This window comes from Sabethes cyaneus, chromosome 3 (genome assembly GCF_943734655.1).
Source record: "Sabethes cyaneus chromosome 3, idSabCyanKW18_F2, whole genome shotgun sequence".
Classification (NCBI taxonomy): domain Eukaryota; kingdom Metazoa; phylum Arthropoda; class Insecta; order Diptera; family Culicidae; genus Sabethes; species Sabethes cyaneus.
In genome coordinates this window covers 250955426-251077321 of record NC_071355.1, presented here as the reverse complement: position 1 = coordinate 251077321, position 121896 = coordinate 250955426, and the positions used below count along the sequence as shown (strand labels likewise).

Here is a 121896-nt window from a genome sequence, read left to right as displayed (position 1 = left end):
TATTTTCATTATTCCACACTCATACATGACGGTCTAAACGGTTAAATCGAATCCCCTACCGTTACGTTGTTGCTCACCATTACACACCGTTACGCTAACGTCGGAATTGACGTTTGCTTCCGAAGCAAGCACCGAACGTCCGACATCACGTTACAATCTGACGCCATCGTGCGTTATCTGTCGGTCTGTCCTGCTGGAGTCGGTCTTATTGGAACCGAACCGTCAACTTGTGCAAACTGTCAGGCAGACAGAACAGACTACTGACTGCTTATCTTTTTGGTATTTTGCACTGCGCTGGTTGGTTGGATCCGTACAAATCGGTGGATCAATTTTGTCGGGTAAACTTCTGTGTGAAAAGCGAGAAAAGTCGATGTTTATTGTGTGAAAATTCTCCGTTTGAAATCAAAGAAACTATACAGAACTTGTATTTGTAGCTCTGTGAACCATCTTCGAGACATTTTTTCGTGTTTTCTGTGTCATCTACAAACCTGGTGGTGTGATACTGGTGATAAATTTGGATTGTTATTAGTGTTGGAAGTGTATAAACTGTGTGTTTTTGAGAAATTTACGAGTTAAGTTGTCCAATCAGTGAAAACAATCGCATCAAATATCAAGTAAGTAGGATTGATTTTTCGTTACGGGTTGGGTGGCACTTGGTAGGAGATTATCGCAACGCCTAAGGATATCGAACGCTAACAATGGCGGCTTCGCCTTTGATGCAATTTAGCATTGATAACATCGCAGGTAAATCCACTGTCGGCAGAGGAACCGCCTGTTTCGATAGATAACACAAGGGTGTGCGCTGTTTGTGAATGCCATTGTTCCTCCCGACGTGGCCATATTCCCCTTTGAGTTAACTTTTCTGATATCGATTTTCTGTCAGAATCGAACATACCTTTTCCCATTAGAAAGAGCCATAGGGGAATCCTTGGCACCACGGTAGGAAATGATAAACAAAAATCCCATTCGGATGCTTATCGTTACCTGGAACGATCGCTCCCAAGCATAGTGCGATAAGTACAAGAAGCTTAAAATAGAATGTGTTGCAAAATTTTGTCGTTCCTCTACGACCAGCTCAGGTTGACGATTTTCGCCGCAATTCTCTATTAAGTATCGATTTTAGGTTATGTCAACGCCATTTTTATTGTAGAATAATAAAAATAAATGCAAATTGTCCGTCTTTTCAACGGCGCTCTACTCGTTCCGAATTGAATTGCAGAACAAGAATAATTTTTTTCCTACAAGTTAGATCCCATTGCCTTCGGCCTTTATTTTGCTCATCTATCTGCCCTACCGTGACAGATTGACTGCACTGCTTTCGCTTTGCTTGCCTGCCTGTTTGTTTGACTGGCTGCTGAGGCTGAGGCAAAGGAACTTTAGAGCACAAAGAATAAACAGCGCTGCCGTAGCAGATCAGCAGCAGGCAGCAGCAGCGAAGACGAATTAATCGTTGCTGGTGGTTGTTTTATTTTGACGTTTTCGGAGAGTCGCTCGAGACACGACCTCCAGGCGGATAAAATATGGCACGCAGACGGTAAATACCTACAGCGGAAATGTCGCGAATTCCGATTCGGATTTTTTTTTGTTTTACAAACAATAAATGCTAGGTTATTTTAAAATGGTTCTGGTTAAAGTAGTGAGCTTAGGTTTTCCAGAAAATCATCACAAAGCTGATGCAATGAAGTATTTAAACAAAACTTTTTCAAAATATAATAAATATATGTAATTTTAAATCAAATTTAAACATAAATGAATTCAACAACATATTGTGATCATATCCACGGTGACTAGTTTTCTTGCATTCCGATAAGAGTTTCTCACTAAAGTAGGTTAACCATTCCCATAAGACGTCCCAGTTCCAGTTCCAACTTCCTAATCTAATTTCTTATCAGCATAATTATATTAACATTATTCAATTAACTCGTGCCGAAATCAGCAGATAACTTTGTTTTTCCCCATTAGCCATCACCGCAGCCATCGCATGCCGCAACGTTCGTGAAGATAAAAGTACAAAGTATGCTCTTGGGTTGGATTTGAACCATTCGACGAAGTAAAATTTCAATGCGGTTTTTGTTACAACGGAGCGAAAACAGTATTTTTTAAAATACCAATGCTTTCTCAGAAAACCCCAAGGGAAAGTTTCCAATTTTCTAGCGCAATGCATGCTTCAAAAATTCATAAATCTTAACCCTCGAACGGCCTTCACTTCTGAAGCTTCAGAGCAAGATATGAAATTTGTTTTGAGTTGATAGTATGAAAAAGGAGTTCAGTACAGATTTCTTGACATTTTGACAATAAGAAGAATATGTTCAGAACGGATTTCCTGACATTTTGACATTTTATTATCACAATTTTCTGACCATGCGCTTAAAAGTTATCATCTTTCAAAAAGAATTGCGAAAAATCCCGAAAAAAATATGGTGCGGAACATTCCCTTTTTTACTGTTGAAGATAAAGGACATCTAGAATAAATTGTTCGACCTCAAAGAGTTTCTATGATTAATTTACATGCTTTATTTCAACAATCCAGAAAAAATGTTATCAGGAAAAAGTTAACATTTTTTTCGGCGGTGGAAAACTCCACGGAAAATTTTCAAAATATTTTTTCATACTTATCTTAGGTGTAAAATTATTCCATTCCATTTTGATAGTTGTTAGGCTATGACCGAAAAATTCGATTTATTCAAAAACAGAGCAAATATTTTTAGATCAAAATGTAAGTAAATTAGTTCATCAATCCGGGATAAATATTTTTATTTTTATATATTAGAGTGGTTTTAACCCAGAGGGTCATTCACCACTGGGATAAATATCTTTGGAAGAAGTTTTTCACAAATTTTTCCATGGCGGATGAAAACTCCAAAGAAAGGTCCGAAATCTATGTTCTATCTCTTGGAAAATGGTTAATACTTTCTTCTTGTTTATTATCAATTCACAGTATTTTTGTGACAAAAATTTGATGATAGTGTTTCTGTTATTCTTAATTTATGGCCCGAAAATTTATATTCCTGATAATTCACATCTCAGGAACCACACCACATGAACCACATGAAAATCTTTCCGGACATTTTATTTCTAGATTGCTGAGAAAATTTGCTTGCATTTAAAAAGTTTGTTTTACGATGCTTGTTTGAGTGATTGATCGGAAAAATTCCTCTTGCAGCCTTAAACTTAAGCCCGAATCATCCCAATGATGTCATACGGTATCGCTTGACATATTTTAAACTTTTCGACATAAAATAAAAACAAATTGATATTTTCAACATTTAGTAACATCCAATTGAAGGCAATTGAGTGTTGTACTTTGATGCAATAGCATTTCAAAGTTGAAAATTGGACTGATTTTGCGGGATATTCTAGGCTGATTCGGGTTTTTTTGTCGGAAGATTTGACCACTGCGGGTTCGGGTTAATAATGGAAATGACTGAAACTCTCTGACCCATCATTCTAAACCTGTACGATAAAATGTTCCGCTATGATTGGAGTTCACATAGAAGCAACAAATCAGGTGGCAGCAGAGTACTTATTGCGGTTTCTATGAAGCCATCTGCAACTCACTCTAACAAATATGGAGAAGAGTAAGGTTGTCCGGTCAAATACCGGTTAGCTTCAAGGCCTGGCGCAGATTAATACAGTAGTTAACAGAAACTTGCGTCTTTTCGATTTAGTTTTGGCTAACGAATGTGCAACTCCGATTTGCTCAGTCCAAGAAACAGTCGATCCTATAATCCCCCTTCCCATGCACTGACTATCCTGCTCTCGAAGTCACAGAACCTATTGAGTTTGAAAATAGTTTGAACGTAAGAGAGTTGGACATTCGAAAAGCAGACATTTTCCCAGACGTTGCCTTGACCTGTTTACGGACGTTAACGAATCTCCATTTCACTTTAGTTATGTGCTCACTTGCAAATTACCTCGAAAACCAGTATGAAGACATGTCCACTTGCGGGGTTTGAAGTGTCTCAGGTATTGGAGCCCTACGAAAATACACCAGACTCCGTTGTTCTTTTTCAATGTGACAATTTAATATAGCGAGGGTGCTCTGTAGCCGTAGGGTGACCGAGTCTGCCTTGACAAGCGAGTGGTCGTGGGTTCGAATCTTAGTAGAATCAGGCCATTCGATGTTAGGTGACTTTTAGCATTGATTTAGGTCCCTCCACATTCTTGCTACTGCATTCTGCATTTACTAACAATGAAGCCTCTTGCCAGGGCAAGTTATAAGAGTGGTACTTGCTAGAGGTGCGAATAAAGGCTCTTGTTCAAAGGCAAATTATAACTTGTTCCACTAACTGGTTCTAGGAACGAGATCGATAATTCTACTTGAGACAAAACTCCAAAAAGTTCTGGTTGTTTGTAAACGAAAAACGCAAGGAGAGCGGTTTTCCAGCTAGATTGTTTCTTGGAGAGCAATCATGTAGCAGACTCGAAGCTCTACCTGCGGCTTATTTGCTAAAAAATTATCGAGTGTTTTCGGTAATTGTGATGTATCTACTGAAGAGATCGAGGATGCTATGAAGTTCGTTCCAGAGAACCTCTGCCATATCAGGATTGTTAATTTCTCTGAGAACGAAGTTGTGAATGCTTTTAATAAGTTGAAATCACTGCAATTCCTGGACCGGGTGGTATTCATGCTCTCATATTGAAAAATGTGCAGTCCCACTCGTACATCCATCAAGATAATCAACCGATCTCTTCGCAAGGAAAAATTCTCATCAATTTGGAAGACGTCCTTTGTTTTCCCTGTGTATAAAAAAGGAAATAAAAGCGATGTTTCTAACTACCGAGGTATCACTACGCTGGTCGTTCAATTAACACAAATCAGGTTGAATTTATTTCATTTGTATCCAGCAAATCGAGAGTGGAGACCAGGTGGACACTATTTACACCGATATTAAAGCTGCGTTCGATCGTGTTAACCATCGTCTGCTTTTAGCGAAATTGAAACGCCTAGGAGCTTCTGACTCATTCGTGCATTGGCTAACATAATTTCTCTCCAAACGTTTCCTATCAGCAAAACTAGGAAACTGCAAGTCTCAAGAGTTCCAGATTAAGTCAGGCGTGCCGCAAGGCAGTAACCTGGGACCGCTGTTATTTTCAATTTCCTTCGATGACGTCTGCTTAGCACTGCCACCTGCTTGTCGGATTATGTATGCTGACGATCTGCATGCTTAAATTTGGGACCTTTCAATTTTCTCAATTTCTGTGAGTATAAAATAGAGCAGCAGGCTTCTAATAAAGAATACTTCATATAATCTTAATATTATGTACATGTTTAGACTGGATAGTTTCTCTGATCTTGAGTAAAACTTGGGGTTCATCATGAGAATTGGAAGGGATTTTCGTGACCCTTACTGTTTGAAGTCTCTCTACTACTCGCTAGTTCGGTCTATCCTTAAAACAGCAGCAGTAGCTTGGAGTCCATATTTGATAACGTGGTCTACAAGGATTGAGGCTGTTCAAAGAACGTTTATTAGATCAACATTGCGGTTCCTTCCGTGGATTAATCTGCTCGAGCTCCCAGCACATGAAAGTTGCTGCACATTATAAAGCATGAACTCCTTGGAGAAAAGAAGAAATTGTATGCGTGCAGTATTTATCGCAAAATTGCTCTATGGCGAAATAGATGCACCCAACTTTTTGGCGCAGTAGAGTCCTACCCTGCAAATCGTCTCAAATCCGGTAGATACAAGACGACCAGGAGCGCTGCTAGTAAGACGGTTAGACCAGGTAGGGCGAGATCTGGTGGAGAGTACTCGGTGTCGGTGTCCACTTAAGTAAGGATTAATATTTAAAATTTTGATGATTTCAAGGATCCTCTATCTCCCTTCGCTCACATAGAGGCGGTCAGGTTTGTTTGTTGCTACGCTCTTGAATGGATAAATTGATTGCCTTACTTTCCCGAAACACCACAATTTCCATTACTTGATCGACCGATTTTTACCTGCAAAGCCGTAATTCTTTTTCACTCCTGTTTCGTGCTAGAAGCGTCAACTCTACTCGTACACTTACTTTTTGAGTTTTTCAGGGTTCAGGGGAGTTTGTGGACAATTGATTTTATAAAAAAAAATTAAGTCCTGCAAATTATTTTTTTGCTCCCCGATTTATCAAGCCAATTTCAAAGGGGGGGGGGGGAGGTGAAACAAACTAACAAAACAATTTGCAATGGCCTAATCGGCATCAAAGAGAGTCGCTCAATATTACTCAGATCCTTTTAAATGCTTATTACGTGAGAAATATCTGGCTTTAAGTCGTCGCAAATGTTCGAAGCCTTGAAAGACAACATTCACCACGTTGTCACTGATGTACGACCGTTCTACAAACCTAGAGAGATGGTTTGGTTGCACCGTCATAACTCCGGAACGTCTGACCTGTTCTTCACCAAACTTAGGAAAAAGGGTCTTTGCATCTCTAGCATTTAACGAATTTCCAGGCCGATAACAGATGTACAAGTAGTTGAAAAAGAAAACGGTAGAGCTGACAAAGGAAGGAGGGATTGCCATAGACAGAAAAAACAAAGTTCTGTAATATAAAGTATGGCGAGTGAGTATGCTATACTATTCGAACTGTTAAAGTGTATACTAATTGAACAAAATCAATGACTTCCATGATATTTTGGTTTGAAAAGCTATTGGATATTAAATTCTGCAAAGATTTTTGTACCATTAGGCATGAAACATAACTTTTGAAAACTTAGCTTTAGATTTAAAAAACTAAGTCTGTAATCAAGGTATTTTTTGTAAATAAACAAATACTTTGACAACAAATAAAAGTGCTTGGAATCTCGTGGAATAAAATTCTGTCCGGAAGTGTAGCAACGTTGACTTCAGTGTTAGATGATGTGTTAGATGTTCCACGAGAATTCCAGCATAATCTGGAATTAAATTCAAGTTAGCCTCGAAAACGGCGTGTAGAGCCAATTAATTGCAAAGTATGGCGAATAAAAAACCTCGTGTTCCTAAAGTGGCATATATATATATATATATATTACAAAGTAACTATTTGGTTTCACCTAAAGCGGTCAAATCAAATCGATTTCGGTTTTAAACGAAGAAAAAACAGTTTTTATTCCTTCTAATCAATATAATTTCAATATTATTGAAGGATATTCAAATAAATTAGAAAGTTTCTTTGAGTTTTCTATAACCGATAATGGTATAAATTCTAATTCAATCGGTGCAGCAAATACTAGCAGCCGCATTAGAATCATGTTCTAACGTAATTAATAGCCATGCCGCAATTAGGAAAGCAACCCAGCGGGAAGGGGATCTAATTTGGTTCAGCAAAAAACCGAACCGTACCCGGTCTCTCATTGGGTATGAACGCTCGGTAGCAGCGTCAGCAACCGTTAGTGTACCCGCAAGGAGCATCAATCATTCAGCGGGCCTGTTAACGCCGAGTGGTGAGAATCACCTGGGACCAGTTGGCTTCAATCAAGGCAGCAAAAGTACTACTTCAATCTGCAGCACAGCGCGTCTTGCTGCTGCTCATTTGGTAAACGAAGCCGAGCCTGCCAGTATCGAAACTCCGGTGCCAATGAAGTGCCAAACCTAGCGTGTATAATTCTCTGATATTCCATCGGTAATGAAGTAAATTATTTTTATTGCTCTATCTACGGCAATAATTTAGTGGCAAGGCATAGAGCATACGAAAGCCTATGGTAGCTGTTTGAAAAGAGTTTTTCACTAAATTGAAATTTTCAAAGTTTTCAAAATGTTTAAAATATTCGCGATTTTTCATCAAATTTATTTCATTTGACTAATTAGAATTTTACAAAATTCAGCACACTGGCCACGTTCCTGATGCGGGCTGATTCGACAACTGACAGTCGGTCGGTCGCCGAAAGCCGTCCCTTTCAGTACAATACCAATACAAACTAGGCTGAACGTGATAGTGCCGCCACCAACACATTTTTGGTGTTGGCTGAATTCCGCATCGAGCGGAAGGAAACTAACTTTCCACGTTTTCCCTAGTCGGATTTGAATATGCACAAACACAGAGCTAGGCTTTTGGGGATCGACCAATACCGACACGTTTTTAACCGAAATCATGTGTTGGCATATGACGTCAACATGCGAATCTACCAGCCAGCCAGCGATGGGTGGCTGAAGGAAGAATTTTCCTGTCATCCTTTTGGCTTCATGCTTCTCAGTAGGCAGTGCACCACCGAACATGTGCATGCGATGTGCTTATCCGTGTGTGTGCGTGCTGACAGTATTGGTAAGTCTTCGCTGGAATAGGGGGGAAATCGATTTTTCCTACCAAGACTATGTAGCTCGGCCTGGCAAGTGCTTTTCTCGTTGGGTACGACGCTGCGAACCGTGCAGAAGCAGTTTGCAGTTTTTCCGACACTACCTACTGGGCACCTAGTTAGTGGTGGTGTCAGCGAATCGTCGTCGGCGAACGGCGAACGTGTGCTGGAATTTTGGCCCGGAACAGAATTCTTCCGTTCCGTTCTGCATGCTGTGCATTTCAATGAGCATCAACAATTGTGTAATGCCGATGATTGCTGGAGGATGATTACACGCTGGTTTTGCTGATTGACGCAAAGAACTGCGGGTTCCGGATCGGAATGGGAAGCGTGCCAAACGGGGAAACAAACGCGTTCAGTTCGGTTGGATCAATTATGGATACGCTACGCAGGAATATATTTGGGACATTCAAAAATGGTTGAAAAATACAGTGCAATTTTTCCCAAACCCTAGAGAAAACACAAGAAAAATTTCCAAGCTGAAATGATTCCCATCATTGTCGGATATCGAACCAATCAATGCCATGTCCTCAACACAATCTCTGAATATTTAGTCGATATTTGCATAATATAGGCTGTGAACCAATTCCGATGGAATTAATTAAGATAAGCATAGGAAAAACGGAACTGAAATATCATCAGATTGACGCACATGGCAAGAACAAGCGATCTCGGTGAGTTCGAATCTGGTTTTTGGAGGTTTTTCATTTGGGAAATAATTTGGGGATTGATAGATTGTTGAGTTTCCTAATATCTAATCTCTGAAGCATTAATGCCAATAAACAAAACAGTAAAACTAATTTTGAATAAGGAAACTATTTTACAATCTTTAGACTATTTAAACCGCAAAATTATAGAATTCTAGCCCTAGCCCTAGCCCTAGCCCTAGCCCTAGCCCTAGCCCTATCCTTAGCCATGTTCTTTAGTTTCAAGTTCTTAAGATCTCACTTTTTCAGATTTAAGTTCCTTAGACCCGAATTCACTAGATCCAAGTTCTTTGATTCCAACTTGTTTAGATCCAAGTTCTTGGGATCCAAGTTCTTTAGATCCAACTTCTCTGGATTTAAGTTCTTTGGATCCAAATTCTTTAAATCCAAGTTGTTTGGATCCTTCTTTAGAATCAAGTTCTTGGAATCAACGTTCTTTGGATCCAAGTTCTTTGAACACAAGTTCTTTAGATCCCAGTTCTTTAGATTTAAGTTCTTTAAATCCAAGTTCTTTGGTTCCAAATTCTTTAAATCCAAGTTCTTTGGATCCTTCTTTAGAACCAAGTTCTTGAAATCTACGTTCTTTGGATCCAAGTTCTTTGGTTCCAAGTTCTTTAGATCCAAGTCCTATAGAACCAAGTTCTTTAGATTCAAGTTCTTTAAATCCAAGTTCTTTGGATCCTTCTTTAGATCCAAGTTCTTGGAATCCACGTTGTTTGGATCCAAATTCTTTAAATCTAAGTTCTTTGGATCCTTCTTAAGAACCAAGTTCTTGGAATCTACGTTCTTTGGATCCAAGTTCTTTGATTCCAAGTTCTCGAGATCCAAGTCCTTTAGAACCAAATTCTTTAGATTCAAGTTCTTTGGATTCAAGTTCTTTGGATTCAAGTTCTTTGGATTCAAGTTCTTTAAATCCAAGTTCTTTGGATCCAAATTCTTTAAATCCAAGTTCGTTGGATCCTTCTTTAGAACCAAGTTCTTGAAATCCACGTTCTTTGGATCCAAGTTCTATGGTTCCAAGTTTTTTAGATCCAAGTCCTATAGAACCAAATTCTTTAGATCCAAGTTCTTTAAATTCACGTTCTTTGGTTCCAAATTCTTTGAATAAAAGTTCTTTAGATCCAAATTCCTTAGAACCAAGGTCTTTAAATCCAATTTCTTGGGATCCACATTTTTTTATTTCAAATTTTTTAGATCCTACTTAACCGAACATTTGCTGGGACGTGCTTTGTCTGCATCTTCACATGAAGGACAGTAGTTAAAAAATATCAATATATTTTGGATAAATGAATTTTCTAAGTGAGTATTGTTTAAGCATAGTTTGTGAAGAGTAATCTAATATATAATATTTGGATTTTAATATGTCATTCCATAACGTTTAAAATACAAAATTTTTACGTTTATTTTCACTTTAATTATGTGAGATTTACGGAATATTTCGATTTTCCAAAAATGGCTATTTTGCATTTTGCTCTCCGCAAACACTTTTCAAGTCCTTTTTTGCTGAAGTTTCAGCAATCACCTCTGAAGTGCGTTCCCGAAAGTATCGCACCTGACAGTGAATAGCACGGAAGACATAACGGCTTAATATGTATGTTCCCATAAAACAAATCGTTTGTATAAACACACCGAAACGCAACATTTTCAGCACAACACAACCGAAAGACACAACCAGCACAATTAAACTTTTAAATGCCAAGAATATTACTTCCTTTTTATTACATTTGCTCCGTTTTCGGAGCGAGCGGGCATCAAAGGCATCTGTCGGCCGCCCCCTTCCGCTCTCCACAGACTCCACAGACACAGTTACGAAACGGGTAACAGATGGCGCCCATTGAGTTGCAATTATGCTTGGGTCGGTTGGTCGGTTGGACAAAATCAAGACTCGTCGGAGCCTATCCTAGTCTACTTGGTGGCGGATGCTGGGATTTGGGCACAAAGCCAAAGACGGTACCCGACGGAGCTCTCAATGAAATCGACGTTCCTTAGAAGCTCGGTTCTGGTGTTGGTGAAAATTCGAAGCACCGGATCGGTTCCAGCTGCGAATGTATTCGTGTGGTTTCCGGTGTGCCTAATGCTTGCTTCATGTGTGCAGAATGGTAATGCTGCGTTCCCTTGTAAACACAGTGGAATGGAAACGAGCTCCATCCATCGGTCAGTCGATAACGCGGCGAGCGACGGCGGAACGTGACGATGAAGGATGAGGGATGAGGATGAGGAGACAACGAATCGGATGATCGCCGAACACAGCCCACAATCTTTTCGAGTCTTTAAATACGAAAAAGTAGCAAACAGCTCCTTCCTTTCCGACCGTTTGGATGTTTGCTAATGTTGGCCTGATTTGTTGGTGTCTTTGCGGTTTGGATATTTGGCGAGTGTAAATGTTTTTTGTCGCTGCTGTACACTGTCGTCGGTGTGTAATGAAGCGAAACTTATAAAAACTGATGGTTTTATTACCCCACTAACAGCTTTTTCTAAGAGGCAATCAAAATAAATAATCCAAGAAAAGTTTTTGAAGTCTGCATTCGCGTAGCGCTTGGAATAGCTTAATAATGGATGGTGAAATAATCAATCATTCTGAAAGAATATTAGTTTCAGCAAACTTGTAATAACATTTTTTGTTGTTTTTGTTTTTTTTACAGCTCGGTATCATAAAAACCTCCAACGGCAGTGCTCACCATAGGTAAGTCAGAAGAACCCTTGACATTTGGAATCCCGAAGAGTGATTCTTCTCCGGAGTCGTCCTGAGAAAAACACCCTTCCAGCTAAGACAAACATCCGCTACAAATTAAGTGCTTCCTTCTTAGAGTGTCATTTAACTTTTTCATAACCTTGCTGCCAGTGCCAGTGCCAGTGCCAGCTCCAGCGCCACGCGCGCCGCATAACAACCATGCTCCAGTTTATGTTGCCTCGAAGGAGGGAAGTAGGAAAAAAAGAATCCCCCCATTAAAGCATTTTATACCGCAAACTGGCGCCGCCGCCATCAACTGAAAGGTTATCCGCTCAACGCATTGTGTAATGACTGACAAAAGCTTAAAGGGCGGCAGAATCTCCGTCCATCATCCATCCAGTGTTCTGTTTGCATTGGCAGTGTCAAAAAAAAAATACAGTCGAGCTGAGCTGAGTCTAGATTGATATTAATATAATTACGTTGCACGCTGGGCGTCTTCCTTTATTTACCGAACCGAGGGATGATGCACTCGACAAACACACGCGAACGCATATCGTAGATTGCTTTTTTGTTCGTTGTATCCTGTCAGAATGATTGTGTTCTGTTGGGTGAACTGTAAGCGAGAAACGTAAACCGTAGGATAGAAGTACACTTATTAAAGCTTTTGAAAACTAATTTTGAATATAAAACATGCTTGAATATGATGAATATGAATATGAAATATTTTTGTAAAATTTGCACTTAAAAAACTTTCTTAAACTGAATAAACTCTTGTAGCGATTATTATTCAGCTAAAGCTGAACAATTGTTGATTAGAAAATGTGTAAGCTAACTTGAAATATTTAAAAGCACGGAACTGGACACGGCGCAATGGATGCTAAATGTTTGAATATTTGATCTAGATGCAATCACATCAATCCACACTAACGTCGGAAGTGGGAAGACAAGAGCAACAAAGCGACGGGACTGGTGAATGGTGAATAAACCATAACAAGTGTACAGAGCTTAACAAAATCTGGCTTGATACGATTCGGTTTTGTCTTATCGTCGGGGGGGCATTCGAAAATCCGGAAGAAAAATAATCAGTTCTGTTATCAATGTGCAACAGAAGACAGATAAAATTGCGATTTCGACTTCACACTTTAGTTATCACTAGGTAATAGTCACTGGCGTGCCCAGGCTGGGGCACGTGTCCCACCTTCTCTTTAAAATTTAACATAAAACAAAATAATTTCTGAAACCCAGTCCGCCGTTTTTCGTTGAACCTGCAACTATTTTTGCGATAAGTTAATTAACAGCGTAAAAATAATTTCAGTTTCAAGTCCAATTATAAATTACTTATGTTATACGCACTGATTTCAATTCCAATTCAAGGTCTAGTTTCAAGTTAATTCCAAATGCAATTTCAATTCCTACATTAACTTCAATTTCAAGTCTAAATTCATGTCCATTACCAAGTCTAATTTTGAAGTTCAATTTCAACTTTTATTTCAACTCCAACTTCAAGTACAATTAGTCCGACTTCGTGCCCAATTTTAAATCCTTCCAAGTTCAACTTCAAGTCCGTTTCTAAATCCAGTTTCAAATCAAATATAAAACTAATTTAAATTCATTTCCTATTTTAAGTCCAGCCCAGTTAGCTTTGAGGTACGATGCTGGTCTAATAAGCCAGTCGTCGTATGTTCGAATCTTGAAAGTTGAAAAATTATCTTTTTGAAATGTTTTTTTCTTATTTGTCAATTTCTAATCTTTACATTTTTCTCCTAAGCGGGAATTCGTCTCCTAGTAGGCCTAAAAAAAAACGGAAAGGAGCACGCGAGAAAAAAAGTGACAAAAACTGGACAAACGGGATATAAAAAGAGGGAAAGCGTGACAGAGAAAAAGATGAAAAACTGGCGTGAAAAAAACAGAAAAACGAAAGAAAAAACTTGTCAAAATAAGCATACGCAAGGGATACCGGACGTGTGCTGCTACTCCGTTATTGAACAGGATTAATAAAAATAAACAAGGAAAAACGATTCAGAAAACGAGGAAAATGACGACAAACTGGACAGAAAAGGAGAAAAACGGGATAGAAAGGGAGAAAAGGAAAGAGAAAATACGGGAGCAGAAAAGTTCAAAAACGAAAACAAAAAAGAGGAAAATAAAGACAAAATGTGAAAACGGAAGAAAAATAGAACGCGACAGAAATGGAGGACAACCAGGATATAATAAGAGGTACAACGGAATAGACATAAACGAATCAATAGAAAAAAGAAAAATGGGCCCCGAAAAGAGAGTTGGAATAAAATCGACGAAAAAAGGAACAACATAGAAAAAAAATTGTGAAAAAATGTGAAAACAGGACAGGAAAACAAAAAGAGCATGCAGGAAAAAGGAAAAACCAGGAAGTAAAGGAGGGAAAACGAAATAAATATAGTGAAGACGGGAAAGAAAAAGAGGGAAATCAGAACATAAAACAAGAGAAATCAAAAGGAAGAAGGAGACTAGCGAGACAGAAAAAAGAAAACCGATTGAGAAAACGAAGAAAACAAGAATTAGAAGTCAAACAGGAATAAAAAAGAAGAAAGATGGGACTCAATGGGATGCAAAAAGGGACAGTAAAAAAAGAACATTTCCTACTGTTAAACGGACCAAAACAGGTTAAAACGTGAGAGAAAAAAACGAAAACGGGAGAGAAAAAGGAAAGCCGGTGAGAAAAGGGAAGAACGAAAACTAAACACAGATTAAACGTGACAGAAAAGAAAAAACGGGCATATTAAAGAAAAAACCGAAAAGCCGAAAATCGAGAAGGAAAGAAGTTGAAGAGTTGGAAAAAGACAAAAACTGGAAACGAAAAAAAGTAAAAAAAAACTCGAAAAATGAAAGTGAAAATCAAAAAAACATGAGTGCAAAACAAGGCAAAAACAGTATTGAAAATAAGAAAAAATGAGACAATAAACGAAGAAAACCGAAGCAAAGAAATAGAAAACACGGAACGGAAAGAAAGAGAAACGAGAAAAGAAGAACGGACGAAAAGAAAGAAGAGTGTGAACAAAAACCAAAATAACGGTAGGGAAAAGAAAAACGAAACAAAAAGTGGGCCTGGAAAATAGAAAAAGAGGAACGCCACAGAGGTTAAACGAGTACGAGAGCAAGATGAAAAATGTCAATCCTGATTTCAAGTAAAAATTCTTGTCTGTTCAAGTTTAATTTAACGTCCAATATCAAGATTAATTTCATGTTCAAGCACATGTCCAATTTTAAGTCCGACTTCAAGTCTAATTTAAGTTCTTCCTTCTTTCCCAGCCGGCTTTAAGTCAAATCAAGTAAATTTTGATTTCAAGTGCAATTTCTACAATATATGAAATCTAATTTCAAGCCTAATTTTAAATGTACCTAAGTTCAAGTCGAATCCAACTTTAAATCCAATTTCAAGTCCATTTCCAAGTCTAATTTAATTGAGTTCAATCTTAATCTAGTTTAATGTATGTATATAAAAGGGAGCGTGAGTATGTTTGTATGTTCCACCATAACTCCAGAACGCCTTAACCGATGTCCACCAAACTTCGCACACATATTCCTTGGATGGATAAGAGGTGAGGAGGTCGTAACAGTGGGGGGTGGGGGGGTTGCAGGTCCATAACTCCGAAGTGCCTGGACGATTCTTCACCAAACCTGGCATACATGTGCCATGACGTAAGGGTATCAGCACTAAAGGGTTGACAATAAAAGGAGGGGGGAGGCCATAATTGCGAAACACCTGGATAGTTCTTCATCACACTTGGCACATATGTTTTTTGACATTAGGGAATTAGCACTGGGAAGGTGACAAAAGGGGGGAATACCTAACAAGGGTGGGGGGAGAGATCTAAATAAGTAAAAGGGGTTGCGTTCCTCTTGCATTTAAAGCGATTGCAGTTGTGCAACTGACTTTGAGAAAAGAGGGGGATTCCACCGAGGAGGATTATATGGTAAATAAACTTTTGTTTCTTTTCTATTATAGCGACTTTCATTGAGCAAACCGATTCATAATTAGCTACTCCGGAGCTTCTGGACTGTTCTTCATCAAACGTTGTTTGTCAAACACATGTTTTTGGCATGTTTCTTTTATGCCGGGGGGTTGACAAAAGAGGGAGACGGTCAATTACAAGGGGAGAGAAAGGTTCAAATGGGTAAAGGCGTTTTTCTCTTGCATCTGAAACGTTAGCAGTTGTACAAGTTGTTTTATTTTTGAAAGGGGGAATAGGGCGGCCGTCAAAAATGGGGAATTTTAAAAAACGTAAAAAAGGTTTTGTGTCAATTTATAGGGATTACCGAGAAGAAGACAGATTTACAAGTAGTTGGGGTACAACGTGAGAGGAACTGACAAAGGGAGTAGACATATTCAAATGAAAAAGAGGGTTTTATTTCTTGCTTTATGAGAGTTTTTGTTACACAAATAGATGTACAAGTGACTGAGTGACAAAGGGGCCCCGTATGAGATCGGGATCGGGTTGTGGATCAGCTAGTTTTAAATAAAGTTTCGAACTCAAATTAGTCCAAAGTCAAATCTAATTTAATGTTCTACGTCAAGTCCGATTTCAAGTCCAATTTTTTCTGTAATTTATAGTTTAATTCCATGCAGTTTTCTTAGTTGTTTTAATTCAAATATCGCAGTTTATACGGATTTATCAGTGTAAAGAACTCTACCAATAAACCATTTCAGAAGCAGCAGTTGAAACTAGAAAACATCCAATAAGGAAAATCAATGCTTGCATTTAAACTCTGCCTGAAACATTTTATTTGTACGGGACTCCTCCTTCATCAATCCCCCAGTGCTAATTTTCTTATGCCAAGGAACATATATGCCACGTTTGGTGATGAACGGTCAAGGCGTTCTGGAGTTATGGCGGTGCATACAAACATTCAAACAAACTGACGTTATTTATATATAAGTTTATAATCTAAATTGATTACTTTTGTACATTTTATAATTGATGCTTCAATTATAATTCAGGAATATTCCTCAGGTAAGCAAAAAAGTATATAACTGATAACTAAATTTTTAACTTTCATAAAAATGATTACGGATATTATCATGATTGTGATGGTTATTATTAAATTATTTCTTAATAACCCTTTTGTAAATCCTTAGTTACACTCGCCATGTAATTTGGTGTAAAATTATTCGGACATCGTTAAATTTATCGATTTAAAAAAAAATATATCGTTTTAAAACCCGCACATCCTTTGACAGTATCTGGCAGCCCTGCCGGAAAGCACTCGACCCACTCGGGCACGTACACCAGCAAAGTGAAATTCTCTTCCGACCGATGCCGGTTCGCAGCCCCATTCGAACAGCACTGTTGTCATCCGGTCGGTCGCACCACCGCACACTGTAAAGTGCCTTCCATTCCCGTCGAATCCCATTCAGACTTTTCTCCGTGGAACCGTGGAGCCCGCCTGTATTGGTAGCAATTAATAATATGGTATGTCGCACACCGTCATAACGGGCAGCAGTGGCACCCGAGTGGATGCGCATGCGCTCGCTTTCCCATATTATCCTTCTCTCTGCGTAGGCATGTGTGCTAGTGGTGCACTCGGCCAAAAGCCCGACATGGAAAACTCGGATCGGATAGAATCTGATGTGGAATCGACCGAACCGAGCCACGGTCCTTTGGAGTTTCCTCAGTCGCAGAGTAGATTTGAACCATTACGGATCGTGTTTTCGTTGGACAAACTTTCGGCAAACTCTGGACAAAAGGGTTCAGTTTCGGGATTCCTGTTCCGCATCTGCTGCGGGGGGAAGCAGTAGGGTCGTCCTGTGGGGAGAGATTTATGGGAGGTATTCCCCATTCGTGAGTTGGTAGATAAAAAAAGCAGAAAGCCGCGCCAAACCGGGTTTCTTTTTTTGGGACGATCCTGCGGATTTAGTGAAATTTAAAGTTACAGTGTGGCAGTATAAAAGGATTAGTACTCCTTCTCGGCGAACATTTGAGATTTATAGCGTTTTTTGCTTCGTTCTGAATGTTTCAAAAGTCATCCGCTCGGGGGTAAAGTGCTATAAAGTGATGTAACTTATAAAGTTCGTTCGTGTATGTTTGTGTGTGTATTGGATAATCCTCACTGCGATACAATCCAAAAATTTCGCTAGGACTAGAGTGGCAATCAACGTGCTTTATATAATCGTTGTCGGATTTTGTTGAAAGGTGAAACACACGCTCAAGAACAGTGACCCACTGAAAGGATCAAGAGTTTTTTCCTTCTTTCTCGCACTTCCACAGCAGCAGAACTCGAGAGAATCTTGAATTCGTGTCATTTCCACCATTCTTTCATTTCCCTAGTCAGCACTGAAAGCAAAAAATCAATTTCTCAAGCGTGCAGCAACTAAGAAAAGGTTGAAAAATTGTTACTTAGAAGAAAACGTGCCTAACTGTCTGTGCTTGACGGAAAAATATTTCCATGGTGAATTCGCAGAGAGGCGGGCCACCAATGCACGCAGGGAAAGCTAAATGTGATCCGGACTGCGAGGAAATTTGAAAATCCAGCCAATATTTGCAAATCATTAACGATTCACAGCAAAGCAGCCCGCAAGCGTGTTAGTGGGAGTGAAAAGTGAAATTAAAACACCCGAAAGCAGCCGCCCTTCTTTTCGGCTCGGTTAGCACCTAGGCAGCTGGTACGGCGACGGTGAACTAGAGCAGAAACGCCGCAACCTCACCAGGAAGGAAAAACACACCGAGCAAGGCACCCCGCAAAGTAGGACGTTTTGTCGACCCGGAAGTTTGTTGTTCCCGTTCTTCTTGTTCTTTTGTACCCTGCCGTCGTCGTTGTCGCCCCTTTGCCGCCGTACCCGGCGAAACAGGCGAAGGATAATTCCGCAGACCGGTAAGAAGCATTGTTGTTTTTTTTTTTTGCATACAGGGGAAACTTTATTTGCAAGGGGGCTCAGTTTGCCGGTTTTATGCACGGCTCGAAATTGGATGTGTTTTTGTTGATTGGCAGGTTGGATTTTTTTTCTTTATTACCATGGTCGTTGTTTGCGAAAGATTAAAAATAGCACCTGATTCCTAATTCTTATTTATTTCACAAAGTTTACTATTTTCCTGCCATTATTTTTCATGCTTTTGTTCTATTTTGTCCTTAATGTTTCTTATATATTGGTTTGTTTTGTCTTAGTTTTACTTCGTTCCTCAAATTATTCAAGCCATTTAACTATTTAAGGCTAGATTAGTTGTTATTATTATTAATTATTATTGACTTTCTGTTTTACAACATAATTCTTTCAATTTATTACCATTTCATAGACATCGTCTACCCAGGAAACAATTTGGTTTGTATATTTCGGTTGCAACTGAAAGATACGAAATCATTCCCGCACGAAAAAGTTATATTTCACACTACATAAGAATATATAAGTACCAAAGATGATTGATGATTCTACCTTACATTCTATACAACAAGCTTTGGAACACGCAACTTAATACTCCTCAATATACGTTTAAGATATAACTAAATATTACAATCATCTATAAGTTGTATATGACGACACACACGACTGCAAAATAGCTTATTGTACACTTCGCTTTGACATACTCTAATCATTATGCAATTACAATGTAAAATTGACATGTATACGACGTAATGTGGACTTTCTATTACGATCTTGTGTAATCTGGGTACTTGCAACCAGATCTCGCTCTACCTGTTCTAACCGGCTTCCTCTCTGTACTTCTCATTTCAAGTATTTCAAAAGCAAAATATTAGAGACATGAAGCTTAAGTACAAAAATGACACACTAAATAGCACTAAAAGTAAACAAAGGCAATATAAAATAAGATAACATAATAACAAGAAAAACAACAATTAAACAAAAATAGCAGAAAATGATACAAGTACTAACAGAAAAATGTCAAAAAATCAATGGAACAATTAATGAAATGATACCAATAAAATATCAACAAAATATTAGAAAAGCACAATTCACAAAACTAATACAAAAATGTCACCAAATTGGTACAAAAATAACAAAAACTGTGTTGACAAAATGGCAAATAATATAAAAATGACTGTTGAGAAATGATGACACAAACATTTCTCCAAAAGAACACAAAAGTAGCATTAAAACTAAAAAATTAGATTTGAAATAGTTCAAAAACAGACATAAAATTAACACAGAAATGATGTCAAAATGACGGAAACCTAAACAACACTAGTAAAATACGTCTAATAGATAAAAAAAGTGATGCAAACATAGATGTTTCTTTTCATTAATTTGGTGTTGGGTTTGCTCTGCTCAGTTCATCCATTGATGTTGTTTTTTTTTGGTAATTAATTGATTGATTAATTGATTAATTCGAAAGTCTTGAGTGTCTTTCATTTCACGTGATTTCTTTTTACGTCCACTTTTTTACTTCTGAAATTTGAATTACGTGTTCTCTTTTAGCGTCTAAAATTTGAATTAACGTCCTGCCTTTTTACGTCCAAAATTTGAATTAACGTCCTTTTTTTACATCCCCATAATAGTGGACGTTAAACGAGACTTGGGTGATTCTTAAACAACTGCAAATTTTGAAAAGCTTTGTTGTTGGTTCTAAAAATACTGTAAATTTAGTTACCGCCATCCGGGGTGAGATTGTGCCACGGGGGTGAGATTGTGCCAAAAACCAAAAATGTTTATTTGTGAAAATTTTTTATATCTATAGAAACTGGTGACCTAAATTCAAAATGATGACGAACATAACATATTTATTCATAACTAAGAATGGAACACAGCTAATATTAGCAAACTATTTAGCCTAAATAGGGTTTTAAAGTTCGTGATCAAAAATACTCGGAAATAACGCTTGTAAAAAATGTCCCGCATAAACCAACCCAAACAAGAAATCGCATCAACTTGCTATTTTGAAGATATATAAACTAATCATTTACAATGTATTGAAAGGCTATTAGGGTAGTTGATCCAGTAGTTGTGGTAGTACCAATAGTTGCGCTACTATTCATTATTAATGCATATTTTCGTCACCGTAGCATTTTAGATAAAACAATTACATTCATTATATAAAACAGGTTTTTAGAAGTATTGGTAGTTAGACTACACCATTTAAAATTAAAGCATTATTTGCTAAAATGCCAATTTTCCAAAATCTAACGCACAGTTGGAGCGCACAACTATAGGCGCTCATCTATAGTTTTGCTACGATGTTTTTTCACTTAGCAACCTAGCAATGTATATGGAATAACACAATTAAAGGAACATCAAACTTAATTAAGGAAACATTAGCGCAACTGTTGGTACAATATAATTGAATCGGAAAATTCATTTTTTCTTTATAAAGCTTCTCGTACAACGAAAGCAATTGTCTTGCCTTGTGACAAATACCTTGTATTTGATAAATTTATAACCCACAAGCATTAATTGAAGCATATACCTCAATAAACAAGCAAAATGAAGGTATATTGTGCTTAGTGGCGCAACTAATGGATCATCTACCCTATGTGTTGGATAAGTTTTGATTACGAAAATAATATTTTTCGAAACTTTGGACTTTTCCAGCTTCACGGGGGTGAGATTGTGCCAAGCCATAATGATCGATCCAATTTGTGGATTTCACATATCCAACAAAAATACGTCAGTATTTACATTATTTACTATATTATTTTGACAGATTAGATTGCATCATCTATTTTGGAGCAAACAGCATCATAGGTCTGCTAAATAATTTAAAGTAATTTTTACTTTTTCTCTGGCAATTTCAGATACTTTGAATAAACACTCTAATATAAGATGAATATATTATACCGTGTATAAACTGCCAATTTTAAGGAGGGGGAGGGGGGGTGGCATAGGCCACATGTTCTGCGGCCGCAGGTTTTCGAACGAAGTAATGGTTTCTTTTGTTAAATGATCAAATACGTATGCCCCCTTAGGATACACCCCTTCATATATCTCCCCCTTGTTAACCCTAGAAACGTTACTGACTGTATAAAGGCTGTCCATTGACTACGAACCCATTTTTAGTTATTTCAGACCTCTCCGGGTTATTTTCATTCATACTTTTTGTATGATGCGTTGTTTTTGGCCGACCCCCTGCCCCTAATAGTGCACTTAGTTCATGGACGGCCCCATATGAACTACTTTATACTGATATTTATGTGTATTGTTTATAAACATGCTAATGTTCACTGTTTAGGTTTTTAGCCTAACTTTATGTTTTTGGCACAATGTCACCCCGTAGAAGGGGTGAGATTGTGCCAAAGTTCATGCACTTCTAGTAAAATTAGGTTTCATTGTAACTAAACCATCTCTACGGTAGTTGTTAATTGAACAATTTAGTATCTATTGACAGGTTTGAAATCAACTTAGTTCCTAAATTGTGTGTATACTGAGCAAAAGAACGAAAATATATGCTTTTTTGGCACAATCTCGCCCCAGATGACGGTACTTTAAGGTTTGAACTTGAATTTAATCCATTACAATTAAAAAAAAAGCTTTTGGCAATAAAAGAAAAATAATTCTAACAATAACTGAGGACCCAGGTTACTACCCTGCAGCGCAGGCCCTTCTGAAAATCTTTTTAGAAGTACATGAGGAAATTGGAGTGCCGAAACAGGCGGCATCTGACGACTTGGAGTCTTATCGACGGCAACTCAACAACCAGAGAATCCAGTATCTGCAACGCGCAAAGAAAAGCGTCAACAAATGTAACAATCCGGTTCGAATTTCCAGTCAGAATTTTCGGAAGTAATGACTCCTTTCGATCAGAAAGAGTTAACCAATTTAAATATTTTTTCAACCGACCCATGTCCATCAATTTCTTCACTAAGACAGAATGTGACTGAAATTTTGCTTTATCGTCAAAATTTCAATCGCATGAAAAGTCCAGCGAAAATCTACAAAAATTTACAAAGCCCAACTTTTTCTGTTATTCTGGGAACTGAAACAAGTTAGGATGAAAACGTTACAGAAATTTTTTTGAGTCTCAAGAAGTCGGGTGGCGGAGTTCTCATAGCTTTGTCTTCTAATTTCAATACTGAAAGCATTTTTATCATTAAAGCCACTGTAGAAAAATGAGGCATTTCACACAGCAATTCAATATTAATTATTTATACACAAATACCAAATATCCAACGGCTGCGAATACGAAAGTATTACACGTAGATCAAACTGTGTTAATTGGCAACTTATTCGCAAGAATGAAGCAAGTGTTGACGTTGCTGTAGACATATTTTATAAAAAAATTAGCATTCTACCCAGAAGTTTCAATGGATATAGGCGTCAACCAACGTCATGCTCAGGATATTTGGCTTTGTTTGGGCTTTTTAACTTGTCACTGAAATCCGGAATCTAGTACCAATCCTTAAATCGGGCCTGAAATCTGACGTACGTAATTATCGTGGTATTGCCATAATCTCTTGCATTCCAAAATTTTTCGAAGCAATTTTATTACTGAAAAATTATTACTTCAAATTAAAAGCAGAATTACAGAAAAGCAACATGGTTTCTTCAAAATACGCTCGAATACGACAAATTTGCTAGAATTCATAGCCTATTCATTGAATGCAATGGATAATGGAAACCATATAGAAGCACTTCATAGCACTTTAGTAAGGTATTTGATCGTATTGGCATACCAATGCTGCTTTTCAAATTGCAAAAAAATTGGAATTGGACCAGGGCTCCTGAAATGGCTTGAATCGTATTTAACTAATCGCCAACAATTAAAAAAAAATTAAAGAAAAGAACTCGAATTCTATTAAAGTTACCTCTAGGGTCCCTCAAGGCTCTTATTTTGGACCTCTTCTTTTTATTTTGTATGTAAATGATATTTCCTTCTAATAACAAAAATGACACTATATATTGCCTATGTGAGGTCAATACTGGAATACTGCAGCATTGTATGGTCACCCTTCTCCATCACGCATTAGTAGACGAAAACAATTTCCCTTGTATGCACTTTGTAAATTAGGTTGGACAACATTTCCTCTTCCATCATACGAAGCACGCTGCATGCTTATAACTATACAATCATTAAAAGAGCGTCGTAAATATGCAATGGTGCTATTTGTAAACGATATCGTTTTGTATCATATTGACTCAGTAAAACTTTTATCAAAACTGAACTTTTATACACCTACTCGGCAACTTCCTAATCGAAATTTATTCGCCATAAGCCATTATCGCACAAATTATGCAAAATTCGGTCCATTAAATCGTATGATTGCCTCGTTCAATCAATACTGTGAAACTATTGACTTTACAATAGGCCTTTGTACTTGCCCCGTAATTTTCCAGTACTCTAATAACCGGCTGCGAAGTCTGTCGATAAAGAAGGGTCAAGTTCTGAAGGACGTTTATACCCATGGCTTTGCTTTTTAGCAAACCAAACGAAAGAATAAGTTTTTAATATTCATTTAATTATAAGACTTTTTTATAAGAAAACTGTATCTATTATCCCTACAAAAGCAGTTGTTACAAACCAGTTGTGGCAACCGATTTATGATTAATTTCAGGCATCAATAAGTTTCTGCAACCATAAGTGCGAAAAGTGTGCTGCTTGGGAGACTAGTCTACATCGGTTGACGGAATAAATAAATAAACATCTGACTTGACCTAACCTAGTAAAACAAGCAGCAAAATAAACAACAAAACATCAAACGAATAAAAGCAACATAAGGCATTGAAGATAATTCAAAAGCAAACATATTTATTCATATTTATTTTAGAGCTTGTATCATACAGCAGATTTTCTTAGATGAAACCTAAAAAGGATTCATCAAAAATCGTATAGATAAACGAAATTGATCGGAATTTATTTAAAATAAAACAATTTTATGTAAAATAAATCAAAGGAAAATGTGAATAACATTACCAGCACTTAGGTAAACTTCAAAAATTATATCAAAATGGAGAAAAAAGAGAAAAGACTGGACAAAAATGATAGTATCAAATCAACAAGAAAATATAATCAGAAAAATCATTTGGCAAAACTGGACTTACTTCTGTTTTCCCTAAAGTATTTATATAACCCGGCCTTCTCTTTGAAAGCCGATTTAAAGGTTTTAAAACAAATTTTCAAGATAAACGCAGCTTTCAGTGCCTATTTTTATTATTGAAATCGGTTATTTGTTCTTCATTAGAGTCCGAAACCCAAAAATGAAACTAAAATTCTCTCAAGTTAGTTTCAAACGCTTTATTTTCAGAACTGCACCTTTCAAGTGAGCTTCATACGGATCTGGTGAGTGTCGCCAGTGACAGTAGTTTACAGCTCAGTAGGATTTAACAATATTGACTTGATCCAGAGGACTTAACCCAAGTAAATTTCCAAAAACATATATATTTGTTTTAGATTTCGATTCTGTAAGCTTTTCTACTTATTTTGATGTCAACTTTTCAACAATCCAACATGCGAAAGTGAATGAGAAAAAAACAGGCGCCAAACTCTAAGCAAAAAGATGCATTTCCTGTAAAAACACGTGTGTTGAACTACACCTGTTTTGACAACTAAATAACGGATTGGTCCAGACATTTTTTTAAAGTTTTAAGAATTTCAGTCAATCAGTCGGACGGTCGTCCGACTGACACCCAAATAAAATAATAATTTCATCGTTTCATTATTAGGTTAGTGCGGCAGTTGGAGACTGGCTGGAAGCCATATTCAATAGCAGTAAAATACTTTATTCACCGTGCAATAACAATAAAATTAAATGTCGTAGTTCCGTATTCAACGGCAGGAATATGGACTTGCACAGGTGCATCTATGCATCTATGGAAAGGTAAAACTTTTCTCCCGATTATCGAGGTTTGTCGATTTAAACTCGTAATTCTAGAAAATATCCTCATTTTTTATCGTTTTGATGCTTCTTCTGGAAACTTTTACGCTATTTTCAAACTTAAGCTATTCAAATGAAGCGGCAATTTGGAAGACCATATAGTGTAAGGATATAAGGATAAGTTTTCGACTCATAGCACGCATGAGCTTATGTGAAAAGTTTTTCAAATGACTAGCATAATCTGCTTTTTACATGAGGTGGGTGTTTTTTAATTATTTTAACAATATAGGATTCTAGTCTACTAGGTTGAAGTGTAGACAAGACACTTCAACCTAATAGACTACAATCCACTGATGTTTATTATCATTACAGCAACAGTGATTAAACTAGAACATGTCCCTAAATGTAAATCGGAACAGTCGATCGTGATCAGCTGTTTTCAGTGCGCGCTTCTTAACATTTCGAATTTTTGGTGACATGTTTTTTCACTGGCCTCCCAGCCTCGGCCTAATACTCAAACCGGCCCCGTTGCCACCCACGTCGAACTAAGACGAAGACATGCGCAGGACCGTCGCTCCCATTAGTACACCGACCAAAGTACCGCTGCAAGCAATCCGGCGAGTGGCAAAACGATTCCTCGTCGCCCATTGTCCGTTTTCAACAAAGTCCTCCTCCAGTAGTCGCTGCCACTGTTAGCCTGCTCATTCCCCTACACACTGAGGCACATTGTATCAGTGCTTTACTAGTCTGTTCCTCCGCCGATTGAAATCGTTCTTCCGTTGATGATATTGTAATGGATAAGGGCGCTTGATGTCGAGACTTTGAAGCTCGGTCCGTGTAGCTGGACATCAGGCAGGGGACAATCTATGCCAGAACGCCGCCGATTGTAGCCGGTTGCATGTTATCCACCAGCTACCACTTGTTTATGGGTGCTTACATGTTTACTCAGCTGTAGCTTTCTCAGTTGTTTGCTTATCCTAACAGTTTGCCTTGTTTGCCTGCCTGTACGCACAGCTACTAGGGTGGATCATTTAAAGTGAGGTTAAACGCAAAAGTTCAATGATGTGTGGAAAGAACACCGATTTTCAAAGCTTTCACCACCCTGCACAGTTGGTAGTTTCACTATATTTTCCGAATGAACGATTAGTTAAATGGAATTAACATTTTTATGGGGTTGATAAATGGTCATTTATACGTTCGACATAAACAAGACGATCAACACACATTTTCAACTTGAGCTTAGCTTAGGACAAGGTAGATTTCAAGTTGATAAACCCATAACATAAAGCCACCACATTGCCATTATTACCGCTTAGTCGGTCTTAACATTTTCAATCTTCTTTTATAACCGAACGAAATGGTTTGAAGAAGACCATCCGGTACCTTCCAGCAGTCTATTTTTATCGCCGGTGACACGTGAATCTCTCTCTCTCCCGGAGTGAAGCACGAGGCATCTCCATGCCGAACTGCTGGAGCTGAAAAGTGATTGCCAACGGCGGCGAGTGCTTGAGCTACACGCAACTAATCAAACCGGAGTCCAGACAACGAGACAGGACGACGACGCGCGCGTTGGGATCCTGATGCTAGCAGAGCTAGCGGGTGTAAACTTGTACTCAGCAGGGAGAGACTGATTTTCACTTTTTCCTTTTTTCATTTTCTATGCTTCATTTGGAGCCATCGAATGGCTTCGCTTTCGGTAGATAGGTAGGTAACTAGCAGTCAGTTCTGTGGCGAGATGCCGAAGCCAAGCTCCAAGCTGAGTGATGGGTTCCGTGCGCACGGAGGACGCGACAGGGAGGAGGAAAGGCGATGAGCATCCACTCGACCTTTTCCTTTATGTGAAAATTTTTCATTGGCCTCATTTTTTGCCGGGCAGAAACCCGGTCGCATTCATGCTTTTGTGTTCATGTTTTTGCAGCCAGCCGGTTTGCTGCAGTATCTCGATAGAGATAGAGCAGCATGGTATGAATAAAAACACGCACACTTTATATGAAAAAAAAGCTGTAATCCATCTATCGCAGTGATGAAACACTATCTGAAAGTTTTTACTTACTGGAATGGTTTATTCTATTTGTATGAACCACCCAGTAGGTGCTCTTGGTTGGAATGCTGAGCAAATTGGCTTTTTAGTTTAAATGAACTTTAAAATAAATTTGCAGATCATAACTCTTTAAGTTATGTTCCATAGAATCTGGAATAGAAGAGCGGCACGAGTGTATTCTAGATGGAGTGCCACCCATATCCATATTTTGTGGGGTAAAAGCAATTGTGAAAATTTTTCAGTTTTGTTTACATTATCCAATCATTTTAAGATCAAAAACCAATATCCCAATAAACTTATTTTCCGTTCCGATAAAATCGCCTCCAACAAGCCGAAGTAACCTCAAATTTCAACTATTCGAAACGCTTGTTAAATCTCAATGAGTGTTCCGAGAAAGTTGTTTAAGTTTCACAACCAACCGCAAGTCCCACCCGCAAAGTCACCCTTCGTGCCATTCTTCGGCACGGTACCAGCAGCAGCACCAGCACTCGAACCAGACTGATGAAAACCGGAGCAAGCAAACCGACAACTCTTTTCATTCTTTCTCCTGCGGGTAAAATACCGAACCGAGGGCACGTGCGTCATTGAACAGAACTCTTCCCTCCCTGGCTGTTGTATTATTATCTATGACTGAACGGGCCGGCCCACTGCGCTGGAACCGTTGAGGATGAGGGCGCTTGGAAGTGCATTTACCATGAGAATTTCCTTCGCACGAAAGGATGCCATACCTGCCCGCCCGGTTTGCCGGTGGAATTTGCATTCTAAAAGACAATAAAAGCACAAAAGTTATGTTAATCACCTTTGAAGGCGGTCCACTCTCAATCCCAAAAACCTTTCGCAGTTAAGCTGTTTTGCAAATATTGGAGTTTTCCTAGTTGAAATGGAAAATTTACCTTTCCGTAGCACACAAAGCACAGACTCTCGCACGTTAGGGCTTGCGGACGGACGAACGACTGGTTGAATAAATAATTCCGTTCGGGCCAATGTTATTTGTACAACTAGTTAAAACATTGAACCAAGGATCATCGAATATTTACCATTCGGGAAATTGAACCTCTCGTCGCCCAGTCAGTGACATGTTCCACTCATCAAGGGGCATAAATTAGCGATGTAAATAAATTGCTCTTGTCACGCCTGCGGCATTAAACCGACGGGGGTTGCTCACTGCACCGCACGGATTCTGCATTCTATCTTGCCTTTAGATCCTTCCAAATCAGCACAATATGTTGCGTAATTCGTTTTCAAGTGCTAGCTTACACGTTCACTTCGTGTACGGTAGAATCCATGTTTACGTCCGTTTCTTCGGTTCGAAATTAACACCCCGTTCGTTCGGTGGCTGGTAATCGAATTCACGACTACTTCCGCCCAGCACCCTTTCGGCGGCGACAACGGAAATGCGAAATTGAATTTGCTAATTTATTCATAAATTCAATCGCACGCACATGACGTCCACTGCAGCGGAACAACATGTTTTCGGACCTGTTCCGCATTACATACCTCTCTACCTACATATTTGCAATCGTAGGTACTGTTCGCAGCTGGAAAGGGTTTTCAAACCGCCCCGACTATTGCCCGTCGGGTTTCCGTTATGAATTGCTTGAAAATATATGTATGCAGGCAGGACCATATGTTCAACTGCAGGGAACCATGGAATTGGATTTTACGGACTATGAACCGGCAGACCAGAACCATGAGTCGATGACGAGGTAGCAGGACGAATTGAATGAAATTGAAGTCGTTTGTTGTTGACCACAAATTTGGTGATACAGAAATCGAAACATTATTGTTTCATTGAGTAACGATTGTTGTAACTCTACAAACTGTTTTTATAAGATGAGAAATCGCTCTTTGGAATACAGAGACAATCCATGCGTGGATGCGTGCATATATTGGTTGCACGTATCGGAGAAGTTTTATGTTTACAGAAACAGTATTCAGTGCGCAATCATATCAGCATTGTTATTGTGGCAAATTTTTACTGCATAGCGGCACTGTATGACCGTATCACAGCAAACAACACATACATATTTTAGTCAACTGTATTGATGAGCAAACGTGGCTTTTGCTCCGATTAGATTCGTCATGCACAAAAAAAACTTTAACCCTCTAACATCGTAAAAACGAGGGGGTCAATCTAATGACTAATGGCTCTACTTCGATATATTTTTCCTTCAGATTTATTAAAAAATTGAAGCAAAGCATGTAAATTACTCATAGAAAAAAATTGAGGTTTTCTTGCTAATACACGTAATTTCTTACAACTTTTCTTTTGACGTCATTTTGATCAAATAAGTAATTTTCAAGATATGATTGTTTGAAAATAAGTAATCTCATTCCTCCTCCTCCTAATTACGCCTTTTTGAAAAGTTACTCTTGATGAAAAAAAATCAAGTTTAGTGGAAAATGAATTCTTGCATGCTATCTAATATATCAGGAAAATTTCATTCCTATCAAAAATAGTCGAGTTCAAAATGGCCTTTTTTCAGTGTTTTGAGCTGAAATTGGCCGTAAACTTTTCCAAGATGGTGTTAAAACACCAAAAAATCATAATCTTAGCATAGCATAGTTTGACCGCGCCTGAGTTGCCCGCGATTGATATAGATCAGCTAAAATTGCACAAAGAACCATCAGAATGATGCTTGGGAGTAGCAGATCATTCTCAGTAAGGACAATTTGGGAGGGAAAGGAATGTTAGTCCGACACTTGCTGCTACTAGAGACCGAGGAATCCTCTGCATTATCCACAAGTGTCACAGGAAGGAATTGTTGTTAGTAGAAAGGAATTGATCTGGATCCACTGAGGCAGGTGGTGCGATCACTGTCATTCGAGCTCGCGTACGATTTGAGGACGTTTTTGGTTACGTGGCCATTAAGAAACAGGTAGTGGAGATCCGACATACCGATATAGGAAAAAACTATAAGAAAGCAATTTACCGCACCGAAAGTTATGTGCTATCAACATATTCGATTCATTCGAAATCGCGCGCGGTCAGTTGTTGCTATGCACGAAAGCTGTCCTGAGACAAACGGGTTTATTTTGGCAATTAAATCTAAAACATTGACTGCGCAAGATACCTCTTGGCATCCTTCGATCATAGAACTTGCTTAAGAAATAACGCGCCATGTTCCTAGGTAACCGATTTCACAATTAAAATGCACGTTTATAAGATTTCAATAAAAGTTCCGGTTTGTAAACACACGATTGCTAAGTGTGCTCAAATGAATTCAAAATGACGTTCTAAAACAACCGCTGTCTGAAAAATGCAACGAGCTAGACACGAAAGCAAACGATGCTAAATTATCATACAAAAAAATTTTCAGTATGTAAGCACCGAGTGTATGAGACCAACCTGGATATTCGGATATTTCCGTGTAAAGCCAGTAGGGTAATTTACCAATGATCGCACAGCTAAGCCCCAGAGTTTTGAGTTTTAACGATATTTTCTAAACAAATAATTATAAATAGGCAGAAGCATAAAAATTTGAATCAGATGCAAAATATGTTCACATTACATGGCCATTTTCACGAAATAAATAAGCCTTTCGTGGAAAAATATGCGATTTTTTGACAACGCGGCCTAATGGTAAGATCTGCTTTTTACAAGCGAAACTATGTTTATTTCTCTCCTGGTTACTCAAAACAAATTTGTTAGCAAGATAATAATCTGAAAAAAGCGAATATCCGTTTCCTTGCAGTTGAAAACATGCACCATTCATCTTGGTTTCATCATCGAAACTTTGTTTATAAAAGAAATAAAATTATGAAATTTTGAATTTTTCAAAAGTAATGATAAAAAATTATCCAGCTCCCAAAAAATAAGAAAAACTAGCTCGTCACACCAACAAAATTTAGAAAACCAAATATTTTCAATGTTATGTAAAAAAATTGTTTCAACCCAATATTATTCGACAATATTCATAGAAGTATCTTATGTTTACCGAAACGATTCGGTAATTCAAAAATCTTAATTTGTTTCAAGTCATTAGACTAAAATGATGATTTTTGTGATTATCCTAATTCAAGAGCAGGCACTTTTAGCACCAAATCAAATATACGATAATAACATTTCTCAGATAAGGTACAAGTATATGGGTCATTCCACGCGAAGTGTCCGAGCCCCGTGTAATCGACCTTCATGAATTTGAACCAAATTCCGCTTGACCGCTCGTCTTCGGTCAGAAAGCAAAAATCTAAAACTTGGCGCCGATCGGACACTCCCTCAATTAATGGGAGCACCTCCATTTCCAAGGAAAATAACCTTTTTTGTCAAAACCTCTCCTTTTCCTTTGCTCACATCTCCGGAAGTACCGGGTTTATAAAGACACTATTTTCACATTTTTAACGGAAATTAAAAGAATTCGAAAAAAAATATTATTTTTAAGCACCAGTGCTAATGCCAAAAAAATCATAATCTTTAGTGATAAAAATTACACGATTAGATCCAGAGCTACTCAAACTCACAGGAGCATGCCGCGTCTGTTCTCACGCTTTACCTGAACAAGAACCACTGCGGTTCTTTGCGTATGGGTGAACTTAAAGAAAAATAGCAATGAATTACGGACATTAGACAACGAAAAATTAGAAAAGGGAGAACAATCGACAGGCCCACTGAATCAAGTAGTGTTGTGAGAAATGATGTTTCTTAAAAAATGTTGATGTTTACTTAAAAATATAAAAATAGAAAAAACTTGTACACATCTGTAAAATCCAGGCTTCATTTTGCTCATCTTGTGCATACAGAGGCAGAGCAATCTGCTTCTCACAACGTTCCTTGCGTTTTCTGTTCAACCGTTTCCTCTCCCTCCGAACGAGGCCTGAATACTGTTTTCACTTACGACCACTCATCTTGTGCAGAAGGCGCACAACGACAACCAGAGCTAAGATTTTCTTCGCACACTGGAGACACGAGGCTATTCGCTGCATATCCCAAAGAGAATATGCGATAGGCAATTATATGGACTGGAACTATTTGCTCCGCGACCTTGAGAGCATGCATTCGGTAGCGGGCAGAAAAAGAAAGATGACACCAAACTAATGCTCACTCGCCGGCAGAGCAAAGCATTGCAAAAGCAAAACAAAACTCGTCACGTCGGAGAAGGTAACATTCGACTGAGAGAGTGCAAATCGATTCGTCTTCTGTGCTTTGCCAGGAAAACGCCAAGAATTGAGATATTTTGCAGAGCACGACAGAAGCCTGGTAAAATCTATACATATTTGTAAAAGTCTGTAAAAGTGATGTAAATTGTAAATTCTGTTAAATTCAATTGCCATTGCTTAAAAATCTTCAACACATTTTAAAATCTATAAAATTTGTCATTTACAAAAAAAATCTACAAAAATGAATAAAAATCTAAAAAAAAATTGAATCTAAGTTCTAAAATTTTCGAAAAGGCAGTAAGGTAGAAAATGAGGAAAGTGCGTCTGACAAGTGAAAAAGAAAAAACACGCCGTAGCAACGTTCGACAATGGACTGCCTGTTTCTGTCGCACTGACTGAGTCTTTCTTCTGGGCGGCAGTCATACAAAAATAATTATTGTCGTCGAGGTTAATGTGCGGTGTGTGTGTGTGTGTGGAATCATAGAATTGAAAGAAACAAAACTCGGTATTAAGTCATCTAACATAAGGGTGCGTGGGGTCAGTCCCGGCGTAGTTTTTAGCATTCACGCCTCTCACGCCGAGGACCCGAGTTCAAATCCCAACCCCGTAGAAGTCACGAATGACATAAGCTGTTAAAGTGACTATAATCTAACAAAAAAATAAGGGTGCGGTAGTTTAGTGAGTAAACCATTCGGGTATCAACCGAAAGAGCGTGGATACGAGCCCCAGCTACAGCTCTTTGCAATCTATATAAAAATTCTCAAAAATATAGAAAATTTATAAAGTCTGTGGAATCTGTAAAACTTTTAGAAATAACCAAACGTTTGTACAAGTCGGTATAAACCTGCAAAAATGTGATGAAAATTCTCTAAGGAGCTGTGAAAATCTAACGAATCTGTGAAAATCTGTAAAAAAATTCTGTCTGCTGTTATCTAATTTTCCACTTTTTTCCTTCCTCCCTCTGAGGATATTATTCATGCCTTCAGCCACATAACTTTCCTCTACCATTTGCTCGCCCAGATTAATTTAATCTTTACAAAAGATGAGATAAAGTTATAAAAAATTAGAAAAACCCGAACAATCTGCAAAAATCAGTAAAAATGTACAAATCTGTAAATAGTCTAGAAAAAAACAATACAAATCTGAAAAAATATACAACTTCAATGACTTTGCGCATACCTACACATACCGCATCTGACTTTATTGATCAAAACAAAGAAATGAGGTTGATTTCTTGTAATTCTTTTTATTTATTTTTTGACAAAATGTAGGGTGCTTTCGTTTAATTCTGCTTTTCAACTACTTTCACAACTATCTGTTTCGCCTTTAACTTGATGGCTTCATATGAATTCGATATATTGAGCATGTTTGAGCATATTGAGTACCTTCGATATATTGAGCACCTATTAATCCAGTGTTGCCATCTGCCGATAGGATTTGAAATTATCCGTGGCAACCTAGAAATATTAGACTTTGGTATTTGAAGTAAACCTCCGAAATTAACCCTTTTAGAAATCGATTTACCAACACCTGACATTTTAAGTGATTGTTTCACGCACAAAAAATCTCCAATTGATGTTTTACGTGATAAAGTCGTGAAAAATATTTAATTAGTTGAAGGCAAATGTTATTTCCGGGAAATTAATATAAACTTAAATAATAAAGTAGGGCGGGGCATAAGTGCGATGTTTAAATTAGTCATCAATTTTCGTGACATATAAAGGACAACAACAAAATATAGTATATAGTGATGCAGTAACTCAATGTCTTCACATTCAACTATAAATCATCTGGAATAATAGTGTTATGCAAAATAAATTTTTCCTTCTTTTGATCAAGTGCCGATTCGCACCTTTACCCCACTAGCGGGGCAACAATGCGAATACCGCGGGGCAAAAGTGCGAAGCTCGAATCCATGAAATTAGCACAGCAGTATCTAACAAAACCATATTATCTTCAATCTGCGGTATGTTTCGGTGAGGAATATTCTCAATTTGTACCTTTCCTGTTTTACGCTGGTTTATTGCAGCCTCCGCAAGATCGAAACTTTTCCAAACGTCTGTTTTTTGCTTCATTAGCGGAAAAACATTGTTTTCCTTCGGCCAACATCTGTAGAGCACACAGTTTTCTGCAGTTCTTCCATTTCTAGTATCTGTAATATAGTGCCTAAGGCTGTATACAATTGGCTATACATTTTTGCCTCGTGCATGAATCGCACTTTTGCCCCGTCCGTGAATCGCACTTTTACCCTGATAGGCGCTTGACGGGGTTTGATTAAATTATGGAAAAGCGACATAGGGTACTTGATCCAATAGTTGTGGTAATACCAATAGTTGCGCTACTATTCATTATTAATGCATATTTTCGTCACCGTAGCATTTTAGATAAAACAAAATCATTCATTATATAAAACAGGTTTTAAGAAGTATTGGTAGTTAGACTACACTATTTAAAATTAAAACCTTATTTGCTAAAATGCCAATTTTCCAAAATCCAACGCGCAGTTGGAGCGCACAACTATAGGCGCTCATCTATAGTTTTGCTACGATGTTTTTTCACTTAGCAACCTAGCAATGTATATGGAATACCACAATTAAAGGAACATCAAACTTAATTAAGGAAACATTAGCGCAACTGTTGGTACAATATAATTGAATCGGAAAATTCATTTTTTCTTTGTAAAGCTTCTCGTACAACGAAAGCAATTGTCTTGCCTTGTGACAAATACCTTGTATTTGATAAATTTATATCCCACAAGCATTAATTGAAGCATATACCTCAATGAACAAGCAAAATGAAGTTATATTGTGCTTAGTAGCGCAACTAATGGATCATCTACCCTATATATTTTCTAAATTCTTTTCATCGTATTTTTATAACAGATATGTGAGTCATGTAAAACGCTGCTACAAATTTTCAACAAGTAATATCCTCCTGTTGATATCGTATTTGCCGTATAACGAAAAATTATATCAAAACCACCATAAACTAACATTTGCACATAACTCAGCAACTATGCTTCGTAAGCAACCAAAGTTTACGTTAAATTCAAGTTATAAAAGTAGTCACCCATCCATGCCAATGTACTCAATTTACTCGGAATCTGCACCGATAAATCATTGAATCGCACTTTTACCCCCATCGCACTTTTACCCCTCCTTACATACTAGAATGATATACCTAAGTTTATCATCCGGGTGTCTGTTATTCAATGTCTTTCACTCTTCTAATTCGTTCGTTCTTCACACATTTAAATAAAGATAAGTTCACCCCACTGCATACTGTTACCATGCAACTGTCGGTCTCGTATGTATTCGGTCTAGTGTTTATTCAGCCCCACATCCATTCAGTCTCGCGTCCACTCGACCCTGCATTCTTTTGGTTTTGTGTCCATTCGGCCTCGTGTTCATTCGGTCTCTTGTCCATTCGATCTCCTATTTGTTTGGTCTCTTGCCCGTTCGGCCTTGTTGTGAATCAAAACAAGGGAGGGGGAGGGGGGAGGGAGTCTATTCGGACTCATGTTCTTTCGATTTCGAATCTATTCAATTACGTGTCCATTGGTTTCACACCCATTCGGTTCTATGTCGCTAAATCTCGTATCTGCTAGGCTTCATATCCATTTGGCTTACTATGTGATCAGGTTTACCGCTCATGTCCACTTGGTCCCTTGTTCATTCTGTTTCGTATTCGTACGTTCCGCTAGCAACGGCACTTCATGGATAATTTCAAGGATTTGTGAAAAGGAGAAACTACCGGAGGAGTGGGTAGAAGTTGTTTGTCCCAACTACAAAAAGGGCGACCTGCCAGATTGCTGTAATTACCGCAGCAACACGCTGGTCAACGCTACCTACAAGGTGCTCTTTAAGATTTTGTGGAGTTCGTAGGGCAGTATCAGACGGACTTTATGGGAGCCCGTACTACTACTACGGATCAAATTTTTACTCCCGACAAACCGTGCAGAAATATCGTGCAGAAATAACGTGCCCACGCATCATATGGATTTCAGAGCAGCATATGATACAGTCGAGCGTGAACAACTATAGCAGTTAATACACGACTACACGAGTACGAGTGTCCAGAAAACAGGACAAATTGACGCTACGTGCTACGTGCCTGTTTCGGGGGCACTCTCTAGCCTTTTCGAATCGCGCAGAGGGTTGCGGCAAGAGGATGCACCATGGTCCTGTACGTTCAATTGCGACTTTACTCAAGCTGTGATAAGTAACGAATATATATATACAATACAAGCAAGCTAATTATTTGTAAAACTCACCCTACATTGTCAATAAATTCAGTTAAACGAACACCTTATATTGCGCGACGATTGCAGAATAATGCAATATTGAAGTCATTGTGAAAAGTTTAGATGGAAATGACCAGATTTAAATACATTATTCAATAATTATACCCTTTCATCCGATACACCGAGAGCCATTGAACTTTCTACGAACTAATTTGCAACTTTGCAATCTACAAACAAGTTCTCTTCTCGCCCTGTTCGGTGTATCGTCTCTGCAGCAGCAGAACCAGAAAGTGGAAATTTCACCAGCACATTTCCTCTTTGCTTTTGCAATTTTAACTTTTCGGGACCGGGTTTCCTGTATCGTTGCCGCCTCCTTGGGAGGTAGCAATTTTCCGCTCCATCTATCAGAGTCGTTACAAGCTTCGCTATCCTACCGGCGCGGCACCGGTAACGGGCCGGTGGAAGACAGTATCAGCGAAAAACTTGGCGTTCCGGGTGTCGTGGCACGGTGCTTTCATCCAGTGCTGTTATAGCTCTGTTAAATCGATACAATGAATTATAAACTTTATACCATCTAACAAAGTGTTAAAGTCCTTTGAACTGCGAATGGTTTTTCTTTCTTTCTTTCTAGTAGACCGTTAATAACTTATTTGGATTGTCTATACCACACCTGGGAATAATCTGAGAACAGCTGTGACATGTTCTACTATTATCGTAAATCTCGACCCGGTTACAGGTCCAATCTGGTTCACACAATGACATATTTTTCGTTGTCCCTAATCGCACCTATCCAGCAGTAACGGTGATCAATTACCGCGCTTGGTCAACCGTTCGGAAGGAAAACAACACAAGACATCCAGTCCCTAAATAGGCGAAATAAACCGTGTAAGGACAAAATGTGACAAGTGTCTGCTACACACTTGTGTTTTTGTGGTGGTAAACCATGATGACCGAGAAAAAACTGCGTACAGAATGGTGGTTGATTTTATCTCAAACGGTGGTTAAAATTTAGGGCGTCGTCGTTTTATTTTCACTGAGAATTGTTGACGATAAGGTTTAAATAAATATTTACCGAACGACAATTCCACCTTATTTCGCAAATGTATTTGCACAAAGATAAAAATAACTGCAAATCGGAGACTTTTCACACCATTTTCGAGGTTTTCTTTCGGCTCAATGTGCGGAAAATCTGGGGTACGATGCGAACAACTAAAGAAAAAAAGTACCTAAGTTGACAAACAAAAACCGCAATATCGTCGCATTTGTTTGAACAGCAAAACCTGGAACGAAGCAGCAGCAAGTTTACTTTCTCTCAAAGTTGAAAGGATACACGTACACGCATAAGATTGATGGTGTAACACATGTACGATTTTTCTTTCTTTTGAAAACCGAACTTGAATTTCGGTTATATCAAATCAGTGCAAGGAATGAACATTTAAAGTTCGCCATCATCCAATTTTTCCTTTCCATTCTCTTGGATCAAAAAATTGCACTGCTGTGAAAAGTTTATTCTATGTCGGTACAACAAGAAATACCCTCACAAACACTCACGTATAGAAACACCAGACAGGGCAAATCGTTATTTTCAGCATATTTAAACAAATTGGATTCTCGCGCTGCGATATGATGGTATGCGCCATGTCGTGTTTGTTTAATGCTCCGTAACTTGTCGCGGATACAGCAGCGAGCAGAACTTTGGCCCTTCACTATACACTGTACATAGTGCAAGACGCCGCTGGCCTCTAGCCGTCGGATAGTACCGATAACGATTTAACTTAGACGACACACTATGGCGAAAAGTTTAGTGCTCTTCGGGACGGCACGTTTCAGTGCAAAAGAATGCCATCTAGCTTTTTTCTTTCTAGTCCTACGTGCTGTAATTTAGTGCTCTGTACAAATAGGAAAATGACAAATAAGGGGATTTTTATATTAATAATTTCAAGCGTGCCTTGGAATGATTTTTATGAATGATCTAAATCCGTAAGTAGTCTATTCCTGCCGTCCAACCCGACAACGGAGGCTAAGTGAACGCAAATCGCTCGGTACCCTCCTCGGGCAACAATTAAAAACTGATCCTGTTCGGTGATTAAACACAGCGAGCACATTTCCGACCGTGCAGTTTAGTAAGCCAATTACCATCCACTCGACTGCGGCAGGCGACAGCGAAGCGACATCGCCGGAACGAGCAACGAGCGTCCAGGATAAGCGCGAGGGTGATTTCATTTTATCAGCAAACGATAAAAAGTCGTGCTTTTGGCAAGCTGAGTCTGAGTCTGAGCCGGTGAGCAGAAGGTAATCTACCAATCTACCGCGTACGTTGGGAACCGTGGCAAACTAGCTAGTTAACTTATACCTGCCTACCGACTAACTGGGCTGGCTGGGGCTGGGCTGACACCAAACAGGATCGAGTTTTGCAGAAAGCCTTCTACTGCCTAACTCGATCCTGAATAATAAACTAATTTGAAGTGTGATTAAATGTTTACGACTTTATTAGAGTGCGACGAATTGAAAGTGGAAACTTATTTCGACGTTGATGAGGCCGGCAAGTTGAGTCCCATCAGGCCTCCGGCGTCTATCGCGCTGAACAGATTAACTGAGGGAGGGTTTTCACCTGGTTCTAATTTTTCAATTTGTGTCAGTTATAATTTTTCCAGCATTTTTGACGCATCACCAAATCATTATAAAATTTATCTAAAGTGGTTTAGAGCTAAGACGAATAAAAAAGTGCTCACCTTTTACAATTAGTTCAACTAACAAAGATGATGATAAATCGAAAATCCAAATCTTGTAGCTCAACTGATATTTGTTTGAGTTCTACATTTATCAATTTGATTACATTAACGTCACATTCCGAGAATATTTGGAAACGATTTCCAAAGCATTTACATTGTCTAGCCGCCGAATGTATTCGTAGAATTTCGACTGATAATTTTATTATCGAAATTTAATACAATTTGAAAACGGGCTTCCCATTCCTGGCACATTCCGTTCCACCATTCAACCGATATCATCGGCATTTTATTACTGACTCGAAGTATTCGAACACGACACATTTTGGCACAAGCGAACGAAACCAAAATGTATCGAATTTGATTGCTTCGACATTCTCCCGCTGTTTTCATATGTAGCTACCTACGTCTCAAATCCACCCTCTTCGTCAAGCCTCATAATTTTCCACTTTATTGAGGACTCTCCCGGAATCTGATTCAACTTCGACGGCGGCGGCGGCGGCGATAGTCAGTGGTTTGTCTGTTCTCACTTTTTCCCATCCAGTGACTCTGCCGGAAAAACGACGACAACGTTCCGCTATCTCATTGTTCGTTACCCCTCATTTACATCTGCGCCGCCGCTACCGCCGCGTCGTCACCACTTGATACCGTGCTGCTGTTGCTGCTTCTGGGGTGACACCGGGAGACACTACAGAGCGGGCTGGTGGCTGGGCAAACCACAAAGAAAAGCACTCCACTTGATGGCACAGAAAACGCATAAAAATCACCATAAAAACCAGTATTCTAACGCACACAATCGCATCGACGGACGGACGGCTCGGAGAAGGACCAAATATGCGACTGAATTATTCTGCCTCACCAGGCTGACACTACAAGTTCGGAATTTTTAAAGCTTTTCTTTTGCCTCCTTACCTTTGCACCCTCGCACCCTCACTCACAAGGGTGTTTGTTCGGGCCGAAACATCTAACCTACACGTGGAACGTGGGAGTTGCCCGGCTGGCTGGCCTGGCATCCTCCATAAAGTTTGCTCTTGCTTTTCGGGACCTGGAATGCATTTTCCGACACTCGTTATTGCTTGTTGTCACAATAAATTCAACTCGGGAGCTGGGTCTACTGGGTGGAAGACAGTTTATTATTGTCGGAAGGTCCTCCTCCTTTGTGTTTGTGCTCGGCGCTCGGAGAAATGATGATAAAAGTGCTTTGTGTTCGATTTTTTTAGGTGTCCTTTTTTTAAGTGAAGTAGTGCTTCGTTTCAGCTGTGCAAACCAACATGTTGAGGGGACGTTCGTAGTTTATTTTGGACGTTGATTATTTACGAATAATCCATCACGATAATCTCTGCGAATCTGAACGCCTTAAAAATTCTACTTTCGTGAATATATCCTTTGGAATGTTCTCCAATCCAATCCAAATCCAATCCAAATCCTAACCAAATCCAATCCAAATCCAATCCAAATCCAAACTAATCCAATCCTAATCCAATCCAAATCTAATCCAACTCCAATCCAAATCCCTTGCAAATTCAATCCAAATTCAATCCAATCCAAATCTAAACCAAATCCAAATTCCATGCAAATTCAATCCAAATCCGATCCAAATCTAATCCAACTCCAATACAAATCGAACCCAATCCGATTCCAATCCAATCCAAATCCAATCCAAATCCAATCCAAATCCAATCCAAATCCAATCCAAATCCAAATCCAATCCAAATCCAATCCAAATCCAATCCAAATCCAATCCAAATCCAATCCAAATCCAATCCAAATCCAATCCAAATCCAATCCAAATCCAATCCAAATCCAATCCAAATCCAATCCAAATCCAATTCCATCTAATACAATCCGAATCCAATCCAAATCCAACCCAAGCTGAATCTAATCCAATTCCACTCGAAATCCAATCCCACCCAAATCCTATCCAATCCGAATCCAATCCAATCCGAATCCAATTTTTTAATCCAACCCAAATCTATTTGAAATACTGTTCAACATCATTCCTACTCCTTTCTGAATTCTCTCTATCGCTGGCCATTTCAAGTCACTTTGGTTTTACTATATAGGGAGAGATTGGGACAGCTTGTCGGTATTTTTCATCAGTAAAGTTTCTTGTAAAATTGGTTTAGCCCAGAGGTTAATGTTTTGTCTTCTTCAATGTTCAATGATTTCATATTTGAGCGGTGCACCTTCTATTGATTATCTTAACCTTCTGCGGCTGACGTGCCATAATTTTAACGATTATTCGTGATAGTCTGCTTAACTCAAGCTTAACTATTGAAGTTATTAATGAATTACAGTAATGTTCCGATTTTGTCAGCCTCATGTTTAATTATGGGCTGAAAAAATGGAGAAACTGACAAGATCGGGAAAAATTTTTTTCGAGATTTTTTTCAAAATTCAAGACTTAAGACCTTGAAATATCGGAAACTTATTAGTAAATAATCAAATTTTAACCCTCAATTGGTCAACCGAAAGCTCAATGAACCGGGCGCAGCGCACTGGTCCAGAACCTTTTTTGGTGCGCATTAGCTTTGAGCGGGAAAACTTGATTTTAGGTTCATGGAACCTTTGGAAGAGTTTCTTAAAATTAAAAGTTCTATCGTTCAGCGGAATTCAAATTTTGATTAATCCCCCTGAAAGTGCAATAAATAATTTATTTTTCTCCAGTTTCAATATAGCACATTGATGTGTTCTGCAAAGTTTTACAGCATATTATTACAAGAAATTTTGCTGAAGACAGTAACCTTCTATCTCTTCAGCGAAGATAGAAAAGTCCTATTTCTCGTAAATGAAAAATCGTTAAAATCAGTTTTTCCATTTTAGCTGTTTTGGTAGTAGTTGTATGACTTTTTCCTGTTTCTCAAAGTTGTACAAATAGTAAAAATACACAACATTGCTTAATATAGTACACCTCTATCTTTGCTTGTTTAGGAACTATAGAACTTTTACTATAAAAATACCCAAATTTTGACCCCGAATAACTTGCCAGAAGGCATCATTTTATTCCAAAACCCGCCCCAGAGAATCAGATTAGTTTCTTCAAGCAGGCTGAAAAGTATCATAAATAATGTTTAAAAGCACAAAAGTTAAGCAAAATTTATAGGCTGACAAAATCGGGATAAAAAGCTGATAAAATCCGGGGTAGACAAAATCGGGAATGGACAAAATCGGGAGCTTACAAAATTGGAACATTACTGTATTTGAATACCAGATTTTGATTATTTTAGAATTGAGAACGTATGTTTAGCGATATATTGGATATAATGAAAACGGAGATTTGAGTCGGGAAGACATTGCAAATTTTAGAATCAAAATACAACGCGTCAGTTCCATTTTTCTGATTTCTACTACTACGTCAGCCGCAGAAGGTTAACCGACGATCAAGAATATTATCAGATATCAGACTTGAAGCTCAGAACATTCAGAAGGCAGGGGTACACAGATTCGCGAAGAAGCAGGAGCAAGTTAGAGTGAATCAAAGTCGGAAGCGGCTTTCTTCCGGTAAACAAATGTTTTTGCTGCAGGATACTCACAACCAGTAAAATGCTGCAGCGAAGCTTACTTTTATATTCACAACTATAAGTTGGCTGTCCAGCAGTTTCGAGACGTGTTGAAAACGATGGTATTTCATGGAATGTCAAATTTCCACTACTTTGTATCGAAGCTCGAGCAAAAATCAACACCAACATGTTTTGACGAATTATTTGCAACTATTGCTCATCAGCCAAAAGCAACACAAGAGTGGTGTCGTCAGAATTTACCCCATTTCATAGTACCGCCATCCGGGGCGAGATTGTGCCAAAAAGCATATATTTTTGTTATTTTGCTCAGTATACACACAATTTAGGAACTAAGTTGATTTCAAACCTGTCAATATATACTAAAGTGTTCAATTAACAACTACCGTAGAGATGGTTTAGTTACAATGAAAATTATTTTACTGGAAGTGCATGAACTTTGGCACAATCTCACCCCTTCTAGGGGGTGACATTGTGCCAAAAACTTAAAGTTAAGCTGAAAACCTAAACAGTGAACATTAGCATGTTTATAATTCAATACACATACTGATATTGTATAAAGTAGTTCATATGGGGTCGTCCATGAACTAAGTGGACTATTAAGGGCAGGGGGTCGGCCAAAAACAACGCGTCATAGTACAAGTATGAACGAAAATAACCCGGAGAGGTCTGAAATAACTAAAAATGAGTTCGTAGTCAATGGACAACCTTTATATAGCCAGTAGCGTTTCTAGGGTTAACAAGGGAGATATATATGAAGGGGTGTATCCTAAGGTGGCATACTTATTTGATCATTTAACAAAAGTAACTATTATTTCGTTCGAGAACCCGCGACCGCAGAACATGTGGCCTATCCCACCCCCCTCCCCCTCCTTAAAACTGGCAGTTTATACACGGTATAATATATTCGTCATATATTAGAGTGTTTATTCAAAGCATCTGAAATTTTCAGAGAAAAACTAAAAATTAATTTAAATTATTTAGCAGACCTATGATGCTGTTTGCTCCAAAATGGATGATGCAATCTAATCTGTCAAAATATTGTGCTCAATAGTTAAGAATGTGAGTATGTTGGTGTATACTGACGTATTTTTGTTGTGTATGTGAAATCCGCAAATTGAATCAATCATTATGGCTTGGCATAATCTCACCCCCGTGAAGCTCGAAAAGTACAAAGTTTCGAAAAATATTATTTTCGTAATCAAAACTTATCCAACACATAACAACCTTTCAATACATTGTTAATGATTAGTTTATATACCTTCAAAATAGCAAGTTGATGCGATTTCTTGTTTGGGTTGGTTTATGCGGGACATTTTTTACAAGCGTTATTTCCGAGTATTTTTGATAGCGAACTTTGAAACCCTGTTTAGGCTATATAGTTTGCTAATTATCAGTGTTCCATTCTAAGTTATGAATAAATATGTTATGTTCATCATCATTTTGAATTTAGGTCACCAGTTTCTATAGATATAATAAATTTTCACAAATAAACATTTTTGGTTTTTGGCACAATCTCGCCCCCGTGGCACAATCTCACCCCGGATGGCGGTATGGCCCACATTATCACCGGTTCATTTTGCATGGCGTTGCAAGCCTAATAAAATTAGAAGTACAGTAGGTTCTATTTTGAAGTCCTTCAAGCAACTTTTAGATCTTTATTTGCTTTGTTTCATCATTTTGAACTACTACAGTATATGGCGGTAACAATTGTTGGTTACTATTTGGGACAAAATGTCTCATGCTAGGTTTAAGCTTAGATTAAACATATTAACAGTAAAGTGGCTCCTGACGGCAGAAGGGTTTACTAACCTGTCATGGTATTCGTAAAGCGTTCTCATAGGCACACGTTTGACTATGTAATTTGTCACTAACACTAATACACTAACGCTTATAAAATGAAGAGGCAATACAAAGCCTATGATAGTGTAGTAAACCACGTTTAAGCCACGATTTTTTGACTTCATGACTTGGCATTATCTTCGTTGCAGCGGTTACCATCTACGTATAACTTAATGGAAACGATCTAACACTGTTTGTATTTGACACAGCACCGCTCGTTGGTTCTTTCTTAGTTAACAGCAACAATCTACATATTGCCCAAGTAACGATTAGTTCTTGTGCAAGAACAGATGATTTTGATATTCCTCCAATTAGAAACAGTAGATTACTTACATTTTTGTGAAAATAGTTATAACATAGTTATAACAAGTTGTATATCGGCAAAGTTTATTCAGCGATAGAAAAGGAAAATAGGCTGAATTTCGAAGCACGAATTTATGGAATTAAATAATCGAAATTATGAGGAAATTATTTTTTGAATATTTTCGACACTAATGAGTTGGGAAAACACCCCAGAGGATTATTTTTTAAAATTCCCCAATTCAAACTCCAAAATAATTATCTGCTTTTCTTTTTTTTTCGATTCGATGGAGGCGCCGTGTTCACTACGGTTAGTGACCCCTACCTTCAGCGCGGTATCACGACCGCTTCCGAACTGTGAAATACTTGTTAAAATATTTCTTCTTCATTCGTTGAATGTTAATTCTCTCAATCCCAGAAAAGTATTCTTGGCAGGTATTAAAATTAAGCACCGCGAGTGAAAACTTGTGCGCTTTCGCCTTGAACTACACTCGTATCAGCAAGAGCTGTTAGGCAAAAATTTCCTTCCTTTCCACCAAGCATACAAGCACGAGGAAGAGCGAGCCCCATTCCCATTAGCAGCAAAATTTGAAACAACATGAAAGGATTCTCCATTTTTGTCGCTACAGAATTTTAAGCAGAAGAATGGAATTAAACATATTTCGGTGAGTGGGACGGTTGAAAATAGGAAAAATTTCTTCCTGTTAAACGCCTCTTCTGACCTTTGTGGAAGGAACTGAGCAGATCGCACAACAGTTCGCAGAAATTTCGACAAGTGAGCGATTCAGAAGGTAGTGGGATTCCGAACATTGTCACCCCGCATTATTTCTCCTAAATCATTCGGTTGCTTCTACTCTGATCCCCATAATAGTTGTAAAGTCGGCATAAAGCCAGTTGGGTGGAATAATTTTATCACATTTCCATGTCGTTAAAAACCATTATGTGCTGCCCTGCATTTAGGTCGAAAGCAGACAGAAAGTGCAGGTTAAAACATTTTCCGTTTTTTTTTTCAAACTGAATTATAGGCATACTCACTACTATTGTGAACGCAAAAACTCTCGAACAAGTGCAACTATTTTGCTTGTCAGAAGTTAAAGTTCTATGTTTCGAGTCATAACAAAGCCGTACTGTTGTAAGTTTCCTGGGAATGGTGCCTGGATTTTCTCCTTCCTATTCAATTGTGTTTTCATTTACACTTAATCTTCCGTAAAATTCCTACTTTCCGCACCCGGCGAAGCTCAACCGCTTTCATCTGGGTCACAGTGCATTGTTACAGTAGTTTACCGAGATTCTTCGTGTGCTTTTCAGAACGTTGAAGTTGTGATTAGCACGGTTAGGTTTACTGAGGTAGATCGCAACCGGTAACCCCAGCCAAGAGGTTTAAGCTTCTAAAGCACACACACACGTAACTGAGCGCCGACCGCAGCAAACAACCAAACACAAAAGTTGTACAGAATTATGAAAATAAATTATCCTCTGCACCTTCTGCACGGTTAGGTGGAAACCCTCGGTTATTCACAGTGGAAAACCGCACCGTAGCTGCATGCAACCGGCAATTGCAGCCGCATGTTTTACCCTCGTGGCTCATGGCTTATGGCTCATGGCTCTGTCTAGGCTGAAGTGAAAATAGCCTCCATTAAAAATGTCTGCCTTCCTATGCGGATGCCATCGCAGCGCTGTCGGTGCTAAGCACCGATAGCTGCCACCGGCCTCCGGCGCTCTGCAGGGTTCAATAAACATACAATGGCGAAGAGCGCTGGCCACGCCACGCCACGCCACATGGCGGCGAAAGGAAGCCTTGGCAAGAAAATGAGAGCCTTGCTTTTTTTTCTTCGATAGAGTAGGACCGTTGTTGTTGTTGTTGTTGTGCAAATGCAAATTGTGCGAATACTACCGTGCTTTTTTTGGTAGATTGCATGCGAGATAGAGCTGCACATTCGTGCAACAATGCTTGAGTGTAAAAATGGGTATCAAAGTTCTAGTAGTAACAAGTGTAGATATCAAACATCTGATTCCGGAGCAATCCTTTTGAAGACATGCGATTTTGCTTGTTTACTGTGAAATCTTGTAAACGGATTCAGCTGCTGATTTTCTCTGTCAAAAAATAAAACCTTGCCCTAATTCCTCCGACCCGAATCACCAAATCGGTCTCCCCAACGCTGATAAAAGTTCAAATTGAACCAAATTGTTAACGATAACGTCATGCAATAGCATCGAACTGCCAATTAAGTGCCGCTACTGAAAAGGTCAATAATATTATGTAACCGAATCCCGTCGAGAGATACTGAAAGCTGAAAAGTTTCAACCTCGAGAGCCACCAACCTTGAACCAGTGAAGTTCGCCTAATTCTGGTCGGATTGACGTCTGTTCTGTGGCACACTCTCCGCTGGAAATATTTCTATCGATCCGTGGAGCTGGCGGGCGTAGAATTCGTTCACGGGGGAAACGCGATAGAAAAGTTTTCCACATTCAACCGAGCACAGCACAGCACAGTGGAAATGAGCGAGCTGTCGTGCCATTAAACACTAATTGTGGGTGACATTTCCCACAAACCTGAGATGGCTTTCTAGCCGCCCGCGCTATTTCCTTCAGCTGTCAGAACTAGTAAATTGTTTAACCTCCGGTCATCGTTTATTCTTCTTAGTAGTAAAAATCGTTTTTCTTTTTGTTATTTTCAGATAATTCCATCTGCAGGATTTGCGTCTGCTTGAAAAGGTGAGTCTCTTGGAATTACAGCTGCCACTTGCGCCTTCAATATAATGTTTATTCTGAGAAAAATAAAATAAATATTGAACATTGTTTTGCCTGAAGTCAACGTGTTGAAATTGTTGCACAGATAATAATAGTAAATCAAAACCCGATGTAACGAGCTTCGCCGACAAATGATACTCTGCAAACAGGAACATGTTTTGTCATTAAAGTATCAAAATGCGACATTATTCCAATAACAGTAACAATCACGTTCTCCAACTCTATCTCACAATCTGGTCTGCTCGAAGAAGCGAACAAACAGAGACATAAAAAATGAATTGTTCAACAGCTAGTGCTGTCAATTGTCGCAAAGCCCCAACTACTTGAATGAAAAAAAAAACACACACTCAGCCATCCTTTCTGTGTGCCTATTAGCTGCAGAGGTCAAAACTAGCTAGCTAGCTACTGGGAAAATCTTGTTCAACATTGCCTCTCCAGCTCATGACACGCTTCATAAGGTTATTGATTTTTCATATGCCAGCCGCCTAACCCGACCAACCAACCGACCAACCGACCGACCAACAGCGAGTGGATGGCCAATGTTGTGCTGTAGATTGAACGATCGACCACCAGCTCGAACACCCAATACCTCCCCATCTCCGAACTCCGAGGGCTCCGCTGGTCGGTGTTGTTTGTTGTTTCAGGCAGATAATTCACACAATTCGGTAACAAATCCACCGACGATTTGAAGCCTGTCTGCCACTGTAATTCATTATCTAAAAGCAAACTGCGTTTTCATAATTGGTTCAGCTTATTATTGTGAATTAACATAAATTAAAACAATAGATTTATTACAAAAGAGGATTAATTTAGCAATTCAATGTATTCATCTGTGTTCAACAACTAACGCACAATCATCAAGCTTTCACTTAGTCTAATTTCAACTTAATTTTACTCCCAAATTCCCAATTATTTTTTCTGAATGAATGTTTTGTTTTGCAGACAAAATATATGTGACAATCCTTCTGATTACTTTTACAATTGTGTTGTTCTGATTTATCCGCTTGCCAGATTTGAGCATGGAATTTTAGTCTAATCCTAAAACAACCGTCGAGTTGTACGAAGCGCTGTCAAGTGTAAATTTCGTACTAACTAAAGAATGAATACTTTGAGCAATCCCAACACAAATGGCAGAAAATGTTGTATCAATACTGTTGTATTCTCAGTGGGTTTGCTTCGTGCAAGGAAAAAATCAAAATGGAAAAATTATACATGCCCTAATTTTTAGTGTAATAAGCTTCATTTTTCCATAACTTCTTGATCCAAAAGCGATAACTTTGTAAGGAAAGGTCCTATAGATTTGCAATCTTCTGCAAAAATGTGTATTTTGTGTCCTTCAATAATCGCCTAGAACCATATATTTCTGTAAAATGCAACCAACATAAACTAAGTATGAAAAACTAATTTTTAAAGAATTTCCAAGGAAAATGCTCTGTAGCTCTGTACCCGATAGAAATAGAAATATCATTTCTTTAGCAAAATTGTTTACCTTTATATTTTCCATAACTTTGCCAAAGAAACCATGTGTCTATCTACTAACACAAAAAATAAACGTACATCGAGCCTCAAGCGAACACGAAACACATAAAACGTATGCTTGCCGTACTCTCATTTGGGTGGTTGGGGACAAGCGAAACCGATACAAGTTTATAGTATCCGACTTACGCTTTAAGATAAATCGCTGATTTCATTAATCCACTTGCCCCATTTCAACCCATAGGCTCCTGAAGCTATGGAAATTTAAAGCTTGAATATGTGATAACTCAGCAAGTAAAGGTCCAAGAGATTTGCGGTCTTTTGCAAAAATGTATATTTTGAGAGCTTCGATAATTATCTGGAACATTATATTATCGTAAAATGCAACTAAGAAAAGCTAAGCATAAAAAACCAATTTTTAAAGAAGTTTTAATGAATATGCCCTATAGTTTAGCACTCGATAAAGATAGAAATTTTATTTCTTCAGCAAAGTTGCTTATTTTTACAATATTTATAACTTTGCTGAAAAAACTAAGTCAATATTTCCTAACACAAAAAAAGTTATTTTTTTGTTTTCTTTCTTTCTCCTTTATGGCACAGACCTTTTAATCCATAAATGATTTGTTTTTTTTTTTCATTATAATAAGCGATGACTAACTTTTGACAGTTTTAGATTAAGGAGGATATTCATACGAACAAAAATGCTGAAGACCATAAATGATAAAATGAAAACAAAAGACACTAGGAAAAAAGTTCCAGTTTTCGCCCTTTTGAACTACTGTCCTTCGGGCCCTACGGCCTTCTGGCCTGATCTAGCTTTGTGCCACTATTCAAAGGATCTTTTGGAGTGGTACGCAGCCAACGGAGTCACTTTCTAATTTTTTAATACAGGGATACCCCCTCGACATAAGACAATTTCGGTATAACCCTTTAAGCAAGGGGGGTTCTAATTACAATATTTTTGGTTTTTGGATCAACATAATTTTTTTTTCGTCTCTCGAGATAACAAAACCAATGTATTCTACACATTGCAATAAATTTTTGCTAAATTTAGCAACCTACACAATTGTGTAGGTTCGGCCTTATCTTATACCATTGCACTATGGGCAAAAACGAGCCGAAAAAACGGACGCAATTAAGATATGGCCTGCAGGCTGATAAAATGTAGGTGATCTTATGTAAAATTTTCCGGAGAATCGCATAGTGCACACCGATTTCTTGTTTGTCATCGGGAAGCGTCCCATTTTGCTCATTTAACCCTATTTTTAACATTTTTTTACCCTTTTTGGACATCCTATACCAAGCCAGGCTTTGATAAAACATAAAAACCTAATTATTTTGTGTAAAGAAGTCCACAGAATTGATTAGGGTTAACCCCGTTTAGTGTAGAGCGAGATCATCGCTTAGAGGCTTATAGACTTCAGCTTCTGAAGCAGCGGAACGGTCTTTACGTAGCTATAGAAATACACGCAACTTTTAGCAAGTTAAGTTTACTAACCTTAATTAGTTTTTACTAACCTTAATACAACATATATACCGGAATGTCCAGATTGGCTCAAAAAAACATCCAAATCCAAATGTTGATCCAAGAATTTGTCTTGAAAATCCAAACAATAATAAATAGTTCAACAAACGTAAAAAAACAGAGCAAAACTGGCAAAAAAAATTGAAAAAAATCATATTTGGATGTTAGATAATTTCGATATAAGACAATTTTTTGAAATAACATTTGTAACATTTTTCGTTATTCCTGAGCTTTGGCCAGGTTTTCCGGATGGATCTAAAGGCAATTCGTTTCCTGCTGGTTCGGCAGGTAAAAATCGGAAAGGATATAACGTGACAAAAACAGAACTAACGGAACATCGAAAAATGGAAAAACGTATATAGAAAAAGAAGAAAAAGGAAAAACGAAGTCATAATCGTCACAGAGTGCGAGGGAAAATTGGAAAAGAAGAAAATGGGAAAATGAAAGAATAAAGGAGACAAAAAAGAGAAGTTTGAAAAGAGAGAACGGAATTATAGAAGAAAAAAGGGGAAAGAAGGAAAATCGACGAAAAAACGAGGATAGTAAGCAAGAGAATACCGAAAAACTGGATTAAAAAGGAGAAAAACCAAACCGGAACATAAAAGCAAAAAAAGTAAAAGAAAAGGAAAGAATACGTTCTAAAAAAATTACAAATGAGAACATAAAAAAGAGGCAAATGGAGATAAAGCAGAACACAATGAGAGATAGAACGGAACAGACGCAAACGGAAGAATTGACGGAATAGAAAAAAACATGACAGGAAAAGAGGGCCGGAAAATGAGGAAAAATGGAAGAAAGAAAAATGAAAAATGGAACAAAAACAAGCGGAAAATCCAAACTGAAAAGTGCGAAAAATGAGACAGGTAAAGCAGAGCGTGCAGAAATAAGGAAAAACAAGACTGCAAAGGAGGGGAGACGGGCAGAAAAGTTGGGGGAAAAACGGGGAAAAAAGAGGGAAAACGGAACAGAAAACTAAAAGAGATTGAAAGGAAAAAGAAGACTGTCGAGAAAGAAAAAAGAAAACCGTTAGAGGAAACGAGGAAAAAGGGGTCAAACAGGACATAAAAGAGGAGAAAGATAGAACAAAATGGGGCGGGAAAATGGGACAGATAAAAAAAGAACAAAAGCATGAAAACGGACCAAAGAAAGGTTAAGCGGGAGAGGAAAAACGAAATAATCGTGGCAGAAAAACCGGAGCATCTAAAAGAGAAAAAACGAATACGGAAATAGAGAAGGAAAGGAGATAAAAAAGTTGTTAAAAGATGAAAACTGGAAACGAAAAAAGAAGAAGGAAAGAGAAAATCACCAAAAAGTGTGAAAAACAATAGGAAAAACAGGACTGAAAATAAGAGAAAATGGGACAGTAAACGAAGAAAAGTGGAACAGTGGAACAGGCAACAAAGAAAAACGAGAGAAACAGAGGAAAAACGGAAACAACAAGCAGAAAAGGGCAACCAAAAACCAAGAAAACGCTATGGAAGAAACGAAACAAAAAGTGGAAAAATGGGACTGGAACAGAACAGAAGAGGAACAGTAAATAACATTAAAATCTTGATTTCAAGGAAAATTGGTGTCTGTTCAAGTCTAACTTAACTTCCAACGTCAAGTTCAATTTCAATTTCAAGTGCCAAGTCTGTTTTTAACTTCAAGTCCTATTTTTAGCCCAACTTCAAGTCTAATGCAATTTAAAATTGTGAGTTCAATCTTAGGTCAAATTGAAAAAACATCCAATTTATACAAGTAGGATTGAAATTCCAATTTCAAACCTGATTTCAATCCAATGTGGGACTTGGAATTAGTCCCATTTTAATCCAATTTCAAATCCAATTCCAAGTGTTATTGAATTGAGTACTCTGAAAAGTTTACGCGGTTTTTACGGGATTTATTTTTACGCGGTTTTGATTTACGCGCATCGTATCCTTCGCGTAAAAAGCGACTTGAGTGTACAATTTCAAACAAAAATCTTACCTTCTCTTTTTATTCTAATTCCAAGTACAACTTCCAATCCAAATTATTCCAAATTTAAGTCAAATTTCTTGTTTAATTTGAAATAAATTTTCAAGCCTAAATTAGTCCAAATTCAAGACAAATTTCATGTCCTATGTCGAGTCCGATTTCATGTTGAACTACTTCTTTAATTTATAGTTCAGTTCGATACCTAATTTCTAGTCCAATTCCAGCTTTGATTTTAGATTCAATTTCACCTCATAATCCGGAGTTTGCGGGCACGATTTTATGGGCCAAAACATTCTTCTGGCAGTTCGGGTGCCCCATTTTCTGTTTACGTCTGGGCACGCTAGTGATTAGGGTGACCGTGAATCCCCAAAGGAGCCTTTGTTTTACCATGTTACTTGTTATTTGAGGTAGAAATCGTCGTCTTCGGAACATAATTGAACTGATGAGATGCCAGATTTAAAAAAATCCCGTAAAGCATTGTCTCCAAGTTTATCTTTTTTTTTCACTTATACTTGCAATCAGGCAAGATTTGTATTTATAGAATTTAATCCGAGACAATAGACCCGGCAGTTTCGTCTACGTCTACATCGAGCGATTGTTCGGATTGAAAGATTGTAAATCCTGTGGGATGGATGGGATTGACTGGTTTTTTCTTTTCATTTTCACAAAACTCCAAAATGATTTTGGATTCGGACGCAAGCCAAACTATACCCCTAGAACTAGAACGGATAACTTATACAGTGCAGCATTTAGCTTTCTCTGTCTCTTGCGTCTTGCACTCTTGAAGTTGTGTTCTTTATCGCTGCTGATTTATTAGCCTTAAAACGACGCTGTCATCGGCCTTCCGCTTTGCGAAGAAAAAGAGTACTCCAGGGAGGTGAACTGGTTTTCTTTCCTCTGGAACGTTTGAGTTCAGCCACTGACGGATAAGGTTTCCGAACTTGGAGGCTATATCATGCACGTCTAGGCAATTGAGAACACAGTTCTAATCGACAGCTGATAGATAAAATCGTCGAGATTGATTATTAGAAATTATTTTATTTATTTATCGATTTATCGATTATTTATTTTATCGACCAATGCAGTTTTCGCTGAAGTTAAATACGTCAGGTTTGGTCCTCAATCCTCTTACATTCTGGTAATAAAACCTCATGGCATCAACGATGGCAGTAGGGATAAACTAAGCCTACTCATCGTTTAAATTAACACGAAGTCGCTGCGTAAAAATGGATGTAATTTTTTCTGCAGATATTTTGCATTTGCACCGGTTTTCCTAAATTTCGTCTAAGCAATGGTTTTTACTCGAATGTTAACTAGCAAAGCTCCAGTACAGTATAGGATTAACCCTAAAGTCGTCTTGATTCCAATGAAAATCATAAACTTTAACAATAATACACGAAGAAAGCTGATTACTAGGGGGCGCATTCCATCATTTTTTTATCGACAAAATTTCAATCACATTCCACCCCCTTTCTAGTTATTCCCTGCCGGGGAATATTGAAATTTCAAAATTTTCTCCGTCTACTGATGTCCGTTATCATCACGGGGACACGGATATGTTTTGCAAAACTAGCTGTGAAAACTTTGCCGACGGAATTCACTGGAACATAAATAAACAGCAGGATCAGACTGAAAACCGTAAAGGAACAAGTAGCCCACCAGCCACCACCATCGTGGCACCGGCCGGCGACCGGAAGGATCTGTCACCATGGAAGGACATTCGCCGGCGGTGGTCGAACGAAGGTACTGCAGGCCCAGGCAGCAGGAAAGTCGGAGCATGAATTGTAAATTGGATTTAGTGCATGAAAATTGAATCGCCTGCGTAGCAGGAAAAATTCATGAGACGACCACCGAAAAAAAAAAATAAAAAACAAAAATAACAGTCTCTTTTGATCTGCCGATTTAGCGGACGTGTAGGCGGGGAAATTGAAAACACTAACATATTTCCTCAATACAGGCTTTCGAGGGATATTTTTTTCGGTGTTTGATACAGCTGGGTATTCCCAGCTTCAAAATCTGGAAGGCAGAGATAAGCTGGGGGTTGTTTTCGTGTTATTCAATTTAGTTTTAGATGCATGCTTTGAACAATATTTATGTTTGAAAATGTACTCCATTTCAAAAGGAATTCTGCAGCTTTAAAACCATAAAAGAAACCAACCTAGCGGTGATTTCGGTATTCGAAACTTAGCTTTTAATGAAATTAATTCGTGGAAAAATAGCTTCAGCCTTAACAGTGGTCACTAATATTTATTTTGATCAACGTCGTCAGTAGTCAAACAAATAATTCATTTAACATTCTTTTCGATTCGTAAACTGTAAGCCATTTGATTGCTTTTCTGAGAAAAGCATTCCAATTGCATGACTCAGTATTTCTCTTGCTGCTACGATGCACCGATGCAAGGCTTCGAAAAAGCGTTCTTCAGATAAGCAATTTTCAGTTTTATTCCTAGTAAAAGAAGCTATATTCAGAACATGTTAGCCATTTCGAGCTATACCATTTAACTGGTTCGGTAACATATCCTTTTTCCATTCATTCATTCATTTTGTGTTCGGTTTTGTGCGTCACTCTGTTGGGCAGAGCGGTACACGGTACCGAGCCACAAACAGAACGTTGCTCACTAAATGCCAATATTCATTAATCAATGTCCTTCGTGTCGGTAGAGCCGCATGGTGCAGCCCATACCGAGTACTTTGCTAGAAACACCGATTGGCTACTGTACATAGAAGCGAAAAACGAATCGAAAAGTCATCGTAAACCGTCATTAAGCACGGCTTTTGACCGGATTTTCTTGCTTCCGGAGCATATGCTTTCCGAAATGGCTGGCCGCGCCACCGGATTGGACTGAAAGAAGAGTTACGTAACAAATAACTCAGACTGAAAGGACTGTTATGCTGATAGAATAGGGATAAACTACGGGAGCCGCGAGTGTGCCAACCGGACGGAAGTGATATCATGCTGAATACCATTAATCACAACTTTATTTGTCGGATTCGGTTGACACTATCAAGGGACTTTTAGTTTAGTTAAAATGTTTCTGCAAAAACAATGTTATTGATATGAACGTATAATTTCACAAATTAATTTGAATTCCCACCGGTAAAGAGCATTCTACTTAATTTAACACCAAACCGAAATGAAAGTAGTTCGCCACGTGCGCTAGGGTGGCAGCACGATGCTAAAGGTCGACGGATTCGCCTTTCGTGACAAATAAAGCGTTCGTCAGTTTGCGGGGTGCGGAAAATCGGAAATCAATCGAAAGGCCCTCGGGACCGTTGTACCTATCCGGTGAAGTATCGCAAAGCATAATTAGAACAAGGATTGAGCTTTATTCAGCACGCAATCAGCGCCGTCTCGTGGCACTGCACTGGATCCGGTGACCCTCTCCTGTGGATGTTCGTTCTGTATTACCACCTTTCGCCCGCGGGTACGTACGGGAGCAAATAAGAGGTTCAAACTCCAATTACATCGGCGATGGTTCATCATCGTGTCGTTTGTTTGTAAATCGACTGAATGGGACCGGTTCGTGGAAGCGACGACAAAGTCGTCGTCATCGATTTACTCTCGGTTGGCCGTTGCACAGTGGGGAATCGCTGGCCAGCAGCCAAAAAATGAAAGTTCATTTCGACTCTCCGTTGTATTTTTCCTGTGATTCTATGCTATTGAAGTGTTCAAATCCAAAATTTTAGATCAATATGACAAAATTTGAATTTTCTATGAATCTTGAAAGTATGCTATCTCAGCATGTTTTAGCGTTTTTTAGAAAAATAACCCAATATTTCAAAACATGCTAGTGGTCTAATGGTAGCTCGGATTTCAACGGTGTCTAAGGAAAAGTTCTTCAAAAAATAGTGCTGCATAAAGCCCATTAATTGAGTTTGCAGTAATTTTATCATAGTATGCCACAATTTTAATTTTCATTAAAAAAGTGCCATATTTTCGCGTAAAACACGCTTAAAAGTTTTGAAGCCAAGGTTCGCCACTATTGACACTACCGGTAAAAGTTAGCGTAAAATATGAGCTTTCAAATGGACATAGTCTCATTTAGCGCAGAGTAGCGCAGAGCACAGATGTTACGCTTGTAAGGCTACTATATCAGAATTCAACAATATAGACAGAATGCAAACACTCAAAGTAAACGTAGGATATCTCAATTATGGGATATCTCCTTTACATGGTTGGATAACCTACTTCGAATGTATGGTCCATATTGCATATTGACTAGATTTTAGAGGTTGGAGGAAATCTGAAGGATACAGCGATAGTAATGACGGAAATACAGCTTGAAGATCTTATACCAATCCTGGTATTAGTTCTGAAATCACGGGTATAGATATGAAATTAATTAAAAGGTTGAGAAATTTTCTTATAGCAAGTTCTTGAACACATTATTTCAGAAAAATTCGAAACTTATTGTTTGTATACCAAAAACTTTTATGTCAGGGTATAGTCCTCATAGAATACGTCCACTGCAATGCAAAGAATTTGAATTCGCGGTCATAAATGAATCTAGACAACTATATTGCTGATAGGACGAATGACAGAAGAAGCACAAAAATAAGTTTTTTTTGTTTAATTATAGTCACTTTAACAACTCTGGTCATTCGTGACTTCTGCGGGGTTGGGAATTGAACCACGGTCCTTGGTGTGAGAGGCGTGAATGCTAGCCACTACACCGGTATTGACCCTCACGAAAATAAGGTTATTGCTTTATGCTAAAAATAGTGATAAAAATACAAGACAATATTTTATAAGCAAAAATGAGTGTGAAAATACAAATCGTGATAGAATTATTCGTCTTCTTATTTCTCCGGATAAAGCTTATAGCTTCTTCGAAACGGAAAAATGTAATTAGAAAAATCTTTCCAAGAACGCTATATTACTATTGAAGACGAAACATGAAACGAGTGATTCTGCAGAAGGAGAAGAAGAAGAAGAAGAATAAGAAGAAGAAGAAGAAGAAGAAAAAGAAAATTGAGATAAAGAAGATTAAGAAAACTAATAAGGGGAAAAGTTTTGATTTTTGATAAATATTAACTTATATGGATTTTGTGTTGATTATTAAAGCTCATACTTGCTTTGTATTGTTTTATATAATGTTTTATCCTATAAAAATCCATCTGCAATAGTTTTCCAAATGACCCTCATTTCTTATACGTTATTATACTTAAAAAATACTTGAAAAATAGTTGAAAATTCTCCCTAACACAAAAAATATACGTTCTAATGGAAAATAAACCTGAAATTCGGGCTCAGCACCCCCAAATTACTTAAGAACCACATATTATCCTTGATTTAAAGAGATTTTTTTGCTTGGCCAGCATTTGTATGGAGTCGCCCCACTGTGCGTTGGCGCGTAGGAAGTTGTTAGCAATGTATTGAACTTTGTGAATGAAAATGGATTTCCGATCCCGTGGAGAATATTTCGGAAATTTGCAGTAACGAGGCATGAAATGTTTTTATTGAAACCTCTTTCCGAGCAGCAATTATTGATCGAAATTAGATTAGGGCACTGAATCATCATTAATTTGATGAAAGTTTAAAAATAAACACCGTAAACAAAATTGACATCTCAATTTTTCGCGAATTAAAATAGAAAAAACTTTTCAGATTATCTTTTCCGAGCAGTCAAAACTTAATGCCACCGAAACAGGCAACCCTTTCAAGTGGAAAAGTCAATTATGGCACTCTTCCGAAAAAAAAATCCGGAGACAGCCAATAAAGCTGTTTCCATTCAAATCGATACACGCGGGCAGCAAAGTTTCGCTGCTAGGAAGGGTGGACCTCGTCGTAAGTCATCGTCTTCGGCTACAAAATGAGCACACCGAATGTCAGGCAAAAACTGTAATGGAAAAAAGGTGCAAATAAATTCACTCCATATTGCTTCCTGGATTCTTTTTTTTATGTATTCTGCCATGTCTCGTGATGATACCAGGTATTGATCATGCTTGTTCAAGCCTCGGCAGGAGGTGGCAGTTTCTCACCTAATTCGCTGCATACCGATGATGGAGAGCGGACGACCGACGACGCCGAGTGTGGACGTTCCAAAAGGAGGACTGAAATTTATGAGCACCAGGCGTCGATTCTCTTGGGTGGTATTTCCACGCTTGCCAAAGAACGGGTGGTAAACGGCGTCCTCCCCATCACCCAGTGTCTAGGGTTTTGTTTCAAATATATAGCCATCTCCGTACTCGCTGCTGATAGAAGTCCTACTGCTTGGGCTTCTAGAAAAGTTGATTTGTGACGGTGGGGTGGGCAAATGTATATGGATATTAAAAGCATCGCAACGATTCGAATGGTAATTCCCTCTGATGCTAATGGAGTTGCTATGGAAGTCCCAGCGGTATACCTGAGTAAGTGTCTAGATAGAATCATACTTGGTTGAAACAAAAAAAACGAGGTCTTGTTTGGGAATAATGGAAAACTATTAATAGCCATTGCTGGACGATGCTGAAGAGTGTTGAAAAGCTCTTTCCACAGCAGCATTTTGTCGAAACTGTTAGCTGTTAGATTCTTTGATAAACCGAACAGTGGAAAATATCATCACTAGATCTCTTATAAGGAAAAACTTCTTTTAAACTGCTGTTGCTATTCAATCGATAGGTGAAAATTTTGTGAGTCATGCATGAGTTAATGTCAATACCGAATGAACATAAATAAAAGGCTATGAAAATGAAGAGCAAACTGGAGCATATTCGATTCCAATTTCATTCCATTCATTCTATAGGCTTCTCAAATCTTAGCAATTAAAGATGTTCATATCTAAAATCAATCTACAAACTGAATATTTAACGCATTAAACCTGTGTTAGAACGTGTAAAAAATTCGGTTCAAAATTACTTTCCTAAAGTTCCTGAGAATCCATTTACTATAAAGGACATCGACTCTAGAGTAAAAACTATCGAGGATTACATTGCTCAATTCTGCCTTAAAGGTGCTCTCCCTTATCCTGTTCGGTGCACTGTACTGAAACCGTTAGCGGAGTCCTTTGTCGGCGAGTACCAAACTGGTTTTTGGAAGGGGGTGCTGTACGATGGATCGGATGTTTACCCTACGTCAGTTACTGGACAAGTTCCGGGAGCACGTCTTCTTTTTTTGTGTACTTTAATGCGACGTACGATTCAGTCAAACGAAATGAGAACATCGTTTTTCGAAAAAACTTAATTAAGCTTAAGCAGATTCGTGCGACGTTTGATGGGTCAAAATCATGCGTGAGAATAGCGGGTAAGACCTGAGCCGCTTCCATGACGTTAGATGCACTGAAGCAAGAGGATGCACTCCCTAACCTGCTATTTAACATTGCCATGTAATATGCAATACGAAAACACAACGTGAAAAGTGTGCGAAGCCACAAGGAATCGCCCAAGTGTTGTTTACCAACTGCACACTGTGATCAGCAGTCAAATCGTTGAATGCGATCGAAATCTGGATGATACCGAATATTGCCGATGCTCTGCTCATATCGTTTCTTGCGACAGTAGCGCAACGTAACACAACCGAGATGGTGTATTGGGCGAGAAATGTTCCGATGCTGGGATCAGTGATATTCTGTGCCAGGAGTATTCAACACACACAGAAAGGAAAGGAACTACAGTAATGTTCCGATTTTGTCAGCCCCATGTTGAATTTCGGGCTGACAAAATGGGGAAACTGACAAAATCGGGAAATTTTTTCAAAGTTTAAGACTTAAGATCTTGCAATATCGAAGACTTCTACTGAAAATTAAATTTTAACCCTCAATTAGTCAACCGAAAGCTCAATGAACCGGGCGCAGCGCACTGGTCCAGAACCTTTTTTGGTGCGCATTAGCTTTGAGCGAGAAAACTTGGTTTTAGGTCTATGGAACCTTTGAAAGAGTTTCTTAAAATTAAAAGTTCTATCTTCCAGCGCAATTTAAATTTTGATTAATCCCCCTAGAAATTCAATAAAATAAAATATTTTTCTTCAGTTTCAATATAACACATTGATGTGTTCTGAAAAGTTTTACAGCATATTATTACAAGAAATTTTGCTGAAGACAGCAACCTTCTATCTCTTCAGCAAAATTTCTCATAAATGAAAAATCGGTCAAATCAGTTTTTCTATTTTAGCTGTTTTTGTAGTTGTTGTATGACTTTTTCCTGTTTTACAAAAATAGTAAAAATAGTAAAAATACACAACATTGCTGAATATAGTATACTTTTATCTCTGCTTGTTTAGGAATTATATAACTTTTACTATAAAAATACCCCAATTTTGATCCCGAAAAACTCGCATGAAGGCATCATTTTATTCAAAACTCCCCAGAGAATCAGAATAGTTTCAAGTAGGCGGAAAAGTATTATAAATCATGTTTAAAAGTACAAAAGTTAAGCAAAATATATAGGCTGACAAAATCGGGATAAAAAGCAGATAAAATCGGGGGTAGACAAAATCGAGGATAGACAAAATCGGGAGTTGACAAAATCGGAACATTACTGTATAATCAAGAAATCTCACATGCTTCTTGGTTTTGTGGATGACGTTGATATCATCGGAGTCAACCTTAGAGCAGTGGAAGAGGTTTTATTTGCGTCTGTTCCGTTCGTCCTGTTATTATTTCCAACTTTTTCTCATTTTCTGTTACGTTTTCTTTTTCATTTGATCCCGTTTGTATTCCGTTTTCTTTTTCTGTTCTTTTCCAGCTCTTACATTTTCTCCTTTTATTTTCCTTCGGTTCCACCTCGTTTCTTTCTTTTTAGCTCAATTTTTTCTCTTTTACTGTTTCATCTTTATTCTTTTCGCTTCCGTTCCCTCCGTTCCGTTCCGTTCCTCAATGTATCAATTTTTCTCCCGTTTTCCCTCCAATTGTGTCACCTTTATATTCTTTTTTTTTCCTTTTTTCAAGGCCATTTTTTCCTCTTTTTCTCTTCCGTTTTCCACGGTGCTTTTTCCGTTTTTTTCTCTCCAGAAGTAGCAAGTGCCAGAATTGGATCGGATTTGCACTGACCTGGAGTTGAAGTTTTGGACCAATTTTGTTTTGGTTTGGATAATTTAAGTCGGAAATTGGATTCAATCTTTTTTGGATGGGGTTTGGACTAATTTCGATTAGATTTAATGATGATCTTGACTGGATTTGAATTAATTTAGTCGGATTTGAATTCATTTGACTGCGATTGAACAAATTTGGATTGAAGCTGGGCAATTTTCGATTGGATTTGGATTTGTATGGGACTAAGACAAATTTAAGTAGCATTTGGACTGATTTGGATTGGATTTTAGCTAAATTTGAACAATTTTCGACTGGACTAACACGGTCGGATATGTGCTGCTTCGGAGTTGCTTTGGACTAATTTCGATTGAATTTTGGTCGGATATGAACTAATCTAGATTGTATTTGGACTAAATCGGGTCGGAATTGCATCGCACTGGTATGGTTTTGGACCAAATTCGATTCGATTCGAATGATTTTGATTGTATTTAGGTTAATTTGGTTGGATTATATTGGTTTTGGACTAATCTGGATTTGATTTGAATAAATTTCGATGGGATTTAGACCGATTTGGATTTGGATGATTTTGGTCGGATTTGGATTAATTTGGTGGGATCAGATTTGTATTCGATTATTTGGCATTGCACAGTAGTCCAGAAACAAAAGTTAAGTGGAAAATTACTTTTGCAGTTAAGAGATTCATAATAGCTTCCCATAATGTTCAGCAAAGTTGTTCAACTCTAAAAGACAATTAATGTCAAATCGATGACCAAGTTCTAGTTTGGCTTGTAAACACATAAAATTATTATGTTTTATGTTTTTATAAAAAGGCATAGAAGAATAATTTCTTCGACAAAGTTGTAGCTAAAGAATATATAAATAACTTTTCTAAAGACATAGTAGGCGTATTTTTCATAGTTTTTGACTCACAGGGTGTTTTATATAATGACCTTCTCAAAATCACTTTTTTGCTAATTACTTCAAATTTAATGGTTTTATTGCATCATAATGTTTTACAAAGTTGGTTCTCTTATCAAAAGACATACTTTTGTAGAACATTGTATGTTGAAAATTCATACGTATAACGAGTTCTAACGAATTCTGCGATGACAAAATGGGAAACGGAATGTAGCACAGACGCATGAACCACGAGCTGTATCAAGTATACAAATATGCTGATATAGAGGAGGTAGTTCAATGTCAATGATGATAATAAAGCACAGGTTAGGCAGATTGTACAGGCGTATTGGTACCTTGGCTATATCATACAGTAAAAGCAATCGAAACGCTCGGGCAGTACATCACAACGTTTGTTCTATTGTTATAAATTGCATTGAAATTTTTCAACCACATGGTTTAGTTGCCATGACCACATAGTTCCCTACTAGCACAGTTATTATAAAGTTGTGATAACCGCAATATGACTAATTTTAATCGTAATCCGGTTGTCGCAACTGAATGGACCTAAAGTGTTCTACTTGGGTTTGTTGTATCAGTTTTTTTACTAATATAATCAAACACCTCTTTCCTCCTAACCTACCTATTTATTATCATTGGATCAATGTAGCAGGCTGTGGTGGGCTGAACACGTCGCCAGAATGCCCGACGAAAGAGTAACCAAAACAATTTTCGACAGAGATTCAGGAAGAGGCCATAGACTTCGGGGCAGATGTGCGTTATCAAGAACGATGCACGTTCAGCTAGTGTTCGAGGGAATTGGAGACCGACAGTACTGGAGGACGATAATTTGTTCGTTGGAAGATCGATAACGGACCGTTGCCACTAAAGTAAACTGAAGTGCAAAGTTTGTACGATAGGTTATTTCTGGATTTTACTGGAAGCACTGCTGGCGTAATACATACGATTCAAATGAGTTCAGCGCACCAAACGGTTTCCACTAATAATGAATTTAATTTGACTGAAAATTCACATGTTCCATGTAACCGTACCCATGTAAAATTAAATTCAACTCGTCGGGAAAATATACGTTTCAAACTGCTGCTGCTTTAATACACAATTAAGGCAGCCTTAATTTCACAATTCAATGCTTCTCGTGTATGTGTGTGATGCTCGATTTCAGCGTAAGGGATAAATTTATCTCACCAACATCAACCGCATCCGTCTACGGTGGCTGTCAATCATCTTATCGGAAGCCTTTTCATCGGATCGTTTATTTTTGGAGTGCACGGGATTATTTCGAACCTTCTTTACGAAGGTGAAATTCCGTATATATTTACCCTCCCTTCCTTTCCTTCTCCAGGGGCCGGAGCGGCCTTGGGGTTGGGCCAATCCGCTTAAAATAGACCATCAGGACCATCAGGACTCACTCCCTATTCGCACGAATGAAGCTGTACCCGTCCTGGGGGTAAATTAAACGGACCGTAACGAAGGTGTGTTTAGATTATTACGCTTCGTGATAGATATTTATTTAGGGTATAAATCATGAAACACTAATATAAAGCTAACCACACACAGCTCAGAGAGAAACTACTTCCGTCCGCTGGTGTTCCAATAATTATGCTATGTTCGATTGAGTGCCAGCATTGATAATTTTGTCCTATCTATATGTATGTATGTAAACCGCATAATAAAATTGTCTCCTTTGCTGCATCTGGCGTCAACCAGAAAATAATGACTCCCGAGATCTCCCGAGTAAAGAGCCGAGTTCCGAGAAGCCTGAACTGGAGGACATCATCGTCCGGCAGTACCTAGTAGTTTCGAAATCTGCAGACACCGCTTCGTCGCTAGGACCGATGGGTGGTTGCTGGGTTCGTTAGCTCTAGCGGAAGTGTTTTTGCGGTCGAGCGTAAACAAATTTGCGAAATAATTGAATTTGGTGGTCTTCAGATTCGCCGGTACGTTGCTGGATTTTCGAACGAATCACGTCCTCAGAGTGAGAGACACAGAGAGCGAGAAGAAGAAAGAGTCAGCTCTCAACGCTGAAAGTAGTGTAATTCTCGACGGAATGATGGACTGAATATTCATAAAATGAGTGCAATTAACTTTTTCAATTGAGTTTTTAAACCATTCATTAAGCGAAACGACGTTCTTTTAATGGGAAACCGACTATCACACGCATAATTACTGGCACTGGAGTTTGCACCTGGAAAAAGAATACGTACCATATAATTGGGTCGATTATATTCTGGATTGGCTCGACACGAATTACCATGACGATGATCATGCCGGTATGTGAAAAGCAGTTAAATTGAGTAAAGTACCTGCCCGTGTGACACTGCACTGATGGGACTGTTTGGCTACCGAGAGGCGACGGCGTAGGAGAGACGAATAAAAATATGCAAAGTTATCTGCATGCCAAATGCTTTCTCGCACTGGCAGTCTATATAATAATAATTGGAATAAACTGTTTTCTGATGTTTCGCATGTCGCGCTATTTTATGCAAACAATTGCCATTTTGCGTCGGGTGGATTGGGATGTACTTTTTATTTTTTGAGTGCAGGAAATAATTCCAATTTCTGAATTTTTAATAGAGCTATCGGACGAAAAACTTGTTATGGAAATGATTTTGCATTACCCATGTTTGCCACTGCAAGCTTAATTGAATTGTGAATAAATTTAAAAACATGATTTTTTGCTGACTTAATTATTTTTTCCGCGGTAAATGCGGCGATTCGTTGAATTGTCTGTTATCGGGGAGCCTTGATTGTCAACAGATTTTCAGTATTTTTTATAGTAAAATAATAAAACACACTTCACTGTTTAAACTACCATGCAAAAACTGATAAAATGAAATATGTTGATTTCGACACTAGATTTTGGTTTTTAATAGTCACAAAGGAATATTAATATTTTAACGGTTTAAAAGCATCATGATGGGGCAATTGAAAGTTGAGAAAATTAAAGTCGTTCAATTTGTAAGTTCATTCTGATTGTGAGGAACGTGCTGCTCGAGCCAAAGATGCTGATACCTGAAGTTCATTCTAACAAATTCTCATATCAAAACAAAATCTCATATTAAGATTTGTTTATAAACTGGTTTTCAGGAAAGTTAAATAATTAGGAATTTATTTTCAATTAAAGTACAGATTGTGAAGCCAATCAGCACACCTAATGGCGATATATTTATCTGCTGAGGACGTGGGTCGACTGTACGTCGTAGGTGGACACAGAATTTCGAGCGTGGGCTAATAACAAACCGGCAGCTTTAAAAAAGGTAACCTTATAGGGATTGTTTTACGCTACCAGGAAGAGCCCAGCAGTATGTAGGCAGATATAAAGGGTTCTCTTCTGCGAAGTGAGTGACGTGAGACGCTAGATTGCGTTGCGCTGTCATTTGCATTTTCTTTGGTGTTACGTCAATCAAATCAGATGCCGCGAATGGTTCATCCTAAAGCTCTCACGTCGTTTGATTGCTGAAGAACCGTAGGTTTTTATCTTTGCTTTTATCACCGAAGCAAGGTCTCAAGCTTAAAAAGAAGCAAATTTTGGTTTAAATAAAAGTTTAACCAACATTTACACTTCTTTCGAAGGTTTGAATCAAATCAGTTTATGGTACATTTGAAACTTGACCTAAACTATGCAAAGACGCGCTCTTAATCTTTCATCTTTTTTTCCGGATGTCGTCTTCCATTTTTCGTTGTTTGATTTTTTCGTCTTTTGTCTTTGATTTCTTGTCTTTTATTTTGTTTCGCTTTTTGGTATCGCCTTTTGGTGTCATTTTCTGACCGTCTTTTTGTTGTCTTTTTAACATCTGTTAGTCGTTTTTCGTTCTTTTTCTGGAATCTTTACATCGTCTTCGTGTCTCCTTTCAGCAATTTACTGTTATTTTTATCGTCTTTTGTGGTGTTTTTGGTTGCTCTTAATGGCGTCTTTTTATTGTCATTAGTAGTCTTTTTCGGCATTTTTTGCTGCTATTTCGCTGTGTTTTTATTGTCTCTTCAGTCTCTTCAGTTTATTGTTGGACCAGCATCGTACCTCGAAGCTAACTGGGCGTTACGTCGTCTTATTGTTGTCTTTACGACGACTTTTCACAGTCTTTTGTCATCTCTGTGGTTCCGTTCTCCGAATTCGTCGTCCCAAGTTGTATTTTGGTCATCTTATCACGGTCCTCTTACCATTTATTCGTTGCATTTTCGTCGTTTTTTAACCACACTTTTTGGCATTTCTTGCCGTTTTTTTCGGCGCTGCCCGTTTTGCTCTTTTTCTCGTCTTGTTGGTTGGCATTTGGCGTCGTTTCGCTGTCCTTTTGTATTATTTTTTTCGTTTTTATACCAACTTTTCATCGCTTTATGCCATCATTTTACCGTTTTTTCGTTACCTTTCTGTCACGTTTTTGCTATCTTTTCATCGCCCTTTTTGCTGTCAGAACAACAAAAATGTTATGTTTTTACTGTCTTTTCATCGTTCTTTCGTCGCCTTTCTGTCATATAATCGTGTTCTTTGCATCGTAATTTTTGCTTGTTTTGTTGTCTTTAATTTTTTCCCAATGTGTTTTTGTCGTATTTTTTTTATTTTTTGTACGTCACAATCTGGACGTCTGTCCGCCGTCTTTTCATCGTATTTATTGTAATTTTGTCAACCGTTTATTTTATTTTCGCCATCTTTTCATCACTTTTCCGTACTATTATTAGCGCTTTTTTTTCGTTTTTACGCCATCGGTTCGTCGTTTCTTCATTGTTTTCTTCGTATTTGAGTCATCTTTTCAACGCCATTTTGTTACGTTTTCTGAGTGCTCAAAAGTTCAACAGTTTTTGATTATCGCGTAAGAAAAGAACAAAAACTCTAGCTACTTGGCTTATAACCAAATAATATTATTTGCAGGATTTTAAAGTGCCATCGTCTCTTGTCGAATTTTTGTCATCTTTTGATTGTCCTTTTACCATTCATCGCATTTTCGTCAATTTTTTATCTCTGTTTTCGACGCCGTTTTGCACTTTTTCTCGTCTTGTTTGTTTAGCGTCTCTGTCGTTTTTGCATCGTCATTTCACTGCTTTTTCGTTGTCACGTTTTTGTTATCTTTTCATCGTTCGTAGGGAAGGGAAAATGGGACAGAAAAGAAATAAAGTGGAAAAGAAAAAAATGAGAGACAAAAGAGGGAATTCGATGCAAAAAATGAGGACAGTGCAACTAGAAGGACTAGAAAAAGAAAAAAATATTGAAGAAAGGGAAAAATCATAGAGAAAACGAGGGAAGAGTCAGAAAATGAGCACAGAAAAACGGAACGAGAAAAAAAAATTACAGAAAAAAATGAAAACGGAAGACAAAAGGGATAAAATGGAAAAGAAAACAGAACGTAACAGAGAGGGATGAAGAGAAGGATATAATATGAGAAAGAACGGAAAAGACTAAAACGAAAAACGGGATAGAAAAGAAGTTTAAAAAAGACGAAAATTGGGACCGAATAAGTCAAAACAGAAAATGACAGGAAAAAAAAACAAGATAAGAAACGAGGAAAAACAGAAGGCAAGAGGAAAATCAGGACTCAAGAAAAGCGCGTAAATTGAGATAAACAACCACTGCGGAAAAGGAAAAACGAGAGAGCAAAAGAGGGTAAGAAAGGAAATGTTTCAACAGAAAACAAGAGAAACCGAAAGGGAAAAGAAGAATAGCGATAGAGAATAATAGATAGATAGAGGAAACGGGAAAAAAGGTCAAACGTGATAAATAATAAAAAAGTAAAGACGATCTGACTAAAAAACGGTCGGGAAAAACTAGATAAAAGGAGAAAAAACGATTTAGAAAAGGAAGTAAACGAGAAAAAAAATGAGGACAAACTGGACAGAAAAACGGAGAAAACCCAGGATAGAAAAGGAGAAAATACGGGAGTAGGATAACGTGATAGAAAAAGAGTTTAAAAGCGAAAAAAGACGAAAACCGGGACCGACAAAAAGTCGAAACGGGACCGAAAGTGACAAAAACCGAGACAGGAAAAGAGGACAGGGTAAAACGGAGAAAAAGTGACAAAAACCAGAACAGAAGAAAATCTGGACGCTGGAAAAGGGCGAAAAACTAGGAACAGGAAATGAAGAGAAAACCCAACCAGCAATGTTGCTTTTATTATACTCTTATGGCAGTTTTTATGACCAATTTTGGTCTTAAATTTCATCATAAGAGTGTAATAAAACCCAAATTGTTACTTGGGAAGTATAAACAGCGGAAAAAAGAAACAAACGATAGAGAAAAAGAATGAAAATGACACAAGAAAGAAAATGCGGAATAGAAAACAAGAGAAACCAAACGGGAAATGCCAGAAGAAACAGGGAAAATGAGGTCAAATGGAACATGAAAAGATTTGATTAAAACAGTAAAATAGGACAGATAAAGAAGAATAAACGAGTAAAACGGATTAAAGAAAAAGGTAAAACGAAACAGAAACAGGCGAAAATCGGGAAACAAAAACGGAAAACCGATAAGGAAACAAAAAAAAGGGGTCAAAAACAGAACCAACGTGACAGAATAGAAGGAAAACCGAGGTCCAAACCATTCCGTATTCTAGTCTAATTTCAATTTTAGGTTGAATTTTATGTCAAATATAAACTCTGGTTTCAAGTTCAATGTGTCTCGACTCATGGTGAACGAAGTGCGAATTAAAATTTACCGTGTCACGTCACTCGCCTCGCAGAATAAACTGACCATTGCGGTGTACAATTAACACAAAAAATGGGAATTCATGAGTATCGATACCATGAGAAGAATTAGAAATCCTGTCCAATTGGGCGACCTGCAGAGCGGTACACAAGGTGAAAGCGCAAAACCGTACGCTCCATCAAATTGTGATTAATTGTAATTTACGGATAGATGCTTCGTGTGAGAAGTTTTTTTTGCCATAAGCATGTGGAGGACCGATGCGTAGGTTGCTCTTCTCGGTCGGTCGTCGTCATCATCATCGTCATTTCGCACCGGTGGCTTTCCTGCCGTGTAGTGATCTGATCCTGCGATAGGCCAAGGTAAAAAGGTGAAAAGGATACCCCCAAACCAACTCTTCGGGGTTGGTCTTGCTTTACAAGGGGCTTCCACCGAACAGTCTCGTTTCAACATTTGCTCGCTCGCTTTTCCACAAAACCACTCGAAGCGAACTCCCTGGGATGGATTGGGTCTGATGTGTAGCGAGAGCTGTATCCATGTAGGTGGGAAATTAATCTCGTTATTACGGTAGGATTTTTTATCTTCTTCTGCCGGTATGGTGTAAGATTGCTATATTTCCATACACATAAAAGAACCAGGCGAGCCGACTGCGAAACGTTTTTAGGGCGGAAACTTGCGAGTTGTGGATAAGTTTTAGAACGGAAATTATGTTATAAATGAAGTAAGTATTTTATTAGTACTTTTGATGGCTGTGAAGCGATTTTTCGAGTAAGTTATTATGATAAACGTAACATAAAAAATAAGAAGAAAAGTACTTTTTTCATTTGAAAACTATGACGTTGAATTAAAAAAAATCACACAGTTTAGACAGTTCATGATTTTGTTTTCAACGATAAACAGAAATCAAAATGCTACTTTTCGTTTTCGTAGCATATCATAACGATGTCACTCTTGCGACATTTGCTGAAAAGCTGCTTTTCACTGCTAATAAATCTTTTACTGCTTGAGAATATCTTCCTCTCGTGACGTGACTGACGCAGCCAGCTGAATGTTTATCTCGTTTCTGCATAAAAGGATATTTCCGAGATATTGTCTTGGTGGACCTCTCGAGATGACGCAGCGTTGCAGCACGACTGCTTGTTTCTCCATTACTCAATGTCGGATTCGGTGAAAGGTGCTGTCATTTTCTCTAACGCAGTTCTCAATCAACTGCACTTTCGATGACATAGTTCATGAAGAGCTTTTTTTGACTGCAGCTTATGAAACCCGTTAGGAGTCTGAAATTTTGACCATCGAAGCTGAGATATAAATTAGATGAAATTCAAGTCTAAATTAGCCATAAAAATTGGCATAGGAGTGAATCAAGCTACGTATTTCTTCCAAGAAGCTGACAAAAACTGTTAGATCATTTTCATTTTATTCTTAGCACATTTTTCACCTTCCCAGAAAATGATGCCAAAATAACACGTGGGTAAAATTTTCCACGGTCCACAGCATTTTTATTTTTGAATGGAGCCAAATGCAGAAGCTTTAGAAAAACAGGCCCCACAAAAGCAGCCGCCTTTGTACTGATCCCCAGCCAAAAAAAAGCACCTCGTAAAGAGCAAAATGTTACCGAAAAACTTCTCTGTGCCTTCCTTCCCGGTAAAACTGTACCACCCCGGTGAAAAGTGGGCATTAGCTGAGTAGGACTATTTTGCCATCTCTACACTGTGCGGTGTGCGGTGGTTTGTCACAGTTCTCTCGGCTGCAGAATGCGAAAAAGATGAAGACAAAAGACAAATTTTCTCTGGGCTGGGCTGTACCGGTTGGCCAACACACCGGATGCGAGAAAGAAAAGCAGAAGACACAAATCCGCATAGAGCACATCGTTTTCGCCGTAAAGAAGGATATTCCGGGGACCAACTGTGAACGGTCACGCAGGTACCGGTGACACCAATGCAACGCTACGGCGACGTTTTACTGGTGGCTGGGCAACAGACAAAGAACAGAAACGAGACGCTGCTTCCGACAGGAAATCTAATCCGTGTCTGTTTTTCTTGCAATTTCGTGCTTGGCTGACGAACGGCGATGCCAAGCTGGTCTGAGAATTGGAAGCAAAAGGGAAAGATCACTTACTGATGAATAAAATAAACCACGCCACATCACCCACCACCAGCTCGGAAAATGGTATTTTATTACAGCTCCTCTGTCAGAGCCGCCGTAGCCTGCCAATTTTGGGATGGAAATTATCCTGCCAGTCGCTGTTATTTTCCTGGTATTTGCTTAGGATTATCTCAATAATTATTGCGATATGAAATTCCTTCGACAATGTAATGTTTCTGTCTTGGATACAGCATTACGGAGAATGTTATAAATTCGCTGAAAGGAATTTAATTTTCATTCGATGCGAAATTTCATAACCAAACATGACTGTATGAAATGATAAAGGTAAAACAGAATTAAAGACGTCTACTGAAAACATCCTTCAAATGTTTTTGACCTGTCTGATGTTGATGAAGAAGAAAATTTTTAGGAATTGTTGTTAAAGTGGACAATTATTTATATTTCTAATCAAGGTAACGCAACCTATATGATTAAAAGTTTCATTGTACGATTCCAATGTAAAATTTTATCGTGATTTTTGATTATATGGGATGGATTTGAGTTCAACGAGTCTATCCAATGTTCCATGCTCTATTTTGCACCACGCAAGTTACAGCAAATAGTTCCCATTTCAGACATTTTTCGGTAAATCAACAGAAAGCTACTCGCGTTATTGTGTGTGCCGCGCTGAATTTCGCTGCTAAAAGTTACGCTTGAAATCTAAAAGCGGGCTCGTAATGTATTCTCGCTCGTATAGCGAAGCGAACCTAACCCAATTTCCTCCAAACACGCCCATCCATCCATCCAGGAGTAGTGTAATAAAAAGCTTTTCCATGCATTGGGACAAAGCATCCGCGACTGTACGCACAGTGGTAAATTTGAGGGGCAATCGCGTATTTCCGGGTCAAATTTTCTACGCGTGTAATTTCTTGTTTTTACTGTTATAAAAGCGGAAACAATGGAAACAGACCATTGTCACAATGAATGAACTTCTCATTGACGATACTAATAAATTGAGGGAAAAAAAACTCCGAAAAATTTGATGTTCACCAACAGTGAATACTGCCTACCTCTCTGTGGAACACACAAAAAGCTCTCTGCTTGCTGAATTTGATTCATTCTATGTTCTAATGAAATAATCCACATTTCATGCTGCATTCTCCAAACAGCGTTCGTTCATTCGTTCGTTCGTTCGTTTTGCTGTACAAAAAGCTTCGCTAACCACTCACAGTTACAGTCTGGTTTGCAATGCACGTACTGTATCAATACATGGCTGCATTTGTTTAGAAATGGAAACAATTAATTACATTTTGAACCTTCACTAGGTATGCAATCATAAAACTTATAATGGAACTTATTTCGAGAGCAAATCATTCATTTTTTTTCTCTTGATATGCTATGAGTAAATATGAGTGATGCACGAGGGTATGACAATTCTGGTAAAACAAATATCTTACTACGATTATTCTTATTGCTCGATTTTTTTTTCTTGCTTCACAACAATTCCATTAAAAGAGTACCTCGAAATTTAAAATTTACTACGGTACAACCTCGAGTTTTTAGTTTTGATCTTGATATGCGGTCAAACATATTTATTATGTAGAACCATCGTTTCAAAAAATATTAAGTTTCTCCGTTGACATCCGCGATGGCCCGTACATATTTGCATCCTGGCATACTGATTGCGGTGATACCAGAAAAGGAAATAGTAACCGATCAATATCTTTTCATTTAACTAAGGTCGTACCGAAGAATACACTTCATTCAATAATGATCGCACCGAATCAATTCACTTACGAACGGTCGTACTGTTTTAATAATCTATGGTCGTACCGAACGATATACAGTAGAATTTCGAATTGGGCAACAAATGCGTGCCGCCTATGTTGCTAATCGAGAACCAATCGGGTCGAGAACGTGCCAATCGTGAGACCCTATTTTTGTTTTTAAGAAATGGAACATAAATGCGTTAAATGTTTATTAATTACCATTAATCATCGATTTCTTCACGATTGCATCCGTTTTATGTGTAAAAAGCCAGGCAACAGTACTGTCAAATCTTTTGACACCCTGCGGTAAGACATGGTCCTACGTCGAATAAAACTACCGTGTACCCACTACCGTCAACTATCGTTGACCGGGTAAATTGAAAAAAAGAAAAAACTTAATGCGTTTCCTCTTGCTTAGCAGCTTCGGAAATATAGCTCAAATGCAACTTACCTCTCTCCAGCACCCACAATAGACCATTTTTCAAACTGTCGAACCAATTTCCACTTCTACCATCCGGCCGTTCAAAATTCGTGCATATTCAAAATGTTTTCAAACCATTTGTTTTCGTCAAATCAAAATAACAAGTTTATAGGGTGCGCGCCTTGCGCGTATGTGCAAATGAATATCGTTACCAAATATTCAGATTAAAAATGAATTCGCCTGATTTGAACGAGGTGTTTTTCATATTAGCGGGGGTTGAGTGTATTGCCTTGTGAAATATTCTACAGCTTTAAACTTTTTTTTATGCACATTTTTTGTCATTTGGATCATGTACGCTAAAACTAATTGAGCACATTTTTAAGTGAAATATTTTGTGTTGCTAAAAGCGGTCCCTGCCTAAATCGGGGCCTGCCAAAACCGAAATTCCACTGTACTTCAATGATCGTACCGAATGATTTGACTTATTAGTTATCGTACCAAACCGTTTCAATATTTTGTACTCGTACCGAACCATGTACTTCATTCAACAATGATCCTAGAGAATCATTTAATTCATCTATGGTCGTACCGAACCATATAGCTTATTTAACAATGCTCGTACGGAATCATTTTACTTATAAATGGTCGTACCGAACCATCAATAACACAATGAACGTACCGAAATATTTCCCTCGTATTAGATCGTATCAAAGTTTTTTTTATCAGATGAGCAGCTTAACATATGGATATTTGGATAAAGTACTCAAATTTCACTCGTTGAAGTTCAATAGCGCAACAAGAAAAAGATAAAAAAAACCAAAAACTCAAAAAAATGAGAGAAAAATAGCATTGATGCAAGTCCAAAATCTGAGCAAAAGTTGATAAAAAATGTGGTCCACGATGTGATCCAGGTTCAAACTATGGTCGGAATCTGGTTCAAAATCTGAACCAAAATCTGGTTGGTGGTTTAACCACTGATCAAAAAACTGTGATCCAAAAGCTGTCCAAAAAAATCTGATCAAAAATGTGGTGCAAAAAATGGTTTATAACCTGGTTCAGTTCTAGGATATGGTCTAAAATTTAACCAAAAATCTGGTCCGAAGTCTGAGAATAAATTGTGGTCCAACGTTTGGTCCAAAAGCTGATCAAAAACGTGATCCATAATCTAGATAGAGTCTAGTCCAAATCTGGTCTGAAATTTATTATAAAATTTGGAACAAATTCTGATAAAAATCTGGGCATATGGTTGGTGGTTGTCTTGTCTTGTCAAAAATAATAAACTTGTAAGGAACACTGATTTAAGAAACGAGCAAGTGCTTAAGGTCTTGAGGTCTTCGCCAAAGGCGCTACAATGTCTCCTACGGTTCTTCATTATTTAACGAATTTAAAAACTAGCCTGGACCCAGAGGATAAAGTCCCTGTCAATTCATGACTAGTCAAAAGTAGCCGCGATGGTCGGGAAATAGAACGACCAACAATGGCGTAAAACAATAAGACAGAATGCGCAGCCCAGTTTCTCCTAGGGTGCGCGCAACAAAACAAAATTGAAATTAAACAAAAGCAGCAGTTTAAACTGCTGCTCCTGCGTGTCTTGTGACTCGGAGAGCGAAGTAAACATAAGAACATTTCCGCATGGTTCGTAGAAAACGCCACGACCCTTTCTATAGTATGCCTTCGCATTGGCGCTAAATGGTTGCCACTGGGCAGTCTGGGCAGAGAGTTCGAGCGATGCTCTCCGTTTAGCCAATTTTGTTTATCAACTATTTGCCCACCAGATAATCTTACCCCTTCATTAGGATTTCGGATTCGGAATTTAGATTTAGATATTTGGGGAGTAAGATTTGGTTTCGGGGAATTGGAATTTAAGATTTATGACTCAGAATTTGTGGTGTGAAATTCGAGATTTGGTTTCTGGAATTTGGGATATGAAATTTGTGGTACAGAATTTTATATTTGAGGTTTAAGGTTTGAGATTTATTATTTATGATTTGGGAATTGCCTCTCAGTCCTCGAGATACGATGCTGGCCTAACAACAATCCAGTCGTTGTATGTTCGAATCTCAGCTGGGAGAGGCTGTTGCAGTCAAGAGGATTGTACCACTTGCCTCGTAATTATGCTATACTCTATCATGTGGCTGCGAAGTCTGTCGAATAAAAACAGAAGTTTCGAAAACGGAATAGAGCACCTAAACCTGACTAGGTTTGACATCCAATATGAAGGGGTTTCTACTCAAATTGTTACATATCTTATCCGCTCGTCAATTTGCCCTGGACAACACTGTTTCTTTCCGGGCTTAATCTGATAACTTTTCTTATTCAATCTTTCAAAAGTCGAGTTACTTTCGTTTTATTTTAAAAGTGCTTAAGATTAAATAAATTTTTGTTCAGGAGATGGCTTCCACCATAAAATGCATATACGTAACTGTTTGTTTTGCACAACCAAACGAAGCGTTTTTTTTGTTAAAAAAGGATGATGAAATTCATATTTTATTTATAAATATTTGTACAGTTGTTGAATAGACTTACACAATTACTCAGAGGACAAAGGAAGAAAATTCCTCTTACATATAATATTTATGACGGGCTTACTTTTAATCCCTTTTTTACCTCCCTCAATCGATTGATATATCATCCGATCATTAGTCGCTGATTAGTTTTACAAAACTGCTTTTGGAAAAGCACAGAACACCTGAGCCTGGATATCACATCATTACCGGGTGACCTGAAATACCGATATCTTCCACCGGAACTGTGGATTTGTTTAATGCTGGTAAAGCTAGCGTTATTTGCAAAAGTGGCATTTAAGTCGCATGTGGTGTCTCACATTCTTTTTCTAACGAGTTAAAACAATGTTTTAAATTACGTGAAGATTCTATTTTAGAATTAATCTGTTTGATTTAGTTGTTAAACTTCTCTATCATCCGCGCAAAACATTACCGGTTGTACATTTATGCAATCGCAAACAAACCGCATTATTGTAGTTTCAATTCTGTGTACGAATGGCAATTATAACTTCCAGCCACGGGATTTTCATTAATCCTATTAGCATCATCAAAACAAACCCGTTAGTAGCGGACGCCAACCGAAAAGCGACGGCGACGGCGACGACGGTTTGTTTGCCAGACGCTTTCAGTAGTACCAGCAAACCGCAAAATGCTTTCGGGGTCAACAAATCCATCCCGGACGGGTAAGCCTTTCGTGTGTACCGTCCGATGACACCGTTGTAATTAAACTGACACTCATTAATGCTATCATCATAAAATGAGTAAACGCTTTCGCGGTGAAGAGTTTTCTGCTTGGAAATTATAAATTATGCATTATGCACACAGGTTTGAAACTGTGAAACATTATGCAATTTTTTCGTTCTGCTATGCTATGTATACGTACTGCTATGTTACGACCTTTTAAATGAATCATAGCTTGTACCATCTTGTCATAGAATATTTGGAATTACACTCCTGTATGTATTTATCTTGATTAAATTGCCAGACAGGGCAAAGATTTATTTTGCTCAGCAACAATAAAAATGCAACCAGTTTAGCAAAATAAACAGGTAAAGCTTTGAACAACGCCAAACCGGAGCAATTCTTTGCATGATTTATTTTATTTCCGCAGTTCATAGCGTGAAATCGAAAAATGGCACTGCACAGAATGGCGCAACCACATCCTGTTGAAACCGGTTTGCACAATGTTTTTTTACATTAAGTTATATTGCCATTGTTTCTTTTTATCTGTTTAAGTTGGACTACCGTTTCTTCGTAACTGAGCTATAAAATCTAGCACTAAAAGTTCGCAGTCGTAGGTATTTCAACAAAGCATAATGCGTCTCCATTAAATGTGAACACCTCGTCTATTATTTCTTAACATTTAAAATGTTTTAAAACTAAATTTCCTTTTTCCCGATAAATTGAACTGTCCAACACTGCGCAAGTTCAACCAGAACCTTTACTAATGCCATGCCTTTCGGAAAAAAACTCAAACCACTTTTTTCTCCATTTCCAGGCTTTGTCTTTGCTGTCCTCGCCGAACAATCATAGATCCTTCATATCTTCCGAAGTAGAATGGGACCCTCTACATTATGGTAAGTTCATACAAACAATTCACACCTTCTGCGATGCTAGCATCTGTGCGCAATGAAAATTTAAAGACGCCGGAAAAATAATCCTCCAAGTAGTAATAAAGTCTCACCGTCCTTTCTTTTCTCTTGCTGTTCTCTTCTGTCGGGTTCACAAGGATTTACCGATATGCATTATTCAATAGGATCATATTCTGTTTTTTTTTTCACCGGTACCGCAGCATCAACTGCTCCGCTACTGGTGAAGCAGGAAAAAATGTGCTTCCGTGTCCACTTTGGCACAGCTGTCTCATCGGAGCCGGGAACGCTGGCTAAAATCTTTGCCACAATAATAATCATCTTTATTCCGTGGAATCGTGCCAAGCTGGAACAATTGCTCGACTGAAAAATGTATGACTTATCGATCCAGATTTTCATCAATTTACATTTCCAACTGAACAACATCCAAGTTTTTGAAATCAATTCGTATAAACAAGATCCCACTGTAAGGGGGGAAAGCTCGTGTACATATACTGCAGTTACAAGAAAAAACTCTCAACTTCAAGCTCTCGAGGCACCGTGTAACGTAGAGCCAATCTCGCTCGAAGTGGAAACGATGGACATCATCTTCCTGCAAATGATTTTATAATTGGATTGCACGTCGTCCGTTGCGCTGCGGAAGCGCTTCGAATTTTACCAGCTGTGGAAAATGATGATGATGTTGAAAAATCCACTTTTCAAACCGCCATCCCGGTCTTCTGGCCGCTCCTAGTCGTATGGGATTAAACTACCCCGCTGAAGAACTGAATAGCTCGTTTCTTTGTCCTGACAGGTTTACTGCGAAAATTTCGGGTTTTCTTTTCCTCCTTCATTTACCGAAGACAACTTTGGCTATTGAGCTTTCAGTATAATTTTCCAAAAAAAAAATATGTTGGTTTCACCAAGGGGAAACAAAATGCTGGTTATTTTGTAATAATGCAAGCAACATCAAGATAAAACGTATAAACTGTAATTTAGTGCATTGGGCGTGCCTCGTCGTCGCATGAATGATGACGCCGAAAGGCTGACCGGACTGAGTTCATGCCGGAATCGTGACCCGATAAGTTTGTTTGCCACTGGCACCCATCCAACGCGGCGAAATGCGACTCGGGCTGCAGTGTTTCGAACCTTGTGTGTATGCAGGGCACTCTCGAACATTAATCTTCTGATTTTCGGATAGTCCTATGCCCGCGTACATACCGGTGTAATGCGGCGAAGAGAGAGAGAGAGAGAGAGAGAGAGAGAGAGAGAGAGAGAGAGAGAGAGAGAGAGAGAGAGAGAGAGAGCGAGTTTACACAACCAAAGACCATTGTTTGAAGGGTGAACTGTGTTTTGCAAAATGTTGCGAGTCACGACGGCATTCGTCAACAAGCTCGACACGGAGACATTGAAAAACTTTTCCAAAGGAAAGAAAAGGAACGATCCAACAATGGTGCGAAATTCGCATTTCACCACGTGAATGTTGGTTTTCCAAACAATGACCGGGTGAATAATGTATTCAGCCATCCGATCTGTCTTATTCCGCAACCACGACAATTGTTTACGACCTTCTCGTTGCGCCAGTAATGTTGAAGCGGTAGGCAGGTAGTTTATTCAGACAATTCCAAGAAACATTTTAACAATAGATTGATAGTGACGTAAAGCAGTCGTTGGTTTACTAAGTATGATCATTTAGATAATTAACCTCTTACCTGTTATACCTGGTATCATTGTTAGTATCATTTTAAATCATTCGACAATCATTTATTCGAAAAATTATTATTTAGGTATATTCTCAATCTTGATTTAAATTCTTCGTTTGTCATCCCTTATTATTCGTTTTCTATTTTTTTTTGCGCTTTAATCTCCAGTTTTTAGTTCCCCTATAATTTCATTAGTCCTAGAAGAAACTATCACAGGGGTTTTCTACATTGTTCGTTTAATTTTTTTCAATATTCATCCATGTCATTCATGTTTTTCATCCTTTCTTTAATGTATTTCTTTATTTCCATCATTTACTTTTTAAACTGCGTTTCTAGTTTTCCATTCGCTAGTCCAGTCCAGTCATTTATATTCCTCTGTTCTTTATGCTACATTCTTTACGTTTATTGTTGTTATTTTAATACTTGTTCTCAATTTTTCATAATTTTTTTATGAATTACCAGTTTTCATTCATTGAACACAATTATCCATCCATTATTTTCATTAAACTTTCTTCACCTGGCACTTTTCATTTTCCACTTTGAATTCTTCACTCTTCATTCTCTTTTTATCATTCCTTATTTCTCGTTCATTTATCAATGCTTTTATTTCATTTTTCATTCCTCGTTTACAATTATTCATCTCTTATTTTCATTTAACAATTTGAATTCTTCATTGTTTATTTTTTGTTCACTATTTTGAATTCGTAATTCCTCAATTCTTTGCTCTTCATTCTTTCTTTATAGTTGCATATGTGTCATTCATCAGTGTTATCTTTTCATTTTTTCTCGTTTATTCTCACTTTTCACTCAATTTTCATTTGCATCCTTTACATTTCCTACTTTTTTCCTGCTATTTAATTCACTCTGTAGTAAGCTTTTCTCATTTTTTTCATACTTTTTACTCATTATTCTTATTGTTTATTATTTTAGTTTAGTTAGATTGGCACAGTTTAGTTGTTTATTGTCATGGTTTTCGCGCTTCACTATCAACTTAACATTTTGTCTGCTCAACCTTTAATTTTTTGCTCGTTCTTCATTACTAACTCTTCATACTGTAATTTTCGAGCGTCAATTAATCTTCATTTATTATTTTAATGATTTCTTTAGTATAGCGCACATCTAGTTTTGTAGCCAATAGGTTACCGAGTCTGCCGAAAAAATTCCTGCTTCCAAAAAGCCCCACATGCCAAATTTTGTTCCATTTGCTTGATTAGTTCTCGAGTTATGAAGAAATTTGTATTTCATTTGCATGGGAGCTCTCCCTCTTAGCGGGAGGAGGGGTCTCTAACCATCATAAGAACCTTTCCTGGCCCCAAAAACCCCATTTTTTCGCTGATCGGTTCAGTAGTTTCCGAGTCTACAAGAAACATACAGACAGACAGATAGAAATTCATTCATTTCATTTCATTTAATTTTTCAAACTCTGTTTTCCAGCCTCATTTTAAGTCTAATTTTTGATACTTTGTGCCTTCATGATAGCGTCCGTTTTGTTTAATTTTCCGCTTTTATTCTTGCATTCTATTCTCTACTAAGTATTCCCATACCGTTATTCTTACTTTTGAACACCTTCTCCTTTCTCGTTTTCCTACATTCTCGTTGTTTGTTTTCACATTTTAAATTCTGTATTCTTTTTTTTATTACTAACTAGCTGACCTGACAAACTTCGTATTGCCACAAATTAACCTGTGTTGTACATAAATCATGAATCTCGGATGATCTTTGTCACAATCTCGAGTTTTGCAAGCCCCCCAGTGGGCGGCGCTTCCGACGGCGGGTCACCGGCAACACTCGCGACCATCTCGTCCTGAATGATCTAGTGTTACTATAGATAGTTTTTGTGGTCTTGTATTGACTAATGTTTTATGGAAGAGTCTCGAATTTCTCGAGTTCGATTAGTTTTTGAGTTTCGCAAAAAATTCTGTTTTATTTGTATGAGAGTCCATATCCCCCTACCACAGGGGTAAGAGGTCTCTAACTATCATAAAATAAATTCAAGTCTCCAAAATCTCCCACATGCCAAATTTGGTTCCATTTGCTTGATTAGTTCTCAAGTTATGAGGAAATTTGTTTTTCATTTGTATAGAAGCCCCCCCCTCTTAAAGTGGGGAAATCCATAGAAAATATACCATAGAAAATATTCTTGCCTACAAAAACGCCCACATGATAAATTTGGTTCCATTTGCTTGATTAGTTCTAGAGTTATGAGGAAATTTGTATTTCGTTTGTATGAGAGCCCCCCTCTTAAAATGGTAAGGGGTCCTAATTCATCATAGAAAAAATGGTTGCCTCCAATAACACCCACATGCCAAATATGGTTCCATTTGCTTGATTAGTTCTCGAATTATGAGGAAATTTGTATTTCATTTGTGTAGAAGCACCCCCTCTTAAAGTTGGGAGGGGTCCTAATTCACCATAGAAAATATTTTTGCCTTCAGAAACCTCCACATGCCAAATTTGGTTCTATTTGCTTGATTAGTTCTCGAGTTATGAGGAAATTTGAATTTCAATTGTATAGGAGCCCCCCCTCCTAAAGTGGGTAGGAGTCTCAATTCATCATAGAAAAAATTTTTGTCTCCAAAAACACCCACGTGTCAAATTTGGTTCCATTTGCTTGATTAATTCTCGAGTTATGAGGAAATTTGTATTTCGTTTGTATAGGAGCCCCCCTCTTAAAGTGGGGAGGGGTTCTAATTCACCATAGAAAATATTCATGCCCTCGAAAACCTTCACATGCCAAATTTGGTTCCATTTGCTTGATTAGTTCTCGAGTTATGAGGAAATTTGTATGGAAGCCCCCCCTTTTAAAGAGGAGAGGAGTTATAATTCCCCTTATAGAGAGGAGGGGTCTCAATTTACCATAGAATAAATTCTTGTCACCGAAAACACCCACATGCCAAATTTTGTTCTATTTGCTTGATTAGTTGTCGAGTTATGCAGAAATTTGTGTTTCATTTGTATGGGAGCCCCCCCTGTTAGTGGGGGGAGAGGTTTCTAACCATCACTAAAACCTTTCCTGGCCCCAAAAAACCTCTACATGCATATTTTCATGCTGATTGGTTCAGTAGTTTTCGATTCTATAAGGAACATACGGACAGACAGACAGACAGCATTTATTCTGCACTTTTTTACTTTTCATTTTCCTACTTTCAGTCGTCGTTCGTCGACCATTATTCTTCATTTATTATTCTATTATTTTGTTCAGTTTAGCGTACTTTTGGTTTCTTCTTTTTCCCTCAATATTTTTACATCTGTCAGCAATTTCTCATTAATCATATTAAATTTTCAATTCTCATTCGCCAATCTTTACGTTTCTTTTTTTTTTTCTCCTTTCCATCCTTTCTCATGTTTTAATCTTCAATTTGTATCCCCATTTTTAGAACACATTCCTATTACTATTTACAATCTTATTTCGAATGGTATTTCGGGTTTCATGTTCATTTTCTTAATCGTGGTATTTCCAAATACTATGTCTGTCCTCTCTTCATGACTGTTTTTTTTTTGTTTGGTTATAGTCACTGGCTAAGCTGGCAATTAGGTCATTCGTAACTTCTGCGGGGTTAGGATTCGAACCTGGGTCCTCCGCGATAGCCGAAAAATGATGCCTCATTCCCGTTTTGCATTTTTACTAGTTTTCATTCTGTTTTTCAGTTCAGACTCCAATCTCTATTCTTCAAGTTTTATTTCCCTTGTTTTTATTTTTTCATTCCTTTTTCTCCATTATAATTATTTTTATTAATTTTTACTCTTTGTTCTTTATTCCCGTGTTTCCTTTTTCGAAAATTTTCACGCCAGATCCATTCAAGTCTTGTTGCCTCCATGACAGCGTAATAGTATAATAGTAATTTTTCATTCTCCTAATTCATTTACTCTTAATTCTTTATTTTTCTCTATATTTCACTCTCGATTTTTGATTCGCTCCAGTTCTCACTACTCCATTTTGATTATTCGTTCTTCTTATTCCATTTTTCATTATTTATTCTCAATTTTTCTTGGCTCATTTTTCATTCGTAATTCACTATTTTCCATTTTCCATCATTCATATTCTATTGCTCAGTATTCTTGTGTTATTTTATATTCTCTAGGACGCTAAAAAATCCTGTTCTCTTTTTTCTAAGAGATTTTTAATCTTGATATGAACAAAACTGTACATCATTTTGAACTTTATTGAATGTTGTTTTGTTTATTTCACAAATCTTATGGCTGTTTTGTTTATTCCACAAATCTATATTTAATTTATAATAAATTTGTAAAAAAATGGAAAAAACATCATATCATTTGTCACAAAAGAAAAAAAAACATGAAAGAATCATAATTTTCCAACTTTCGTTTCATCCCTCAATCAAAGTAAATGGACATTTTAATCTCTTTCCAACTTTCAATTTATCGGAAAACTATCATTGCCACCTATCCAATTGATCAATTTGTGCAGGAAAAAGCAACTAGACTTCCACAGCAAAACGAGTGCAATGAAAATACAAACGATAATTCGCCCCCACCAGTCAGTGTAAATAATTAATTTAAAAAAATTGAAACTCATTATGAACTTATAATTCACCTTGTGCCGGTGGCAGCAGCACCAGAAGCTTCCACTCCCACGAGACCGCCGTCCATGGCACGGAAGAGCAGTCAGTGTAAAGAAGTTAGCTTTTGCTATGAACCACAAAGTTAGATCTACATTATCAAAGCCCCAGAAAGTTGATAAATTATTCTCGAGCTTAAATCTTTTTTTTCGCTGTGAAGCTGTGGTTTTCTGAGGAACCAAACGATTTGACGAAAATTTATGAAGTAGTTTACTTTCAATCAAAATAGTTTCAATGATGAAAGCTTTTATCAACTAAATACACGTTATTGACCGTACGTCTCCATAAAAAAATTTCGCCGTTAGTGATTGTTTCACTTTTTAAATTACTCATTTGATAAATTTTCAAAAATTCATTCATGATTCTAAAAGCGAGTCCCGTGTTAAAATTGCCAATTATGGGGGACCGCAAATGCCTCCGCGTAATTTGAATCCATCCATCACAGAGACGGAACAAAAATAAACACACATCAAAGCCACACGGCACTCAGTCAGCACCCCAGTGGGGAGAGCAACAACTCCCCGTCGGCAGTAGTCGGTGCATGAACAGCGGATGTGAAATGTTGCTAAATACTCCTCTTTGCACAGATTGCTTACTGACACGTTTTAGCGGCTCCAATTTTCTATGAATAGCGAAACAGACTGCGCCATAAAGCAGAGCTTCTCCGCAGGCTCCGAAAGGCCTTCCACACCAACAAAGGCTGACAAATTCATTGCAGAAGCGACCCCGAAACGGCGCACACCGAAATCTGCTTCCCAGTCAGCACACATTTTCCAGGCATGACGGTGTCTTTTGTTGAGCCGACGTGAGTGAGTGGTTGAGCGTAGGTTCCCTTCCTTCCATCTATCCAATTTTGGAAGTAAAAATGATTCACAACCCTCATTTTGTCCCTTTCTGAAGGAAGAAATTCTTAAGTTATTTTTAGAAAAAACTTATAGTTAGTACTATTCTAAATGCACTTTGACACGAACTCAAATAAAAATTCCCAGTCGCTCGGCCGAGCAAATTAACACCTTTCAAACTAATTACTCCCAGCTGTGTTTATTTGGCAGAGATAAAGTTTTCCGAGATTAAAAAGCCATTTTATCTCCATCCATTACAGACAATAACAGCAACAACTACAGCTATAATCATAAAACCAGCAGCAGGAGCAGCATCAGCAGCAGCAGAAGCAACAGCAGCGATTAAAGGACTAACAACATTGGGATAACCGAACCTGGTGGCTGCAACATGAGCTCACGTCACGCCTTCTACACCGTCGAGGTGGGCGACACCAAGTTTACCATTCTGAAGCGATACCAGAACCTAAAACCGATCGGATCCGGTGCTCAAGGCATTGTTTGGTAAGTTTTATTACGAACGATACACCTGCCTAGATTTTGTAGCGCTCGAAATAATCCACCGAAGACACGGCGGCACTCAACTGCTTTGCTGTGAGGATGCTGTATAAGCAAAGTTTACCAAGCTTGGAGCAGTGACGGCAGTGAATGGGATGTCGATCCATTTATTACCGATTTATCTTCGGTGCACCCACCGACCGTAAAGGTTTCGTCGCATGTGCAGCTGAGGTTGTATGGTTATATCCTGAATATGAGAATACTTTGCAAATACCTGAGAGAAAGTTTTATCATTTCGATCAGAAGCCTTTGTTGAAACTGTAACATTGTTCAAGAGACGGAATTTTAACCAGCAAGTTTTTCGTAGACACACGATAGCACTGCGATAGCAGTAATGTAAATTGTTTGAACGCTGGAAAAATCAATTCAAACATTTGATCAATAGAACCAGTTTAAAAATATAGTTTGTTGATGTTGTTTACTTTGTATGAAACGTAAATAATATGTAGAACGCCGAAAAAAGAAAATTTGATAAATTGTGGAGCATTGAATTAATCCACATATGCAGCGTAATTACTTTTATGCGACAAAAAGTAAATCAATATTACCGATTCAGCCATTGCAATGCAAACAGATTATTTCCACTAAATAATGTTCTTGCCTGTGTTATGTTGTAATCCCCTAAATAACCTATCTTCTGCAATAGGCTTTGCAGAATAAATCATTCAGCCAACAAAATTTAAAACATCAGTTGGTTTTGGTTAAATTTGAGAAAAATAACTTAGGTTTTCGGTAGACTCATTATTTCACTTTTGTTATGTTGTATAACTAATTTGCGATAATAAATGCAAACAAAAATTCGAGAACGTAAAAAAAATTCCCTTTCTACTTGTATTGGCTTCTTGGCGGTACGCAATCATCAATCTCTGGAATCGTAATAATCCGTTCTCCCTCCGAAGGAATTATGGAAATATCTGCCTCGAAACTGAAAATTGAGCTTAATTGATGAAGGAATATTTGCAGTGACCAACTGTTCAGGGTCATTCTATTGATTAAAAAGGACGCAGACTTGAGGGCGATGAATTTCACCACGATTTCAAACTTCGAGGTTCTGCCTTGGATACGGGTACCGCACCAGCTCACAAGGTTTTCGATTTAACCCTTTATGCACTAGCCATACAATTGTGTAGGTGAAAGCTTTTGGTAAAAAGTTTAACTAAAATCGGTCACACGACCTAAAAATGAGAAAAATTGAGCAACTTTAGCTAAACAGTTACATTTCATATTCCAATCAATCTAAATCAATCAAATTCCAATCCCTTGTAGGGTAAACCTTTCGACATGGCGCTATTTTAAGATATACTAATAGTTACTGATTCCTACAGTCTCAACTCTCAACGAAACAAAATACAATTCAAAATTATCATACAAAATGATCCGAAGAATCCTACAATTTTTTATAACTTTGTACGCGGGATAATGAGCTCCGATGATAATACAAATGCCCAAAATGTTTTTCCAAAAGCTCAAATTTCACGATTGCATTGTATTTGCCTAATGAATAACGATGACACATGACGTCAATGGTTCAGTCTTAAACGCACAACAGACAATGATATTGTTTCTACTTCAAAATGTTAGGAGTTAGGGCAATACATGATGAAAGTTTGTCACTATTGCATGAAAGTTAGGACAACAACAAGGTATCGTAGCTGTTTATCGTGAATACAATCGTTTCATGACAACAAATCTAGTCATGGCACACTGTGTTGGCAGCGTCAGTGTCTGGTAGTTACCAAGGTAACGTTGGTAACTTACCAGTGGTGAGCATCGTACGCCAGACTTTGAGTCAAAGCAAGCTAGTCTTTTTCTCAAGTTTTTCGCTGTTTGTCCATTTTGTTCAAGTTGCTGATTGTATTCTTCTGTCAAGTATTGTTTTTAACCAGCCGAATTGCTATAAACGCATATTTTATTTTTATATCAAAATATATCCTCAGCGAGTGTGTATCAAAATATATTCTCACCGAAAGTTATCCTACTCATCCCTGTGAGACGACAGTTGTTTGTCCTTTAATTTTGTTGTCGTGATACATTCTGTGTTTGCTTTATAGACGGAGAATAACTGGTTTATGGCTCTTCGTTTTTGTTGTTTATTTCTGGGTATGATCAATGGCATTTTGATTCCCTAGTGTTAACAATAAAACGAACAATAGCGCTACCGTAAAATTTTCACCATTCAAAGTTCCAAGTGAGACTTACTCCACAGTACTGAGAAAATTTACTTACATTTCCATGAAAACATATTTGCTTTACGCTTGGTTCCTGGGATACGAAGTTTCCGAATTAGGTAAATATTGAGGAAAATCGCAACAACAGGAGCAACAACAAAAACTATCATGACATGTTTATCACTAAAATACTATGAATTGACCACGCGGTAAAACATAGGTGCGCAACGATAAGCGTACGGACAATAAGCATACAGCCATCAGGAATAATGGAGGTTATGCATGATAGACGATGAATTACTTATGAATGGCCAACACATAAATAGCCATTGGCGTAGCTACGAATTTTCCCTGGAGGGGGCCAGGGGTGCCTTCAAAAAAAAATTTCATTAGAGTAGGGCGGGGCATAAGTGCGATGTTTGAAGTTGTCATCAATTTTCGTGATACATAAAGAAGGACAACAAAATATATTTTATAGTGATGCAGTAACTCAATGTCTTCACATTCAAGTATAAATCATCTGGAATAATAGTGTTATGCGAAATAAATTCTTCATTCTTCTGATCAAGTGCCCATTAGCGGGGCAAAAGTGCGAAGCTCGAGTCCATGAAATTAGCTCAGCAGTATCTTAGAAAACCATATTATCTTCAATCTGCGGTATGTTTCGGTGCGCAATATTCTCAATTTGCACCTTTCCTATTTTGCGCTGGTGTGTTGCAGTCTCCGTCAGATCGAAACTTTTCATTCATCAAACATTGTTTTCCTTCGGCCAACATCTGTAGAGCACACAGTTTTCTGTAAATCTTCCATTTCTAGTATCTGTAAAATAGTGCCTAAAGCTGTATATAATTAGCTATACATTTTTGTCTCGTCCATGAATCGCACTTTTACCCCGCTAGGTGCTTGACGGGGTTTGATTAAATTATGCAAAAGCGAAACATATTTTGTAAATTTTTTTAACTCTATTTTCAAAACAGATATGTGAGTGATGTAAAACGCTGCTACAAAATTTCAACAAGTAATATCCTCCTGTTGATATCGTATAACGAAAAATTACATCAAAACCGCCCTAAAATAACATTTGCACATAACCCAGCAACAATGCTTCGTAAGTAACCAAAGTTTACGTTAGATTCAAGCTGTCAAAGTAGTCACCCATCCATGCCAATGCAGTCAATTTACTCGGAATCTGTACCGATAAAGCATTGAATCGCACTTTTACCCCCATCGCACTTTTACCCCTCCTTACTCTATGTATGAAAACATCGATCTACTAGTAACTACACAAATATAATATTCTCAGCATGAATATTTCGTTTATTTTATTGCCGAGTCGTCGCGTCGATGTAAAGAGTAGTGTAAGTTAACCTATAGTGGACCCTTTACCTATAATGGACCTCCGGTACAGTTTCGGCATTTTTTAGTTTGTGCTTCTTATTTCCGAAGATATATGACATGAAACAGAAAGTATTAAGCATACTACACAGTTCAGTTTATAAAATTTTAGCTGAATTTAATGATTAATGCCTTAAAACCGACATTTTCAACAAGCTAGGGTACATTTTATGGTAAACAATGCGAAATGTCGCCATTGGTGGATCCTCTTCATGCAAAATACACGTGAATTCCTGTTACTCCAGTTTGACGAGAAGATGAACTCAACTCGTAAGGGCTATACATCGTAGCCTGACATGTGTAGGGACGAGCGCGAGGTGTCCGATATGGGTTCTTCGATGAACACCTCAATGACGGATTTGCAGAAGGAGCTAAGAGTGCCCATGGAAGACAGTAATGTTCTAGCACCTGATCTCGAAGAAGTCAAATGAAAACTCGGGTTGCTGAAGACCAGCAAAGCCCTTGGTAAGAGCCGCCTACCGATCTTTATAAACATGCCCGAGAGATGCTGGCAGCGGCTGTACTCTGGGTGTTTTCCAAGATTTGGGAGAAGAAGCTAGCAGAGGAGTGGATGGAACGAGTGGTTTGTCTAATCTACAAAAAGGGTGATAAACTGCTGGTAAACACCGCCTACAAGGTACTCTTCCGATAGACAGATCTTGCGGCAATGTCGGCAGTACAACTTGCCCACTTGTCACATCTTTCTTTATTTCAAAGCAGCATACGATACAGTCCAGCTGGTACAGATAATGCAGGAACACGATTTTCCGGATAAACTGACGCGACTGATCAAAGCTATATTGGATCGAATGATGTGCTTCGTGCGCATCTCGTGGATACTCTCGAGTCCCTTCAAGTTGCGGCCAGGGTTGAGACAAGGTAACAAGGCTAATCCTGCATGCTGCATCAACATCGCACCTGAGGGGTGATTAGACGAGCAGGCATCAAAACGAGAGGCATGATTTTCACTAAGGGGCCGTCCATATACCACGTGGACAGCTTAGAGGGGGGTGGGGGGTATTAAAATGTTCACGCTTGTCCACGGAAGGGGGGGAGGGGGTATGGAAAATGTCCACGTGGACAAGTTTTTTTTCCTACAAAAAATAGAAATTAGAAACAGCAATGTTGAATTAATTCTACATATGTATTAGCATCAGTGATTGTTTTTGAGCTCAAATAAAGTTTTATCTTCTGAGGCATATGTTGACCTAAACACATGAACCGAGCACATATCTGGCATAAATCTTATAGAAAAGATTAAGCCTGCGTTAGTACACATGTTGATTGCCGAGCCTAACATTTGATGTAATGCAGTAATAAAGATATTATTATTGTTTTACAATCCTTGCACCCTTATGAAAATGATAAAGGTAACGGAAGAATCCTGGAATATTCACCAGTCACGTGACTCATTTATCATTTAAGTAGCTTGTACCAAATGTGGATTGTATTTTACCTCAAAATCAAATGCAAGGGCATCCATGGGCAACGTATTTCTTTCCAAAACGATTCGCCTCCAGAAAAATTTATGAATCACATCGCATCGGAAAGGTCTTGTGTTGTGTTGAAGTAGAACGCCAAGCTGAGGTGCTTTGGTGAGACAAAGATACTTTGGACACAGATGAATCGTCAAGCGATAGTCAAACTGACACAGGCTTTCTTGCAGTCGATGCAAGACAAGATCACAAGAATTAAGGTTCTAACACCTAGCATACGGATTTTAACACGCTACGGAAAATTGACGGGAAATCCATGGTAAAACTCAAATTTCCACAACGACTGAAAATCCGTAAGCATTGTGTTGGGGCCTTTAGACTGGAGCTTACTTTCACGTAAGCTTTTTAAATAAATACTGCATAAATAAAGTTGAAAACAAAATTTAGCACAATGCATTCCTGTTTTGTTAAATTTGACCTAAGAAAAAAAATGTCCACGTGGACAAACAGGGAAGGGGGTGGGGGTTGAGCCAATGTCCACGCTTGTCCATGGAGGGGGACGGGGGGGTTGAAAATTGGTATTTTTCTGTCCACGTGGTATCTGGATGGCCCCTAATTCCTAGGCTTTACAGATGACTTTTATATCATAGCCGGTTTAGCAGTTTCCGAGCCATACAGACAGACAGACAGACCGACAAACCGACAGAAAGGTAGGAGCAAAATGTTAAAAGTTTTAGTAAATTTTATAAATTCAGAAAGAAGAGTAAACTTTTCGACGTCTTAACGTTGACATGATTGGTCATTCGAGCGTATTACGCAATTGCAAACATATCTATGAAAGCTGCGGGGATAGCGGGGTGCTTGGTAGCGGTCGCTTTTTTTTGGTTCGGCGACAGATTCCCGTTATAAATTCTGAGCACAGGCTGTTTGGAGTTGGGAGGGTTGGGAGGGGGTGCGACTCTATGCTTTAAAGCTTCTGTCGACTACCGCGAATACTCACGTCGTGTTGCGTTCAATTTACTTTGTGGAACTATCTGGGGACAGTGGATAAATGCCATGTGGATGTAAGATAAAATTTGTTTGTAGGGCTCGACCTCCCTGATAACTTGATAACCACTGAGGGTCCGAGATTTGTCTTCCTATGAGTTCCTATGGTATATGGTTGTTTGTGTTGGAAAATTGATGGCGTGTGCGCGGTTGAGGACAACCGGTGTTAGGCGGGGTTGACGAGATCTCCACTTCTTCACTATACTATGTTTTACAACTCAAGTAGTACAAAGTGTCCGGGACAAAGTACATTTTCAAATTCGATCTATCTATCATTTTTCCTCTCGTCATCCTGACATCCCGGCCTTTGGCAGAGAGATCTCAGAGTCATTTTGCGGAGCATACGTGAGAGAAACCAAGCAACTGAGGCAATTTTAAATCGAATAACTTTCAACAGTAGTTAATGCTTTTACTAGAGAGCTCTTCATTGCAGAAGCACTAGAATACAATCATCATTTGACACCATTATTTGAACTACGTGGGCTTCCGTTTTTCTCTCTTGAAGTAGCAGTACTAAATGTTTCGTGTGAGTTCAATATAATACAAATCATTAATATTGAAAGTTTTAATATTAAGTTTCTTTAATATAAAGTCTAATAAACTTTAAACATTCAAGCGCAATCGAGCCATTGACCATATCATACGTATACACAACATTCGATAAACACAACATGTAAATTACTCGCCACAGGGTGCGATCCTTCCAAGATTGGCACTAAATTTCCCTCGTTCAATTTAAAATTGATAAATTAATCCCTTCGATAAAGTATGCAAATGATAGCTTATTCTGCAAAGTAGAACATCTCCTTGAGCCGGGTCGCACACAATGCACACCGTGCATTCAATGGCAAGACTTTAGTTGTTGTAAACCGATTACTGCGTATGAAAGACGCTCGTACACTCGTTGTCACACAAAGGGATAGAACGAACCATTGCCACCGTCGTCGTATCTACGTGCCCACATCGCCGTGCGGCTGTATCGAAAGTCCTCCCATCGAGGACGTTTCATTATTCTCTCAACCTGAACAACATTCTTCCCCGTAAGCTTCGATCGTCAAAGTCGAAGATACCCATCAGAAAACGTTCCGTTTCTGTGCGAAAATGGAAGCCTTTTGATGAAACGTGCCCGAGCCTTGGGTCTTGTTCATCTTTTCAGCGAACTTCGAATCACGTCACACTCTCCCAAACTGAATAGGAAGCCAATGTGTGGCTGTGCGGAAGGCGGAACTTTTCTAATAATATGTAATCGTTGGAAAAAGCAACGGGGAGGAATAGGTGGTAAGTTCAAAGCTGAGGAATTCTTCTGTGTCCCCGGAATGGTGTGCGAAACAAGAAGGCAGTCAATAAAATGCTTTAATTAGCATAAATTCTCACTCATTTCGACACGCAGAAGCGGCTTTGCTAATGCGGTCAAAATTATTCCATTAAGGGACTCGCTGAATTCCCTTTGATGATGTTACGCCAAATGATCTCTCTCGGCCAGGTACGACTGGTGTCGGTGTCTGGGCTGTGTTACCAAGAATTCCGAACGCCCAGATATCGTTTCATGAAATTATCGAAATAGCTCGTCGTCGATGTTATGTCAATCATTTGATACAACTGCCGGAAGTGGGAACAGTAATTTGAAACTCCAGTTCGATAATGGCTTTTCGCGGAACTGCATTGGTTAAATTTAAATTAAACTTCAGCATCCAATAGAGTTCACAGGTGCACAGTTCAATTTAGTTCATTTATTACTTATGACTTATGTAGCTTTCTATTGGATGAGAAATGATTTCATTACAACTTTCACCATTTGAATGGAATACTGTGCCGTCTCACAGTGATAGAATCATCTATAATTTACTAATAATGCAGAACCGGTGTGCAGTTCGTTTGCCATTGATAAACTCTGCCTTCGGATGATCGGAGAAAACCTTAAACTTTCTGTGAATTGGCACCACCTGTTCATCATCCAATTGAATTAATTGCATTTATAGCAGCTTATCGCACTGATCCCGTTATCCTTGCCAGGATAGTTATACCTCACCTCATCTCTGGCAGTTTGCTATTTCAAGCATTCATTGGTTGGCTGCATGATACTGCCACTGAGCTGCCGCAATGTGAGAAGTTGAGCGGAAGGCTAATTCGAACTGGCATCCGGTCGTTTGTTGCACGTTTGCTTGTATTTAATTAAACTTAAATCGAACAAGTTGTGCTATCGGCGTTTGAACAAAACATGCATGCTTTAATTTTAGTTTTTTTTTTGTTTTTTAAAAAATTTCAGAAGTTTTCTTTTTCTCCCTTTTCTTTTTAGTTAATCCATAGTTCAAACATAGGTTCAACAAGAAGTTTTTCAATCATCATTATTAGTAAACATTAGTACACCACCATTTGACATACGGTCAACAACGCACGCACAAAATATCTATAATAAGGATACAAATTACGTAAATTAGGATTAGAAAGCGCAATTCGTTCGCACAAAGAGAAACTGAGTCACACAATGACTCAAAGGTATGAAAAGTACCAATTTGGTGATACCCAGTTCGAAGTGCCTGTTCGGTACAATCAACTAGAAGCGAAGGGGTTCGGAGCCCAAGGAATGGTCTGGTAAGTCGCATAGACCGATCGAATTCGTTCGTTGCCTGCCTATCGTGTTATCACTACTAACAATACTAAGGTCTGTTTCGCTCATTGAAACTAAATCAGTTCTTGCATGTGTCTAACATTTCTGCAATTCAGCATCACAAACAGCGACAATTAATGTTTAATATAAGGCTGACTGATTGATGATTCGAGTGGGTGGTTTATTGAATAGAATCCTTCAAATAGAACAAACGACATAATGGGAAACAAACAACAATTAAATTGTAACCTTGGAAGAAGGGCGCACTTATTTCCGCTTATTTGTCCGTTACTCACTTCGTTCGTATTCGTTAAATCGTGTTACGGCAAAATAACGATCAAATCTCATCGCATCGTCTGGCTGTCTGTCTCTAACCATCCTGCTGACGTCAATCGCGACTTTCCTCATAACAACACTCATTGAAGCTCAAACTAATGGTGCAAATAACGCAAACATCGCCACACTATCCATCCATTGTGTACACCATTCTAAGTAATGTTTTCCTTTGTTTTTTTCTTCTTTTCCTTTTCTTTCCAGTGCCGCATACGACACAGTAACACAGCAAAATGTTGCCATCAAAAAGCTATCACGACCGTTCCAGAACGTCACCCATGCCAAACGAGCCTACAGGGAGTTTAAGCTTATGAAATTAGTCAATCATAAAAATGTGAGTATCGAATCGACCTAGCCGAAATTATTTGCTTACAGTTTTTCGGGCCTTATCAAACTGGGGACTCCGAAAAAATTATGATTTTTTTGTTTTGTTGCTTCTATAACTAGATTTTTTTTTTGTTAAAACTCCTATAAAGATCAGCCGAAAGAAAGTCGGTTCGTTGACTACTACTATTAGACTATTAAACAAAGCCGAACGATAAAGGAGAAAATTCAAATCCTTAGTCAAATGATTCGTGTTCTTGGTCCATTATCATCAGAAACGTACGGAGCGACTGCACAGGAAAATAAATCGATGTCTCTCGAGAGCTTTGTTATCAATGCTCTATTGTTAGGCACTGAGCGTGTACCATCTTTTGAATTGTTTGCGACCGGGATAATAGGGAGAAAACTTTTTGGCTTCGCAGCTAGGAACTTGCTGCCGAAAACTGGTGCATTATATTGTTGATCTTTTGGTTTACGGGTTTTGGCCTTTGTTTAAGTTGGGTTTCGTTATGGACAAGCCAGGCAATATTAAAAAAACTGAGGCAAACATTGAAACAATGAAATGGAATTTGGATCTTTGGTGTAATTTTCATTATGAAGTTGTTACTTACGAATGTTTGGAAGTGATATCAGAATCCAGTAAGAAAACCAATTCTATAAATTACGCATCTTGATATGTACAATAATAATTATTATCCTACTTCTGTTAAGCGCAAGGTTTGTATATGGATTTGATGTGCTTTAAAGTGCTTTGCGACACCTATTATACTTTCAAAAAGGATAAATCTTGTATTCTTTTTTGTAAAGACGGAGTATTTCCGAATCTGCAGCAACTTTTCTTGTTCATAGAAACCATTATTGTTTTGTTATGCCCTGCGAAAGTATTGAAGATGGCTGCCTCAAGGTATATAACATCCTTGATTAAAATATTGTGATTAATTTGCATGGATCAAAAACAAAGCTAGTCTCAACCTACATAAATCTCCCCTATAAAGAAGACTTCTCTTCTCAAACCTTTTTGTACGCAACAGGTTACAGCTGTTCATGAACACTATTTTTCATTGATAGAAAACGGTCACTAGTGGGAATCACTAACAAGCAGCGCAAAGTGGGGACTTTTTGCAAAAAGGTCCTTCATCTCAATATCTCAAAATGCCACTGGGCTACTGTTTTTAGCAGTTTTGACCGAATAAGGGGATTTTACTCTACCTTTCTAGGAGTACACAGATGTTTTGATCCATAACTCTGGAACCTGTTGGGATAAAATCAATCTTCCTTCACCACAAAAAAAGCTATCTTCATGTAGATTCCGATGACAGGGTATTTGATTGCGGCAAAATTTTCTCAGCTTCTCAGCAAAATTTTCTTCCTGTAAACAAATACCCAGCTGTTGGCATACATATAAAATTAGCTTTCCTTTAAAGAAAGATTAAATTTATTCCAGTAGAATCCAGAAATATTCACTGCAATTGGATTCTCTGTAAAAAATAGTCTTTATTTGGCGAAATAGGATTAATTTTATCGTAGCGGAATCTAGAGAAATAGAGGTTTACATCTCTTCATATCGAGAAAACTAGCGTAAAATTGTCTTCCTTTTAGCAAAAAAAGCGAAACAAGAGAGAATAGACATTTGGCATCTCTATCATGACAATGCTCTACCACATTCACCCCTAACACATTTTCTTAGCTTAGCTTAGCTTAGACTGACTGCCCATATCAATGGTTGCACTCAGGGATTGACCCGAATCAGTGAAATTGCACAATGAATCAAATGAATGGGGTTGCAAAATTCAGTGATTCGATATTTGAAGGATCAATAACTGCGCCGCCCATGTCTTTGCATTCAGGTGGGATTGGGGAATGAAAGTTAGCGTAATCTTTGTTGTTTTAGGGACCGTGTTAACCTCTGCATCCCCACAAAGATTACAGGAAGGAGTTGCGTTTTGTCAGTAGGATAGGTTTCGTTGGATCGTGATTCACCTTGATAAGTGATGTGATCGAAATCTGACTACTCTTTTAACCCTTAAATGCGCACGCTGAAAAAATTCATATAAGAAGAAAACTTACTTATCTAAAGGCGGTAAACATAATTTACTTTGGGGATGTTTTTCACTATGTTGTTTTAAAACAACATTGCGCATTCAAGGATTAATAACCATTTGAAAACTATATATATTAGTGCTCGTTCAACTAGCCAAATAATACTATTGACTATGCGATTAACTTGCTTTCATCAAAGCTTTAACATAACTATGTTATCAATTATCTTGAACTATTTCACTATCTAAATAATTTGAAATCTGGCTACGTTATTATTTTTGTTAATTTATTAGGACTTCTTAAACACAAAGCGTTCATCTAAGTCCTTATATTGCTAAGTTTGATCCATCCAAAATAGTCAAAAATAACTTAATTGGGTATGTTTTGTCGACTGTGAAATTCACTATTTTATTTTTATCGGCTGTTAGTCTTAATAAATCAGAACAGATTTTGTACCTTCTCCGACGTTTTGACTATATTTTGTAGTCTTTATCAAGGATTTCTACGATACATTGGGTGTTTGTTACAAATTTTGTTAATTTTTAATTTTATACGTACAATACTGTCTGTCCTTTGTCAATTGTCTTTGTTTAGTTAAAGTAACATGTCCTAAGTTATTTTTGTTGCACATCTGTTTTCCAGTCTGTTAAGTTAAATTGTCATGATTTGGTTTTTCTTTGCACTGTCGAAATGACTACTAACCATCTGAAAACAAGACTTTCCGGGCATCAAACGACCGTCAATCAGCTGGACAAACTACTGAGCAGCGGACTCTCTGCAAGCGATCACCAGATTATTTCTCTCAGAGAGAAAACTGCGCTGATGGCCCATTGCGTAGACCAAGACCACAGATTTGTTCTGACCAATACTAAAATTATCGATCACAGTTACAAAAAATATGCACTACCTGTACTTGAAATGTGCCATATCTCAAATTCTCGCAACTCCATCAACAAGCGTACCGACGTAGAAGGCCTCAACCATACATACTCAGAATTATTAGCTTCTCTTAAACCCACCAACACCCCTTTACCATAGCACTATAGCCAGATATTCTAATATAAAATACCAGGTACAATAAGTGGACGTTATACCGACAGTGCAAAAAAAAACCAAATCATAACAATTTAACTTAACAGACAGGAAAACAGATGTGTAACAAAAATAACTTAGGGCATGTTACTTTAACTAAACAAAGACAATTGACACAGGACAGACAGTATTGTACGTATAAAATTAAAAATTAACAAAATTTGTAACAAATCTAACACCCAATGTATCATAGAAATCCTTGATAAAGACTACAAAATATAGTCGAAACGTCGGAGTACAAAATCTGTTCTGATTTATTAGTCAAAAATAACTAATACTCAGAACAATGCCCATTTTATTAAAGCCATTCAACTCATATTTAAAATTTTATCAGCACCCATTTGTGTGTAAAAGAAAATATTCTTATGGGCACATCAAAATGTAGGAAAAGATATTTTCCAATTTATGCATGGCAATAAAATTCCACAACTACAAAACTCAAAAGTTGGGATTATTATACTACAATCTGGCATAATGAAATTAACCAGTCGCTACTTGAAAACTACAGTCCCTAAGATGGTAAGCATTTCCTCTTATCAACGCAAATATGCAGAGATATAGCGTCCTGCACGCTCCTCATTCACCCCTGACACATTTTCTGGCGAAAAAATCGTGGTATTAAAAAATATATTTTTGGACGTCAAATTTGTTCCGTTAAAAAATTAAGCATATTTTTTTACTTAATTTTTATATCAAATAGTTTGAAGATAGTGTTGAATTGTGTAGTATTGAAATTTAGTTGCATAATGCTCAAAAAAGACCAATCGATAAGTATCACTTTTACAGGATTTCACTTTATAATCACTTTATAGCCGTAAAAAGTCATAGTTGTAGAAATCAGTGTTAAATATTTTTTGAGTTTTTTAGATGAAATCGAATCTATATATGCAGTTTAAAGCTTTTCTTAAGATATTCTTTTCACTTCGTTAAAAAATACGATGTTCCGCATGGCAGTAGTTTGTGTTCAACACTGTTTTCAATTATATTGCGTAAGCTGTACACTCAAATTAATTTTCTCGTCGAAGTTACGTGGAAAGTTACGTGAATATTTATCATTCAACCTTTCACGTACTATTTCCGTGAAATTACTGCTATTCACACTAATACTATCCCGTTTACCTAAAAAGTAGGTAAATGTTACTATACTGTCCATCAATGATGAACTGAAAAGTACAGGGATTGGTAACACAATCTGTTATGTAAAAATTGGGTGTCAGTCAATATCGTAATATTTATTTATTTATTCATTTTTTTCTTTGCATCATCTGACAACATGGTCTGCATGTTGTAAAAATTGAAATAATTGAGCTATGAATTCTCGAGGACGCGTTCGGGTCGATCTTTGCAAAGAATCCAGGGGACATCAATTGATTTACATAGTAGCTTTTCCAGAAATGCGACACGCATATCGTCCCTTCTCTTTTCCATTGTGCCCATGTCCAACAGCTTACACTTGTGTTCATATGGAGGAAGATCGCCTTGATCCTTCCAGACGGGGTAGATCTCGAAACACATGCCTGATGAACCATCAGTATGTAATATTCAACATTCTGGTTGTTTATGAAAGAAACGTATTGAGTTGGAGTCGTTCTTCGGCTGTAGCTGATTTCGGAGCACTTCGCAACGCTAATATTGAGTCGATTGCATACACACGCGTCATGAAGCTAGTCGAAAGAATTCACCAATATCTACTATCCACAGGGCCTAGGAGGAGACGTGAGCTCGAATCCGATTAAAATTGGCTCCGATTAAAGTTTGGCTCGGACTGCGGATTCCCCAGATTGGGTAAAGAGAAACAGTGCACAACTTCTTAAGCGTTCGCGCGAATAACTTAAATCCCTCAAACCTTGTCGCGTTCTGTTTGGATACTTATTAACATCTTTGTTTCAATACTTTCTTCTACCGTCCCCTCCGTCGGTAGTAAAAAGGTACCGTTATAAAAAAAATTATTAATCTAATCTCACACTAACGCAGCCAATTCTGGAAGGCATCCTAGAAAATGACGATTACTTGAATCAATCATTTTTCTTGTCAACGGCCAGGCCAACTGCGCAGTATGTACCGCAGAGAGAATTCCAAGGAATCAAGTGGAACTAGAAAAAATACCTAATTCCATCAAACTCCTTGAAATCAAGGGAAGGAAGAAAGCGTGGACCTCCCGTACCAAACGCTTCCCATATACATAGATAATGATTTATTTACAGTCGTTGGGAGTATCTTTGCTAATAAGGGTTAAGTGATACTCCGAACCCTCAGGGATGAACTAATGGCATTTAGACCAGAAGCCAGGCTGCAATTGGCCAAGGATATAGCGCCTTATTTCGCTCTCTGAAAATAGATTAGTTTACCAAAAAATTAGTATAAATCATATAATACTTGGAATTAAAGTCGTGTGGTTTAATGGTTGCCTAAAACTACATTTGTAAGGTTAGGAACTGAAAACCGCACGACCCCGCACCTCCTAGCTTGGCTACTCAATTATACAAATTGAAGTATTTCCAGGTATGGCCACGTGGAGGCGCTAGGTAGGGGCTTGGGATGGCTAGAGCTATGTTGGGCGCTTCTTCCTAGGTGCCTTCCCCATTTCATACCCAATACCGTTATAAAAAAAATTATTAAATGTCAAAACTCATTAAAGAGGCCAAGGTCGCGATGTTAGTCTGTACGAGCTGGTTAGCTATTGTAATTCGATAGAATAAGCAACAAAGCGAATTGCAAAGCGCATTTGCATCTTGAAGGAATTGTAATACAGTGAGAATAGCAAGGGTCCGACGTCACTACCCTGAGGAACGTTTAAGGTATTCCGGAAGTCACATGACTCAGTGTTTCTCAGTTTCACAGAAATACAGCGGTTAAGCAAGGCTATCAACCACCGGAAGACAAAAGCAAGGGCACGGAGATTCTTTAATTTTGCTATCGATATAGTGTGGTCGACGCGATCTAACGCTGTTTCGATGTCGGTATACATCATGTAAACTTGTGCTTCCATATGCTTCCCTCCATATGTTGTAGACAAAATGAGTTGAACTCCACCAGATTTGTGCTTATATGTAATATGTGAAGTAATTAGCTAAACATCGCACATGAGGCCGAATGGACAAAATCCGATCGGATACGAAACTGAAAAGGTACAAAGCCAATTGGGCACAAAGCTAAATGAACTTTGTCCTTGTCCTTGTCACAAGGCTTAACATAGAAACCTTTTGGTTGACGACACGTTTAAAGACGCTTTTCCAATAACGCTCATGTTCGGAATTATTTATTTATTTGGTTTCTACCAACTGACATATTGTTGTTCTAATGATAACTTTAATCAAAGCAGTACGAAAAGTGTTTTAAAAGTCTCAATAAATTGTCCTACGAGTAAGGTGAAAATCCAACCCAACTGATACTTGATTGACAAACTCGCTGTAGTCAGACGATGGCCCCGTTTGCTCCATAATTTGTCCTTCGAAACAGCACTTGGAGGAACATTCTGCTAAAGGATTGCTCGGCACAGAGTTATCCTGATTGCTAGTATGTCCAGTCCGATTAGCATCAGGTGCGCTTCGTATATTGTATCTTGGAAGCTGGAGCGGGTTGTTCCATGGCAGGCGACGGAAGATCGAATCGAATAAATTTGCGTTGTACTTTCTCTAACCGATCAACGCCGTTGAGAAACTGGGGATTCCAGTCCGCCAAGCAATATTCCTGCGTTGAACGGACAAGTGCGCAGTACAAATAGCTCAAGTAATGTATATCAGTGATGCTTTTTTACGGGATGCTTTAGGTGAGGTGAGTTCCCACCCAAGAAGCACACTTTAGGTCCGTTTAGTTGAAGAAACCGGATTACGACTGAAATAAGTCATAATTCGGTTACCAGAACTACTTTGTAACAACTGTGCTAGTAGAGCAGGTCCTTGATGCAGAACTCTCTTTGATTGCCGAGGTGATAGTCTTAAAGATCAGTCGTTTTTCCCTGAAGAACAATACAACTAGACACTTCCCGGACGAACCAAAAAGATGCGCACAGAGTCTCTAGAATTCCTAGCATTGGAATCGTGTGAAGGAATTCTGTAGAGGATTCGCACTGAATATCCTTGATTATAGAACCAGGATTCTTATATGAGAATCCAAGAATTTAATCCCCAGGCTACCTATAACTCGGTAATCGGTGAGTTAGTAAGGGTTGCTAGTATCAACCACCAATCTATTTTCGTTACACTAGCTTGAAAAGATCTCCAGTTGTTGCAGGTCTTCTAATTTTTTGACCTTGAGATAGATCTTGAGATCATCAGTAAAGGAAAACCTAGGGCCTCGTAACGAAACATTTACTTCGTTGAAGTACACAATGAAGAATAGCCGGCCAAGATGGCTGCCTTGTGGAATAACGAACGTAGCTGCCGATCAGCCAAGCACGATTTGAGTCAAATCAGTAGTGTGCCACCAAGCCCCATCCTTTCGAGTTTGGCAGCCGAAGGTATACACAGCTTCAAGATATAAGGCCGAATGGACAAGGTGGAATGGACAAAGTCGATTAGACTCGAGGTCGAATATACGAATATCGAATATTCTGTTCCAAGATTTTGTACAAATAAGTTCTAACATCTCTTCGAATAAATTTTCTGGACTTTTTGGTTAGAAGGATATACATTTATATTGCATTCTAATGTCATTTCCGGATTCCGGATTTTTCCAGATCTTTGGTTCGCAGCCAGTATTTTTTGTTGTGTTGTTATGATATCTTGTAAAATTCAATTTGAAAATAGAAAAATATAACCGTTACGAATCGACCAATATTAATCATTTCCATGTCATCCCTTTCATTCGCAGATAATTGGACTGCTGAATGCATTCACGCCACAGCGCACGCTCGAGGAGTTCCAAGATGTCTACCTCGTTATGGAGCTTATGGACGCTAACCTGTGCCAGGTCATCCAGATGGACCTGGACCATGAGCGAATGTCCTATCTGCTGTACCAAATGCTGTGCGGCATCAAGCATCTCCACTCAGCCGGAATCATCCACAGGGTACTAATGCATAGATACTAATTCTAGATAAATTACTAATTCGTTTTCATCAACGAAATCAGGACTTGAAACCGTCGAACATAGTGGTCAAATCGGACTGTACGCTGAAGATTCTGGACTTCGGATTGGCTCGTACAGCCGGTACGACGTTCATGATGACACCGTACGTGGTAACGCGCTATTACCGAGCCCCGGAGGTCATTCTTGGCATGGGCTACAAGGAGAACGTCGACATCTGGTCCGTGGGATGCATCATGGGCGAAATGATACGCGGCGGTGTACTGTTTCCCGGTACCGATCATATTGATCAGTGGAATAAAATTATAGGTGAGAGCGGTTTGAAATTTTGACGTTGGGCATCATTAATTTGAATTGTTTTTCAGAGCAATTGGGAACACCGTCAGCGTCGTTTATGACACGACTGCAACCAACCGTGCGAAACTATGTTGAGAACCGCCCGCGGTACACGGGCTATCCGTTCGATCGACTTTTTCCGGATGTGCTGTTCCCGACCGACTCCAATGAACACAACCGTCTCAAAGCTAGTCAAGCACGAGATCTGCTCAGCAAGATGCTAGTCGTGGATCCCGAGCATCGCATCTCCGTCGATCAGGCCCTAGTGCACAGTTACATCAACGTGTGGTATGACGAAAGTGAAGTCAATGCGGTAAGTTATTGCTCCGTTAGTTACAGTCAACTTTGATGGTAATTTCTTTTTTTTTCGTTTTAGCCTGCTCCGGGGCCGTATGATCATAGCGTCGATGAACGGGAGCATACCGTTGAGCAGTGGAAGGAACTAATCTACCAGGAAGTTATGGAATACGAGGCCCGGAACAATTTGGCCGATGGTGAAGGTACTCCACGGTAGAGATCGTCGGAAGACTAAAATGAGCAGAACCTGGTGTTCCTGGATGCAAACGGAACGGCCAGTCAACTGTGCGAAGAGCGCCTAGTTTGAGCAAATACCAACCGACCTAACGAGACAAAACCCGATCTCCTCCTTTAACCGCTTTTCCTGGAACGAAATAAAAAAACGCCAGCGATTGTGTAAGACTGCAAGCGCCAGCCCAAAGCGATCATCTAAAAGTCGGTGTAGGAAAATAAAAGAAAAACAAAAAAACAAACAATACAGTAGTGACAGCAGCAAGTGTTAGACAGAATAATTCTCCTCTTCCTCCTCTGTTGAAAGCATCAAAACAAGGAAACCTTTAGATTCGACTTTTCAACCAATTTCACCCCCCAAAACGGCACTGAAAAGGAAATTTACAAACAATAATGCGTGCACACTAAATACGAAAGGTTTCGTTTCGTTCGCTTGTTTTGCTCGTCAGAAATGAGAGACTAAACAGAAGTTATAAAGTATTTGCGAGCTAAGAGTTATAGAAGAAGAAAATCATGCGCTGTGAAGTTCATTACTAAAACTTTGAATAAAAATACAAAACGGATCAACAGCATTCGAGATAGATTTGTAAATAATAAATAATCCTATAGAAAACTCCTAAGCAAGCATGAGTAAATGGCATGACATAACTAGATTTAACCGTGGCAGTTCATTCGTTGGTACGTGAGTGAGTTTTGTGAAGACAATGGTAAAAGCTAGAAACCTGTGTGTGACAGAAGAACCCAAAGCAGCTGGTCAAAACGTGCAATAAACTTTATTACCAAACTTACACGCTTCCACCGGGACAGAAACTTTGTGAAAAACTCCGGGCTTCGGTCAATCACTGGACAGACAGACTTAAACCGCAGAAGCAGAATTCTTAGAGAACGCTTTTAATTGTTGAAGAATAAAATTAGTGTAAACCAACCAACAGACAGCTAATTCATAGTCCCTGCTAAATAATCAATCGTGAACGAATGAAACCATGTTCAAGCTAGAGAGAAAAAAAACAATAGTAAACTTTGCGTCATCCTCCTCCTCCCTTCATGTAGCTGGATATCGAATTGAACGCGAGGTTAGGAAGCGTAAGCATGTGATATGTGGTAAGTAGCTTGTTTTTTTCTTCATTTGTTTCGATAACCAATCACTTTTCACTCATAATTTGAGACGCTCAGGTTCATGCGCAGCAAACTAACTAAACATTCACTATTCGATACTTCTAAAATCTAAACTTTGCGTCTAAAGTGTGGCAGGCAACACTCACGGTGTACAGACGAAGCACTACTTTGAGCCCCCAATCCTTGATGTGTATGTACATTAATTTAGACAACACTGCCCTCTATTCGAGTTAAGGTGAAATCGGAGAAAAGGACAACATTTACTTGCTACTGAGAGAAAAAAAAACGCTAGAGAAGATGTCGAAATCTCCAGAAAAGAAACAACACTCAAACAAAATCACAAGACGGATATTTTAAAGTGTAGAGAAAATTCGGTTTATTTATTGCCATCTCAATTGCCATAATCATCCGGAAAAGAAAAGAATACAAAAAAATAGAGAACGACAGAAACGTAATCCGTAATCCCTAGTACTTAATAACCATTGGTAAAACAAAACTAGAAAGAAATTTCCAACTCCCCATAAAATGTAGGAAATTCGTCACAAGCAAAATAAAAATAATAAAAGACTTCGTTATAATGATTTGAAAAAGTTATAAATACAGTATGAAAAAAAATTAAATAAATAGTAACAATAAATAAGGTAGCAGAAGAAATCATGTATATAAGTAATAACGTAATGAAAATTAAACTACAAAGCTAGATGAGGAAATAAAATCTAAACAAAAAAAGAAGAAAGTAAATCATGTAGCAATTAGTGCAAACCCAAAACAACCACGTTCAAGGTGAAACAGTGAAATACCAACCAACCACTAATCATTTTTTGATGGTTAGCCGCCAACCGAGACGCGGTTGACTTGCTTGCGCAAGATCAACCCCTTTTAGGCAGTCTTCGTTAGAGGAAGGCTCTTCAAAATACCTGCGATGGCGTTTTTTTAGCCGGAAAAATAGACATCGCTAACAACAGTAACACACCCATAGAGAAAGATGGTTGAAATGTAGCGCAGCGTACACACACACCATACCGTTCTTCTACTATTGCAAACAGTAAAATTATAAAGTCTAATGACTCCAGTTGAGAAAGAAAAAGAAAATAATCCCAACAAAACCACAAAAGCATTCAAACAGTAGCAGCAAGCATTCGTTCAATTTGTCATTTCTAAACAAACACTATTGAAAACCAAAACTAATGGAAGTAAGTTTAATGAACACGAGTAAAAGAACAGATTTACGAATCCGCCCTTTTTATAGAAAGAAATACAAGAAAAAACAATTAAATAAACGTTACGTGCAGAAAAGGTAAAAAACATAAAGATACTTCTCTATTCTCTACCGAGAGTTGCTACTAAATTTATGATTTTTTTTCGAATCAACAGGATTTCAAGCGAAAACCGTGATGAATTTTTATTGAAAACCCAAACAAAACAAAAAGAAGAAAAAAAATCGTGCGCAATTTTGGCGCCGCAAAAACGTTTTGCGTATTAGAGTACTACTCGAAATGAAATCTAACTCTTAGTGACAATCGCTTCTCTCAATTTTCAGTTTTCTTCTCGATTTTCTTCTATCTGCTTACAGGTTTAAACCTTTTGGCTTAGTAACGCAATAGGTAATAACATTTTCCAAAGCACTTGAGTCAGGTAGAATATCACACACACGTACACACACAAAAGAAGTAACGTCCAAGCAAACTATACATTGTACTAGATAATGCGAAACATCAATTTAGTCACTTTTTCAATCAGCCGCAGTCAGCATCAGCATCATTTATCTTCCTATTTTCACTGTCTATTCCGTTAGTGAAGAGGATTTTCGTCAGCGAAACCCTTAATGTTACTTGGTTTCATTCAAAGCTAACGGCTTGTTTTATTAATACCTTTCAATACTAATCAACTGAAATCATGGCGTCGTTCGTATAAAAAGTTCGAATAATCTAGTAAAAGCAAAGCCCTCATCATAAAGCAACAACAAAAAAATCAAGCACCATGCTCTTGTCCGATTGAAACGGCTGCAAGAACGAAAAGGCAACAAAAAAAAGCGGAAACCGAGTGATTGAAAGGTAATTAAACTACCGTGAGCGAAATATTAAAATCTTACTAAACTTTAACTTACCAATTTCTGCTAGGGCACCGTGAGAAGCAAACTGAAAGGTAGAAGGCAAGCGAGCCGACAGGAGCGATTCAGATTAATTGATACCGACAAATAGACACTGACACACACACACAAACACACACGGAAACACAGGCACACTCGGCACACGTATTCTTATGATGCAAGCGAGCGTGTTTTAAATAGTCTCCCACACAAAGACACACCAACACGAACACGAATACACTCACACACGAAAAAAAAAAACACACAAGGCGGTAAGGCGGTAAGAAGAGAATATAGACGGCAGAAAAAGTAGTGTGGAAAAAAATGAGTCTAATGTATTTAAATATACCTATAATTAAAGCAAAAAAGTGGAACGTAAATGAAGAAAAAAAAATCCGATGATAAAACACAGACTAAGAAGAAGAATGGAAAGTGAATAAAAAAATAATCGATAATAAAACTTATTTATCACAAAAAAATTCCGTGATTCTCAGCATTTTGATGACACTTCAATTATTTGCGACTAGTGTGACGAAAAGAAATCTTCGATTTGAAGAAAATTCATTTTTTTGAAACTTCTTCTGTAACCCTGATTTAAAGTGATTTGTGGCTTTAGCGCATGGGTAACCTCGGGTGAAATTACTAAAGCCTTTGCTTATTTCGCAGAAGTCGATTCACTCAATGAGAATGTACACGTGCAATGAGAAGCGAACCCATATTGCTACTTTGCGGAACTCCAGAGATGTTCGTGAAATGCGGAGAAACACAGGAACCAAGTTTCATACGCTGTACCGTACCACTGCTTTTAAGTCCGCGTAAACTATATGAACTTGCTTCTTATTGTCCATTTGCGATATACAGAATGAAATAAATTCCATCAAAAATAAATTATTCAAAAACATGCGTAAAGAAATGGCTAACGGTTTGACACAACAAACCGAACTCTTAACTGGAATGTCATCAAGTCCCGCAGAAGCATTGGGTGTTTTTCGCTGACACATACTACGTCTCAACACTCGAATTTTGATGCGTAAACTTATCTGGTTGAATCTTCGTACGGTTGACAATGTTATTTGAGAATTCTTCGCGTCTCAAGGCGCCCTTAGATGATGCCTGACTTGCCAAATTGATCACACAAGATCTTCCGGTACGGCAATTCTGCCTGCTACCTGCTCCCAGCTGATACAACATTCGTGCGGATAACATGGTTTGAGCATCTCTGCTGACAAGCGATCGACCTTGAAGTTTCGTTTAATTTCTCTACTAGTACACTTGTTATAAAAAAGCTAAGCTGACTAATTTATATGACTAGTTTGAGTCATTAACAAGTTGATATAACTAAAAGTATCGTAAGTGTTCTACTTGGGTTCAAATAACGAATAGCTGTTACGATCCCCTGCAGAGCTTTGCACGGTGGTCCGGTTTAGAAAAAGTGCGAACATAAGCAATTGGGTAAAAATGTGTAATTTTTCAAGGGTGGTATCTTCGAAGAAGTTTAAAAATAAAATATAGCGCATCTTTCTACACACTACAGTTGGATTTCGATTTTGGCAACAAATGCGTGTCGCCTATGTTGCCAAAATCGAAACCGTGCCAAAATCGAGACCCTTATTCGATATGAAAAAATTTAATATAAATGCTTTAGAAGTTGACTAAATATCATTAATCACCGATTGCAACCATTTTATGTTTAAAAAGTCCGACAAGAGCTATCCGTCCGGTGCAAATATGCTAGTGACACCCTGCGGTAAGACGTAGTCCTACGGCAATAAAAATATTATTGTTCGAAACCACATAACTTTTTTTCAGGAACATACTCAGGGCATCATTTTTTCGTCATTTAAAGCATGTATGCGGAAACTGATTGATATTTAAGCATATTTTTGGAAGAGAAATGTCTTATGTTGCCAAAAACGGATACTTTTGTTGCCAAAATCGAGGCATGCCAAAATCGAACCATGCCAAATTCGAAATCCAACTGTATTAGGGTGACCGTGAATTCACCTATCAGGGTGATACAAACTTTTGTTTTTTTAAATAATTCCAAAAAAAATTATTTCTCCAAAAAGTTGCAGAGAGAACATGCTAAAATAAGCAACTCTGCTGAATGTAGTAGCTATCTACCTTTTACCGGTTGCGAAATATAATGATGTGTTAAAAAGAGCACTTAAAAATCAATTACGCTCAATGACTTTGCTTACGATTTTTTTTATTGCTTTCAAATGTTTTACAAAGTTGTTCAAGATACTAAAATACTCATTTTCTCAGAAGACTTTTTTCACTAAGATGCATATTTAAGGAGTGTGATGTGATATGCCCACACAATTCAACAATTCTAAACCCACTTGGGTATTTTTAGCCCGCAAACAAAAGTTCATCAAAGCAAAATGTAAGTTGCAGAAAGAAAGTTATTATCAATTGGTTTTCATGTTACAGGAAGCAACTAGAATGATTTGGCTGGAAATTGAGATTGACTAATTGAATATATTTATTTTGTTTGAATAACGGGTTTTCAAAAGTTGCAAAATTTAGATGGTGCACTGATTTTATCCACCTATTATTCCAATATGCACGATAAAATTTAATGCGCATATGCTGCACAACTCCGGAAACTACTGAAAATTAATTACTTATTCTATCGAATATTTTATTATGGTCACTCTGAGCTAAATCGATCAGGGTGATTTGACATTAAAACTTTAGATGTTCTGCTCACGGATTTATATATAGGGTACTTGATCCAATAGTTGTGGTAGTACCAATAGTTGCGCTGCTATTCATTATTAATGCATATTTTCGTCACCATAGCAGTTTAGATAAAACAATTCCATTCATTATATAAAACAGGTTTTTAGAAGTATTAGTAGTTGGACTACACCATTTAAAATTAAAGCATTATTTGCTAAAATGCTAATTTTCCAAAATCCAACGCGCAGTTGAAACGCACAACTATAGGCGCTCATCTATAGTTTTGCTACGATGTTTTTTCACTTAGCAACGTAGCAATGTATATGGAATACCACAATTAAAGGAACATCAAACTTAATTAAGGAAACATTAGCGCAACTGTTGGTACAATATAATTGAATCGGAAAATTCATTTTTTCTTTATAAAGCTTCTCGTACAACGAAAGCAATTGTCTTGCCTTGTGACAAATACCTTGTATTTGATAAATTTATATCCCACAAGCATTAATTGAAGCATATACCTCAATAAACAAGCAAAATGAAGTTATATTGTGCTTAGTAGCGCAACTAATGGATCATCTACCCTATTTACAAATTAACAAAACTAACTGACAGATTCAGTTTTTTACGAGAGCAAGCTATATGCGTTATAGAACAAAGCGAAAAACTTCATTAAGTTATAGCGGTGGCTGTCAAGCAGCGAAAACTACTGAAGCTTATAACCTGATTCTTGAAGAAGTTATAAAAACCTTCTGAAAAGTGGGTCGAAAGACAGTTTTATAACTGTCATCAGAAGGTTCTAGTGGAATTCATAGTTTTATTAGCGGTTTTATGAAATTGGTCAACAAAACCACTACCGAAACTTAAATTACACTAGACTAAGCCACGCGTTCCATTTTGTTTATCAAAATAAATTTAAAAAAATAATTCCTCAGGGTGCGGAGATTTTAATTTAGTAGTTTTACGATAAATTAACTAGCTGCGTAAAAATAGACCCGATTTTAAATCTAACTGTAAATCCAATTTCAAGTTTAATTTTAATTTCAAGCTAAGTTTGAAATCCAATTTGAAGTACAATTTGACTGACTACTGTTAGAGTCAGTGGATCGTTCACTAGCACCGTACTTGTCCTAATTAACCGGCAGCGCAGTCTGTCGATAAAGAAGACGTTTATAACCCAAGATGTGCTTTTTTCATATAAAATTCAACCCCAACTTGAGCTAAAATTTCGATTTCCATTTCAAGTACAATTAAGTTCAAAGCTTAACTCAACAATTCCATTCCAAGTAAAATTTCTTGGTTTAAACTTAAGTTCATTTTCATAATGACAAAAGAAATGGCAAAAGAAATTAGTGTCTTATAGTATCCTCAGCGTGGGACAAGACGTGAACAGGAAAGAGCTGAAAATAAGATACGGCGAAAGTCATTGACCAGTCCTCTGTGGTTCAGCTAGGTGGTGCTTGCCAGATAGAATCAGTAGGATCATTGCACTGGCACGTTCCACGTAATTTTCCTGTACTCAAACAGCCGGCTGCGAAGTCTGTCGATAAAGAAGGGTAATGTTTAAAGACGGTTTAAACCCAAGGCTTTGCTTTGCTGTGGTTCAACGATTACGCAATATCGTCACACTGTGGTGGCTTTGGGACAAATTTTGGTTCGAATCCAGTTATAATTGGCTCCCATTATAGCTTGGTTCAATCCGAGAATCTCCTAGTCTGGGAGAAAAGGAACAGAAAATCTAGTAATAAGACTAAAAGTTACCACAAAAACATTAAGTTTATCTATGCAATTTCATGCCAATTTTAAGTTAAATTTCGTGTCTAATTTCAAGTCCAATTTAAATCCTATTTCATGTCTGACTTAAATTCGAATTGGAAATCAAAATTCAAGTCCAACTTTCAGTTTAAATTAAGGTCAACCTTCAAGTCGAAATTAACCCAAACTGAAGTCCAGTTTTATGACCAATTTCATACCAATAGTCGAAATTCTAGCTCAATGTGGGTCCAATTTTAAGTCTAATTTCAAGTCCTCTGGGAAGTCGAGGCTAGGGCACGTGTCCTGCTTTCTCTTTGAACCCATGTACTAAAATTAGTTCAATTTTTGCTCCAGCGTAAGGAATCCACCTGCCTCGTAGTTCGCATATCCCCAAACCTAGCCTCTGGATAACTCCGACTTTACGAAATAAGAATCGGAGAAAAGTAAACCACCAAGTGGCACTAAAATTGTCTCGGCAAAGCCGATTATATCGGTCCCTATGTTTTTTTCTCTGAAGACTGTTTATTGTTAAAGTGCATTTCACGATAGGATTTATATTTGAGCAAGGGCAGAAAAACTAACGACTGGTCCTACAATTGTAGAAAATATGTATTTTCCAGATATTTTTTTTTGGTTTGACGAAAATTTTTTTTGGTATTTTGAAGAACAAAATTTTGGTATTTTGAGAATAAATCAAAACTATTAGACTACCTAATACAGCGGGCGGCAGTAGTTTAGTTAGTAAAACATTCGGGTATCAACAGAAAGATTGTGGGCGCGAGCTCTACCTGCTATTGCACAACCCAATGTATTATTGGTCTATATATATAGAAATTTTACAGTTCATCCAATTAATCATTCTTCGCATCAGTCACTTCCTCCCTTTCCAAAAACGAGTGTACGTCATGACCGTGTGAAGAGTCATTTACAAGTAAATAAAAAGGAGCGACCTTTTCTCATTTGCTTGCATTTCAATAAAAAATCTAGTTATAGAGTCATCTAAATGTCTGGATTTAGGTCTTATCTTAGATCCTATAAATATGTGAAATAAACGATGTTCATAAATTGGAAAATTTCAATTCGAGTTTTTGACAAAATTAGTAGCCACAAACTTTTCAAACATTTTTCAACACTAGCCACGGTCTCGAATGGAGTCGTTTTCTGAATTGATTGCCTTGGATCAATTCAAAATCATTGAACTTTAGCATGATTTCAGATGTCGCATGATGGCTAATTTCAAATTGATTGCATTTTCACATTCATCGGAACCCGTTCCGGCCATAATTCCGGAACCGAGTGATACATTTCATTCGGCAGTGACAAATGCGTTCACAGGCAGCCGAGCATGCCAATTGACAAAATGTTGTGACCCCCACGGGGTATCGATTTCAACAGCACTAAATTTTAATGAACGCGGCAAAGATGCGCAGTGCCACACGTCAGAAGATAGAAAGACACAAACAGATGATGATGCAGCGAACCCAAATCTTTCGGAGGAGAAAGCGCTGCCTGGAGCTGCATTGCTCTCACGAAAACCGAAAGTTCTACTACAAACTGAAAGCTTTCCGTAAAGAATTTGTGCGCCAGCAGCAGTATTTGAGGGCCGATCGTGAGGTGACCGACAGGTAGAATTGTTAGAATTTGGAATACGAAATAGCTACCGGAAAATTGAAAAGATCTGCCCGATCTACAAGAGGGGCAACAAGTTAGACTGTGAGAACTATCGCGAGATCACCGTTCTCAAGTCCACTTACAAAGAGCTGTTTCTACTCATATTCTGCCAACTATCACTAATTGCGAACAAATTTGTGGATTTGTTTCAAGTCGGTTTTGTTGACGGACGGTCAACAGCGGATCAAATATTTACGCTGCGACAGATAATCCAAAAATGTCATGAATGCAAAATTCCCACTCAGCCTTTGTCCGTTGATTTCAAAGCTGCGTATGATACCATCGACCGGAAAGAGCTATGGGAAATTATGGACAAGAAAGGCTTCCCCATAAATCTCATCAAACTGATTCAATCAACGATTAATGGTACATCATAGTGTTGTGTTTGGGTTTCGGGTCGACTGTCAAGTTTATTCCAATCACACAGAGAGCTTCGTCATTTTATTCATTGGGTTGTGTCTTAGGACGGAAAGCCTTCATGGACGCTACTTCTTTGTCAGTTTCAACAACTTATTGTTAAAATAATGCTTGTTATTAACAGCCCTTGTATCTTAACGAAAACAATATTAGTAATGATGCTGTGAGCATGACTCTCAGTTAGCCTCGAGATACGATGCTGGCCGAACAAGCCAGTCGTCGTATGTTTGGTTCTCGACTTGGAGAGACTGTAGCACTAGGCCCGCAATAGTCTTGTGCTTTAACAGCTGGCTTTCGGAAAGGGCGGAGAAACGGTAGCACCTAGGCTTTGTTTTGCTTTGCTTTGCTGTGAGGCAGACATAATAATATTTGCTCCAGTTCCTTGCAATATAGCTGAATGAAGTATCTTTTGTACCGCAAACACAGCTGGTGCCTAGTTCTGCGTAACCCACATTTCAGTCAAAACTCCCAAATTCCTGCAAATGTTTATCTGAATTAACACATATAAAAAAATATTTCAGAAGGAAAATATGCGATACGCAGAATTAAGTGTGTTTACAGTATTTGTAGCCAAGTGAACGTTCATTAGGTTACCAACAGGGTAATAGCTCCTAAGCTTCGTAAATAAAAAACAGCAAAACTACATTCTGCAGTGTTATACATAATAACTAGCTCCGTGCCTTCCCTAGCCATAACTCTGTTAGGTTCTGTAAATGTGCACTTCAATTGTTGAATTACCGGATATTCGATACATTAGAACAGAGTCGGAGATCTTACTTCTGGAGCTGTGCTCTGGTAAATTCGTCCGCTTTTTGCGATTTTTTTATGCAGATCTGATTTAGACTTTGAACCGCTGACTATTTACTTTGCTAAAAAATAACAGCGTCATGAAGAAGACCACGCAGTTATGTTCCACGATCAATGATGATCGTGCTTGTCTGTTATTGTCAATGTTTGCTTGCATAGCGAATTTTTGTCGGATAAGACAAGCGTGATGATCGACACATTAGAATGTTTTGATCATGACTGTTTGCAGCAGTGGTCGCAACTGTTTCTGGATCAGTACATTTTGGTAATGCCGTAATACAAGAAATAATAGCAATACAACAAATAATTTACTAGTAGACTATCAGTATTTTACACAACTAATAAGAAAGTGAAACGTTTTTCAAATTAATAAAATGTTTTTAAAAGACAAAATAAAACAAATTGTTCCATGCGGTTGTAGAATTCATAAAAGTTCGCAGACTTCAAAAACAATTATATTTTCGAACATCACGTAAATCTCGCACCAGTTACAGTTCAGCTAAAAATTGCACGCCAATCGGCGGCATACGAGAGTTAACAAAGCTTCCATTGACGGCGCATAAATTTCAAACTCGTTTCGAAACATGCTACAGGCAACCTACGTGATCTTATATTTTTCTTACTGTTCCTCCCGCACCTCGGCTAAGGGTACGTAGTCATTTGTGTTCACAGCATAAAGCACACACCGCACTCAAGCCTCTCCAGCGATTTGACAAAATCTCTTAGAGAAAGAAACAAAAACAGCACACCTTCTTCCCACTATAATTTCCTACCCCCGCTGGCGCTGAGAGGACTTGTGAAAAGGCACAAAAAATTATAACTGTAATCATAGTGTAGTAATAGTAACTCGCTAAGCCGGATCCGTAAATCCTGAGCAGGAGAGCACCCCGTCGTAGGCTTAAGCTTTGCTCTCGCTGAGAACACGACGACGACGACGCTTCAGACAGACGCATGTCTGCGCTGCGCATAGAGATGATTCATCGCGTAAAAACTCGCGCGAATTTACTACTATTTCTTTTCTTCGCCCGATAGCCCGGATCGGAGCGGCGATCGGAACGGAAGGGCGACGCGCGTGACACATCCGACCGGCCGGCAGGAGATGCGCGGGGGGTGTACCAACAGCTCAAGTCGCAGAGCAGCAGCAGCAGCAGCACATCAGCGTCTCCGTTCTTCGGGAGAGTACAACTTCAGTCTAGCGAGTTGTTCCAGCCTAAGCGGGTCGTTCGTTCGACGTCTCTGTCCGTATAACCGAGTTAAAAAGTTGTCCGGACAAGTTTTGCTATATATTTTTTTTAAATTCCGTTTTTGTGTTCAAATTTTGTTATAATACTGACCCTTGAGACAGCGGGAGAAAAGAGAAGTTTATTGTTTAGAACTATTGAAGTGGGCTTTTGTTGAATATCCTATCTAGCTTAGTGCGAAATAAAAAATAGTGGAGTTTCTTTGTTTAGTGCTGGAACTGCCGGCGCTAATTTGAATATAAAACAACTAGATAGGAGACGAGTGCAGTGCGAGACCGAGAGGCTTAGAAAGATAGAGTAGCGAGCAGCAGAGAATCCGAGCGCTGACTAGAGGTGAGTGATCTTAGTCATGTCACTGTAAACGAAATGAAAGGCAAAGCACGTCGTATAAAATTTGAATACCTTCGCCTGCAAATATTGATTGCTTATCTTTTGTTGTACAATGGAGGAAGGTTACACAATCGATCAGGATCAAAGCGGTGTCAAGTGTTCTTTTGGAGATTTGACTGTGACCGACTAGTGACTTTGACATGGATGGGATGAAAGCCTCCAAACGATTGCTTTAGTCATCGAAGTATCATCTTTGTGTTGCTCTTTTATCCCACATTGTTTGAAATCTTTGATAGCTTCGACTGGCTTAGTTCCGATTCTGTGATGGATATTGCTGTAAGTTTAATGATTTTAGAAACGGCAACCACGGCTGGGATATTTAATGTGAACAATACTACAGCGATTAATAGTTTTATTTTCCTCGTAAAAGATGGCCTTAACCCTCTAACGGGCAACATCGTAAAAACAATGCGATCAAGCTAATGATTGTTTTATCATGAAAGTACACTCAAAGGAACCTTATGTTTTGATTTTCATGCAACAATAATTATCTGGAGAAGCGCCAGGTTAGAAAAAGTCCAATTTCTCTTTTTCGTTTTTCATATCTAACACTCTACCCAGATATTTTTTTAATTCAAATACATTACAAAATTGATATAAAGCATGAAATTTACTCATAGAAAAATTTTAAGGTCAATCATTTTGTTCTAGATGTGCTTTTTCATCAAAAGTAAAAAAGGAAATATTCGCGCATTAATTATTTTAGAAAGTTTTGTTGTTTGACAAATGATAACTTTTGAATGCATAGTCATAATGTTGTGATATTAATATCAAAATGTCAGAATATCTGTTCTGAATACATTTTGCATATTGTCAATTCAAAACAAATTTCGTATGCGACTCTGGAGTCGCTAGACGGCCTTACCCGTTAGAGGGTTAAAACAGAAAAAGCGGTTTTCAACAAATGTCTACAAACATTTCAAACTAGATACACATTTTATTATGAAGCTTAGAAGGAGTCAATAGATACATTGTTTTCGTTTTGCATTTATGGAAGAACAATGGCACGCGGCTTGATCAGGGTTTATTGCGATTTCAGTCTAAAAATCTTCTAAGGCAGTCCAACCATAAATCGACCATTTTGTAATAGGTCGCAAGTAAAACCGATTTCCATTATAATATAATTTGATATCCATGCGAAGTACGGATTTATCATACTTTTGAGTTGCTATTCTACAGGTTGGTCTATGGGAGTAAATATAATATTCTAAGATTAAGTAACTGAACAATAATTTGCTTCGTGGAAAAGTATTTGATTATATTGATGGCTGTACAATAGATTGATGCACATTTTGAAACTTCACACTGTGTGTGCAGATCAGTGTAAACTGTCTCGTAACGCTTAGCAGTTATGCGTGATTTTTCACCACTTTTGATATTAGTCAAAATTTTAAGAATTAGGTACTGCTTATTGTTATCGATCATCGAAATAAAAACGACTAAAAGCGCAATTTCTCGCGTTTTTTTATTTTTTCGCGCCTGTGGTTCTTAAAAAAAGTAGAAAGATTTTGGCATAGCTATTTTGCTACATTACCTTTTAAAGATGGCCAAAACTCAGCACCCAATAGCCTTGAAGGAAACTTCAAGGGACATTTTTGCAATCCTCAAATGTTGCGGAAACACACACTTCACACTTTTGCTGCCACAATTTCACTAATGAAATGCCGATTTTCCACTTATTCATTACAATACAACGCGTATGTAAATTCAAGTTTATAGAATTATTTGTGCCTTAGTGAATCCCTCTACGATAATGAAACACTGTTTAATTGCTTGACTGATAAACAATGCTCCGAAATAATTATTCACTCACGTTCTGACGAACGTCCAAAACACTACCTCCGATTGGGTGCCAATCATATTTGAAAATGTTCGAACCACATTTCAGCAGTCGAACTTCCGCACTCATCAAACCTCAACCAGAGCTGGGGAAAATTATAGGGCATTTTTGCCACTCTTCTCGCTTGTTTTTTCTTCTTATTAATTATATTTTTTCCCAGATCTGAATTGACAGTTAAACTTTTTCGGTAGCCGTAATCGATTTCACTACTGCTGCGGACAGTTTTACAATGAAAAAATTATCACAATCACCACACTTCATGTAAAAATTTACAATTTCGGCAGAGTGAAAATATATGCACGACAGCATTCAATTGTTTCTTATACAGACAGATGATTAGAGCAGAAAAATGTTACAAAGTCACCGCACGAATGAATCACAGCTTGCTGTGATTGTTTGCGCATTAATCTGCCTGATTCAGACGTAACTCATTTAATCACACTAAAATAGTGTTTTCACGGAGTGGTGGTCAATTGTTCTAAGTAAATTATAGATAAGGTTTACATTTTATGGTATTTCCCATGCGTATGCGTAATTTTATCGTTCGTTAAAAAAAATAAAACCAATAATAAAATTTAAATGAATAAATTTAAATTATATACCTATCAGTGTCTCCAAAACGTAATAGAATAGGTAGGGTACGGGAGGGTATTTTCAGCAGGTTTCTAAATTCAGCCTATTTGCTTTTTCTTTCGCCAATAAAAATACTTTGCCGACATACAATTTTAAAATGTTATAACTATTTTCTCAAGACTGTAAGTAATCTACTATTTTTTTATTCGAAGAACGTCAAAACCACCTGTTCTTCCACTAGAACTAGGTCTTAGGCCGAAAAAATAGATGCCATCGCTTAATGGGCTTAATACCCTCCCGTGCCCTATATGCGATTTATTATTGTCGCTGTTACGATTTTTAAATGTAATAACTTGTTTATCTTTACTCTGGATAATCGGGCTCAAAATTCAGGAAATTTTACTCAAAATTGTAAATGATTCTTCTACTCTATTCTTGAGCAGATGGTTAAGAGCTGGATTCCAGTTTAAGCCCTATTTTTTCTCATGAAGCCGTATGAATAAAAGAGTTAGAGCAAACTCTCCCATAAGATTTCTACGGGAAAAACAAAGTAAACTGTTTTATTCATACGGCCTAATGTATCACTAATTTTGTGATAAGACTAAAGTCTCTATCTAGCTCAAAGCTAAAAAGATAAATTCGTGACATCTTCAACTCTTTGACGCTAGCGTGTGGCGTTACGTTCCAACATATTTGAGTAAATTAAGTAGGTTGTCATGATTTTGTCAATAAATTTTGTCATTTTACAGCCCTAGAGATCGAGCCCAATACAGGGATACCTCGATATAAGACAACCTCGTTATAAAACAATCTCGATATAAGACAATCCCTTTGACATAGCTGGTAATGATATAAGAGCTAATTTTCCATTCCAAAAACGGCGCCATGAAGATGTTAATTATTTCAAAATAACCCTAAAAATTTAAAAAAACTCATAACCTAAACAATAATAAATAGTTTTTTTTTTTTGAAAAAATCATGTTTCGATATAAGACAATTTCGATATAAGACAACTTTTCGAAATTAATAATTGTCTTATATCGAGGTATCCCTGTATTATGACTCGATCTAAAATGAAGATTAAGCTTCATAACAACGACTTGAACCCGAGTTTGGCAGTAGGTTATTCACAGCTAAATTAAGTAGCGCTGAAGCGTTACTCTGACTTCCTTCAAGTTGAGGTCCAAATTATTATCGCCAATTTTTTGATTGAGAAAGCCGTCGATTTTCTAAAATCTTTCAAGAAATTAATTTATAGATACGAACTATTGTTCTAAATGTTTACCAGGTCTTCCTTTATAGCTAGAACTTTTGACCTTTATTCAAATATATTTGGTTAAATCTTCAATTACACATTTTCCGACCCTTATGAGCAATATTCAGGTGGTTACCATTGAGGAGAATTTCTTATTTTTGAAAGTTGTCCCATTTTCATTAAATGCAATCACGCAACAAATAACGGAACAATAATTTCCCTTAAAATTTGCTTAGAATGTCTACAAAACAAAACTTATACGGGCACTAGAATTACAATTTTGTAAAGACACCTGCTACGGTGGACTTTTTCTAGATCAGTGTTATACCAAATTTGGACAAACGAAATTGAAAATAGAACTGATTAAATAAGTTCAAGCAAATCTACTCACTGCGGTGATTTAAAATAATTGCCTAGAGAAATCGACAAAATTAACACATTATGGAAATAGTCCACAAACAGCTCGATTTTCTTCGTTAGCTCACTTCGCTAGGTATGTCAAATACTTACTCAACTTCAAACGGCGATCAGGAAGCTTAAGTTTCAACTGGCAGCATTTTTCTTAATAATTTTTCAGAATTAAATGCTAAAGCAATGACATCGGAATTAATTCACGCATACAAAAATATATATTCATGCTTTGTAGTTATTGCTAAACTAAATTAAATTGAATATGCAAATACAGTATCCCCCTGCTAATCCGAGACCCAATAATCTAACGATTCGATAATCTGGATCTCACTGCTCCGGAAAATTCCGAATTAAAAAGCAATGTATTTATTACCCAAGCAACACAGCTTGTTATAGAACAGTATAATATTACATATATCAGAACTTCTCTATTACCTGAAAAGCGCAAAAAATTGAAGTCTAATGAAACAAGTATTGAAAGAAGTATGTATCAGGTTATTTCATACCAATTTAAAACGTTACTATAGCATAAGCTACAACTTGTTCTTCCAGTAGTTTAAATTTAGTAATAGAGACATAATAAAAACTTCGTGTTGACATGTTGACAAAACAAACATTATTCATTTGATATGAGCTGTCAAATAAAGTCATGTTATCAAAAAACATCTCAAAACCTTAATAATAACGGCATATGTTTTCAAAGTACGTTTATAGTACTCTTAAGCCACTACTTTCCACGAATATTAGTTTCTAACTTGTTTTGTGTGTTACTTGGGTAGTAAGTGACGACGACTGAATGTGAGGCACGATTTGTCGATATTCACTAGGATAATTATAATATGCATTACATTGTAGGAAATGTTAATCAAATTCAATTCGTTTTAAAGTTGCTAAATTTCTACAGAAAAGTACAAATGAAACTTTAAAAACGATCGTCATGATGAAGGGAAACTCGTTTCACTGACACTGATTGAAGTTATTTTTTGGAAGCGCAACGGTGCTGCTTCAGATGAAAATGAATTTCAATATGCGAATCTCGCGTAATTGGTGCTCCTTCTAACTAAGCCAGAAAACTACTTTTTTCATCGCTCTGCTCAATAAAATGATGTGCTTGTGCTTATTTCGACACTGAATGTAAAACACATTTAGGCTTAACCCCCCTTCAAAAACTTTCGAAATGTGAAGGGACAAAAAAATAAAATGCAACATTATCATGTTGTAGTCGTGATGTTAGTGATAAGTAGAAGTTTTACAGTTCACCGAGTTTATATCTCTAAATTATCCAATTTGTGCAAAGGTGAAATAATTATCCCGTTAGTCTCGATCAATTTTCTACAACATAATTGAACATATTTGAACGTGTTTTAGATTTGTATAAAATTCAAGAGCCGTTGAAGTTACAGAATGCTCGTTAGCCGTTAGCAGTTCAAGTCTTATATGCGCTGCGCTATGTTAAAACTTTTTCAATTGTGTAACAACCGCGACAGCGAGAAAGATAACAGTGAATTTCAGGGAGATTTTTGCATTGAACAAGGCGCCTCCATCGATTTCGATGGAAAAGAGTACGCATGGTTATTTTTCTACTTACAGTACCTGACTAAAAATTGGAAAATTACATTTTTCGTTCCTAACATGTTGTTCAACTGATTTCTTCTGAGGGTTCTGAGCGCTGAAGTCTCTCGAAGTGTATGTAATGTAGGTAGGAACCAGAAGTCTAGCAACTGCTTGTTCATTTTCTCTAGATCATAGCTCTAAACAAGCTCTGAGTTAGCAAACCACAAAATCACCCCGGATATTGCTCTATTATCAAAGCAACTTTAGTTCAAAATGGATTGGTTGGTTTTACAGATATAAAACACCAAAAATCCAACTATTGAGGAGAACGATAATCGATTTTCAAACTATTGCATTTGTTTTTATTCTCAAAACTTTTGTTTGTCAAAAAAATC

The 121896-nt window shown here is 37.9% G+C and overlaps 2 protein-coding genes across 3 annotated transcripts in view; both read left to right on the top strand.

Moving 5' to 3' along the window:
• Positions 1–225: 225 nt before the first annotated feature.
• LOC128744245 (stress-activated protein kinase JNK) lies at positions 226–107364 on the top strand. Of its 2 annotated transcripts, XR_008412375.1 has the most exons (12): positions 226–614; positions 11598–11638; positions 47809–47845; positions 77610–77688; positions 85065–85305; positions 93702–93997; positions 94551–94680; positions 102615–102812; positions 102875–103139; positions 103196–103479; positions 103543–104795; positions 104938–107364. XR_008412375.1 is itself a non-coding variant. In XM_053841101.1 (11 exons), exons 6-11 carry the CDS (start codon positions 93891–93893, stop codon positions 103678–103680), a joined length of 1122 nt encoding a protein of 373 aa, XP_053697076.1. In that variant the 5' UTR covers positions 226–614; positions 11598–11638; positions 47809–47845; positions 77610–77688; positions 85065–85305; positions 93702–93890; the 3' UTR covers positions 103681–107364. The 2 variants fall into 2 exon arrangements, 1 of the variants encoding a protein (XP_053697076.1); XM_053841101.1 differs by having other exon boundaries at positions 103543–107364.
• An 8159-nt stretch (positions 107365–115523) lies between these two features.
• The window catches only part of LOC128743648 (stress-activated protein kinase JNK-like), a 14108-nt gene continuing 7735 nt past the window's right edge, over positions 115524–121896 (top strand). Inside the window, exon 1 of the mRNA XM_053840265.1 lies at positions 115524–115811. The gene's annotated coding sequence lies outside the window, so the exon portion shown is untranslated. The remainder of the gene's footprint in view (positions 115812–121896) is intronic.

Coding starts and splice junctions, on each gene's coding strand:
- LOC128744245 (XM_053841101.1), top strand. CDS start 93,891: ATGACTCAAAGGTATGAAAAGTACCAATTTGGTGATACCCAGTTCGAA. Junction 102,813..102,874: donor CAGCCGGAATCATCCACAGG/GTACTAATGCAT, acceptor CAACGAAATCAG/GACTTGAAACCGTCGAACAT. Junction 103,480..103,542: donor ACGAAAGTGAAGTCAATGCG/GTAAGTTATTGC, acceptor TTTTCGTTTTAG/CCTGCTCCGGGGCCGTATGA.